This window comes from Haliotis rufescens, unplaced genomic scaffold, assembly GCF_023055435.1.
Source record: "Haliotis rufescens isolate VD_foot unplaced genomic scaffold, xgHalRufe1.0.p SCAF_186, whole genome shotgun sequence".
NCBI classification, from domain to species: Eukaryota; Metazoa; Mollusca; class Gastropoda; order Lepetellida; family Haliotidae; genus Haliotis; species Haliotis rufescens.
In genome coordinates, this window is record NW_025963875.1 from 1 (window position 1) to 115,419 (window position 115,419).

The window sequence follows — 115,419 nt, forward strand, 5'->3', positions numbered from 1 at the left end:
ATTGATTTGGATGACTGCATGCGCTTGAATCTCGGTTAAGTGGATCGATGATCATAGTGTCGATCACTGGATTGTCTGATCCAAATTCGAGTAGTTACAGACGGCCGTCACATAGCTGGAATATTACTTAAACAACAAGTAAACCACTTTGAAATAACTATTTAAAAAACTATACTGCAGAGAGAGGCACGCACACCAACGAATGTATTAATTATTTACTTTTCTTTAAACGTGTGAATCTTATTTCACTAGAAATAGATTGTGCTGTCTTTGTGTCTTAATCTAGTTATGAAGCAGGTTAAAAGTTCGTGTATTCAGGACTTAATGTACTATTTTCTGACACTGGGTGGGGATTCGTGGTAAGAATGGATTCCCATCAACCTATGCTGGTGGAAAGATGCAACTTAATGGATAGGGTGGTCTGCAGGCTCAGTGATACTTGTTTGTTTGTTGTTTAAGGCAGTGCTCACCACTACACCAGCTAAATGACGGCGGTCTGTAAATAATGGAGTCTGGACCTGACAATCCAGTGATTGATATCATGAGCATCGATCCACGCAATTGGGATCTGATGACATGCACCAACAAAGTCAGCGGCGTAGGTGGTTACTTGTAATACTAGTTACTGGATCGTCTGGTACAGATGCGATTCTTTGATTATTTGGAATATTGCTGAGTGCGGCCTACAATTTTATGTATTTTGGTCAGGTGTCATAGCTTTACATTTAGGCTGTAAGTTGGAAGATTTTGTTAAACTATATAAGGTGTGTTGGTCGTAATTCAATAAAATCTACAAGTCCTGTAATATGTTGGTTTGACATTATAGGCATATTTGACCATAGTTTAAATATTTCATTCAGCCTAACTTAGATTCTAAGTCCAATAGAATTTCCAAAAATCTGAAACAGATTTATTCATTTGAAAGCATGGTCCAACGGAATGTGCAGGCACGTCGCTGGGGTATGGTAGAAGATGTTATTTCGAAAGATTAAAAAGCCCTCAGAAATTTGATTGCCAGAGTATTATATATATAGCGATTTTGTGGACATGCAAGATTTTTTGGTTTGTTGTTTAACGCCGCACTCAGCAATATTCCAGCTATATGACGGTGGTCTGTAAATAATCGAGTCTGGACCAGACAACCCAGTGCTTGATATCATGAGCATCGATCCTCGCATCAACCAAGTCAGCGAGCTTGACCACCCGATCCCATTAGTTGCCTTTTACCACAAACATAGTCGCGTTTTACGGCAAAAATGGGTTGCTGAAGATCTATTCTACTCTTCAAGGGTCGGACATGCAAAAGTATTATTTTCCATTTCTCTGGCCGGCTGTCATATCTTCAGACTGCATGTGTGTGTATTGCAAAGTTCTGCTGTCCTGAACATATCCCAGTGTGTCGTGTCAGTTTCAACCACGTGAATTTCGCGCAGCGCGTGCACTACAGTCGCTCCGACTCACAGCGGACGAAAAGCCTATGGTGAAGCGGCCCTAGCCAGGTTATAACACTTGGACAGACTGTAAACAGGTGCTGGAGCCTGTAAGATATATGCAACACACGAATTTGATTGCCAGGGGTATAAAGTGACACAGTAGCTCGAGTGTCCTGTGACATTTTTAGAACTGAATGCATCGATATACTATTTCCTTCCTTCTACACCTACAAATGTCAGCCTCAGAATAAAGCAACTTTGTAGACCCATTTTCTTAATATAACCACGATTAATGATTCTGGAAAAAGCAAGTACCATGTTGTAAACAGAAAAAATATAAATTCTAAACAGGCCGTTGTGTGTATTTGTTTATTTGTTTATTTGTTTTGTTTAACGCCGCACTCAGAAATATTCCAGCGATATGACGGCGGCCTGTAAATAATCGAGTCTAGACCAGACAATCTAGTGATTGATATCCTGAGCATCAATCCACGCAATTGGGATCGATGACATACATCAACCAAGACATTGACATAGTCGTTGGTTCGTTGGTTTGTTGTTTAACACCGCACTCAGCAATATTCCAGCTATATGACGGCGGTCTGTAAATAATCTAGTCTGGACCAGACAATCCAGTGATTGGTATCGTGAGCATCGATCCACGCAATTGGGATCGATGACATTTATCAACCAAGTCAGCGAGCCTGACCACCCGATCCCGTTAGTCGCCTTTTACGACAAGCATAGTCGCCTTTTACGGCAAGCATGGGTTGCTGAAGACCTATTCTACCCGGGAATCTTCACGGGTCACATAGTCATATAGATAGACATAAACATATAGACATAGACATATAGACATATAGATAGACATAAACATATAGACATAGACATATAGACATAGACATATAGACATAGACTTTGACATATAGACATAGACATCAGCAGATAGACATAGTCAGATAGACATAAACATAGACATAGTTATACAGACATAAACATAAAGACATATAGACATAGACATAAAGACATAGACATAAACATACAGACATAGACATAAACATATAGACATAAACATATAGACATAGACATAAACATATAGACATTGACATAAACATACAGACATAAACATACAGACATAGACATAAACATATAGACATTGACATATAGACATAAAAATACAGACATAGACATTGGTTTTGGTTTGTTTGTTTGTTGTTTAACGCCACACTCGGCAATATTCCAGCTATATGACGGCCGTCTATAAATTATCGAGTCTGGACCAGACAATCCAGTGATATAACTTATAATATAACTTACAATCCATTATAATATTGATAAACACATTTTCTTCCACAGTTTCAAATATTTGGTCACGTGTCACAAGAAGTATATCCTGAAATTTTGTTAAAAAACTCTTGCATATATTCTCTGTTCCATATATGCTTTGTCCAGGGGCGTATAGTCTTATTACTTTTATCCTCAGTATTATTATTTTGGGGCACTGGTTAAGATGAACTAAAGGTGACATTCTTGTTCCAATTTAGTGCACAAACGAGTGGAAATGGCAAATCTCGGAAATCTCTAGTATCTTGAAGGAGATGATGATCATGATATTGGTAAAGAATACAATCGATGTATTGTGCGAAACGTGTAATTCCAGTTAGAGAAAGACAGTCCGAGAGAGTCCAACCAAAATATCCCAAACACAATATGTAAAACCATTATTTATTTATTTAACTTTAACGACCATCATGTTATATATTTACTTAGTTTCTGGTGGGGGGAAGAGTCGTTTATGAAAAAAGGGGACGAGTATTGCCACTCCAGACCCAGACCGATACTTATCATATCAATCACTGGATTGTCTGGTCCAGACATGAATATTTACAGACCACCGTCATGTCACTGAATATTAGAGTTCAGAGTCGTGTAGAGTGCGGCGTTCAGCAACGCAAACAAGCCACCTTCCAACGCCACCACGCCCACCCACCGTATCCCCCACTGACATAATGTTCATGTCTGCTTTTTTAAATATCTGGTATAAACAGATGCAGGAATAGGTGGCTGTACGTGGCTGTACATAGAAATACTTCCCCCATGAACGCCATTTCCTCCTTATTCAGGTCACAACAAATTTGTTGTTTGGTAGACTTAATTTGTTTCAGTTTTATTTTTAATTTCCATCTTACCGTGTTTTAAACAAACAAAACAGTTGACACAAAATATGCACTCTTACCGTAAAAGGAAAATTATGTTTGTTCTGAAGTTCGCAGATGCATACACAGTAGCGTTGTATTTCGTATGTGTAGGTAATGTTGACGCTGGTGAATCATTAGTATGGGTGGTGTCCCACCTAATATGAACAGCTAGGTAATAAAAATAATGTTCATTACTTCAGATTACATTATCTGCACATTGCTTGTTGCTTGAAATAAAAGACAAGGCAATGACAATGTGCTTTGTACCCCCATGCCAATCATCTAAATTGGAAGAGAAGCAAAAACGGTGCCGACTACCCTCATCCTATGTTTGTACTTCCGCCACTGTCGTCTCGCCTCTGGGTCCAGCTTCAGACCAGCATGGCGGTGGTCACGTGACGTTATAGATAATTTATCAACGTAATATGAGTCGTTTTCTTTCTGTAACTCCTATAAAAAAGCAATCCCTGGACTTATTAATACATATCAATCAGGAATGTAATTATGGCATTTCTTCAGTTCGAAATCTGGCCCCATACACTGACGCATGTGGCAGCAAACGCCATCTTTAAGTTGACCCGTTTTCTGGCCAAATTCAACAGAAATTTGACCACATAAAGCGTCATTGTCAGCCGTCTCAGGACCAAGGTCACAGAGTTCAGGTACAGAGCGTGTGACGTCATCATCGCCAGTTCTGACGTCACAGCTGTGTCAAGTCGGCTGAGGGTACTCTAAGCTGGTTCCCGGCTCCCTATGCGCATTGTCAACTTGTGATATTAGAGACGGGGCCCAGCTTACTACTCCAACCAGTGTCAAGAAGACTTTAGTGTAAGCTTGGTTCCGTCTCTTAACGTCTCAAATATCGCGCCGGGAGAGGAAAACAAGTTCAAGCAGACTGATTTGATTAAAATATTCTGTGCGCTCTTCTATAGACGTTTCCAATTGCAAGTTATTAAATGTTGGTTCACATTATAGACCAGCTACATTTGGAATGATATGTAGCATATATAGGGAGCTGTGTGCATTGTTCATTTTATTTAAATTCATTCATACAGATACATACATCTACATATTATCTTAATATTTACTCTATTGAATCTCTTGATTTTTCACAGACACGCCCCCCTTCTTATTAAGAATGCATTACTTGCAGCTCCTGTGCATAGCTTTTATAAAAATAATTGGAATGGTTCATCAGTAAACCTTTCCAAAAGTTTTATTTTTCGCTCTGTAAATAAATGAATCCTTAAAATCCAGAACAATTAACTACTGTTAATTGCAAAACCGAATTGAGATTCATTCTAAATGTGTATACTAGAACTACATACTTAGTACTATCTATTGACGTGTCTATCGTGACTATTCTGAATCGGGCATGCTAAACCCCCCTAAATCTGGCATGGTTAATTCCTTTCGGGAACCTCTCAAAATGTTTAGGCATGATCCGGGGTAGAATAGGTCGTCAGCAACCCATCCTTGCCCTAAAGGCGACTATGCTTGTCGAAAGAGGCGACTAACGGGATCGGGTGATCAGGCTCACTGATCTGGTTGATGCATGTCATCGTATCCCAGTTGCGTGGATCGATGCTCATGATGTTAATCACTGGATTGTCTGGTCCAGACTTGATTATTTACAGACCGCCGTCATATAGCTGGAATATTGCTGTTATTTGTCATTACCGTTATTACTATTGTAAATGTGTACTTTTACACCAGTTTAACATACATTGCATGTTATCAGAGACATATATTGAAACCGCATTAGGATATCATTATCATTATTATACCATTGTATGTCTTTATTAAATATGAATGAATGATATGCCGACATTTGCTTGAATAAACCTTGGACCTCACAGCTCTCTCGATCCTCTCTTGTTTTTCAAGTGTAGCTTCCAATAGCTAATTCCCCATTTCCAGGCCTGACAGTTACTTTATCAAGGTCAAAGCTGTCTTGCGGACGTCAGAGGCAGGGGCCACATCTCTCAGACATAGGATAACCGGAGTCTTTAGACGATGTGTCGTCAGAATTGACCTGACTGTCAGTGGGTCCGTGGAGCAGGGAAGTCGTCGATGACCAAAATTACTGCAGATTCTCAGGCTTCACGTAGCTGTCGGTATTCGTACAAAGAGTATCAGAGTCGTTACTGACGGAAAGCCCGAAATCTCATGATCAGCTTTCCTGTCATAACTGACACGTGCGGGTGTCGTCATGTCTTCCTACCCCGGACACGAATTGAGCACGCATTTAATAACACAATTAACAGGTTTGATCAGTGCATATTAGTTGCCCAAAATTACGGGTTGGTTAAGAAATGAGTGAGGTAATAAAGTCTTATTCCTGCCAAGCAGTGCGACATTAGTAAACGACAGTTCAGTCAGTCATGAGATGTGACTGTGCAAACATTAGTGCAACAGACAGACAGACAGACGCACGTGATGGGATACTGATGTGATGTGATTGGTCATCCTGTCTCCTCTTGCAAACATCATAGGCAGTCAGGCTTGTACTGTTGCTGATTCCTGTATCAAATGTTAATAACTAAAAAATTTAGTAGAGTTCTTGAGCTGAGCAGGGATGTTAATACATATGACTGTATAAACTTTATTAATGAAATTAACATGAGACTGAGTAAATGTGTCAATGTATATCACTTCCTTTACTTTAATCCCATCACATTGAAAAGTATAAAACTAGATTTGGGCAAGTCACTGTATCACATCATGACAAATATTCATCGAGGAGAGAACCTTACATCCCAGAAAGGCGGTCGGCCAGCAAGCCATCCATGGAGATTACCGTTCCCGGCTCAACGGGAGACGTCGGGTGCTGCTGGTCACCTTATCAAATTTGAACAATAACTTTCTATGATTTGCCTGTGGTGAAATGATTGAATGTAAAAGTATTTCCAAAACTATTGTTATATTTTTATTCTGTGTTATATTATTGATATAATATATATGTGACTTTCATTATGTGATATGGTTTTATTTCAATTCACAAGTGTTTCCCATTGTGCCTGCATTGTTTCGTTGTCTCAGTATGGACCAGTTTATCTCATATGCATCACTTTCTGAGCATCAGACCGTATCACTTCAAGATGTTAGTGTAGGCACAATGGGACTGTTGGGACATTGGGTATGTAAAGAAATGTGTATTCGGGTGAAGTAGTTTAAGGAATTTAGAAGCCAAAATGCTGCCACTCAAAGTATAGTTTCCAAACAGGTCATCTGGAAGTTGTTTAAGTTGCAAGAACCACCTGATCAAGGGATTACTAACGCCCCACAATATTATCGATATTCGACCGATAGCTTATGAAAATTACAGCTGTCAGCTTGCGCATCTCCCTCTCCAGTTCGTGAGCTTCCTGACACGGGAACACCACCCACGCAGTTTGTTGTGGAACAGTCATTTTCTGTGTTTCTCTATCACATCACTTGGGACATGCGTGGTTCTACACGTCACGCGTGCTCGTCACCGTGTCAACTTGTGGATAACTGAAGTAGGACTCTAAGTGAAGTATGATTCACGTCAGTTTCAAGAGGGCAACACTGTTTATATATTTGATATTCATGCAGCCCAACCTGATTACCAGGATGCTCTTAACCCTCATGCCCGTCAGCTGGCTTTGCATGCAGCTCAGTGCCGCAGTGTGATGACGTCACGGTTATACATTGTATAACAAGTGTTACAACGTTCTTATTGCTGCACACAGTGTAACCAAATTAACTGTAATATTGAAGCATATGAATGAGGCTGTTTCAAAGATAATGTTACAATCCGAACTACAGTTTGGATTATATATCTTGAAGAAATCCTAGTTACGTCCATATATGTTTGGATCCGTGTTAGTCAAGCGATAAACGTCTCATTTACTCGATGGTGGCTGTGGAAATCTTCCCAATCATGCTGTACTAGATCTGCGTTCTAGTTCAGATCAATTCTGTCAAAGAGAATATTATTATTTAGAAACTAAAGCCAAGTGCATCCATAATATGACCACAACATAAGATCAGCTGTTTGACGTGACGTCATCCACAACACTACACTCGAGGTCAAACCATTGGGTGGATGGGGGGGGGGGATTATACACTTTGTGTTTCACAAGAGGAAAGTCCCTATATGATCCCTAGATCTCACTTTGAACATTTTGTAAATATTTGTTTTAAAAGAATGTTTATTATAAGCAGACCATCCTTGTATTCAGGTCACTTGCATACAAGTTAAAGTCCATTTTCACAATTCTCAATGACACTCTATTAAGCCACCAGTAGAATCTAAATGGGCATCTTTTGTAATTGCATTTAATACAGAACATCCAGCTGTAATATCTAACAATGGGTGTAATGTCTTTTTCATTTCGGCTTTATATTTACACCCTGAAGTTTATATAAATGAGCTATTTGTGGAATTAGGGTTTTTGTACGCCCTGAAGTTCATATCAGTTAGTTATTTGTGGAATTGACTTGCACTTTCACGACACATAGCGAAAAATTGGCAAGCGTATTTCGCACACGGTGTAGGTCACCAAAAGCATTTTTTAATTGATAGTTAAAATAGTGCGCTGAGAAATGGTATATATAAATATAACATACCATATTCAAAAAATATTCTTCATATCCAACGAATAGGTTTGCTCTTTATTTTTTCTAATCTATCAAACGTATCTGTCTTTGTGGTTTAGGATTCTTTTGCTTATTTACAAAACTTGAAATATTATGTAATGTGTGAATTTCATTTTAGGCCACAGGGGGAAATCTGGCGGTAATTAAAGTCAATTGCGAGCCCATAACCAGATATTCCAAGTATGAATATTGTGTGTCTGTTATTCTGCGTCCTTCGTATATCACCAAACGAGACAATTCTACGCCATTTCAAGGCAAGTCGTACACAGCGCATATGCAACAGCACTATAACGGGAAAGGCTATATCTCCCTTGAGAATATGTGTATATTATACATATTTACCCCAATCATAGTATGATGGCTTCTTAGGAGATATTCCAAGTATAAATATTGTGTGTCTATTATTACACGTTCTTCGTAAATCACCAAACGAGACAATTCTGCCCCATTGTAAGGCACGTGGTACACAGCGCATACGCAACATCACTATAACGGGAAAGCCTATATCTCCCGTGAAAATAAGTGTATTGTATACATATTTACCCCAATGATAGTAGGATGGCTTCTTCGGATATATTCCCAGTACGAATATTGTGTGTCTATTATTACACGTTCTTCGTAAATCACCAAACAAGACAATTCTGCCCCATTTTAAGGCACTTGGTACACAGCGCATACGCAGCAGCACTATAACGGGAAAGCCTATATCTCCCGTGAGAATAAGTGTATTGTATACATATTTACCCCAATCATAGTGTGATGGCTTCTTAGGAGATATTCCCAGTACGAATATTGTGTGTCTATTATCAAGGTTCTTCGTAAATCACCAAACAAGACAATTCTGCCCCATTTTAAGGCACGTGGTACACAGCGCATAGGCAACAACGCTATAACGGGAAAGGCAATGATAGTATAATGGCTTCTTCAGAGATATTCAAAGTACGAATAGTGTGTGTCTTTTATTCCGCGTCTTTTGAAAATCACCAAACCAGACAATTCAACACTATCTGCCCCTTGCCATGCCTGCACGTGGCATGTGAAAACATGGCATGGTCCACAGGGGCTGACAGTGTCAATATCAGATAAACCCATGCCTTGATAAACTGTGTAACACTGTATGCATTTGAACAAAGTCTTGAAACTGTGATTGTGTTTTGATATTGTGTGTGTGTGTAAGCTATCTGAATAGTTACATTTTGATTTATATCAGTGTTGTAACTACCGGTGGGGTTCTGTGTAAGAATGAAGGTCCCCAACAACCCATGCTTGCCTTAAGGGATCTGGGGCTCAGGCCCAGTGACTTGGATGATTGCATGCGTTTGTATCTCAATTAAGTGGATCAATGATCATAGTGTCGGTCACTGGATTGTCTGATCCAGATTCGATTATTTACAGATGGCCGACATATAGCTTGCAATATTACTAAGTGTGGCCTTGAAAAACAACCACACCAACCGGAATTAGCTACAAAAATATCACTTTCGATCTGCAAGAAAACACACCATCGAATGTATAGATTATTTACTTTTTTATAGACAAACATGTTTATTGTTTGTGAGTCTTATTTCATTAAAAATAAATGGTATTATCCTTGTGTTTTAGTCATCAAGCATGTTAAAAGACCGTTTATTCAGGACATGTTTGATAGTAGTGGGTTGATAGCCCTCGTACCCTCAAGGGCGTGGATCGTTTCTCAAAATATCAGTCACTGGATTGTCTGGTCCAGATGCGATCATTTATTCACACACAATTGGAATATTGCTGAGCGCGGCCTATATTTTTTTGCATGACGATGAGATACTATTTCCAGAAATTCCTTGCGATTATCGCTAGATGCATGAACATTTAAGCTTATTCCTTGGTATACCACTGTCATTAAATATAATTCCAAATACAGAACAACTTCCTTCCTACACATGCCAAAAACAGTTAAAAGAGATGAAAACACTCGGAGCAATTGTTTACACATGGGCGCAGCCATCTTGGAACTCTCAGCGCCCTTGGCGGAAGGAAGATAACTCTTCCTGGCATAACATGCCGACTAATATAAACCATTGAATGTGGAACTTAGATGAATTGATTGACTAATTAACTGCTAATCATAATCCTGGGAAACATAAAAAATATCTAACATTCCTATATAATAATAGTATTTGATGGCTTAGAATATACACAACAATTACATCAACTTGACTGGTCACGTTACCCGTGAGGCCGGTGCAGTCTGACCCTGAACTTGCCTAGCTAATTCTAGCGCTTTCACAATTTGTACAAACCTATCACCTACATATATAGAACCTTGGACTTATAATAAATGTTTATGTATGTATATTGATGTGGTAATTACCTGTGGGGAAGAATAACGCAAAGATAATAGCTGATGTTCACTCGGTGCTTTACTGTCAAAAATGGCGAGTCTCATGAAGGCAAAGATGAGAACCCCTTAGCTGAAATACCATATAAGGACGTGCTTACATAGAGTTGCTTCCCCTTTGACCACGGTTGACACGATAAAGAATGCCAAAGCTGCAGTAACTGAGTGACGAACTATTAGATTTTGTGGGCCCCCCTTTTTAAAATGCAACATTAAAATAAAGCAATTTACCACATGTTACAAAAGCACTTGAATTGTTACCCAAACACACATTAAAACAATTTTCCACGACCTTACTGGTGTAGTTTCTTGTGATTGGGTCGATGTGAAATGATGTATTCTTCCAGGGAGATCTACCAAGCTGATATAGGAAGGCAAAAGACCCGCGCTTGTCAAACTTTTGACCAAACGAATTGCAGATGCTGGATGGGTGGTTTAATCGTGCCGATTCCATCAAAACGAAAACTTTATGATTGAGGTAATCGCGAATACAAACATCTGTAAGTTATACTGGACCTAATTCAATAAAATTGACAAAAAATGTGATTTGTAGGTATTACGGGGTTGACATATATTTGACCAGAGTTTAAATATTTGATTCCACCTTACTTATATTTTAAGTTCAAAAGAATGAACAAAATCTATACTGGCTAGCGACTAGTTATGGCGGAGGACCAATTATGGCCAGGGCCGATGTTTGGGTGCATGCATCTATCTATCTATCTATCTATCTATCTATCTATCTATCTATCTGTCTGTCCATCTATCTGTCATTCCTTCCCCAAAATACAATTCTGAAACCTAATCTGAGCTATATTTCCAAAAATGCCTAGCCTCTATATGTCACGAAATCCATAGTACATAGTGTTAAGCATAAGAATGTGTAGATCGAATTTAGGCGATATTGGTCTTTGTCAGTTTGCAGACGACACATTGATAATAGAATTTCTTATTCATTTTGATGAATAAACAAAAATAAATGCGATACCAGAGATACTAAAAAATGTAATTTGTATAACTGCACTTGATCACGTGACGCGTGTTGTTAAGACAATGGCGATAACTGGTGCCGTAGGTCGACAATGTCCATTGTTTGATTCCCGATGGCAGCGCTATAACGAATCTTATTTCACGGACAGAAATCAGCACATTTGCTCATAGTTTCACAAAAATCAAAGTTATTGGTACAGCCAACTTTGTACACGGAATATGTCAGAAATAACGTGAAAAAAATGGCGAGAACTGGTCAGTGATCAGTATCCGATTTTGTGATTTGAAATCATGATGAAACAAGCTTGCGCTAGAGTATGGTATAAGATGTGGATTAGAGAGTTTGAAATGCTTTCACAAAACCAGAATTTTAAAGGGAGAGTATGGGGACATGCATGAGTATTTGATCCACTTTCCCTCACTGGTTGTATAATGTACAGACAACATGGGTGTATATTGCAGAGTTTCCTGTCCAGCGTATCCCCAAGTGTGTCATGTCAGTTTCAACCACCAACTGTACATGGCTCACCCAGGTGGTATGTAAGATGTAGGCTGCAGATTGCACATTGTTGAAAGCCTGACAAAGTAAATAATGTATCTACAATATTAATCTAAACTTTGTTGTGAACGATTCAGTTACCTTTACAACTACTGAGTCACTGTCAACGTCTCACAAATGAATCAACTCTAATCATTGAAATAGCATTGTCATTTGAATAACGTTTAATCTAAACACAACAGATGACGTGAATTTATTGTACCAGGGAGAGCGTAGGTCGGTGGTTCGATCCCTTAGCCGCGTCACACTGATACCAAGAGACATGGCACTTGTTGTTACCCTGTCTGCTGCTCGGCATTAATAGGACTCAGTGGTGGGCTCAGAGTCAGCATACTGTGTCTGAGGACCCGTGAACCTCCGGGTTAGAATAGGTCTTCAGCAAATCCATGCTTGTGGTAAGAGGCAACCATACTAATTCGGTAAAGTGTTACAGAAGGGTGACCCTTCCATCTAAAAAAAATGATCAGCTGATGACCGCGAGCATGCACATAACACATAATACCAGTCAACAAATCCGAACTGAAGTATGCAGTTTAATCCCATTATTATGCTATCTGTAATGGAACGGCAACCACGGTCCGATTATTGCTATTGATGCCACCATACGAACTCTAGTTGACAGGGATCCGGATAAAATAAATGCCATACTTTGACTCGTTAAAAGTCCTATTTGTTGTGGTTTGACCTATGTGTGAAGCAAGTTTTGGCGATCGAGAGAGCATGAGCCTCGAGGGTGACTGGTGTATTCAAATAAAATATTTCATCAAAGCTAGGCCTAACGAAGCTTCAAGGGTCGGCATTAGATCTACCTTGCATTACAAATTCCAAGAAATGGTCAACCGTCCGTCATTCCATTCGCAAGAAATAGGTGCCCTACATGGAAGTGTTACTACGAATTATCAATGAAACCAGCCCAGTTCACATTGTTGACCTGCCTGACATCGAAATGTCTTAATCCGATTGGTTGACTGGTGTCACTGTATGCAAAGTCGATTGCCAGTCCTCTTCCGGTTTGGTCGATGTCCACTTCCGGTGTGCCTACAATCCACTTCCGGTGTGCCTGCAATCCACTTCCGGTGTGTCTGGGGTCCACTTCCGGTATGCTTGAAATCCACTTCCGGTGCGCTTCCAATCCACTTCCTGTGTGTCTGATGTCCACTTCCGGTGTTCATGTAGCGCATTGTGCAACATTGTGCAACATTACGCACAATCCATTCAGGTGTGCTTCCAATCCACTTCCGGTATTCCTGTACTTCCGGTGTGAAACTTTCGTAATGTCCAACATTGTGCAACATTGTGTAACTTTCTTCCCTATACTTCCGGTGTGCTCCCAATCCACTTCCGGTGTTCCTTTAATGTGCAACATTGTGCAACATTACCCTTCCAATCCATTTCCGGTGTGCCCGATGGCCACTTCCGGTGTGAAATTTTAGTCGGTCAAACATTGTGACATTTTACTTAATGGCCAATCAAGCCTTTTCCTGAATCAACTTCCGTGTTTCCGGTGTGCCTGCAACCTGTTTCCGTGGGCTTGCAATTTTGCAAACCACTTCCGGTGTGCTTCCAAACCACTTCCGGTGTGAAATGTGCAACATTGTGCAACATTGTACAACAATGTGTAACATTGTTCAGAGCAAAACATTACCCCGTACAAGTCATCGCTTACATTAATATCAGTTAAATACCGAGAAAGACATGTTTCAATGTGACATTCTAAGAGAAATGTGTCTTTCATCAGTCATGCACTACATTAATACAACTTAGAGGCTGCCTATGCGTTAACAATCCACAAATCATCGCTTCTCTTACACACAGCACAGCACAGCACAGCACAGCACATAGGAAACACTATATTACATTTGTGCCACGAGTTTCATAATTATTGATACAACAAAGTCTGACCACTTCAACGCAATTATTTTTTTATAGTCAAAAAAAATGTGCTGAGAAATGGTAAGAGCCATATAAATATAACGTATCATAGTCCACAAATATTATTCATACCCAACGAATAGTCTTGCTCTTTCTGTTTTCAAAGGAATCAATAGCGTCTGTCTTTGTGGTTAAGGCATCGTTTGCGCATTTACAAAACTGGAGATATCACGCAACGTGCAACGTACGTATGCTATTCCATTTTAGGCCCCAGCAACAAAACCTGCACCGGTGCTTAACGGCGAATAACCTTCAGATAAATTTGACCATGGCCAGACAAACGATCCCGTGCACCCGTAAGCTAGAATGGTCTATTTCACACCGCTAATGTGGCCACCGGTCATCCTATTCATCTTGCGCTATATCCGAACATTTATTAATAGAAAGGGGCTTTTCCAGACAGTTCACGCCCGTCTGGAAATCCAATTTGGGCTACTTTGGGGTCCTTTCGCAAGTACTTATGCCCGCAGGTTCGGTCCGCAGTATCTAGCCACGGCTCGCTTTGGCCCAGGGGCACCCTGAGTGGGTGCAAACCCCCTTTCTAGGAGGAACTCTTTTTTTAAGGGACTTCTTACTTATTGCATGAACCCCGAGCTCAACTCTCACCCTTCGACCCCCGCCAATGCAATCGCTCCCTTTTCACCGACCGACTAATCGCTTTTCTCCCTTTCCCTTCTTTTGCCTCCGTTACCCGGGCCCTGCTTTTACCCCGCTTCTGCCCCGCTTTTACGCTTCTTCGCTTTCCAACACGATGTAGTCACAAATATTCTCAATTAACTTGTCCTTTCCTTTCTTGTCTTGTCTTGTATTATCTTTCATCCCATCACTTTTTAGTATAAATTTTTGTGACTACAATCAAATTATAAAAACAAAATAGAATTTTTAAAGTCAATATATTCAGTCTACTTCCAGTCATTTTACTTCATTTTTGGCTTTCTTGACATTTCGTGTTCATGTTGTTGCCCTTCAGTGCAGCTTTAACTCTCTTTCCAATTGTCACCTTTTATTGTGCACACCGTCTTCAAGTTTAAAACTGTTCAACACTTTTCTTTCACGCCTTCTCTTGTCTACGGAAGCCTTTTACGGCCATTTCTTTCCTTCTCGCAATTTCAACATACCACCTTCAAATGTCAACATAGTTTCTGGAAATTTCAACTTAAAAAACACAAAACAAATGGCCCAGAAAGGCTTCCGTAGTTGTCTGTAAAACAAATATTTTTATTATTGTACTTTATTTTTTGCAGGAACCAATAAAGCAAAATATAGTTTATTCATCATAATTACATTGTTTCTGCTTCTTTCCACTTTTCACCCAAACGCAACACGCGACCACCGGTTCCACCCAGAGAGAGCATCTGGGCATTGCACCGACCACCAAAAATCGCAGTTTGGACAGCCGGCACCAAGCCACTCGGAAGACACCGGTTACGCCGAGAGAGCATCTGGGCATTGCACCGATCGCCAAAAAACGCAGTTTAGACAGCCGGCACCAAGCCACCCGGAAGGAAGCGGGAAAGCACCAATCACAAGCCAGGTAACTAATGCCAAAGGCCGTCATTTCCTCCATCGACTGGCCATGGTGGAGCACGTATCTGACGGTCGCTGGCTGGCATCACCACACCCAAGCGTGCTCGCTCGGTCTTGTCGCATCTGCATCGACGGAGGGGACGATTATGCACTTGCATCTGAAGGTAAGTTCATTCATATATTTCACTCCATGTCTTTTATTTCCCGCACAGAGCGGCCATTCTGTCAAACACGGACGAAGCATGTTCCAAAACTTGTCCTCCCTTGGCCATTTGCAACTTCTTCTTTCATCACAGAAAATGTCACCTGTTTTGGCCGCTCTCTGGTGCACGTTGCAAGTGTTTTCGTGGCGAAGAAGCGGGCGGGGTGCTTCCTGGATTCTTGTATGGATGATAAATGCCTACCCCCCACATACAGACCACGCCCTATAACAGTGGATGCAACTACCGTATTCCATCCGATAGAAGAACTGCACTATGCTGTCATTAATCAACATGCACCACTCATCACGCCTCTCAGTGTAAACAAACCAAGTATTCAACTACCGTATTTCACACAAAAACACGTCCCTTTATTATGAGTATGCAATCATTATGCTGCATTCTTTGATCAAGTTCTTTGTCTTTATTCCATTGCTGCTGTACAGGCCTGCCGAACCGATGGTATCCATGGTATCAGAGCATTAACATTTGTAGAATAATTATGGTTCATCATGTTTTGGCTGTGAATCACTTGTGCTCATTGTGTTGGACTTTGTTGCAGACCCTCACCAAGATGGCTCTGTGGCCGCTGACACAATCTCCTGACACAACATACAATAGCCCCGGATATTTTCTTCTTGATGGAAGATTGTGAAAGGTAGGTGATTTTATACCTTGGTCTCATTGTACTCAATAATATTTGTCATGTGGTGTCCTGTATTTGCGGTATTAAGCACCCATCTCCTATTATAGCAAGGGTTTATCTAGAATTCCAGACAAGGTGCTATTTGTTCCTTCTGCAGGAAGAAAATAATAATGTTCAAACTGTGATATTTGTCATGTTATAATGTTCATACTTTCTGACGAATTGGGAAATTTTAGATTTAAATTGGGAATTTGTACAGTCATTTGCTGCAGACTTGGGGCTGAATATGGGCCTTAGAGCAGGTCTAGATAATCCCCAAATAGATGTACATGACAGGTCCTCTTTCCGATCAAGCACCCCTTTACGATCCTAGGGTTAGGTACCCCTTTCCGATCAAGCACCCCTTTACATTCCTTAGGGTTAGGTACCCCTTTCCGATCAAACACCCCTTTAAGATCCTTAGGGTTAGGTATGTGGTAGGGTTAAGTATGTGGTAGGGTTAGGTACCCCTTTCCGATTAAGCACCCCTTTACGATCCTTAGGGTTAGGTACCCCTTTCCGATCAAGCACCCCTTTACGATCCTTAGGGTTAGGTACCCCTTTCCGATCAAGCACCCCTTTACGATCCTTAGGGTTAGGTACCCCTTTCCGATCAAACACCCCTTTAAGATCCTTAGGGTTAGGTATGTGGTAGGGTTAAGTATGTGGTAGGGTTAGGTACCCCTTTCCGATTAAGCACCCCTTTACGATCCTTAGGGTTAGGTACCCCTTTCCGATCAAGCACCCCTTTACGATCCTTAGGGTTAGGTACCCCTTTCCGATCAAGCACCCCTTTACGATCCTTAGGGTTAGGTATGTGGTAGGGCATGGGTTAGCTATCTCTTTCTTGAAAGAAATGGTATGGATTTTCCATAAATGACGTTGGATTAAAAAATCCAAAGTCATTTATGGAAAATCCATACCATTTCTTTCAAGTTTCAAACGTTGCGATGTCTCTGACAACAAATGTAACTTGTGGTTTCAATAAGCGCCCCCTACCTTTGTCTATTTGCCAAGCTCCCAGGGCACTTACTACCACTGTCATTTAGGGCTTGTTTATGTTTTTTGTTTCAGTTGTCTTGCAACCATGGCATCTTCATTTTCAGGAGGAATCTATAGTTGTCCGAGTTTTGCAGACTTGCTTGGGAGCTTTCCGACATTTCTTTTTCAGTGTCTGTTGTTGCTGACAAAGTATGACACCAACATCTGAATTGTTTCATCACTACATGTCCACATACCCTGTCCATATACCCTGTCCCAGACTGGATTATTATTGCCGTGGTGATGCTGGAATATGGCTTACTTCATTGTTCAACTTTCATTCACTCGCACCTAAATAAGACTGCTTATAAGACTGGGAGAGTGGAAGGTCGGTGGTTCAATCCCCGGGTGGCCAAGTCGTATCTCTGTCTTGTTATTAGTCTATGTGGTATGGCTGCCACAGTTGTTTGGGTTTTTTCAAATTAGCTGTGCAGAGTTGTGTCCCTTAGGCATGCCTGCCAGGGAGAGGAAAGTTGGTGGTTTGAAATAATCTTGTCTCTCTTAAAGACCCCAGATGATATCAAACAATCACCCCATTCTGTTCCACCCCTCTTCCCCTTCTCAGCTCCATCTGATAGAACTCACCCCATTTTCGGCTGTGTCAGGCCTGGCAACTGGAATACTGTTCAATGCAGCATTAAAACTCACTCACTCACTCACTCACTCACTCACTCAATCATCCTATACTTATCCCATTGTCAAATATTCAGAGACTTGGTTGGTTCCTCATAGAATTATGTTTTTTTGACTGTATGCATAATGTTATTGAAGAGACTACGGTATATGTTAATCTTAAAATGAATGCCTGAAACCAGTGATCATGGGTTCAAATCCTGGTTCGACCCGATTATGTTTCTAAGTTTGTCACCACCATACCCATGCTCATGGATTTTGCCTAAGTGGTGAACATCTTACATCTGCATCACATCGGGATAACCGATGATTGATTTAGTCCCTCATTGAACTCAACTGCCCTCCTTCATAAGATGGGATAAACACCATGAAGTCCTCTTTATGATGTAATTTCAGTAACATTTGACAGAAAAATGATGATGTTAGCTTATCGTTCCACATTTACCTTCATGTCTTATGTTTTCTGAAAAAAATAAAAAATTATTGCATAATTATTGCATAATTATTCTTTATTTTTCACATCACCCAATGTCTCCATTAGATCTTCTTCCTCATAGGTCAACTCTTTTCTACTCGTTTCCACTTTTCACACAAACCCACAACATGTGGACGTCCACCCTGCTCATGGTCTCCATTTCACCGACCACTACACTGGCACAAGTCTCTTAGAATATGGTTATTATTCCAATCGTAATTCCTTGAATATTTCAATAATAAGAACACCTTGTCCCTATAAAAGACTGGCCTCCTTGTAGACAAGTCCTTTATAATCCATTATAATTTACTTATCATTCAGTAAAGACTTGGGGCAAGTCTAACAAATAACCCGCCTTTCCATGACCAGAAGCAGCAAGCACCAAATGGCCTTTTTTACCTCCATCAGCTGGCCATGGCAGCGCACCTTTCTTGTGCCCAGCATCACCAACATGCTGGTTCTGTCTGGTCAAATCTCCATCACTGGTCAGGGACAGCTGTAAGTTCCTTGTATATTTTACTAAACAGTTTCTATTTCTTGCATGGAGCTGCCATTCTGTCAAATAGGGAGGAACCATGTTGGAAACCATGTCCCGTGCCTTGGCCATTAGCAGCAGGCCTCCAAGACATTGTCACCTGTCTTTGCCGCCCTCTGCTGCACATTCCGAGTGTTTTCGTGGCGAGGAAGCTTCCTGTATTGTATGTATTATAAATGTGTACCTTCACACACTGACCACGCCCGAACAGTGTAAACAAACCTAAGTATTCAACTACCGTATTTCCCACAAAAACACCTTCCTTCATTATGAGTATTCATTCTTTGTCTTTATTCCATTGCTGCTGTACAGGCCTGCTGACCCGATGTCACACAACCAAGGCCCTCTCCCCCCTGGCTCCCAGTTCATTGTCTCATCGTTTTTCATCTTTAAAATCTCTTATATTTTCTAAACACATAACCTTTTAACCTTTATTAAGGTTGTCGGCACTTGTCATTTGTGTTACCAGTTGATTGTATCCATGGTAACAGTACTGTACTCTTTCTAGTATCCTGAACGAGGAAAAATCACATATTAACATCTTATTTATCAATTTCCATTAAATTCAATTTGTAGTTTATTTCTATGATATCAGCGCGTGAACGTTTACGTAGCAATTATGGTTTATCTCCCTTTCTTTGGCTGTCAAGTACATGTAGTTGTGTTCATTGTGTTGAACATTGTTGCAGACATGGCGATGCGGCCACCAACATGACACATCCTTCTGTCACATCCTTCTGACACAACCTCCTCACAGCCCCTTCATATTCACTTCTAGATGGAAGATGGTGTAAGGTAGGTGATTTTTGACCATGGTAGCCACTGTATTCTCCTTAAAAGCAGCCCACTCCAATAATTCCTATACAGGAATAGGTCCTTTTTCTTTGTGTATATTGTTCAGGAAGGTATAACTTATCAAACAAGCTTTCATGTCACCAGTGACTGAACCAAGTTTCTTCTCTTCCGCTGTATCCCTAACAACAGATTTAAGTTGTTGTGGCTGGTCCTGGGGCTCTTATTACGGCGAATACGGTGCTAACATTTTGTCTCTGACATGAGAGTGTGTCTAGATTTTTTGTTTGATTGCCTTGTAATATATCATACAAAGGAATCCATAGAATCTCGTCATTTTTCAGGAGAAATCTACTTTTGGCAAAGCATTATAGACTTGCTTGGCACATTTTCCGTATTTTAATTTCAGTGCAGTGAGAGACTATCCCTGTTGTACCTGTCAAAGTATGAGCCAGTGTGTGTATCTGGAAACTGTTTTAATGTCACATGTCCCTATACCATGTATACCCATGTGTATATTGCTATATCAACCTGTTGCTGTTGGGGTTAACATAGCCTTGCTCCTAGTCTGTGCTGAATGATAAGTCCATGTATGTATAGTCAGTCATCTGTTACCTTTAATAAGCAAGTCTAGATAAGCGGACAGTACTCTTAGGAACAACTTGTTCTTATTATTTTTATGATCTAGGAATGATCATTTAAACTAATAATCATATCCTTAGAAACATGTGTCAAGTCATGGTTATCAGTATTTATACACGGATGATAATACCGTAAATCCTGTCATTAACTGAATGTCACATAAAGGGTCCTGTTTATTTCTTGACCTTGGAGTATTTTCAAGTATTTTTGCCATCATATGCCAAACACAAGACATTTTGTGCCCCATATACATGATATGTGTTCTGATACTTTCATTTGATTTCTTCGAGGCCTTTAAGTATAGCATGCTCCTTGTCTATATCGATATGTATATTATATATGGACTGTTGCACCACTAGTAACTCTGTCAACTTATATCATGTTAGCCACTTGACTCGTGACTTTCTTATGAGGTGACTGAAGACATCTGACCAAATGTCATATTGTGTATGACACACATTTTCCCCCACAACAGCTTGACTCTGAACAAATCTATTGATTTGGAGTGTGATGTGTATCTCTGCATTAATCCTATCAATGTTAATGTGTGTTTGGTTTGTCACATACTGAACACACAGGTAGACATCATAATCATATCAATCATATCTGGGGTTGCCGGGTCAGAACTGGTCCCTAGCAACCTGTGCCAGTCCCTAGCAACCTGTGCTGGTCCCTAGCAACCTGTGCCGGTCCCTAGCAACCTGTGCTGGTCCCAAGAGGCGACGACACGGAATGGGTTGGCAGGCTTGGTGACTGTTGATTGTGTTTCATTGTACACCGGCCGTGTGGATCACTGCTTACAATATCAGTCACTGGATTGTCTGGTCCAGACTCGATTATCTTCATAACGTGCATATGTAGCTAAGGGCGGCATAAACCAACAAATCAGAAATAATGACAGAGGCTGAGGTCAGTGGGTGCATGATGCAGTACAATAGGTGGCCAAGCATGGATCGGACGGACATGCTCGCTGACTTGGTGGATGCAGGTCATCATATCTCAGTTGCGTAGTTCGATGCTCATGATGTCAATCACTGGATTATCTGGTCCTTACTCGATTATTTACACACTTCCGTCATATAGCTGGAATATTGCTGAGTGTGGCGTTAAACAACAAACAATGATGGCATTCATATCAATCACTGGATTGCCTGGTCCAGACTTGATTATTTACATATCAATCACTGGATTGCCTGGTCCAGACTTGATTATTTACAAACTTCCTTCATATAGCTTGAATATTGGAGAGTGTAGCATAAAACAACAAAACAATGATGGCATGGGCCATTATTCATATCAATCACTGAATTGTGTGGTTCAGACTTGATTATTTACAGAACACCGGCATATTGCTGGACCCAACCGACCCAAGTACACATGTCCCAGGCCTAGATAGTACATGCCATTCAAATATTGTTTTAGAATAAAACTCAGCTGAGATAATGTATAATATTTGTCAATATGAAATCTGCACCAAACATGAGAAGTTTTAGATTTTCACCAGTCATGGGAAGCTGATCAGGTGCTAAACTCGGTGAGAGTACCTATTTTATGAGCAAGTCTTCTGATCCTTGAAGGAACTTATGAGGATATAGGCTGGTGTGCTCTACTCCAAAACTCACAATACTTTATATTGCCAATAATGATTACATGATTCAATTACAGGGAATGTGTTTATCCCTGTCTGATTACTCGCAGGGGGCACGGGTGGCCCAGTTCTCTAAGGTGCCGTGATTCGCTGTGTAGAGTTGCGTCCCTTGGGCATGCCAGAAACCTATGATTGTGGGTTCTAATCAAGGTTCGCCCCGATTATGTTTTTAGGTTTGTCAGCACCATACCCGTGCTCGTGGGTTTTACCAAAGTGGTAAACGTCTGAGACCTGCATCACTTTGGGCTAGTTTGGAAAGTCGCCTCCAAGTTAACTAGTTTTATTGTACAATTTGTTTCCCGTGATGTCTCATCTTGGAACTTAAAGTCAGAGTCTACAGGAAATGGAGTCAATGTAAAAGCCATATTTCTCGTCTGCGATAATGTCCAATGATAAATGATACCCAGTTATTTCCTCGGAGCTGGATGTAAGCCTGGCTGGGTCTAAATGTCTATGGTGGTCGGAGGGACTATCTGTCAGTAAAAAGCTCGTAAAGTAGAGGGAGCAGAAATGCTGGAGAACTTCTCATGAAAATGTCTCCAGTTCTGTAGCTCCTTGATGATGTTTGCCTTCTGTGAGTGGAACTCTGTCTCTCATCTATCAGAGAAGACCTAGTGTTTGCTGAGTTCAGTCACTACACAAAGGGTTGAGAGTCTGAGATTGTGTTGTATTTTATTGTATAATATTGGACATATTTTGTTGTTCTACGTCTGTAACCCGTGCGAATGGAAATGGGTAGTGTTAGAATTTGATGTTTACTGACATTATGAAGAGAACCCTGGCTGGTTGGATCTGTCTGAAAAAGTTATAGTACCTCCAGGACGGTGATAAATTGTCGGCTTGTTTCATTTCATGCAGGTGCTTGTCACATAACACTTGCACGCCAGCTTCCTGTGAAGATCCCAGGTAGAATAGGTCTTTAGCAACCCATGCTTGCCGTAGAAAATGCACTATACTAAATGGATCGGGTGGGCATCCTCGCCGACTTGGTTGATGCATCCCAATTGTGTGGTTCGATGCTCATGATGTCAATCACTGGCTTATCTGGTCCAGACCTGATTATTTACAGACCGCTGTCACATAGGTGGAATATTGCTGAGAGTGGTGTTAAACAAGAAACAAACAAACAAACAAATCCAACTGAACCAAGACATTATGTAAGTGCTAGTCATGTTATTTGCAGTCTGTGCCAAAAATGTTCAAGTCCACATGCCCGAAGTTGGCCATTAGCATCCTTTTTTGTACATTTTAGTCTTATCATATTGTTTATTGTCAGCTCAGCTTTTTAGGCCAAACAGAATTTTACAAGACTCAGGCTTTGAACTACCGGTAATTGCTGAAGTCACAGTAATGGGGTCTAGTTTCTGTTACTGGCTCATATGGCTGATGAAGCTTATGACAATGTTAATGTTGGAACTAGATAAGCCATCCATTGTCGGGCATTACTAAGAACAAGGTAACACCACCATCAACCCTTTCAAAATCCACGATCTGCCCCTGTTGTAGTAATGTTCTACTCGTACCCATAGTGTGAAACAGGACACGAAGCATACGTCCTGAACAAGAGTGAATGTGGATCATGTTTTCGGAAGCCAGACAATAAGAGAGGAGTTTCAGTCTGTCTGAACATGCTCAGTAATCAGGAATGAGAAATAGAATTACAAAATTAACTCAAGACCTTGCACGTTACAACTTACAACTCCATTTTGTTGTATTGTAATTTTTACACACCCGTGAAACTCTGGTTTATGATTGGTCTTCAGCAACTCATGCTTGCTGTAAGAGGTTCGCTGACTTGGTTGATTTGCATAGATCAGTGTTCATGATATCAATCACTGGGTGGTCTGGTTCAGGCTCGATTATTCACAGACTTATAAGACGCTTATCATGTCTTTAAGACAGGACTTAATTGTTTCTATGGTCCTGTAGTGTTTCACTCTATGGTCAGCAGTAGAAACTAACATTTTTCGTCCACTAGTCCTTAAAATGATAACATATAGCAAAACGCTTAAGAATGACAAATCTCTACTAGTCCTCATGATACCTTAACTATTGGCAGTTTCGCAAGTACTTTAGGACTACTGCTAATTTCTAACACAGGGTCAGTGTTTACTAAAATATAACAATGTTTACGTTTTCCAGTAATTTCAAGAGCTGTCATTATTGGTGTCCAGAAGGCTACTAGCATTATCTGACCCCAAAGTATTATCTGACCCCAAAGTATACATTTTTTCAGTGAGCCTTAATGTTCTTAATGTATCACGGCAACATTTAGTATAGTCCCTGTGACCAACAGATTTATTGAAACCCACAGGGAACACTGGATTTTCATGTGTTGTCTATTCTCAAACTTGCTACTAATACTCCCCTTTTAAGACCTACAAATATCAAAATCATTTATGCAGAAGTTTCTGGATGTCCCAGACTCCAACGCAGTTGGGTTTTCTTTTTTCATAAAAATCAACAATGGCAGCCACAGCAGACAATTTATTTTTACAATGGAGACTCCTTGCCTTCTCCATTGACATTTTTTTTGGCGTTCTTAGCGAATGTTTATGGGAGCCTTCTCAGTTAAAGATAAATTCAAATGGCTGTCATGGCAACCATCAGACATTGGGTGTCAGAATACATCTGAATATAGCTGAATGTCAACTTTTGTCTACTTCATGGATGCTATTAGTGTCGGATATATCATACCTTATGAACCATGTCTATACATCAGGTGAAGTTTATGGGCATGTTTACTTTGAAGGTCAAGGTCACGACTTGTGAAGGTTTTAAAAACATTTGAGAAAAGTTTGTTTCCCCAATAACCACTTTATGGACTTGAGACATTTTGACCTTGAGGTCAGGGTCTCAATTTTATTAAATTTTTGTGGAGGTCAAGGACAAGTTCAATTATGTTGTCAACCTTTTCAGTTCTCTTGACAATGAGCCACAGCAAGATGTCATATTTGGTTTTGCATGTGAAGTAGATTTCTGAAAGAAAACTACTTATTGGAAACTTTAAGGTGAAATAAACTCTACATGTTGTTTCTGATAATCTTATCACATACTAAAGCAAAAGTAAATTGAAGTCTTCAGATATGTCAGTTTTCTATAAACAGCTACTGTATAAGACTATGTAAATAGACTTGTAACTGGGGGCAAACGATGTCTATCTTGACTAAATTGAAATTCTGGACCCCAACTGCTGTATTTGAATGGAATTGTGTGTCCTGGAGACATTCAACAAATTGAACCTTTACTAAACAGGAATTGGCAAGGATGCCACAATCACCACCAATATCACAACATGCCTGTGGCAGGTGAAATCTCAATGACAGTCATTGAAGGAACAGAAAATATGTTTTTCTTTTGAGGAAAGTGAAGATTGTAAGATGTGCTTGACATTTTAGATAATCAAACTTTCAGATTATTGTTGGGTCTGTCTGCAGCAATTGCGTTGAATCTGCTAGCTCAAACTATTGGCATCATTTGTTGTTTTTTAGATACTGTAGATATTCCGGGTAAGAATATGGGTCCCCAGCAACCACTGCTTGTCGCAAGAGGCAACTACATGGATCTGGTGGTCAAGCAGTGACTTGGTTGATGCATGTCATTATATCCCTATTTCGTGGATCGATGCTCATGATTTCAGCCACTGGATTGTGTAGCCCAGTCTCAATTATTTACAGACTGACATCATATGGCTGTAATATTACAGAGTTCTGCTCCAAAGAAACAGATGCCAAAATTGGCACTATTTTCAATAGATTTCAGTGTGCATATACACAGTAACCTACGCTAATAACGAACATGCTTATAATGAACTGACCGATATAACAAACTTTTTTAGTCCCGGCCATTTGTTGTATATAATGCTGTATATATGCTTATAACGAACTACGGTTATTACAAACTAAGATTAGTGGTAACCGTAGTTTACTGTAAATGCAGAAAATCTACGAGCAGCTTTAGAAATTTGCATTTTATAAGACTAGTCCAGAGAACTAGTGTAAACTGTGTTTCACTGCTACTCAGAGTTAGTACCTAGTTCTTCTTGAACATGACAAAAATGTTTACTAGGTTTATGTTTTCTGTCAGTTAAAAGACTTCAGTTTTATTCAGCTCCAAGTTGCAACAAAATTAAAGTATTGAGAACTGTTTCAGAATTCTAATCATCAAATGCTACAAGTCAATGAGGACCTCCATCACTGGAGTGTTACGGTTTACTCTCAAGTCATCTCGGATTAGCATGAATTTCAAAGGCTTACCAGACTGGGGATAACTGACCAGTGTATTGTCAAACAGTGGATATGGACCTTGATTAGCTAATCTTGTGAGACCGAAACACAATCACCAGACTTTATACTTCAGATTAATGACCACAGTCATAGCCTGTGACTACAGCCACCACCTGTCCATTGAGCTCAGTTTATAATACCGTATTCGACGTAATAAGCGCCCACAGCGATATTTCGTAATATATTGTCTAGTGAACAATCACAATCAGCACCCCTTCCGATTGATCAATGTACAAAAGACTTATGTATTCGGGTATAATACGCACTCGTGTGTTATATGCATCCTTAATTATGGGCAATTAAATTCTAGAAAAATATATATGTGGTATTTAAACATTTCAGGCTGTCAGCATAAACCACGGAATTTATCTTTCAACTCTGTTTTTTCACCAAAATATTATTCTAATAAGAGCCCCCTATATTTATTTTTGAGAGCGCCCTGGGCGCTTATTACGTCAAATACGGTAACCAACCTTTAGGAGAAGGCCTCGTTAGTGTGTTACTTGTGCCTAATACATTTGGTTTTCAGCAATAAAATATGTTTAAATCAAAATAAATCAACCAACCTGTTGGGACCGTGGTCAGAAGTCCCCAGCAACTTATGCTGCTTGTAAGAGGCCACTCAGTGGATAAGGTATTTAGGCTTGGTGACTTAATTGTTGCATGTCAGCATACCCCAAAGCCATTGACCGCTGCTCATAATATCAATCACTGGATTGCCTTGTCCAGATTTGACAGTTTACAGACAGTCACTGTATAGCTGGAGTATTGCTGAGTGTAACGTTAAACAACAAATAAGATCATAAGAGCTCATATATAAACATTACTGGCTATTAAGAATGTTGCCAATAGATGAATTCGGGCTGATGGCTGCAGACACAGAATGGAATACATGAGACAAGATTTCTGTGTGTTTTTGCTGAAGGGCAAACTTGAGTGATGTCACCTTTGATGAGCATCTGATTGGGAGTCTAGTCATTTTTCATCCCTCCATGCACTAAAGAGTGATTGTGCATCTACTGTCTATCAGATTAAGTGGCCACACCAGGGCAACAGGGAGCATTAATTGGTCATGTAATATTCCTAATGGTCTGGAAATGCTTTTGGGGCACTTGCGGGAACATGGCGCTAATTACCCAGAATATTGTAATTATCAGGAATAGCGTTAGTTACTTGTCAGGTGTACAAAATATAAACTAACATAGCTCAATGCCAGGAGTTGAGTGTTGCCGGGCAACAAAGGTAGACTGGAAGATTTTAAAAGTCATCAGTAATTATGGTGATAACTTGAGGCGAAACATGGAGGCTGGTCTCACCATGAGCTGTCTAGTTACATGCGTTGAGACATCAACCAGTCATCATATTTGGGTTTTACACAGCATTTTCAGTTACATTTTAATGAGTTTATGCACCCTGAGTGTTTTGGCACAGTTTATGTGCTGTGTGGTGCCTTTTACTTGATATTGATGATGCTCACACCAGACTGTGGTCGAAAACGCAGGATGCGATGCGATGCGATGCGATGCGATGCGATGCGATACGATACGATACGATACGATACGATACATATTTCAACCGGTCACAATATGATACATATTTCATTAGACTGATCACAATACGATACATATTTCAGTAGACTGATCATAATATGATACATATTTCAGTAGACTGGTCACAAAGCTTTACATATTATAAATAAGTATAATGAATTGATATCCAAGCAGTACATGTCATTTGGTTATATTTACTCCAAATGGGAAGTTATGGACGCTAACAAGGATTTATCTAGACCTGCACAGAGGCCAGAATTAGGCCCAAGTCTAAACCAAATGACTATGGAAATTTCGAAACTGGATTTAAACATTTCCCAATTCATGTTGTTATAGTTACAACTAATCTTATGGTATTTTAGAGGTGACTTATATTTCACTGATAACCGAACCAGTATGGTGGAAGATGCTTAAATGCTAAGTTTGCATTATTACATTGATGCTTAGTTTGCATTATTACATTGAATGCAATGTTATCATACAATGTTATAGAAAACCTCTGAATGTAGAAATAAAATTTAAAACTTTGAAAATATCCCAATTTTTAACAAAATTATTATTTTCCCCAGTTTGACTCCAAGGAGCATTTAGTTTGGAATCATAGATACATCTGTTTAAGGTGGCCAGTGTAGAAAATAGTGGTGTGTGAGGCAAGGTACAGATACGTTGCCCAGACATGTGAACACTCTGCCATGTGATGTCCACTATTTGATGTAGAGTGTTAAAACACCTCACCGGGATTAAATGCCAGCCTTTCTTGCAGCTAATGTTTTTATGAATTGAGAGAAGTATGTTAATAGGTTATTTAGGTATTTAGTGGAAATTCTTAGCCAATTGACAGGTAGAAAATGTGGAAAAGCTTTCAGTGTGTTGTATTTCCATAGAGCTTTTCCATATGTGGCAGGTTTTTTTCAGTTATTTATTTGTAGAAGTAGTAGAGTACTGATATCCATCAGCCAAAAGGTTAAAATGAGTCACATATTTCTATATTTTTATCAAAATGTATTTCTTGGATGTATTTACTATACCAGCATGGTAGGCCTGAATGGGAGAACTTGTCGTGAATTTCTAAACATTTCATAAAGATTATAGTTAGTTGCTTTTCTGACTGCTTCATTTCCATTACAGCAGAGAAATTAACCACTTTTACAGCATTTGCAGTGATTTGGCTAGAGAGAGTTAATATCATTAGGACATGTTTGTGATTCTTACAGTTTTTGACAGGACATTTTACTGTATCTTTACTAAAATTGAAAAATATCTTCAGGACCTTTTTGTATGACAATCAGTCAATGTCCTTGAAATTGAACCCATCTGAAACACTGCTGTTGCCCATATAATGATAAGATTAATATGATTTCCTGTCTGAACGACATTGTTCCATTTATACTATCCCCACTATAGTATTCAGGGAAAAAACTATTTTTCTTAGCACTTTCCTGAATGGGATACCTTTAACATGGGGGAGGAGGACGTCATGTGACTCATTTTACTTGCTTTTTCTACTGCAGTAGTCTTCAAGTCTATGGGTCTCGATTCAAAGACTACAGGAGCAAAGTTCATTGACCCCAGGACTCCCCTAAACCTAAAATTTGACCACTGTTCTGTACATGCTATCTTAATCCTGTTACTTAATGTCCATGTTGTGTTACAGTTGGTACCCGCAGAAAGCAGTGCATCCGACACACAGTCATAATGTACCGACTCCCAGGCTGGGGACGTGGTCCCCCTCCCCGCGGAGAGGGTTGGGGGGATCGGAGACAGCAGGCCGCCATCATTTCAGTAAGTATATTGAACTATGGGTTTCAGTGTTGGACATACTTTTGGTCGTTATTAGGAGTGAAAAAGTTGAAACCTGACTGAACTTAACAAAGGCTCAGGGCAATTTGCTAATGGTAGTTCTCCATTGGCTGGAGGAATTCTGAGATGAGATACTGTCGTCATATAAGCCTACTCGTTAGTGGAAGTGTGTGGTGCCGAAGTGAGGTCTTGTACAAAAAAATATTAGAGTAATGATTTGAAACGTGGCCCACCAATTAGTATATTGAGTTACTTTATTTTGCCTATGGTATGATGCATAGGGCTCATTTGTGCTGTTCCTTATTTAAATAATTCTTGAAGAAATCACAAACATGTTGAAAAATTGCTTAAGGTATAAACCTGCAAGTATATAAGTGGCATTTAGAAACTAGTATCAACGAAGACAGTTGACTTGTGCTTGCAAGTACTTGAGAAAGATTCTAGCATCTGTTCGAAAATGTTTGGAAAGAAAATGTCAACTGTCTTCAGTGTATGATATAGGCAAGTGGGGATACCATGCTTATTTCACCCACTACCCCCACAGAAGTGTAAAACAAAATGTTTTAATGTAATCAAATATGTTTTTCCTAACATTCCAGAGATTGAATCTGAGAATGTAGAACAGCAGTTTGATGTGAAAATGTCTTCTACTTGAGTGAAATTGCACACAGTTGCACTGAACCAAGTTCCAGTGTAGTAACATGTAACCAGTTGCCGGATACTTTCACACTTGAGTGAACCCTGGATTATGAGCCCTCCATTATGAGGGAATAAGCATATGCCCAGGTTGTCATTAACAATCACTTGAACAGCACACCCACCATTTACTGCCGTTTTATATAGAGGGAGGAGGTGAGTTTTTATGCTGCATTCATCAGTATTGCAGCAGTGTCAAGGAAGGTGAAGGTTTAGCTCAGTGGTGAGAGCACTTACTTGTGACGCCATAACAGGGTCCTACTTGCCTGCACATGGCTATGTAGTGTAATGCCAGGTCTTTTTGTCCCCACTTTATACCACTTACTGCTATTTTATATAGAGTGGATGGGTACGCAGGATTTATCTGGACCTGCTCAGTGGCCAGTATTCAGCCCCAAGTTTACAGCAACTGTCATAATGTAGTCTTTTTGTTCACACTTTGCTCATCACAGCAAAATACAGAAGACGTTTGAGTCTTGAAGGGTAAATGTCGTTCTTGGGGTTCCTGGTATGATATCACTGGATTGTTGCTGAAAGCAACAGCTCACAAGTAACTGGGTACTTGATCCATAAGGTATCAAATCAATTTGGAGCTCAGTAATGTTGAATTGTGACCCCAAGGTTACATTGTTACACTTAATTTCGCTTTTGTATCCTGACTCCTTGTATATTGATACAATAAACCATGGCGTTTGGGCTCATTGTTGAAGGACCCAGCTCTGGTTCTACCTATTCAGGAACAGGCTAAATAATTGGGAATTTGCTGCGAAACAGCACTGTGACATCTGTCAAAACAACTCTAAAGAAGCAGTGCTTGCTTTCATTGCATAAGAGAGGCAAGCCAAGCGTAGTTTCCATGATTGAAATCAAGATGTCTGTTTAAGCCGTTGAACAGCTGTTGCTCTGTGGCTGTTGTTGCTGTTGCTGTTGCAGATCCAGACAGAGCTACAGCGAAAGGTTTACCTCCAACTATAAATGTTGAAGTTGGACGAACTCATGTGTAGTGGTCGTGCAATATTTTCTGACAATATCCTGAAATAACTTGTAATATTTCTGGAAGGAACTGATGTAGGATGATCATGTAAATTCATGCTGAATCCAGGAATCTCACTGGTTGGGAGAGTTCAATGATTTGGGGGTGCCGAGACAGGGAGACCAAGAATTATATCATTTTCAAACTGTTAAGGGCAGTTTCTCTCCCATGGCAGATTGATTGGTGACTGGATGAGGGAAAACATCTTTCCAAGTACATTAGCTAGAGGTCTATTATCATGGGTACATTATGTTTGATAAACAAGGTAGATGCAAGGAGATCCACAATGTATTGTGTACAGTCCTTCTGTGAACCAGTGGCTGAGGGTTATTGTCCCTTGAAAGAAGAAATAACTGTCCGTTTCTAAGAAAAATGAAATGATTCATCTAGCTCTATGTCATACCTGGCTGATCGCTACCCCTTGCAGGTTTCTACACGCTGAACTAACCACGTCAGTGTGAATCTATTGGAGTTGTTCCCCACTATCTAATGCTGGTCATAAGAGGCTACTCAGTAGTAGAAACTAACATTTTTGTTCCACTAGTCCTTATAATTATCACATAAAGCAACACCTTTACAAATGGCAAATTTCTACTGGTCCTTGTGATACCATAACTATTAGGCAAGGACTACATCTGCTACTTCTTTGATTGGGTTATGAGCCTAGACTTGTTGCTTGCGTGTCATCATATCCCAATGGTGTTTATTATTGCTCATAGTGTCAATCACTGGTTTGTCTGGCCCAGGCTTGATTTATACACAGGTGTACCGTGACTCGAACATTTGGTAAACAGTTCCCTTGCTCATACAGAGGTTTGGCAAGGAGTCATCAGAATCATTGCCTGATAGATGTAGAGTTTACTACAGGAGTGTCTTTCAGATACCATTTATCTACCTATCTAACGAGCATAAAATATTATATTTAGACGTGCCATTGTTTATTTCAGTGCAAACGCATCAGTAGTGAGTCGAGATGAAACTTGTGACACATGCACGGAGACGGACTCAGTTATCAGTGCAGCGGCAAGGAGAGGTATGTAGAGTTTTCTCCCTTGTATATACACCCTTATATGTTCTAGGTTACTGTGATATATCTGGTGCAAAGTCAGGAGATATATATCTATACCCATATATACCCAGGAGATAAACATATGCCTTTATGAGGCCAGTGGAGGCCCAGGTGGCCCAGGTGTCTAAGGCATGACAGTTTGCATCCATTGGGCAGCCAGAAACCTGGGAGCATGGGTTCAAATCCCAGTTCCCCCTGATCATGTTTCTTGGTTTGTCAGCTCCATACCCGTACTTGTGTTTTTCACCAAAGTGCATCACATAGGGCTTTCCTCCCACACTATGCTGACACGCTGTGATAGCTGAAATACTGTTCAAAGCGGCATTAAATCCAACTCACTCACTCAATCACTTATGAGGCTAGTAGCGATTGATAGAATAAACTCTGACAGTACTTGATAGCTGCCTATCGCTAGGTAAACTGTGATGATAACTTAAGAAACGACTTTACACAGTGTCTACAGACCTAGGACAAACTCTTGATGAAGGACGTACTTGGTTTATATGTGAATGGAATAATATGTCGATGTTGGCTTTAACTGGCAATGCAGGTTAAAGACATTGTATAGCAGCATTTGTAATTGTGGGATCCTTAAGGTTATCTGTAACTTTCAACATCCAATTTTATTATTAACACCACCTGAGTCTCATGTTTTATTTGGAACAATGTACAGCAGAAACTGATAGAATATGTTTCATGTTTGTGACTGACACCAGTAAGTTTGAATACCACAAGGCCATGAACCTCCCCAAATTTTGAACTGGTCAGAATATGTCCCCAATAACTCATACTTGTCTGCTTGTTGGGATTCCAAGGCAAAATAGGCCTTCAGTAGTATAGGCTTGTTTCCTGGTTTGGGTTCCTGGTCAGAATAAGTGCAAATGATACGAGAGGTGGAATCTGATTGTTCCATAGGAGAGGCTTGGAGAGACATAACTCGTAATAGTCACTGGTAGCGCTACAATCGTGCACAGGAATTCCAGCCTAGTTGGGCAAGGATAGAAACTCGACTTTCACAGTCAGTTAATGCCCTTGCCTCAGGAAGATGGTTGCTGGGTGCTTATAGAATACAAGCTAGAAGGATTTACGGATTGTTTGTACTAGGTGTTAAGTGGTGGACTTACAGCATTCTTTCATGAAAAGTGAAATAAGCTTAATTCTGACTTTCATGTATTCTATATATTGTTCATTATCATTTTAAGAAAGGAAATATGTTGAAATGTCCAACCTTTGGAGAAACATTGCTAAGTTAGCATATTGTTCAGATAGCATAACCTTATCTCTTTGTGATGTCATGAACAATGGATGTTATGCCTTATTGTTCTCAGCAATGTGACATCATATCACATCATCATATCATTCGGCAGATTACACTTATCTCTCTACCCTAATATGGGTAATATTCATAATTGTGTACCTACTGTTGTCTGAGATGTCAGAGCATGATAGATCTTCAGTTCCATAGCCTAAGTACCGTATTCCTCCACTAAACGCTTTCAGACACTCTTAACTACCAACGTTTAATCAAGAACCAGCCTTATAATTCCAATTTCTGACTATGATTCGCTCAAACTCTCCTTCGGTACCGAAGTTTAAAAGTTCTATAAAATGCTTTAGTTTTCCAGGGACAATGTGTTGAACGCTTACAGTAGTTGAAATACAATATGTAATGCATTATGAAACTACCTGGCGTATTTGTGCTTTTTTCATCACCAGCGTATAATCGAGGAAATACGGTATTAGGACATGCTAAAATAGTGGCAGGGTGGTCATAATTGTATTTTCAAGACTGTTTTGCCAAAGAACATAAGAACATTCTGATACTTAGGATAAGAAAAAAATTATTGTTTTATTATTATTTTTTAAATAGCTCCAAATAGGTCTTTTTGACTAATAGGTTTGTTTTATCTTATTCAACCACAGAATGAAAAATAACATAGAATTGGTAGCTATCATGACTATGTTGTAAAGTATGGTCATGAAGATAACTTTTGGCAATTTTCCAGTTTGTGGTGATATCTATACTCCTTTTGGGAGACGTTGATTAATTTGGTAGCAAAACCATAAACACAATGAGATGATGTACAGGAAATGTGTCGATACTGTTGCTGTCCTGGGAATTTGTGATTGATGAATAAATTTGAGATTATGAAATATGAGTCATCTTGAAAAGAAAGTTTGAAAATGTATCGCAATTCGCCATTTCAAAATTAATTTGGATTTTAATAATTTAGGTGTCATGTTTGATCTCTAATTTACAAATCAGGTATGTGCAGATAAATCTACAAATTGATATAATTTGTTATTCTAGATTTTATCTTGGTTTTCGCTGTGCAGAGTTGCAGGTTTTGGCATGCCAGAGACCTAAGGTCTTGGTGGGAGTCTTAGTTGGCCTGATGATGTTTTTCTAGGTTTGTCAGCACCATACCCGTGCTGTACCACCTTATGCCACAGGTGTAAAATAAGCCCTAAATGATTCTAAAATGCGTCCGCAACTGAGTTTATGTGTATTGATGTGCGACCCCGATACAGCACCCCCTGTCTGGGTGCAAGCAGGTGAAGAGCTAAACGTGATTGGATAGATGTTTATTTATACTGTAGAGTATCTTCCCAGGATGCCACTCGGATAAGGATTGAGCCTCATTCTGATTTCCGTCTCGACCACATGAAATAACACACTCCACACACCTCCAAATGTCAGGGGACTCTAAGGGGGAAATATTGCAGTGATAAACTCAGATTCTGTTGCTTGATGCCCAAGGGCTTGACAGTGTGGGGTCAGGATACAGGGTTCAGGGGAGACAATCCTGGCATGTTTGACATGTTATGTGTAAATAGAAGATAAGATTATTGGCAATTTAGAAAAAAAGACATGCCAACATTCTGTCAATATCAAAGTTGTAGGTACGGATCAATTCTTTTTGAGTCAGTTCAGGAGTAACTTGACATCAGTTTGCCTGCATTCCTTACATCAGTGCATACAGCTGAATAAGTCAGTACACAACAAATGCTTTGGTTGGAAGAGTTGTACTTTTATCCGAAATGTTTTTTGTCCCTACAGTAGAATGAAGCCAATTCTTCTCCTGTGTGGTGATATGGCTTCAAGTAGCATTGACCAACACACTCAGAATGAGAGAATCATTGTCAGTGAGGCTCTTTCACCTTCTTATGGCAACATCTGGAGTTGAACGGAAGAAGGATTATTCATTGATATGACCCATCTGCACAATTATTTATGGTTCCAGCCGACCCATTTGTGAATACAGTTTGAGAGTGAACATTGTGATCAATATGTAGGTGCCACACAGACTGTTCAATACAGAGCCAGTAGATGGGACCAGGTATTAACAGGTATTGATACCTGTCATGTGATGGCCATTATTGGTCAGGAACTCAATCCCTTCTAATCACGCAAATAAAGGCATAAAAACCTTCTTGAGATTAATATCTGCCCTTAGTCGTGTATGTTCCTGATCTTTAGTATACAAACAACCAGATTGTTATCACAATTGGTAGCCATTACCATGTGACATGAAGTCTTTATCTTTCTCTGACGGTGGTATAAACATTGTATCGGTGTCCTTCCTACCCCTTAGTGCTGTGCTAAACAAATATAGACACGTGATATTGTCTAGCTGTGCTATACAGGGTATATCTCTCCAGGCAGTTGTGTGTTATACACACAGACAATAGTGTTGTATCACACAGACAGTATGGTCTTATATGACGGGAGACAATAATGTTATATGAGATTTATGGCATGTTGTGTCAGGACTAACACTAAGCAGTGGTTAAGTGTCAGTGTCTACCTGTAGGAGTGTTGATTACAGTTGAATCAGATCTTCGCCTGGGACAAAAGCAAGATCCTGCAGTTCTGACATCATGAAAAGTCGATTTTATGACGACTTTGACATTGAGGAGCTACCATGGCAAGGTATTTTCTGGCATGTTTTGGATCTGTACCTTTCAAGGGAGGTTGGTCGATGTATTTGTTATGTCTGTCTGTAACCTCATAAGTAGAATCAGAGAACTTAAATATTGGAAGATATTTGTTTCTCTGACGTTTTAATGTTCATTAAGATCATAAGTGAAGTTAGTACTACTGTGTTGTAGTTTATGGAAAATGATCATTTGGGGAGGTGGGGGGGTAATAATAATAATAATGGTGTTTCTAGGCTCAAAATTCCTAATCACTGAGGGACATGCTCAATGCACAACACAGCATATGTACATATATAAACAACAGAGAGGGGAGAGTAAGATAATAAACATATACACATTCAGTTGTAGTGTTTGAAAATGTAAGTTTTGAGTCCAGATTTAAACAGTGATACAAGGTGCACTTCTGTATGTTGATTGATTTGTGAAGTAAGGTAAGGTTTGGCATTGTTTTGAAAAGTTTGTGGTAGGTAAGTAGGTCAAGAATGGTGAGAGTTGAAGGAAAGCTGTCATGTTGTCAGTTGATTTATTGTTTGAAACTGCCATGATCAGTGAATCAATAACTCAAAAATCAATACTTGTGTCTAGGAGAAGCTTAACTGATCACTGATAACGTACCACTCCAGAAGATTCAAGTGTTGTACTGATAACGTACCACTCCAGAAGATTCAAGTGTTGTGGTATAGGAATATGAGCGTTGATAATGTAGAATCCAAATTGGTAGCTGCCCATGGTAGAATACAAATAGAACTAAATATACTGTGTCCCTAGTTGGTTTCCATGGTAACTATTGCCTCATGTTTGTAAGTCAAGGACTAATGGGGATTGGTTGGTGCCAATGGGAGCTGACTATGGATAGTGTTGACTTGAGCTGGAACATTGCAGTCTTTGCCAACGTCTTTTGAGATTACCCATCATTTTCAGTCTATTTTAGTGTTGTTGCGGGGATGAAAATTAGCACTAGCCTGGACCAGTTTTGTTAATATTAAAGTAATACTAAAGGCTAGTGAAATTTCAAAGTTATTGGCATTGCTATATGTTATCACTGTTCAAGCTAAAGTCTTTGATAGGTGTTTTGAAGTTGGAAGAACATGAATATATGACACCTTTTTATGGATAACAATTGCCCCTTCATCAGGTGAAGAGGCAAGAAGTAGCTTTGAAACATCATGGCAAAGAATAAAAGAAGTTGTTATCCCTAAAAAAGTGTCATATATTCACTGTTCAGGATAGTAGACTTTCTTGGCTAGCTTCTATCCCTTGAACTTTATCTATGGATTATTATTAACCAAGCTTGCTGGACCGAATACGTTCAGTAGACAAGGAATCAGTCTTGTGGAGGAAACCACAAGCTGAGATTGTGTCCTCATAGCCCAATGGAGTGGAGTGTTGCTCACTCTGTCAGTCATCGGTGTGTTTTGTGCAGATTTGATGTATGGCTGTTTTGTTTGTTTGTTTAATGCCTCACCCAGCAGGATTCCAGCTATGTGATGGCGGTCTGTAAATAATCCAGTCTGGACCAGACAATCCAGTGATTGACATCATGGTCATTGATCTATGCAATTGGGACACGATGGCATGCATCAACCAAGTCAGCAGCAACCCTGACCTTCTAATCCTGATGGGTCACCAGTTATGACAAGCATGGGTTGTCGAAGACAATTCTAACCCAGATCGTCCCTGGGAGATATATGGATGTGAAATTACTGGTTAAAAGTGTACTCACTCACACTGTCACTTGAGCCCTATTTTGTTAACAGTTTACCTCAACATATTTTAAGTGACACGCCCTCCCAGTCCCACTCTTGATAATATACTTAAGATGAATGCCCATTACATTTTATGTGAATGCACTGTCAAGTAGTTATGTAACAGTTTCTGCAAGTGTATTTGCTCAGGCGTTTATTTCTGTTTTATCTCGGCAAATATCAAAACGCAATGAAATGAGTGCTGACTAATGTAGCAATGGCTTATTTGTGGGTTGTGGCGTTCTTACATGCAGATGTAGTTTAGATAAAGACTGGTGATTAAGCTGGAGGCAATACACACAGAGAAGTGTAATTCGGTCTCAATTTTCACAGTTTGTTTCAGATATTTTGTGTGCTAAAGTAATTTGACCTTTTTTTCTTAATTTGACATCGGTGATAGATTTTGATAGAATTTACAACCCCAAAATTACTTTTTAGATTTAGTACACCTTTTGCAAATTTTGCCTTGACATATAGACTTCTGGTCTGTTGTAGATATTGGGAATGGTGAAATTAAGAGAAAAGATACTTAGTAAATCAAAGGCCTGAGAAAAGATCCAAACTCAATTCAAGATGTTAATATCCACCAAAGTAGGTTCTCCATGTTAGCCCCAAAGACCTCGTACATCAAATGATCATTTTCCATGGGCCTTCTAATTAGGTGATGCCTAAGATGTGTTTTTGTCTTGATAGAAGCTTAAAACAATATTCCTGGAAATGTGTACCTTCAAGGATGCATGGAGACGGTAGTTATGATGACTGGTTCATGGAGTTTATGTGCATGCGTATTTATCAGCAGTCACGTGTGACTGATTCATCGCCAAGCTGACAGCACTGATTTCAGCTCTCATCTTCCAGGCAGGAAGATTCCCTTGACACTAATTACAAACCTGCCAACATATTTTCCGATTTTTCAATTTCTTTCTAAGTTTGGAGTCAAATCAATGAGGTTTTGCACCAAAGCACTGGTGTCAAATACTAAGTTATCTTTTCAATTCGCACCGGATAAAACTGACAGCTGATTAAATACAACAGCATAATACCCCCCCTCAGCACAGCAAAGTTTCCCTTTTCCTGATATTATGTGCTGCTTTAACAGAGTAATTTTAGAAATATTTTGGGATTTGTACATGTTATACTCAGTCCTCATCATTGAACAAGGTGTGGTCAAAAAACATAATTGGAAAGTCACTCATCTGAATAGTACAAGACAAATGGTTGAATGTTATTCTCTACCATCTCAAAGAATAATAATAATTTCTCTAAATCTATTACAATATAGAGCAGTACTAAAAAAAGTAAATATCTGCAATATGCTTTGTTTCATTGCAATGAATTATTTTGGTGACTTTTCAACTTTGAAATACATTAAATCCAGACACTAAAAAATGTCATTGGCACTGAGCTAAGCCCTCAATTTTGAGGTATTGAAACCCTCAAATATGAGGTATTGAAGAAATTAGTCTGCAGGCAGAGAGTACAGAAGCCTTGTTTAGTGAGCAGAGGAGGTAATGATGCTGTGACAGGGCTATAGTTGATCTGTTAAAGCACATTGCATAGGGTGCAGCTATGTAAGAAACACATGTGTGACAGGAGCCTTGCTGAGCGAGGGAGAAGTCAGATGGTAACACGAATACCTGTGTCAACATAAATCTATGCCAGCACATTCAAGTATGATGTTATGATAACAGGATATCCTATTTGAAATACCCAGTAGTTCGGTACAGTGATTTACATTGGTTACAGGCTCTGATTATTATATCGTGTGTTGTGTTGTGGTTGGGTGGTGTTTCTGGGAAGTTTCTGAAAAAATAATCTTGTCTAGCAGAAACTGAACAATAATGTTGCTCCATTAGTGATTCCTGATGAAAAAGAAATATGATTTGTTAGGATGGCGAATGATTTGATGATAGAACTGTGGACAATTAATTAGCCTTGGATGAAACTAGCAAAAATGTTTATGTATTGTCAATCTTGTATTCTGTCTTCAGTAGAACTTTTATGAAGAAAATATTTGTGACATTGTTTAAGAAATTGCCATTGATGATTCTCATTGCAACTCAAAAGTGCAGTGCCCCTTGACAAGTTTCATATGCGACACTTAGTGCTGATCATGTTTTATGTCCAAAGTTATGTAGGTCAGAGGTCATTAACTTCAAAAAGTCCTAATAACAGGTATAATGACAGGAAACAATCCCAGTAATAAAGGCTTTTGAAACAGAACACTTGGGCTCATGTTGTGAAATAATGAAGGGAAATGTAGTTTTGTTGACATTGGAGCTGGTCATTTGGTGCTGTGCCCCATGGTGTTCAGTGGTACCAGGGGATGATGGCATTTTGGAAACTTCAGCAACAAAAATAATATTCATTCCGATGTCATGGATTAGGATGATTTTCTTCATATTAATCATAAGATTCGGTTTTGACGACCACTTGACACTGTTGGTAGATTAATCAGGACATGATAGTGAAACGTATGTAATGACAACATCCTTATTGTGTTGACCTTTAAGAGAATGAAAGGAGAGACATTGATGGAATGTTTGCAATTTAAGGGCAGAATGAGTGAAATTAATAACAGTCGATGTTCTGGAGTTGTCGATCAAATGCTCTTAGGGACCAATGATTATTTCCGTGGAACTTGTCCCGTTGATTGCTTGTAAAACTTCATCTTTCAAATCGTGAAAAGGGTGAACTTGTAACATATTTTGTTTCATAGATCTGTGTATGAATAGTGCTTGCAGAAACATGGGGAATGATCACCTCTGATTGGCTAATTGTATGTCATCAAGTTTCATGTTTGTTTGTTTGTTTGTTTGTTGTTTAATGCCACACTCAGTAATATTCTAGCAAAGTGACAGTGGTCTGTAAATAATCGAGTCTGGACCAGACAATCCAGTGATTGATGACATGAACATCTATCTATGCAATTGGGATATGATAACATGCTTCAATTAAGTCTGCGAGCCTGACCACCTGATCCCATTAGTCGCCTCTTATGACAAGCATAGTCACCTCTAACAGCAAGTATGGGTTGCTTCAAGTTTCATGTAGTGCGGACCGTTTCTTATGCAGTTGACCTCCAGTATGTCCTGGCTATTCTTACAGGCTTCATCGAACGCCATTCACTCACTCACTCCAGTAATCTGCATCCAGCTACTCTGAAGATGCATCCTAATTACACAGCTGTTGATATGCTGATGGTGAAAAGAAAGGGAACACCCAGCAAAACAACAGTAGAAAAAATGTTACAGCTGTTTTCAATGGAAGTGCTTTCTATCAGTAGAACAGATTAAACTGTTAGTGTCTGGTGTATCGTTAATAGTGAAGGGGAGGGGGAAAATTCTTCAAGTTATCATTATTGCCTGTCAATGCTTTCCTTAATTGTGTTCACTTTTTCAGTGTAGATAGTGCATGAAATAAAGTGTTCTGTATGCATAGCTGACAGTTGTCCGAATGTTTCATATTGGCTACGAATGTGCAACAAATATACAAAATGTGATTTATTCCTAAATTTGTAGGTCATTTTGCAGTGTTGGAACAAGCTTGAAAAAGCCTTCATTTTTAGTGTAAACCTCGAAATGCCTTAAAAATCACCAAATTAACTTTAAAAGCCTTGAATTTGTACAAATTTACATAAACTTGTTAATCAAAGTATGAAAGCACACAGAAATATGTACCAAAGATGCTTAATTGAGATTTATCACATTGGTAGATTTGTGTGCCTGAAGAATTCATGACAATTATTATTATAGTTAATTTATGTTTTGTTGGGTGAAAAATAAATATTGCTTTTAGGTCTTGCGACTAATATAGCCTTGAACATGACCGTTAGCAGCCTTGAAAAGGCCTTGAATTTTGGTGTTCCACGTCTGTATGAACCTTGTTTTGTTAGGCCTTACACTGTCTGCTGCAAACACAAGCTCCTTTTGTTTATCAACTGGTGTGAAGTCTATTTATAGTTTTACATCCGTCCAATCGAGACACTCCACTCGTATTACCAGAAACTGCTGTGGTCAAGTTTCGGAATCACACTATCATGAGGCTTTGGTGCCCCGACCAGAACAACGGAACAAAATACTAATTGTAATTTGGGAAAGTTGGCAGCTATGTAGATGGCACCTGTGACCCAGTGGTCTTAAGCACCAAAAGCTGGCGTGTAGAATTGTCTCTCTTTTCAGAATCAGCTGATCATGGGTTTGAAACCCAGATTTTGCACATTCATTATGTTGGTCTGTCACTAACATACCCATGCTCATGTGTTTCATCCAAGGACTTTGTGTCTGCAGCCTGTATCACTTGAAGCAATCCTCCCACATGGAGCTGACATGATGGGACTAAAATACTGTTCTCAGCAACCTGAAGCCCTAGTCACTTACCCCCTCATGTTCAACCCATGATATGAGGAAATAATGTTAAGTTTATAAGGTATTGACAGTTAGTCCAGGGACGTTTTGCATACAGAGGTTCTTCATATGGCCTTACTGTTATGATGATGATTAGGTGTATATGAACTGACGACAGATTAAAGATCTCCTGTATGCCAAGTTTACTGTCATACGGTTACAACGAGAGAAACGTAGACCATATGTTTGTTGATGCCCAGTAAATGTATGGCTGATATTGCCACAGTGATTGACTGGAACCATTCCGTTAGAGAGTGGTGTCTTCAGACACAAGTTGTTGTCGACTCAACAGGTGAACGATGCCTTTGATCTTTCCGACTTCAAACTTAACCTAGGATCCCTGTAGAGGATTCCTGTCTTACTTTGATGCCCTCACCCCATACTGAGACAAAGCCTGTCTGTAGATCTTGATGAATATCTAAGAGCATACATGTGTATATGTATATATATATCCAGCAGACAGGCAGTCCGGTGACCTTTGCAAATTTGTAACCATATTCTAAATACATAAAGAACCATTTGCAAAGATATAGCCTTGCTTGCTCTTAGTCATATGGCAAGGCGAGAGGGGCATGGGTGGCCCAGTCTTTTAAGGAGCCATGGGGCACGGGTGGCCCAGACTATGGCGCCGCAATTCACGGTGCAGAGTTGCGTTCCTAGCGCATGGGTCCCTATTAGCATAGGTTCGAATCGCTGTGATTATGTTTCCAGTTTTGTCAGCCCCATGCCCGTATTTGTGGGTTTCAACAAAGTGGTAAACGTCTGAGACTTGCATCACTTCGGGCTTTCACCCCGACATTAAGCTGACATGCCGTGATGTAACTGGAATACAGTTCAAAGCAGTGTTGAACATAACTCACTCATATGGTAGGGTTTGACAAATACGCTATCTACACAATGTCCGAAATAACTGCCTGCCCACCAGCCCACGGCTGGTGACTTTTCTGTCGGGCTGCATGAAATTTGCCCCCATCTGCCAGACTGTCTGGGAGATAATTTAAAGACTACTTATGTATTCAGTATTCTTGGTAGATTCTCAAGTAATTGTTTGCATTATTCCAACTGAATCAAGACACGATTCGTCTCAGATTATTGTGCGTGATTTCGATTTCAGTGAATGAAAGGAAGTAACTATGCTTTCATTGGTCACAAAATTATTCAGATCACTGTGTCTACAAGACAGTGGTCAGTCCCAGTCCACAAAGCAATCTGCATACTTAGTTTAAAGCTATGATTGTCATAAGTCTTTGGGAGATATGATCGTCTTAGAGCTGAGATCACTTGTGGAATAGCCCAGGACTAGTGGTTTTATCAGTGAGGTGTCTAGCTTGGTAAAAAATGACATGTCAGTATTCTTATCTTGCTTATCTTTATCAGATTAAAGGGCAGCCTGTTGGAGACATTGAGTACTCTTGGATTAGAAGCATTATTCTGTTGCGCTTGAAAACTGGAAGACATTCTCTTTTTCAAACCTTGTATGTGAACTGCTGGGCAATCCCAGGTACAGCACAAGATTCAAAGTATTGGAATTTATTGCAAATCCATAAAGAATAATGTGCTCTTTTCTTACAGGAAGTATCTTTTGTAAAATTGAGCTTGATATTTGCTGATTTGGCTTAATTGAATCACTCACCCTGTCGTCAAACTGGTGTTGGGGTAGCCTCTTGGTTGAAGTGTTAGCTTGTCATGCCAGGGAACTGGATTGTATTCCCAGCATGGGAACCATGTGTGAAGTCTATTCTTGGTGTCCATCGCCCTTTGATGGCCCAGAGCTGTAATACCTCACTCCCTCACTCAGTATGGTTATTAATCACGTCCCAGGACAACTGGGAACATTTGTAAATTGGTTATTTGCAAAGGTTTGTTTCAGTAAAAATCGTTTGGGAAAATTAACCTACCCTTACTTGATGAACATCTTTGAAACAGAAGCTAGGTTTTCTGGTAATCCTTTGAGAAAAATTACAGAGAGCATGAGAGTGACAACAGCCCAAGGCTGAATAGACAACGCTTATGTTAGAACATGTAACTTGACACATTATCAGCTGAATGTGAAGGCGTGAAAATGGATATTCTTTGACTCCTGTTTGATCTTTTGTGGGCAGTAATATTGTTAATGTTTCTTTTCATCTATTTCTTGTTTAACACACACCAGATGAATTGCCACACATTCCGGATGGCCAGGTTTTGAAAGTTGGTTAAAGCATTTTAATGCAATAGAGCTGAATTGAAGGGAAAAGTTACAGTACATATATGTAATTATGCTTCAAACAAAATCATATCTTTTTAGTTAAGTTTCCTTTCAGCACAAAATATGCATCAGGTACTGGAACTCGTTTAGCTTTGAAGTCAGACAAATGGTAACGAGAGGACTGTCGAGATGACAAACTGCTTGAGACTGGCTGATCTTTTTAATGAATATTAATGGCTGCTTGATTAGTACTGATTCTTGATTGATGTGGTTCCTGTCATAGGAAGTGCGTAAGGATACATATCAGAAGTAGTTGTCTGGTAGGAGGCCTGATCTGCTTACCACATGTCACTAGTTGTCCACCAGATAGCATCAAGTGGTGGCCATTTTGAAAGATGCTATTGTAGAACTGACATGAAAAGACTTTGGCTTATTTCTGTGAGGTATTGCTTACAAATATGGATATCAGGAAAGATTCCATAAAAACATGGCATAACGGTTGCTTAAGGATCAGTTCTGGGTTTGGAAATAGCAAAAGTCCATTAGTCCATGACTAGTAAGATTCAGGACGGACCAATGACATTTCATTGTGGACTTTCACTTTTACCATACGATAGATGGCAACTCTGTTCAGATCATTTAGTCGACTAGTGAAAATTACGGTTAATTTCCAAGTTCTAAACTTGCATTTCAAACCAAGATTGTTTTTGCATAATTTTGCTTACATCTGATAAAATGTTTGACCCTTCTTCTAAGCAATCTCACAGCTATTTAAAACTATTTGTAAAGTTTATGCCCCTTTGTGAAAGAAAATCTTCTATAAAATGAAGTACTTCAGTTGGATGTGTTTGCTAAATATATTTGTCCTGATAAGATTGTCAGATCCATACCATGTCATTTGAAGGCAGCTGTAAACCCAAGTTTTACTCTCTTACTCTGCAACAGAATACTACGAAAATGATTTACATTGTTCCAGCAATTTCTATTCTTCCTCTTGATCTCTGATAGCTCTGCATGACCCAAGCCAGACCAACACAAATAACTTTAATATTCAACTTGCTTTTACTTACGTTTTATTATGAATGCATGGGTAAGTTGACTTTGTAGCTTATTTATTTCTTTTCTTTCAGTTTTGATGTGACCAGAAATGATGCATGACATGACATTATCTGTTTTTAACAGGGTCATACATGTGATACCACAAAACTGCCCCCTCCCTCATTGGATTCTGTGAGATTCCTCATTGGCAGAGAGTAGTGTGGAATTAATTAAATATGTTGCATTTAGATGTATTGTTTCTTATGATTCAAATTGTACCAGCTTCATATTCCAAAGTAAATTGTATTTCATTTCCTCCTTGAAGAATGATATTGTTTGGTCAGAGAGAAAAAAATATTTGTCCTATATGTTATATATACTCCAGCTCTATGATGTATAACTGTCATAACATACAGAAATATTTCCAGACTTTTGGCCTCTTACCTGTCTGGACCCTCCTATATATCACATGTATGGTTATTTAATTTGATTGTAGCATGAGACTGACCTGTCTTTCTCTCTCTCTTTGGTTGTGTTAGACCGCCCCTCGAGCCGGAGCTCGCGACATAATCATTCTAGTCAGTATAGGGACAGACACACCGCCCACCTCGGTAAGACCTTCACCTTTCTCTGCTCACAGCATCGGCGTTGCCACAGCATGGACGCGGCCAAACATGCACGTTCGCTCACATTTTGCACGTTGATTGCTGCTATGTTCACTTGCTCTTGTTGGCTTGCACATGATTGTAACACATGGCACATGATTGTAACACATGGCACCAAGGTGTGAGAACACCAAGCTTCTTGCTTGTTTCAGCTGACACTAAGGCTTCAAGACACCTTTGTTCCAACAGTACTCACATGCCTGTCTTGCACTGAGGCTTTGCTTCAAGTTCGTATGCTAGCACTTGTCGCAGTGTAGATCAGATACTCGTTGTGCTAGACTCAAACTCTTAGCCTAGACTGACTAGTTTAGTTTGGCAGAAAAACATTTTAGCCTTTAGCCTAGACTAATTCACTAGCATACTTGTCAACACATTCTGCTCTTTTGCATGAGAACTTTGGAACATTAACTTGACTAGAACATGTACGATTTATGTTTGGGTTAATGGTTAAAAAGCACAGACCTCGTGAACTTGCTACATGCTTATTACCTTTTTGTGCATAGCACCACATTGCTTGTTTAAGGGGATTTCAATAATGAAAAATATATGTGCTAATCATGAAGAAATTATGTACACCATCACTTTAGCTACTAGTAGCACCATGCCTGTGGTAAAACTGCTTTTAAAAAAGACTATCGAGTTCACTAGCCCAAACTCATCGTTTGGTGTTTTTCTTATATTACTATAGTTAATCTGTCAGGGCATGACGGATTAACTATAGTAATATGAAAGAATCGAGCACTCTTTAACTTCTTTTGAGTAGTATATGTCTAAGCTTGCTTGACTAAAGTAATCCTGCTCAAATTGGCTACAGACCAGTTAATCAGAATAATCTGAGTTTGCTTTTAAACCCCTGAGCTCTTACTAGCTTACTTTTGAACAGATGAGCTCTATTAGTAGGTTTGCTAGCCCCATTGTAATCTGACTAGACTCCTGCCTCTGGCTAGTAGTCCAAGGTACAGAGTGGTCAGTGTTCTAAATTAGGCAGGAAAGACAAGGAGTCCTTGTCATGACCCTAATGTTTTAGACGGTCCCCTGACCTGTGAAGATCCGGGATAGAATAGGTCTTCAGCAACCCATCCTTGCCGTAAAAAGCAACTATTATTGTGGTAAGAGGCGACTAACGGGATCCGATGGTCAGGCTTGCTGACTTGGTTGACGCCTGTCATTGATCCCAATTGCATGGATCGATGTTCATGATGTCAATCACTGGATTGTCTGGTCCAGACTCGATTATTTACAGACCGCTGTCATATAGCTGGAATATTGCTCAGTGCGGCGTTAAACAACAAACACATTAGATGATCCCAAGATTCAATTACATTGCAGGAAACCTAGCCTGTCTCCCAGCTCCGACAGAATAAACTAATAAATGAATCCAACTAATGTCTAGAATGATTTGGCAAGTCTAGTTTGCCTCACTGAATTAACCTTTATTCTGGGCTCCATTTGTATTTATTTTGTGGATATGTATACTACTAAAAAAAAGTAAAGGACCATCTGATTCTTTCTCCTATTACTATAGTTAACTTGTCTTGGCATGACAGATTAACTTCAGTAATATGAGAAAATCAGGCTGTCTTTAATTGTTTTTACATTTGTATATTTTGAAATAAGATAATTTTATTTATAGGAGTAAATGTTAATCTACAGGAAACCTTAAATACAGCAGATCCCCTGGGACAGCTGATGTATACAGTGATGTAGTCCAACATTAGTGCACACTAGTATACAAAGTCCTTGTTTCTGTGGAGTGTGTTGCAGTTGCACTGATGTTAAATGTCCTCTGTCCCACTGTGCTTCACCAGCTTAGTGCTGCCCACATCATTGCTTGGATGTTTCATGTGTTTTGGTGCTGTACACTATGTGCTGTGATGGTCAACATGTGCTTAGATTACCTCCTAATGTGCTGTAATACATCATGTGTTTTGTTTTTTCACAAGGTGACCAAATGGAAAGGCTGCCGTGTGGTAAAATGAAATAATAAATCAGACAGTATCTAACATTGTTCATTCTAAATATTTTATCATCATTATGTATTTTTTAGCTAAGTCAAGATTAGTAGGAAACAGGATAGCTAATAATCAGCACTGGTCATAATAGGTACCTTTTCATAGAGTTACTTTTATAGGACACTGACACTGTCATCCAAAATGTCCTGTATATATATTTCCAAATTTCATAGAGTTAGAATGTCTTATCCAAAGTTGATGACATCATAGGGACACGTGTGTCCCACTCATCTATAGCGCTGCAATTCACTGTGGAAAGTCAAATCCCGTGGGCACGCCAGAATACTATGATTTGAATCCCGGTTTGTCTCGATTATATTTCTGGGTTTGTCAGCACCATACCCGTACTCGTGGGTTTCACCAAAATGGTTTGAGTACTGCATCACTTCAGGCTTTCCTCCCACATTAATCTGACATACCGTGATATAACTGATATACTGTTCTAAGCACCATTAAACCCAACTCACTCACTCAGCAAAGAGTGAATGTTGTTAAATGCCGCAGTCAGCAATGTTCCCGATGTGTCAGGGAACAGTTGGTGAGTTACTGAATGTTTTAGACCTGTGAAGATCCGGGGTGGAATAGGTCTTCAACAACCCATGCTTGCTGTAAAAGGCGACTATGCTTGTCGTAAAAGGTGATTAATGGGATCGGGTGGTCAGGCTCGCTGATTTGGTTGATGCCTGTCATCGATCCCAATTGCGTGGATCACTGTTCATGATGTCAATCACTGGTTTGTCTGGTCCAGACTTGATTATTTACAGACCGCTGTCATATAGCTGGACTATTGCTGAGTGCGGCGTTAAACAACAAACAAACAAAAGTGAATGTTTTAAGAGGATGTCTGTATGGGAAACTGGCACCTTGACTTGACTTGATGCAGGAGCTGAGCCTGTCACAATGTTGTTGCAGCATGACTGATGACCACAGCTGCTGCAGCAGCCATGCTGTGTCTACAGCATGTACAGTCAGAGCTCCACGCTGGGCAAACTGGTTTAGGCTTCAGCTACACCATTCTTTCCCTGCTCATTCATTCTGCAGCTTACTGTTTATGCATATGCTCAATGTGAAATTGGTTTTAGAAGAGTTGAGATTTGTCACATTCCCAGACATTCTTGTGTGAGGATTTTAGATTTAATATGTATTACAAAAAGCGCTGTTATCGGTTTAGGGTATATTGACAGAATATCACTTTTCACCAAATTATGTATTTCGGTTCATGAATATCATAAAAAAGACAATTTCCTGAGATGTTTCTACCAAATTACATCTTAGTCAAGGGAAGCAGAAAAGAAGCTTCCTAATTACCATGACGATTAAACTGTGTTTGTGTAGCTAAAGATTGGAGCCTATCCTAGTTAGTTTCCAGAGATAGGATAATAGTGAAATGACGTAGCATTTGCCATAGGGTTAAGTACTTTCTGTTGGCAAAGAGAAGAGTTTGAAGGGAGGTATGTGTTACGCTGGAACACTTTCTCAACAAATAAATGCATCTGAGTTAATTTACATCTTCTTTCTAAGTCACAGACTATGTACACTTTACTTTTCTCCCCGTTCTAAATTGAATTTCATGCAAGTAGGCTTCTTCAAATAGAGCCACCATAAAGGCTGAGAATGAGGCATGAGAGGCAACACAATCGACACGTTGCCAGTTGGGGGCCACTTGTCTCATTATATGCCCCAGCCCCCCCCCGACTTGGATGGGCTGCTGTCTGATTACACGAAAACATGAGGATGTTGAAACACTGGGAATATCTTTACAATGGAATCACAGGTTTGAACTCAATCTGTCCGCTGTATGGGACAAGCAAGTTTTTTCAGTCAGGTTTGTGTGGAACGGCACAAAGTATTTACCTTTTGAACTGCAAAACTCAGGTTTGAAGTTACACAAGTTGCTTTTCGGAGAGGAAAAGTCCCAAGGCCAGTACTTAACTCTTTCTATGGGGGAGTTAGAAATGTTGTATTTTGTTTAAGATGAGTAAGAAAGGTTTTATATGTAGCTTTTGGGAATTCCTTGGCATGATGAGAATCATGCTTGTCACATTAACCAACTGAAATGAAAACTGTCAGCAATATTCCAGCTATGTGATGGCTGTCTGTAAATAATGGCACGTGGACCAGACAATCCACTGACTGACATCATGAGCATAGATCTACGCAACTGGGATATGATGGCATGTATCAACCAAGTCAGCGAGCCTGACCACAAGATCCCGTTGGTCGCCTCTTACGAAAAGCATGGACCAATTCTAACCCGGGTCTTTGTGGCTCCTGGTAGATGAATACATGGTGGTGGTAGTGTACATATGTTGGCACAGCAACATCAGACAGAATATGGACCAAACAGGTCCACTAATAAACTTGGGAGATATGACTCCACAAGCTAGGATCAAAGACACCTAAGTTCATGATCTGGTGATGGTTCATAAGGTCTAGGAAATACTCATCAACTTTATCTGTGAACTGTTTCTAGTGTACAGGGAATAGCATCACAGGAGGGAAAGTGGGAACTTATTCGGGGGGATAATACTTGTAATTTTCGGTAATGGAATGATCAATATTTTCATTGCAGTTCACAAATTGATATAACAAATGTCCGTGTTGAAATGTAGTCCTGCACCATGACTGTGGAATATATGTATTTTATGAAAACAAAACTAATCTAGATTTATAGGAAAGCAAGTCTAGCCAGCTTTATTCCACATCAACATCAGGAAAATTATTTGTTTTACTTTTAGAGGAGAGAAATGTATTTTGTAATAAAAGAATTCATAGGCTATATGTTAGACTATGTTGAAAGGATATGGTGCCTCTTACAACCCAAGTACAATCTGGCAACATGACATGAAGATAATATTTTTAGAAAAAGTCCATATTTTTCTCCTTGATGTTTACAATTTTGGATGAAGAAAAGCATGGAAACATTTCATTGACACAAACTAAAATATAAAAAATAATCATTTGCAATTTTGTGTACATGTAAGATAAAAGATCTGTATATTCCAGTGTCAACTCACCCCATGAACTCAAATAGTTTGTAAGTCAGCCATATAAATATTATTGATCCAGCCTGATAATGCTGATGGGTTGTACACTGGCTATACTTGGGCTTGTATTCACCCATCATTGGTGCTGTACCCACCAACCCATGGAGAAGGTCTATCTAGATTCAGCAAGGTTGGTTTTGTCTGACAAGGCCCAGAATCCCAACAGCTGCTGGTGATTCCCTGGTTGAGATGGCAATCACTGAATCAGTGCTGAGTAGAGCTGGGGATCTGTAGGCTAATGCCATGCTAATACCCTGTAATGGGGGATGAAGGAAACTGCTGGCACACATTGAGGTTGGCAGTGGGTAGCTAGATGTTGATCCTGCCCAGACTGCCAGTTAACCAGTCTCCACCCATGTCTGTAGTATTACACAGTAGGCGAAGGCTGTAGATAGTGCTAGCAGAGCCTGTGATGGGGGATTGTGGGTAGCTGGATTCGGATGTGGCTTTTGATGGTGCCCAGGAGGCATTCTAACAACTCTACAAATTCTATCATAGTCTTCTGACCATGCCTTGCAAGCTTCATGCTCCCCGTATCTCCATCCAACAATCCTTCACTTTCTGCCAGCTTCATCAGCCCTCAACTTTCCAGCCTTGTGTCCTTACTTCCGACCAGAGACCATATATCGGTATATATGGTCTCTGTTCCGACTCATTGTTCCACCCTCAACACTTCAGCCTCAGCCTCCCACCCTCAACCCTTCAGCCTCAACCTCAGCCTCCAACCTCAACCCTTCAGCCTCAGCCTCCCACCCTCAACCCTTCAGCCTCAACCTCAGCCTTCCACCCTCAACCCTTCAGCCTCAGCCTCCCACCCTCAACCCTTCAGCCTCAGCCTCCCACCCTCAACCCTTCAGCCTCAGCCTCCCACCCTCAACCCTTCAGCCTCAGCCTCCCACCCTCAACCCTTCAGCCTCAGCCTCCCACCTTCCACCCTCAACCCTTCAGCCTCAGCCTCCCACCCTCAACCCTTCAGCCTCAGCCTCCCACCCTCAACCCTTCAGCCTCAGCCTCCCACCCTCAACCCTTCAGCCTCAGCCTCAGCCTCAGCCTCAGCCTTCCACCCTCAGCTTTCCACCCTCAAGCCTTCACACATCCACCCCCATAAAGTCTTTCTTTTAGCATTATTGTTATATCAAGTACCCATTACATTTTATGCTTGATCTATTTCAAACACAGGTCACATGTAAGATAGTTAGCCAGTAGCCATTGTAAAGAGGGGCTGATACAGTAGCCAAGTGGTTAAAGCTTTCGCTCGTCACAGTGAAGGTCCAGGTTCGATTCCTCACATCGGTACCAAAAGTGAAGATGTCTCATGCCCCCTGAGGTGATATTGCTGGAATATTGCTTAAAGCGGTGTAAAAACCACTCACTCACTCACTCACTCACTCACTCACTCACTCATCTGGCTAAGGATTGATACAAAGGATTGATACAAATGTTGGATGACTACTGAGAGGCTAAGAAGGAAGCCTTGTCGTCAACCCCAGGGTTGAAGTGTCATATATTAAGTACTTGCCTGTAACCAAGGTGATACGGGTCTTATGCTATACAGTATTGAGGGAAGATGCAACTTGACCCTAAATAAGTCCCTGGGGAGATGGTGTGCCTGTATGAGATTGTAGGCAGTGAAATCACTTGGCTAGATCAATGGAAGAATCTCTAGTGATTGCTGTTTGATGGTGATTGCCCTCGACTGATGGGGCAGTAACAACCCAATTAGGACGTGACTGTTTTATTTTTAGTTGAACTGTCACATTTTCTTCTAGATCCTTGTTGAGGCGACATTGATGGGGTTATGACCTTTGAGCTCAACAATCATCCTAATATTTGCCGGATTAATTTCTTTGCCCCAAGTGATTGATAAATCATCACAAATTGATTTGTCAAATGGATGTTGTATTCATTCAATGCTGTAGTATTTGTTGGAGTATGATTTCCTCATTGAAGAGTTACCCTGTACAAGTAGACTGAGTCTAATGTAAGTGACTTCTCTTATAATAAAGTTAGGCAGAGGGGTAGCCTAGCGGGTAAAGTGTCAGCTTGTCACCCCAAAGGCCTGGAGTTGATTTCCCACATGGGTACAATGTGTGTCCCCTGCCGTGATATAAATGGAATATTGCTAAAAGCACTTCAACCCTAACTTACTCACATGTGAAGTCACACACATCTAGTGCAGGGAACACCTCAATTCATGTTTCTGACCAACATGCAGTGGTCATCAAGTCTATCGAGTGTTATTGAACCAGACAGTCTGTATCATATTTCACACAGCCATCTATTGGTTTGTCAGATCCTGTCTTTGTCACAAGCCGACATGATATAGCTATATTCACTCACTCTATAGATATAAAAACTGTCACGAATGACAATCAAGGCCTTTGTATCATAAAGATTTTCATAGTTTACTTAGATGGGATGATTGATTAGATATTGAATTCTTTCAACATTTTTCTATCCAAATGTGTATATAACCACCTACACATTGTCATTAATAAGGCACATATTGTGCTACAGCCAAAAGATGCTTTATTGTAGGTGTGGTGTAGCAGTGTTGTCAGTGAAGCTTCTAGACCCTTGAGACTTTGCTACTGGTCTGAATGCCAAGTCCAGTAAAAAGTTCAATTGTTGAGTTTGCAATTTTAGCCAGTATTTGAGGCCTGTGTGGTAGATGTTCTTTCGGACTAGTCAAGCCTATGCTGTAGGTGTTGGTGTAGCAGTGAAGCTTCCAGACGACGCTGTAGGTGAGGTGTAGTGGTGAAGCTCCCAGCCGTTACTGTAGGTGTTGGTGTAGCAGTGAAGCTTCCAGACAACGCTGTAGGTGAGGTGTAGTGGTGAAGCTCCCAGCCGTTACTGTAGGTGTGGAGTGTAGGGGGACCATCTGGGACAGTCGGCTGGAATCAGGGCTTGTTACTGCTTGATGAATTGTGTGAAGAGCCTAATGAATCGTGTGAGGATGGGATTCTGCTCTGTAATCACCATCTTCCCTCCCTACTGACACATGCATCTGTTTACATTGAATCAGGACAGACATTCTCCAGCTAAAATAGAGACGGGCAAAAACTGTTGAACTTCTTTGTTTGTGTTGGTTGTGCATAGATAGGATTGTTTCTCCCAGTTTGGGGAACGTGTAGACCGCTGGTGTATTCTGCTCTCAAGAGCTGGGTTTGTTTAGACTAGCTTTGAAATGCTCGTTTGACTACCAATATCTCCTTTTGTTTCTGAACAGATAATACTTTCAGCATATTTATGTGGATGTAGAAATGAGACCAGTGAAAATATAGAGGGTCTAGTTATTTTCTCTCAAAATGAAGTTATTTTACAAAACAAATCACCAGTCAGAAATGAGTGTGGACTAGTTGGGTATGACCAATGGTGTCTACCTCTGTATATTTCTCCCATTCCTTCGTGACTTTGTCCATGGAGAATGGTATGTATTGTACAGAATTTGTCCACAAGAGACTGGCTACAAAATGGGTAGTCGTGACTAGTAAGAAAAATTGAATGTTCCCTATGGTGTTTCTGGGCAAAATAGGCTTCAAGTTCCCTTGTGCCTGTCATAAGAGCTTTCAATTCTAACTGGACAGAAAATAACTTGGCTTAATATCAGTGGAAACAAGAAATAATTCCACTTAGAATTCATTTTTACTGCTTTAAAACAATATTTTTTTTAAATTATTGCTATGACATTTATTTAGTCTTTAGGTTGGTGAAAGTAGCTTTCTTCTCTAAATATTTCCCTGGGTGGTGATCTGGGTTAAAATAGGTCCCCAGTACCCCATTTGTGGTCATAAGTGACCCTGTTGTGATACAGATATTTGAGGAATATACACATTACACCCTCAGGCCATGAGGTACACCCCCTGCACAGGCAGCCTGTCCTGTCCATCACCATGACAACTGGTGGGACAACTGGAGTTGGCAGACTGTCACTTTGTCACTGTCAGGAATGAGTGTAAGCTGAAAGTAGCTCCACTAACGGCATTACCTCCCCTGTCACCTCACATGTTGTGTTCAGTCTGTGTCTGTGGGGTAAGGTCACACCCCACTGACACGCCCACTGAACACACATCCCACATTAGTGACTAAAGGACCCGTGAAGATCCGAGGTAGAATAGGTCTTCAGCAACCCATTCTTGTAAAAGGCAAGTATGCTTGTCGTAAGAGGCGACGAACGGGATCGGGTGGTCAGGCATGCTGGCTTGGTTGATGCCTGTCATCGATTCCAATTGCGTGGATCGCTGTTCATGATGTCAATCACTGGATTGTCAGGTTCAATCGATTCGATTATTTTCATGATCATATGGCTGGAATATTGCTGAGCCGCGTTTAACAACAAACGAACAAAACAAAATGAACAGCTGGAAGAAAGACCTTAACACAGAATGTTCAGCCTCAGTTACATATAACATAAATAGAAACAGTAGAAGAAGTCAACTGACTGACAAGTGAAATTGCCAAGTTTGAATATTTTTTGGACATACTTGGTATGTGTTTGTGTTTTTCTACTGTGCATTAGGAAAACTCTGAGCTTGAAGTTTGATTTGTGTAGGTTACTAGTTACATCTTGCGTGGCTATAGATGCAGTTGCCATCTATGTGAAAACATGGCATCAACTTCAGGAAAGGTTAAAAATGTGAAACTATCAGTAATAACTGGACATTAAAGGTTAAAAATGTGAAACCATCAGTAATAACTGGACATGAAAGGTTGGATCTTTTGTTGACACAAATTACAGTGGATGTGTTGTTTTCAGGTCCCCGAATTAATGGCCATGCAAAGCATGAACGACATCGAGAGCGGCCTCCCGGCCCCCATCAGTATGAGACATCCACCATGATGAGCAGTGATCTCGAAACCACCAGCTTCTTTGACTCGGAGGATGATAGCAGGTGAGACACCATGTAATTGTTGGCTTCATTCAATATCACTGTACATTCTCGCAAAATCGGATGCCCCCGCCCTGATATTGCTGAAATATTGCTAAAACTCACTCACTCACTCTCAAACTGAACATTATAACAAGGGACCATCTCTGTGGTCCAGTGGTAGAGCGTCCGCCCGGAGAGCGGAAGGTCCTGGGTTTAATTCTCGGCCGCGTCGCACCAAAAGATGGTTCCTTTGTTGTTACCATGTCTGGCGCTCGGCATTAAGGGGCAAAAACAAGGACTAGTCGGCTCAGAGTTGGTGTACTGTGTCTGAGTGGGGTGTTAATGTTAAACTGTAGCATGGTATCTCAGTGAGCTAGCACTATCAATCAGCATCAGTCCGTACTAGAACAAGCCGACACACACATGCATACATGTACATGCACGTCGCTTCATTAAAGTGGACGAGACATTAAAATCAATTTGACCTCACCTTTTAACAAGGGTTAATTCGCTTGACAAGCTGTCGTACCATTGAGTTATGTATTGCATGACCAATGTCATTGAATACAATCTCCGAGCAGCGGCAGAAACTAACATTTTTAGTCCACTAGTCCTTGTAATGATAACATGCAGGCATCTTAAGGGTTCATAAAATTTCTGGCATTTTGGGAAGGTATCAATGAGGGGGGGAAATCTTCAGGTTCATAACAAATTATGGATGATAGAATGCATATGATATGTTGTGGTACGCATCACAATACCTGAATCATTATTGCACTAAATTACAACATGAAAGTCAGGCCAATACCCAACTAGTCCTCGTTAGTCAAAAGTTGGGTCCTTAACAAAAGTTGAGTAGTATATGTTATCACTATTAGGGTTGGAACATGTATCAGGTTAAGTTGTCTCCCCTAGGACCAGTTGGTCAACATGGCTGCTGGGTATGGATAATGGATGGCACATCGCTTGGGAACTCATGTATGTGTCTCTACCAAAATCAGAAATTCATTATCAGCCGTGATATAACTGAAATACTGCTCAGTGCAGTGTTTGGACCAGTGCACCAATCTGATCATTGTATTTTGTGGTTACAGGTTTTCAACAGTTACTGATACAACAGGAATGTCATCACGATATGGTCGCCATCGGAAACGGCGGAGGAGACATCGGCCGCCTCCTATCAGTAGAGTAAGATTATATCCTGATGTTATTTTTTTTTTAATATAAAATAAATGCTAATGTTGCATTAGTGTAATTGGGATATTTATTTGCTCACCAATCATTTGGGATATTCCCTTATTTTGATGCCTGGGGAGAAGAGGTTGCCAATTACCCAGGCTTGTAATAGAGCTGGATATATAGAGGAATGGGTGGTTATGTGTGACTGGCTGATTGTGTGTCATCATACCCCGACAGCATGATGTTTACCTAACCACCGGTTTGCTCCTTCAGACTTTTTAGTTACAGACCACTGTGCCAAAAACCTTCTAAATAACTATCTCAAACTTTGTAATTATTTTTCATAATGTGTTATTTGTTTGCACATGGTCTTTACTGCTCGAACTGAGCTCTTGGCATCATTTGCACAAATTATAGTGTTATTAAATGTGGCATTAAATCTTAAAACATGATTTTCGAGTCTTGTGTTTCGGTGAATACTGAAAACTGTTGACGCTCTGGTCAGTTTTGGAAAGGGTTGGTTTGTAGACAGTTATTGCCATCTGATATTGAATTTGTTATTTTTGTGTTTATCATTGATCTGTGTTTTGTTTCAGGCTTCATCATTTAGCAGTATAACCGATTCGACAATGTCTCTAAACATAATAACAGTTACACTTAATATGGGTAAGTTGATGCACTGTTCAGTAGTGTCATGTCTCTTGCTGTTTACTTTGTAAATGGAAGAATATGCAGTTGGTATGCATGGTGTGCGGATTATCATCAGTTTGATCATCAGTAAAAGAACAGCTATACAACTAAAACTTCATGACATATGCCTTACCATTTGTCAGCAAACTGTTAAAGGCTCTGTCAATATTAACTTCCAACATTAAGTAGATTTGTAGTTGCTAATGCTTCTTATCACTGGATGTGATTGGAAAGGACAAAAAGAAATATTCATGACCTGTAGATTCAAATTTGAGATCAACAGATGATTTGCATTAGTTAAGGTTGGCTTATGTTCAGTGGTGTATGTGTGTTACAATGATGTTGGTTTGTGTTACAGTGATGTTGGTTTGTGTTACAGTGATGGTTTGTGTTACAGTGATGATTGCGTGTTACAGTGATGTTGGTTTGTGTTACAGATACAGTCAACTTCCTGGGAATCAGTATTGTGGGACAGAGCAACAAGGGAGGGGATGGCGGCATCTATGTGGGCTCCATCATGAAAGGGTGAGTACGCCAGACTGACGCCTGTCATAATGGCAACACTGAAACTGGAAGATCTTGATATCCCTTGACTCTTCAAGGAACCCTTTCCCAGTGAAGAATTCCCATACTTTTTCGTAAGAGGTGATTAACAGCATCGGGTGCGGTGACTGGGTTGATGCATGTTGCCGTATCCCGTTGGTCAATGCTCACTGGATTGTGTAGTGACTACTTTATTTCAGTTATGTAAAAGAAGCCATTCTGTTTTCTTCATTACAGCGGCGCTGTAGCTCAAGATGGCCGCATTGAACCAGGGGACATGATTCTCGAGGTGAATGGTATCAGTTTCGAGAACATGAGTAACGATGATGCCGTAAGGACGTTACGAGAGGCAGTACAGAAACCGGGGTATGTTGAATACCTTGGCTTACTTGAATAGTTTTGCAATTTGTAAAGCTTTATTACAAATAACTGGAATATTAATCCTGTAGCTTTAAACTACATTCCCTCACTTAATAAGCTTTGTGTTAAAAATATCCAAACAGTATTCAAAAGGTATTTAATGTAGCAATTGGCAGATACAGTGTATAGTTGATGAATAGTTTTATGAGATGTTCAGATATTGCCATTATCCATTGGAATCACCTGTGTGATAACTGATTTATGTCATCTTGTTTCAGTCCAATCACACTAGTCGTAGCCAAATGTTGGGACCCAAACCCTAAAGGTTATTTCACAGTTCCAAGACAGGAGCCAGTTCGGCCAATCGACCCGTCGGCGTGGGTTGCACATACGACTGCGATGCGGGAACACTACATGGGGCGTGGCGGACCCAGCACCTCAATCAGCAATATGACGTCAACTAGCTCCTCACTCACTAGCTCTATACCTGAGTCAGAACGTAAGTTCATCCCTCTATCTGGAAGGGGCAGTAGGGAGATATCACTTTCCCAACTGCCCAAAACACATGGCCCCATACCTGAGAGCATCCTTCAGGCTATGGGACAGATTTGTTTCATTGTTGTTGTTTTTATCATTTGGGGCAAGAAATGGAGGTGGATTGTCTATTTCCTGCAGGGTTTAGGGTTGATGGGGGTAGCTAAGTGGCTAGAGCGTTCGCTCATCACATCAAAGGCCTGGGTTCTATTCCCCACATGGGTACAATGTGTGAAGCTTATTTCTTCTGTTATGATGTTGCTGGAATATTGCTAAGAAAGCAGCATAAAACCCAACTTGCTCATATGGCACTTGCTGGCTACTGAATACTATGTTAAGTACTTATGATTAAACTGTTGGGATTGTTGACGTATACATGCAAGAAACAATATACGTTGCTACATGACATTGCAATATGGTTGTTGCCCTTATAAACTGTACTTAATGGCTTAAGCACAAATGAAATAAAATTAACAAGCTATTTTTTTGTTTTCAGGGTTTGATGACTTAAATCTCACAGTGAATACTGACATGGCAACCGTTGTCAAGGCGATGGCACAGCCAGACTCAGGGCTGGAAATCCGAGACAGAATGTGGCTCAAAATAACGATACCAAATGCTTTTATAGGTATATATATATATATGTTTATATGTATGCTTCATGTTTTAGAGCAGAAAAGGCTTCAATACCAAGTGATTGTTGTTATGGCAACTAATTGGGAATCAAATGGCCACAATGGCTGCCAATTATGGATAGTCCTTTTGATAGTTTATCCCTCACAGAGTAGCTGTGATCAAGTTGATTCAGTGTTCCTCCATTGCAATATCTGCTTGATGAATGAGTTATCGTCTGACCTTCCCGAATAGGTTCAGATAGATATTAGCTTCCAATATATGGGCGACCCCTGAACATCCAGGTAGAGAATAGGTCTTCAGCAACCCATGCTTGCTGTAACAGGCAACTATGCTTGTCGTAAAAGGCGACTAACAGGATCGGGTGGTCATGCTCGCTGACTTGGTTCATGCATGTCACCGCATCACAATTGTGTGGATCGATGCTCATGATGTGAATCACTTGATAGTCTGGTCCAGACTTGATTATTTACAGACTGCCGTCATATAGCTGGAATGTTGCTGGGTGCTATGTTAAGCAACAAACAAGCAATATATGGGTGTATGTGCAGACAAACATGACTAAATCATTGGGCAATATATGGGTGTATGTGCAGACAAACATGACTAAATCATTGGGCAATATATGGGTGTATGTGCAGACAAACATGACTAAATCATTGGGCAATATATGGGTGTATGTGCAGACAAACATGACTAAATCATTGGGCAATATATGGGTGTATGTGCAGACAAACACGACTAAATCATTGGGCAATATATGGGTGTATGTGCAGACAAACACGACTAAATCATTGGGCAATATATGGGTGTATGTGCAGACAAACACGACTAAATCATTGGGCAATATATGGGTGTATGTGCAGACAAACACGACTAAATCATTGGGCAATATATGGGTGTATGTGCAGACAAACATGACTAAATCATTGGGCAATATATGGGTGTATGTGCAGACAAACATGACTAAATCATTGGGCAATATATGGGTGTATGTGCAGACAAACACGACTAAATCATTGGGCAATATATGGGTGTATGTGCAGACAAACACGACTAAATCATTGGGCAATATATGGGTGTATGTGCAGACAAACATGACTAAATCATTGGGCAATATATGGGTGTATGTGCAGACAAACATGACTAAATCATTGGGCAATATATGGGTGTATGTGCAGACAAACATGACTAAATCATTGGGCAATATATGGGTGTATGTGCAGACAAACACGACTAAATCATTGGGCATTATATGATGCATGGGGTTCATTCATATCCTCCTCCTCCTCCTAACATGACTTCATTGAGTGAAAATACGTGTTAAACATTGATTATTACAAGAATGGCATTATTTGATAAAGAGATTATTTTCCTTGTGTGTGCGTCTTCTTGTAAATATCATGTGTTAGGAAAGAAGGATATATATTATTCTCGCCATAGGCTCACATAAACCAATTGTTTATTCTTAACAAATGATATTTACAGTAAAGAAACAAGCCCAGCTAATAATCTAATAAAGACTGAAAAGGTTGCTGAAAGTGTGATTTTGAATCAAGATATTTCGTCTCGGACAAATTGTTGTGACATGATAATCAGGTCATATATTCTTTCGTTCAGGTTCCGATCTTGTAGATTGGCTCTTTACGCACGTGGAGGGTTTCGCTGACCGGAGAGATGCAAGGAAATATGCTTGTAATCTGCTGAAAGCTGGCTACATCCGGCACACAGTCAACAAGCTGACGTTTTCAGAACAGTGCTACTACGTCTTTGGAGATCTCTGTGGTAAAGTTTTGTCTTTAATCATTTTCAGTGTTCAAATCCAAGAGTTGCCTGATTATATTTCAGGTTTTGTCAGCACAATACCCATGCTCATGTGGTAAAGTCTACAGCCTGAATCATTTTGTGTTAACTTGTTAACATGAATACTGTTCAAAGTAGCATTATGCAAATCTTGTTAACTCACACTGTTTAGCATTTCCTCTCACATCAAGCTGACACGTCATGATATAACTGAAATCCTGTTCAAAGCAGTGTTACAACACACTCACTCACCTGCTAATTTACGACATCATCTTTGGTCAGTTTTTTTTTAATTTCCATGATAATGTAGTGTGAATAGGGATTCCAGGTTAGAGTAGTCTACTTTAACCTTTGCTTGTCAACTAAAATTGACCGGGGGGTCAGGCTTGTGTGTCATCACTGTGTGACCTTCCATGGAGAACCCAGGTTAGAATAGGTACCCAGCTATGTCTGCTGGTGGTAAAAGGTGACCAAATGGATGGGGTGGTCAGACTCAGACTTGCTTGATAGCGTATCATAGTTCCCCATCACAAGGATCGGTGCTCACAATATCAGTCACTGGATTGTCTGGTCCCGACTTGATTCTGTACAGGCTGTCATACAGCTGGAATATTGCTGAGTGCGGCGTTATCAGATAAAAGTTACACCCTGACACGGTGCTCATGATATCAACCACTGGTTTGTGTGGCCCAGTGTATATACTGGTGTATAACAACAATATAATAATGACCTCCCATGTGGTGTATACCATGTTATATACTTGCTCCTCTCTCCTGTTTCAGGTCCTCCGCAGTATCCAGGTAAGTCTGCAGTCACTGATTGCATTTGTCACCTCCCATATCTCCTCCTTAATCAGTTGCCAGAATTCTAAACTACTTAAAAACAGTGGTGTCATTGGTGGGAAGTTTGGTATCACTATGTTGACTCAAGAGTATCACAGCATATCAGAGTATGGCAGTATATCAACAGACCTGTGAAGATCCGGGGTAGAATAGGCCTTCAGCAACCCATGCTTGCCGTAAAAGGCAACTATGCTTGTCGTAAAAGGCGACTAACGGGATCGGGTGGTCAGGCTCGCTGACTTAGTTGATGCATGTCATCGATCCTAATTGCATGGATCGATGCTTATGATATCAATCACTGGATTGTCTGGTCCAGACTCTTTTATTTACAGACCGCCGTCATATAGCTGGAATATTGCTGAGTGCGGTGTTAAACAACAAACAACAAACAAAACTGTATATGCATAAGTAATAATATTAATGTTTCTGTATGTTTATTGATAAAACATTACTTATGATGACCTGGAAGTTATAAATTTAATGACAAATAAGAACGGCTGGCCCATTAATGGTTTAAATTTTCTGCCTCTTCATTGTCCATCTTATTACACATAAACGTTTCTGTGGCACTGGATTATTTATTTGGTATCGATATTCATAAATTTGTAAGTTGCTACCAAACGGTGGTCAGACTCGGAGACTTGGTTGATGGCGTGTCATACCCTGACACCGTGGATCGTTGCTCACGATCAATGAATTGTCTGGTCAGGACTCGATTATTTACACGTCGCCGCCATACAGCTGGAATATTGCTGAGTGCTGCATTAAACAACAAATAACAACAGGTATTATAGAAATAATGCAAGTTAAATGCTGGACAGCACTGTATATTCATTACTCCTTCTCCAGATCTGACATCGCTGAGTCTTGAAGACGTGGACTCTGTATCAGAAGCCGACCGTGACACCCTCGCCCCCCTGCCACCCCCTGCGTGGAACAATCAATACCCCTACAGCAGCTCCAACTACTTGCCCCAGAACCTCAGCTATATACCCCCCTACAGCTACACAAGCACTGACAACACCAGCTACGTCGGCAGCTTCGTCGACGGCATGCCGCCCCCACCTGTTGGTGCAGTGCCCCCTGGTGGTGGAGGTAATGGCAGTGCAGGGAGTGTCCATAGTGCATCAGGTAAGGCGGTGGTTGTGGAAATAGAATGTTTTTGGGTAGTATGTCTTCCTACTTATCATCCCTTTGAGGACGAATGGAATTGTCCGTTCAGATCCATCATCTATGGATTGATTCATTTTGGTGTAGGTTTCTTTTTTTAAAGAGAGTTTGTGTTTTATGTATCAACCTGTCTCCCCTTCAATGTAAATGGTATTGTCCATTCCTAGCCAAAAAGAATCCTTAGCTTTGTATATAATTGTTAGAGTATTTTGGTTATAGGGGGTTTGTCAATTTGACAAAGAAAGTTTGTGCAGAGAATCCAAAATTACTGCTGTTTTATTTCTCGCTTTGCTTTATTTGAGCTTGCAATTGAGACAAGTTAAAAGTATTTCATTTCAATTTGCTTAAACTTGAGTTCATGTTAAAGTTAAGATGTATTTTTCTATGTTCCCATTTTTATGATGAAAATAAGCATTTTGTCTCTGTTTATATTTATTGGCTTGCCAATTAGACATTAATGGCTGTGGGTGATTTGCTTCTACTAACCTAATATTTAGTCTTGCTAATGCTCAACTAAGTACATTCTTATTATGTGCCTATGAAACATGTGTTTGAATGTGATATATTAATATAAAAGAATGAGAACAATAAACAAATGTTGGTTGCCAAAGACCTCTTTGGCCATGACTAGTTGGAAATATTGACCGGGGTGGTTAATCTGGACCAAATATTTTCCATTTATGTTAAGATCATTTTCATTTTATTGAATGTAATCTCAAACTTTGAGGAATTTAAGAACTATAATTGGATGCGTTTGAGTCAAAGGGAGATAACTGTGGTGTTACTTGCTAAAGGAACATAACATAAGAAATGGATTAAGTGTTCCAAGATATTTTGGACAACTATGTTTCTACTTTGCTAAAGAAACACTGCTATGAGAAACTGATTAAGCCTACAGGTATTATCCAAGATATTTTGGACAACCATGGTGTAAATTTACTGAAGAAACACTGCTTTGAGAAACTGATTAAGCCTATAGGTATTATCCAAGATATTTTGGACAACCATGGTGTAAATTTACTGAAGAAACACTGCTTTGAGAAACGGATTAGGCCTATAGGTATTATCCAAGATATTTTGGACAACAGAGAGGACAGATGACCTGATGTTACTAGTTGTTGCTGTTGTACTAATGTGAAATTCAAAGGCTAACTTTGATTTGTTTGTTTGTTCCTTACTCTGCAGTAGCATGATACGGGCAAGTCCGTCTTACCGTTGCTTGCAACTCTTGCTTCCTAGCTGCTGCTTGTTTTATTTGCCACTTGTCACATTACCATGGTTGTCCTGGCGACACCTGCGTTGTCATGGCTGCATGTTGGTTGCTAGGTCACGGCCACACGTGCTTAGTCTGCGAGACATTTCAGTCTGGGTCACATGACCTGCTTCTTTGCTTCAGAGCATCTTTCATTATTCATATTGGAATCTCTCACAAATTTTCTGATCTTTGTTGAACTGGTATGTGGAGATACTCTGTAAACGGATGCATTGTGAAGAGTAAGGTCAAGGTCGTTAATATGTATCTAGGATAACGTATGGAGTCCAGATATAACAAGTGGTTAATTTGTAAACTAGTTATTTAAGATCTGTGGTTATCATTTGACTGTGATGGTGATTCATCAGTTCCGAGCATGTCACACTCACTCACTCCCTCACTCCCTTCCCACCCTCCCGGCATGACATTCACACACATCACGTCAAGCATGCTTCTCTGTGTTGCTCGTTATGCATGCCTAGTTGCTTGCACACTTCGCTTCATTCATGTCCCGAGTCTGGCCAGGAATGCCAGCTGTTGTACTGTGTTGTTTCAATATGTGTGATTTTCTTTTGATTTCCTGTTGATTTCAGTCGCTGCTAAAGACTGTACATGTTTAGTTAGTACATACAATCATTTGCGCAAGCTTTGGGAAAATAAGGATAAACAAAGTGCCCATCACCATCAACAGTCCTCCTCGTGTGATCCCCACCGGCGTAGCTTGGCGGAGCACACCGCCCACGCCATGCATGGGAGCAGACATCATATTGCATGGAGGAGAAATTCCTCGAGTAGTTTGGGTTTGTAGTCTTCTCCTTGCACTTCCGTCAACCCCCCTCCAAAAAGTTGACTGCTGATTGTTTGGTCACATGATTTGCCCTTCTTTTGTCCACCCTCAGTTTGGAATGAAACAAGTTTCGGATTTGTATTGACAAAAAACTTTACTTCTGTTTTTAAAGTCACATTATTAAATATGTGACTTTGATGGGGCATTTGCAAATTCCCATACTGTAACCCTCTCACTGAGATGCCTCTGGAAACTGACCAGCTTTGTGAGGCTATCAAATATTTTCTGGCCATGGACATCCTCAAAGTGCTTGACAGTTGTTGTGGCTTCAGTGTTAACTGATCAGTGACCTTGAGGTACGTTTAAGTACATGAAGTAATGGTTAATAATTTGACTTGATAGTAAGTAGCCAGTCTTCAATGTTAATGTTTCTCTCTCTGAAATAATCATTTGACTGACACACCAGCAGGCAACTGAGCTACGGGGACCCTATCTAGATTATCCTAAACATAGTTGTAGATGTATTTTATTTCCATCATCAGTAATTGTATGTGTAGTTATTTAAATCAGTGTTTATGATGTACTTTATGTATTAGGGCTGGGACGAGTCCAAATTTACTACCCGGGTACCCGGGTACCTGACCCCCTATTACCCGACCCTACACGGGTACCCACTGCAAGTTTCAAGAGTTGGGAACAAAATGCCTGATTGGTAATTGTTTACCGCAGCCCTGGCTAAAAGATACAGATACTATTTAGATACATGTATCAAACAATCAGATCATGCGTTCACTGAAGTTTACTGAAGCTTGTTCTTTGCTCAAACATATACAAGTCAAAAGGAATGTGTGCATCGTCAGAAGGAAATGCGAACATTAGCGACATTAGTGTAACCGCTGCGCTATAGTGAGTTTTTGTCATTTAACAATATATCACGTGACTAACCACGGGTCTGGGTAGTCCTGTGGGTACCCGGGTCCTACTCAGGACCCACCCGACCCGAGTACCCGAGTTACCCGTCCCAGCCCTATTATGTATGTTAGAATTAGCCTGTTAGGTTTCTTTGTCAGCATGTTGTAGTATGTTAGAATTAGCCTTTAGGTGTCTTTGTCAGCATGAAAGAAGTCAACTGTTTGTATATGTGGTTAGTATTGATAGATAGTGTTTTATAGATACAAAAATAAGGCATGCTTTTAAAGTTAGAAAAATGGCCCCATCCAGTATGAGCATATTAAGTGTTAGTAATACCATGATTAAGGCCAAACGGTAAGAGAATAGTCTTTGAAAAACAAACTGAGTACTTAATGGTATGGATATCTTTGTAATAAGTACTTTCCATAACTGCATCAGCTAATCTAACGCATCACACATACCGCTGCCACTAATTCCTCCGTCATTGCTACTAATGCTGGGTAGACAAGTTAACGTCAACATTGAATTAACTGCAAGAGATCCTAATGGACATTGTGATATGCTGTGTATTTTACCGTTTGTAGTTTACTCCAAATTGTCATGGAATATGGATACTTATAAACCTGTCACAAAGCTATGACTTGATGGACTAAATCTTCAATATCGGACTGATTACACATGTTCAGGGCATATTTGTATCTCTTATTAAAATTAAATATGTGTCTTGAGAATAAGGACTTCATCCAATGTGTTTTAGACTACTTTCATGTCTGGTCAGTAAAGGTTTTAATGTGGATCATGTGGTGATACTGACCAATAAATTAATAAGTATGCTGTTGGCTGTGAAACTATCCTCTCATGCCGTGTAAAAGTATACAAAGGGAGATAATTCCAGTCAGGAAGGAATATATAGATATTACAGATATTATTTTGGCTGACAATTTCAATTTCCTTGTTTCAAATCTGTCTCATGTATTATGTTCATTTTGTGGAGTCATGATCAGTCTCTTTCATTCATTGTCACAACATCAAGTTTTAAACTAAGTTGATTGTTTTCAAGAACAGTTCATTTGCTCTTTCTGCATGAAGAGTTCCAAGCAGCATTAAGTGAAGACATTTACCAAGTAGAAGCAGTTTTAGAGTTGTCTTTCCTTGATTGTCAGTTGTTAACTATGACCTGAGCAGTTGTTGGTGGAACATTTCATTGTTTTGCTAAACTCCTGTGCATGATGTACGAATGGTGTTGCATCTACAGATTGATCATCATAACATGGCACATGTAACAATATGTCTCCTGTCTGTACCTACCCTTACAAAAAAAAAACCCAGAAAAGATGTATCCGAGACCGCCCCGAGACCGTCCCGATGCATCTTTTGTGGGATTTTAGCCAATTTTTATGGTCTCGGCTAGCCGAGACTTTGCGGAGACCCATCGAAGACTATTCTGGGGAATAATCAAGTACTTCCCCACAAAGGCATTAACCTACCGAAGACGTTTCTAGTGCATCTCCACTAGCAGGGGATGTTTTAGGAGATCTCTTAAGATGTCTCCGATACGTCTTCGCTAGCGAAGACCTTCAAAACAACTTTGCAAAGACTATTCGGAGACTTCCTCAGAAGGGCCATAAAGTAGCTGAAGGTTTGCAAAGATGTATCAGTGCATCCTCGCTAGCGAAGACCCCACAAAGACTTTGTGAGGACTATTCGGAGACTTCCTCATAAGGCAATAAAATAGCTGACTGTTTGCAAGGATGTATTGAGTGCATTCTCACTAACGAAGACCCCACAAAAACATTTGTGGGGACTTTTCGGAGACTTCTTTACAAACAAACAAAATTGAAAAGATACTGTGGAGTCTTCTTTGCTTGTGGAAATCTTCGAAAGAACTTTGCAAAGACTATTCAGAGACTTCCTCACAAGGCAACTTGATAACCAGTTTGCAATGATGATGTGAATGCATCCTCACTAGCCAAAACTATATGAAGACTTTTGTAAGTGTATATCTTTCAAAGACTTCCTTTCAATTGATACAGATCAATACATTGAGCTTTAGTCAAGATCTCGGAAAACTAGGTCCCTTGCTTGGAAGAGATGACATGATCATTATTATTTATTTTGAATTTTCTTTAAGGATAAATACTAAAGCTCTTTATCTAAAACATTCACATGCAATGAATTAGAAATCCTATATATGTCAGCAAGGACATTAATAATTAAATACCCAACACAATTAATGCTTCGAGGTATATTTCTATTAAATACAGTTAAAACAAATGCAGGAATTATCAGTATGCAATAATCAGAAAAAAGAAAGAAATGTACAATATATTCATAAATTCCAATCAGAAAGTAACAGTGTCCGTGTGCCATATAACAGTCTCCTCAGAAAAAGGTATATATAAATAAAGGCAACATAAAGTAATATTACTTGTAGACATAGTGGCTGATTTGTGGCTCAAGATATACATGACAGGGATCGAAATTAAATTTATTTCAAGTTTGCCAATGGGCACAATTATGCCAAATTAAGTGTGCCATTACATTTTTAGGGGTGCCAGGAAATACATGATTGGCTGTTTTAATGGTTATAATCATAATTCAAATACAAGTCAAGTGACTGTCATAGTGTTTATTCAAGTTAAATTATACTTAGAATGAATGATCAATCAGAAAATTCAAACACATCACTCAAGTTACTCATTTTCTTTGTACCTTAGTAAGTACTGCAATACCAGTTATAATAGTCTCAGGATTTATGAGCTTCTGTTCACAACTGGTATATTTTAATTGTAGCTGTTCTGTGTCCATTGGGTGCGGTCCCTCTTCATCCCCCCCCCCCCCCCCCCCCATATGAAAGTTATGTTTATCACATTATTTAAATGATGCATTTACAACTAAATTAAGTGTGTTGTAAATAAAAATAATCCAAGCTAACACATTCATAACGTCCAGATTAAGGACAGAGGAAACAAAAATTTGACGATTTTCAGAACTTAGATTTACCAAAGACGTATACATACGTCCGTGGATCTACCTATTAATTGTTGTTGTTGTTTTTCATATTTATTGTTTACGTAGATCTAGACTCTAATCGGAAAATTATTTTCAAAAGAATTATTAATAATATCTGTCATCATTTTCCCGATGACAGTGGCTGTCCACTCTGTAGCATGAAGAAATATCTCCGTTTTCGAAGCTTCGCATGAATAACACGTACCATGTGACACACCATTATCTTCAACGTTTATTTTGTCATCTACACGATAGTCACCTCGCCTTGAGTATTTACATTACAATAACATGCTATTTTATTGGTTTCTGGTGACGCTTTCTTGCCGAAATCTGCTATAAGATTTGTGATTGGTCAAATTGAGAGCGTGACCTAATACAACCAATTACAGCAACGGTACTCGTGTATATCAGACTTTGACGAAAGGTTTTTGTTAAATCGTGTTGTTTCTGAACGTTTTAAGCAGGAAATCGCGATCTATATTAAAAATATGAAACTTCGTGGATGTATCGTGCCAGGTTACGAGCTGAGACAAAGATTTTTCTTGCATATATTTGGCATTAAACATTGTGGAGAAATCGAGGCGATAAAACTATTAAAAGCCGCGATGCCATTTGACTCGCATCACACGCGATCGCACGAAAAGATGGAAATGATAACTTATATCTAAGTTTGACAACTTTTAGACAGATAAATAATTTTGTTGATTTTCATTTATTACTTTGTAAAATATATCTAAAGATTTGATTGACACGTTTTTATTTTGCTCTTTGACTTGTTCGATGTGGACCCATTGTCAAAGTGTGTGTCGGAGAATTCTATTTTCAATAACATTGCGGGAAATAGATCTAGTGAATAATATTTTAATCTATCGATAAAAAATAATAATTTGAAAGAGAAGCAAAAACGGAAAAAGAGAGTCACCAAAACTTCATCGAGATAGAATCTACGCGGACTCTGAGTTCAGCAAGGATGACAACGTATATGTTCCTGAACGAACGGTAGGTACACTTTAGATCTGTTTGTGTTACATAAATATATTTTTAAAATATAGCCCTCTATATTGTCTCCATAACAATTATGCTAAATAAATCCACTGAAACGACCCCCGATCCAAACCAATTCTCACTTAGATATTGAACTTAGTTTTAGCATTCGCTGAAAGAGAAATCTTTTTTCAAGCTTCATTTATAAATCGTAAATTTATGTTCTAATTTGGAACCTCAAACTGTAAAAAGTCAGTTAGAAACTTCAATATTAGACCCTTTACTCATCTAATTTGGGACTATTTATGAAAAATAATAGGCGCAGATGTAATTTTGTAATATTGCGCAGGCCTTTCAGATTTCATGTTTCGATCACATCGTGGTTCTCCGTAAAATTTACGGAGAGCACCGATGTGGGACTGAGATAAAAAGTATTTCTTCAAAACAAATTATGTATCTGGTCACTGAAATGTGAAATATGATCGCAGACTGTAGTTATAAGTTTATAAAATTATTGAATTAATAGATAACAAATTATATATTTGTATTATGTTAAACTCTATCTATCTTAAGTTGTATTTGAAATTAAAACTTAGTTTTTTTTACAAACAAATGTCCATTGTTGTATGGTAATTAGTACGGAAATCGCCTCCATTTTGTAACCTGCTGTTTTATAACGAGGATGTTGGTTGATATTTTTTTAAGAACTCGTAAGTAAGGGAAACTCATGTTTTGTAACGTTTGTTTGAAATAGATATATGTTCCCAGTAAATGTTGTGGTCTTATCGTTTTTTCCGTCGACATGCTCCATCGCCATCGCGGTATAGATCCTGAATTACGTTTTGGACTGGCACCAGGTTGTTGAAATTTTGGCAAAGTTGCCAGTGTCAACTTTTTTGTGTGACCAGCAATACCCGCCTTGTAGTTTTAGGTTATTAATGAATGTAACTTGATTTTTCAGCCCCCTTCCTTGTGGTGATTTTATGAAGACAAAAAAGGAACGATACTTCATAGGAAGACGTGAACTCCTGCTGATGTGCCTTTTTCATGAGAAGGGATCAAGGAAAAGAAGCCAGTTGCTGCCTTGTGGCCAGCAACTTGGTGTTTTTACGATGCTACCGACACCGATGTGGTACTCGAAGGTCAGTATCTTTGTTAAGTGTCAGGTAAATTTCATTTCAGGTTAATGGAACTGTAACTAAATAAGTTATGAAACTAAATGGTACTTACAAAGTGCACACACAGACTTGTAAGGTAAAGGTTTAATTTTTATAATTTAATATCAGAATCATAGTAAGGAATCAATAGGTTTTACAATCTAAATATCCTTCCTGTGTTTAACTTTTGAGCCAATATGAGTACTTGTAAATGTCAAAACCATTTTTTACATTTTTCTAGAACACAATGACATTTGAATGTGTAATGCTTTGGTCAACTGACATGGACATATCAATATTAAGTGAATATCTAATCACAAGATGTTAACTAATTGACATATTTAAAATCTAGTTTTGGTACAAGTGGTAAGTTTTGTAACTTTCAAGTCATCATACATTTGGACTGGAACCATTTCACCTGAGTGCAATTTTAATGCTCTTATCTTGTTTGCAATTTATTTTTACAGTCTCATGAATTATGAAGCTTTAATTTATAATCCAGTGTAACATGTTATTTTTTTCATCAGTTCTGAAACCGGCAAAGAAAAAACAACTGGAACTTTGTGGTGAGCAAGAAGATCTGCACGCTTAGGAATGCCTTCAAGTGAATGAGCCATGGTTTGTTTCTTTGACCATAACATCAGTAATTTTGTAGCCCCCCCAAAAGTAATTTTTGTAATAGTTTTTAATGAGTCTCCTTGACGTCTGGGGGCGGTCGGATAGCCTAGTGGTTAAAGCGCTCGCTCGTCACGCCGAAGACCTGGGTTCGATTCCCGACATGGGTACAATGTGTGAAGCTCATATCTGGTGTCCCCCGCCGTGATATTGCTGGAATATTGCTAAAAGCGGCGTAAAACCATACTCACTCACTCACTCCTTGACGTCTGACATAAAGTAATTAGTTCTCCTTGACGTCTGACATAAAGTAATTAGTTTGTGGCACTGATTGGGGCTGTCCGGTAGCCTAGTGGTTAAAGATGGTTCGTCACGCCAAAGACCCGGGTTCAATTCCCGACATGGGTACATTGTGTGAAGCCCATTTCTGGTGTCCCCCGCCGTGATATTGCTGGAACATTGCGCAAAAGCGGCGTAAAACCATACTCACTCACTCATTATGTCACTGATATACAATAACATTTGATCCCATTTCAGCCTCTTGAAGGACAGCTTCCATGACGACCCCTGCCAGGACGAGGATGACTTCCCCTTTCATATGATGACTTCCACTTTCATATGATGGCTACCATATAATGATATCTTCTGTTGATGATGTCCACCTCTGGCTACTTGTTATTGCTGTTATTACTCCAAATAAAGAGAATACTATACAACTTCGTTATCTCATTTTTGACAGTACAGGTTTGGCAAGGATGTTTCACAGACACTTCTGGGATGCTGTTGAAAGACTAGATTATGATGTAAGCACATCTTTTGTATTACTGAAAATGATGGAAAGGTAAAATGTCTCTGAAACATCTTTGTTATGGAGACTTCCTTAGAACTTTGCCGGGATGGTTCAAAGCATGTTAAATTACCCATGACAGGTTTGTGAAGACACTTCAGAGACTTCCTTGCAAGTGTTGCGGGGATGCTTCAGAAGCATCTTTGATTGCAAAACACAAGTTTGTGGGGACTTATCAGGGACTTGCTCAGAAGGTTTCCCGGGATGGTTCAAAGCATATTTAATTACCCCTGATAGGTTAGCGAAGATGCTTCGGAGACTTCCTTGCAAGTTTTGCTGGGATGCTTCAGAAACACCTTTGATTACCTAATAATAGTTTGTGGAGACTATTTGGGGACTTCCTTAGAAGGTTTCCCGGGATGGTTCAAAGCATATTTAATTACCCCTGATAGGTTTGGGAGATGCTTCGGAGACTTCCTTGCATGTTTTGCTGGGATGCTTCAGAAACATCTTTGATTACCTAATAATAGTTTGTGGAGACTATTTGGGGACTTCCTCAGAAGGTTTCCCGGGGATGGTTCAAAGCATATTTAATTACCCCTGATAGGTTTGAGAAGACGCTTAGGAGACTTCCTTGCAAGTGTTGTGGGGATGCATTAGAAACATCTTTGATTATGTCACACACGTTTGTGGAGAATAATCAGGGACTTCCTAAGTGAGTTTGCCGAGATGGTTCAAAGCATATTTAATTAGCCATATAAGGTTAATTCTGAGGAAGTATCGGAGACTACTTCAGTAGGTACTGTAAGGAAGTCTCGGATACTTCTCAGCAAGCTGCAAGTTGGAGTAGTTTGCCGAGATGGTGTGGAGACATTTGCCGGGAATATCTAGAGACTTCCTTAAGACCCTGCGGAGAAGGTAAAAATGTGCCTTGCGGGGAATGATTAAGGCGGTCTCAGATGCATCTTTTCTGGCCTTTTTTTTTTGTAAGGGTACACTGAGTGATATCTATCTTCCTTTGTGGAAGTGATACCTGCAGCTCACAAACTCATCAATACTGGCACATGCTACATAGATACTTATTATCAACTTATGGCACCGGCAGCCCACAAACTCATCAATACTGGCACATGCTACATAGATACTTATTATCAACTTATGACACCGGCAGCCCACAAACTCATCAATACTGGCACATGCTACATAGATACTTATTATCAACTTATGACACATGCAGCCCACAAACTCATCAATACTGGCACATGCTACATAGATACTTATTATCAACTTATGGCACCGGCAGCCCACAAACTCATCAATATTGGCACATGCTACATAGATACTTATTATCAACTTATGACACCGGCAGCCCACAAACTCATCAATACTGGCACATGCTACATAGATACTTATTATCAACTTATGACACCGGCAGCCCACAAACTCATCAATACTGGCACATGCTACATAGATACTTATTATCAACTTATGACACCGGCAGCCCACAAACTCATCAATACTGGCACATGCTACATAGATACTTATTATCAACTTATGACACCGGCAGCCCACAAACTCATCAATATTGACACATGCTACATAGATACTTATTATCAACTTATGGCACCTGCAGCTCACAAACTCATCAATACTGGCACATGCTACATAGATACTTATTATCAATTTATGGCACCGGCAGCCCACAAACTCATCAATACTGGCACATGCTACATAGATACTTATTATCAACTTATGACACTGGCAGCCCACAAACTCATCAATGTTGGCACATGCTACATAGATACTTATTATCAACTTATGACACATGCAGCCCACAAACTCATCAATGTTGGCACATGCTACATAGATACTTATTATCAACTTATGACACCGGCAGCCCACAAACTCATCAATATTGGCACATGCTACATAGATACTTATTATCAACTTATGGCACCGGCAGCCCACAAACTCATCAATACTGGCACATGCTACATAGATACTTATTATCAACTTATGGCACCGGCAGCCCACAAACTCATCAATATTGGCACATGCTACATAGATACTTATTATCAACTTATGGCACCTGCAGCCCACAAACTCATCAATGTTGGCACATGCTACATAGATACTTATTATCAACTTATGACACTGGCAGCTCACAAACTCATCAATATTGGCACATGCTACATAGATACTTATTATCAACTTATGACACCGGCAGCCCACAAACTCATCAATGTTGGCACATGCTACATAGATACTTATTATCAACTTATGGCACTGGCAGCTCACAAACTCATCAATGTTGGCACATGCTACATAGATACTTATTATCAACTTATGGCACCGGCAGCCCACAAACTCATCAATATTGGCACATGCTACATAGATACTTATTATCAACTTATGGCACCGGCAGCCCACAAACTCATCAATGTTGGCACATGCTACATAGATACTTATTATCAACTTATGACACCGGCAGCCCACAAACTCATCAATACTGGCACATGCTACATAGATACTTATTATCAACTTATGACACCGGCAGCTCACAAACTCATCAATACTGGCACATGCTACATAGATACTTATTATCAACTTATGACACCGGCAGCCCACAAACTCATCAATACTGGCACATGCTTCATAGATACTTATTATCAACTTATGACACCGGCAGCCCACAAACTCATCAATACTGGCACATGCTACATAGATACTTATTATCAACTTATGACGCCGGCAGCTCACAAACTCATCAATATTGGCACATGCTACATAGATACTTATTATCAACTTATGGCACCTGCAGCTCACAAACTCATCAATATTGGCACATGCTACATAGATACTTATTATCAACTTATGACACTGGCAGCCCACAAACTCATCAATATTGGCACATGCTACATAGATACTTATTATCAACTTATGACACTGGCAGCTCACAAACTCATCAATATTGGCACATGCTACATAGATACTTATTATCAACTTATGACACCGGCAGCTCACAAACTCATCAATATTGACACATGCTACATAGATACTTATTATCAACTTATGGCACCGGCAGCTCACAAACTCATCAATATTGGCACATGCTACATAGATACTTATTATCAACTTATGACACTGGCAGCTCACAAACTCATCAATATTGGCACATGCTACATAGATACATATTATCAACTTATGGCACCGGCAGCCCACAAACTCATCAATATTGGCACATGCTACATAGATACTTATTATCAACTTATGACACTGGCAGCTCACAAACTCATCAATATTGGCACATGCTACATAGATACATATTATCAACTTATGACACCGGCAGCTCACAAACTCATCAATATTGGCACATGCTACATAGATACATATTATCAACTTATGGCACCGGCAGCTCACAAACTCATCAATACTGGCACATGCTACATAGATACTTATTATCAACTTATGACACTGGCAGCCCACAAACTCATCAATATTGGCACATGCTACATAGATACTTATTATCAACTTATGACACCGGCAGCCCACAAACTCATCAATATTGGCACATGCTACATAGATACTTATTATCAACTTATGGCACCTGCAGCTGTATCATTTCACTTCATGTCATCGTGTCCCAATTGCGTGGATCGATGCTCATGATGTCAATCACTGGATTGTCTGGTCCGGACTTGATTATTTACAGACCACCGCCATATAGCTGGAATATCACTGAGTGCGGCATTAAACTTCATTTCCGTATAATTACTTCTTTGAACGATCAGTCTTTAGTAAAAATAGGATGATGTTTTGTTTCTACTTGCATCATGTACCACTGCATCTTGCCTTCTTTTTATTTTAGGGGAAAGAGAGAATAGATTGTAACCACACTTTCATTCTATTTGTGACGACTCTTGAATTTTATTCCGCTCTTCATGCATTGTCTTACTTCTAAAATGGGGGAAAAAATGACTTACCTGTAAAACTGTCAAGTATATTTTTCATCTTACCTGCCACATATTTTTTTTTTTCAATTTACCAAGAATAATTATATTTGTATTAACAACATCAAATTTAATAATCTGTAAACAGAAATAAATACATTTGGAAGAAGAAAAAGTTGGATCATGAAAAACAAATAGAAACAATACATCTATTTTTCCAACTTCACTGTATTGGCAGTGACTGTCTTCACACAGTTAAGTAAAACCCTGTATGTACACATATCACCTTCATCGTCACTTCAAATAGACATTACCCATCATGCCCCTGTCTCGTCTTGACACGACACACACCAGTGCTGTTCGGCAGCCTTGTTCTCTGTGTACAGCTTTTGCTCTGCCATGTTGCGCCATTTCCGTTTCCGCAGCAGTGTGTTCGTTATCAGCTTGCTATTCTTTTCTGCTTGCTTGATATTGGTTTCTCTGACACACGAAGGTGCAGTTGCCGGAATTCATCCTGAACTTTGACATTGAGAAATGTCTCCCAACTGGACTGATAGGAGCTGTAAATGCAGGCAGGCTATGGAAGCATAGGAGTATTGGAATATGCACTACAAGTTTCAGTTTTTTGCAGGCTATCCTACTTTGCAGTCATTGTCAGCTTCTATGTCTAGTTTTCACAACGTTCTTGAGAAAATAAGAAAATACAATCTTATCTGCAGGATGTCTGCTGGTATTTCACATTTTCTATGGTAATATTCAAATAAGAATTATTGGATGTCACTGTTCAGTTAAAAACAGAACAAAAGTGTTACTATATATTGTGTTGTGTGCTTACTAACTACCACATCTGGATAAAATGGAATCTGTAAGAAAAGATCATTACTCCTAGACGATAGTGTGCTATTTTCTTAGCAAATGGATGAAACTGTTCCAAACTACCTCACTATGTACTGTGCAGTGACATTCCATTGAGATAGAGAGTTATGACCTTACAAAAGGAGGTTACAATGCAGAGACCTCACAGTTTAAAGAATATTGTGTGCTTCTGTTTGCTTTTGCACTAAGCAATACAAGACCCGACTAAAATGGGAATTATTCATATTTTGTTTGAAATGACGATGACGCTGTCGTTGACGTTTGACTTTAAGTCTATGGCTCTGACTTGCACCACCTTGGTGATAGAAATGTGTTGTTAAAAAACTCACGCTACGTAACACGAAAAACACCAGCAGACATCCTGAAGTATTTTCTGGATATAATTGTTGATGTTTCAACACAAATCAATATTTCAAATGATACATCCCACGATTGCTTGTACTATCTAGGGATAATCTTCAATTAATGTGCTCTTCTTGTGATGACTGATCTTGTTTTGTATGATGGGCTACTCTCACATGATGATAACTTGCACCAGTCTTTCAGCTCTCAGTAGAGGGGACTTCAACTTCTGCTTCTCCTTCTCAGCCGTTTTAAATATCATAAGACTGGCTAATAATGCTGTGTTTTGGATCTGCCTAGTCTCCGATCTCCCTCAGTGTTCAAAGTGAGCATTAAAGTCAAGGAGTCCTTGCCAAAAACCTGATGTTAACTGTTCAGAATTTAGGGATCCCTAGATATAAATACTAGCAGCAATCTCAAGGTTCTCAGGACCCCCACTTACTTTCAACCACTGCTGTTGATTTTGATGATAGGTTAATCACATACCGTATTTGCCGTAAAAGCACCCCGGGCACTTCGGAAATTGCAAAGGAGGATGTTTACTAAAACCATATTCAAACAGTTCAAACGTTGATGAAACTGAAACTTCTTCTATAATAGTAAATCACATAAATGTTTAGTCTTTGTAGGGGCACTTATAATTATTACTAACAGATTGGTCTAGTAGTTGGTCGGGGTTCGCTTACTGGAACAAGGTGCTTAATACGGTAAATACGGTACCCAAATGGAAAGTTCCTTTTTTAAACCGCTGCTGAATTTTGAAAAAGATGCATTCAACTGATCCGTAATATTGAGACCCTTAGTATGAACCACAAGATTTTTGGGGTCCAAATTGGGTCGAAATGTTCACACTTTGCTTAAAGTAAGAACAAATTAATTAACATGGTTGATAATTCAGTCTGACATTTACAGATGTAGGTCGAAATGATATCAGAATCTTTGTCCCAAAACTGTATAGACTTTGCACTGCTCTATTTACAAGCTTAAAGCTTAAATGTCACAATTTGGACTTTAATGTGACTGATAAATCCTATTTTTTAAGTTCTGATTATGATCAAAATTTTGAAAAGAGTTCCTACACCCAAACATTTATGTGTCCAAATTTGTCCAAACTGTGTCAGCAGGTGCTTGGCCTTAATGGCCTGAAGAAAGCCTGTGTGAAGTTATCTATCATTTGTAAACATTGACATTTAGATATGGTTGCCATAGTAACTAACATTGTTACCATGGTATCCAGTATTTGACATATGCCCCTCTCTCTCTCTCTCTGACTACCAGTACAAAATGCATGTTTGTGTCTCCCCCGGCACTGGCACGGTGCGGCCGAGAAGTTCCTTCACAAAACTCTCTGTCATGATGATACGTTTGAACCTAACAACAATATTCCTGGTGTCAAAACCACGGCACAAGCCGCCACGTCCGCGAGTCAAAACAAGACAGGTTAGTGACCCATTGCACGGAACACCATCATCTCACTATCGTCATCCGAGACAACACATAACGACCTTGGCCTCATGCTATCGTCTCCAAAGACATTCACCATTGTCATCTCATAGCCTGGAATGTCATGTTGGCATGGTAATCAGACATCAGTATTGTCTCATCATCTCGTGATTAATGCCATCAATATCATAGGAGGTGGGTAGCCTAGTGGCGTTCACTCATCACACTGAAGGCCTGGGTTTGATTCCCCACATGGGTACAATGTGTGAAGCCCATTTCTGGTGTCCCCCCTCCGTGATATTGCTGGAATATTGCTACAAGCGGTGTAAAACAATACTCACTCACTCATAGTCTCATCATGATGTTGTCTGTGGCATGGAATGTCATGTTTTAATCATTGCCAAACATCTGGTGTCATTCCTGAATATCATCACCAAGCATCGTCATCATATCTTGAACTCATCACCCCCAGTTGAAACACTTTAGCTGCTAGAATCCTCTGCTTGCAATCAAGGATTTGACGGAAGTGGTGAACATCTTCAATGTGCTCGCCGCGAATAGCTGCAAAATTGCTGATGCGGTGTTAAGCAATATTCACTCACTCACTCTTCAGTGTGCATCCTTAGTGCTTTCCTCAAACACAAAGTTGACACCATGATACGAAGGAGATACTGGTCACAGCTGTGTTAAACCCACTCCAGACTGATAGGACCTATGTGCTGTGCCACCAGCCATGTCACGTTGCTAGTTTCTCCCTGTTCATCAGTTCCCTCATTTACATCATCATAATTCAGGTTTAGTTGAGCTGTTGTACAATGATGCTGTCATTTCCCTCTCTTAAATCTCCTCTGGTTCTCTCAACATGGGGTAGCAGGTTGTTTGTTTTACATCTGGGTGTTTGTGAGCAGTGCAGCAGGTGCTTGTGTCATTGCCTCGTGGCTGCTTTCAGTGAATGTTTAATACCAGTCAGCAATATCCTGGCTTGAGTCTGGGCCACACAACCCAGTGACTGAAAACATGATTCACTATCATGGGCAAGATAACACACTGACAAGTCCTGATTCCTGACCACCCCATCCTCGTTAGTCAGCTCCTGTGACCAGCATGGGATACGGAGGACTGTAACCGACCGGAATCCCTAAGGGTTGTTCTCTTCACTACAAGCCATATACTGTAAATCTTGAAATTAGTGCCTCCAAATTAATACGACTGCTGACACCGAGCCAAAAATGCGACTCCCCCCACCCCATCCAAAGTGGAAAGATACACAGCCTTGCCTTAATCCTATCAAATACAAATAGCACTGCTTATAAGCACCGAGTAAAGCATTTCCGTAATAACAATAAACATTGTTTTGTTAAAAACAACACAGTTATATGTTTTTTCTGTTGACTGGCGCTAAGGAAGTTCGAAGGCAATAAAATAATTGAACCAACAACAGATCACTGATTGGAATGGTCAATGATGCCTAGTTTGACACGAGTGGGTAGAGCTCTTGACCCCAGCACTGATAACTCACTGTAAGCCTATTGTGTAATTCCTTTTCTTTAAATGACTTAAATCTTGTTTGTGTATATATTCAAGTTGGTATTTCCGCTATCCAAAATGTGCGGTAAGGCTGTCTTATTGTTGATAGTCATTTTGGAGACATAAATGCAAAGTTTCATAAATGCAAACAAAGACCACTCTCATTTTTTCGCATTTTATTCACGCTCGCATTAATTTGAAGATTTACAGTAGTTGTAGAAGTTGGACACAGCCTCAACAGTCTTTTCTTTTTAAAGGATGTCCACATTCCACATTAGCTTTGGCTCACTGTTAGGTTATCATATTATTTTTGTGTCACCGTTTTGCTTTTCAACACCCCTGGGTTTGTCAGCTGTTTGATTGCACTGTCAGCATTATGACCGCTTTCACACAGGGCCAAGTCAGTGCTGAAAGCATTACCTGTATGTCAACACATATTACATCTTGGCTAGTTAGGTGGGGTCGTAGAGAAAACATGCTTTGTCAGCAAATAATCGGGAATGGTGTCGTGTTCCTCGTACACAGCATAGAACAGCTACATTGGCTGACCAGTGTTCTTCATTGTGTTGTCGTGTGGCGTGCTTCAAACTGTGGTGTCTGTCATGTCCTGGTGAAGGGAGGTCACTGTAGTGTGACGTTAAGCTGTGGTTTGTGACGTAGTTCATGTTCCTAGGTTAACATGTAGAATTAACATTAACAGTGTCAAGTAGGTTTCCTTCATGGTAGTCTTGCATATGTCCATTGTTTATGCTAATGAAAAGTTATAATTAATTAATCAGTTATTGAACATAAACAAAATTACAAATCATTTTACAAATGTGAATAATTATGATAAAAAATGTAATTATGATTTCACTAAACAATGTCAACTGCATGCAGTAAGATTAGAACTTTTGCATTTGAATGTGTAAAGTGTGTCTGCATGAGATCTACAGTTTAGTACAGTGTATTAATTCCAAAGCCCTTCTCCTCAAAGACGTGGTTGTTTTTTCAGGGAGCAGTGCATCTGGTAGCAGCAAGAAGGAGAAAGAAAAGTCCGACCGAAAATCTGCTAGTCCTGCTGGGAGCGGCGGCGGCAGTGACACTGACACAGCCAGCCTAGCGAGCGCGCGACGAGGTGCCCCCAGCGATCGCAGCCTCCCCCCACCTCCTGGGCCTCTTGCACAGATGCCAGCAGACCTCAGTGGGAGCAGGCAGTCCTTTAGAATGGCCATGGGAAACCCATGTGAGTTCTTTGTGGATGTCATGTGATTGGTCACATGTCCAGGTCATGTGACTGACTCCAGAGCCAATCAGCTTGATTGTATTGCATGCAGAGTGATTGAGCAATTCACCAGTGAACCAGAACTCGTCACTTGAGTGTAGAGTGAATCGTTATACTGCAGACTACTTATACGCAGTTTTATAACTTATGTCCAAACTTGTGGAAGATCGGAACAACAGTTTGGCTCCAGAACACAATGTTCGTCCGAAGGATCTGATTTGAAACAATGTCTATCTATTTTCTTTGATCATTTTCAGCCTACTGTGTTACTACATATGCGCATTCTTGTAAACCTGTGTGTATTTAATGCATGACTACGGTGTTGTTATTTATTGTAGCTCTTCTAGAGATTGAGGACATACCGACCACGATTGACTGACGGAAAGTTGCTGCCTGTCTGCCACCTGCCCGTTGCATTCTTCCCTCCGCCCGTTGCCCGCCCGCCCGTAGCCCGCCCGCCATCTCACATCTAACCCACTTCGTTCTTCTAACAACGCTAACCCTTCTACAGTGCCCGCCCGCCTCGTTCGTTCGTTCGCTCTCTGACGCTCTTTCCTTCCCATCATGCAATTAACCCTGCTGCATAAACCTCTGTTGGACTTCTCAAAGCCTTGCTTTGGATTTCACATGGGTGGGTGTGCACCAATAGACATGATCGTGGTTAGTCATGTGACGTGTCATCATGTGATACCTAGCACCGAGGACAGACCGGCCAATGAATCCTGTCCATGAGAGAGAGAGAGAGAGAGAGAGAGAGATCACAACATTGTATACAAAGTTATTTTTGAAGAAGCCAGTAGGTGTGTAGCTTGACTGAATGCTGTAGAAGACGTGAATGCTGGAAATTGGTTTTCAGTTTCCACAACAGTTACTTCCCTTTGTTTCAACTCGTCTTTCGTTTCCATATTCACTTTCCTCACTCACCTTATGCATGCTTTCCAAATGCTTGTGTAACCATTGCCAAAATTAACACTGTCAAAACAGAGTGCAGTCTGCTTGATCACAAATACTTTTTCTATTCTTTGCCTGTCTATTGCTGTTCTGTTCACATCTGCTTGTCTGCATGCGTTATCTTTAATAAACTAACTCATGCATAATTCTTTCATGGGGTGTTGATAAAGAGGACTTTATCTAATGGTTAAATCTAATCCAGTTTTGGAAGAAGCGAAACATAGGTTGATTTTGACACCATTCGGAAAGAATTCTGCAAGCATGGCAACCCACACCCAAGCCCCATTCTAAGCATGGCCTGTCATCCTCAGCACTGCCCCTCCCACCTATCCCAGCATCCTTTTGGCATGCAATATTCCGTCTCAGTGGCCAGCATGTCCGTCATCAAACACTCATGATGACCTCATTATCTGCTGACGGTGACGTCATCGTCATGAGTTTGACCTGAGAAACATATCAAAGTGTCCAGCTGCATCCAATTTCGAGCTAAATTAATTGAACTTTCATGCAATGGTGTGAAAGTAGAAATATGTTTATTTTATAATTTATGTTTAAGCTTTATTTCAGGTTTCGACAATCAAGTTTTATTTGAACTGGAAATTGTCTTATTAGTTCAAATTGTCTAATTATATTGGGAGGGTAGCCACCTGGCATAATTTCATTAATTTGATAGTGATAATATAAAAATCCCTAATGAGGACATTTTTGGAAATTTTTGCTATTATTGGCATAATTTGAATTATCCTGGAAGAAATAAAATTGAACTGAATAAAGTGTTTTCCTTCCATGAAGGATCGTAAGTATGAAGGTGATTTAAATCAAATTCCATAATAACTACGTAAGTTTCGGAATTCTATTAGTGTTAGCATAATTCATTGTTAAAATAAATTTCTGAAAGTTGTTGTGCCTTGATAAGATAATGGATGTTGAACAGCTGGAGGTCATTTGTCAAACGTCAGTCGAAGACCGACTTAAAAGGTGAACTGTTTGTCGTCTTCTATACCCCTTGCTTTTGCAGGCCATGTTCTTACAAGCAGTTCCTCAGTTACGTACTACACTGACGCGTGTGCAGTTTACGTACATGCTACGATGTGTACATAAGTCGTCGAACATGCTACGATGTATGCATAACTTATCGAATATGCTTCAATGTACGTAAGTCCTACATTATATTTGTAAGTCAATCATTGTGGCACAAATTGTGAGGCCTGCACAAATAGTATGCGTAAGTCCTACATGCTACGATTGATTAATTTACGTAATATATTAGACATACGTCACACGTACATGTTACGATGAGTTATGTCATACATGTGTGTGTAATGTCTTATGGACATGCTAAGATTGAGTTATGCATGGTAGTCAAATATGTTTACGTTGAAAACAAGAGAAAATTGCTCAACGTGGATAATAATGAGTTTTAGTCTTTGACATGGTGGTATATTGTTACTTCTGTAATTCTGATGAATTGTTTGTAAGTTTTCTTTTCATGTTTGCATACATACTCATGGTATGGTAGTTTACGATTTAGTTAGAGCAGTAGTTGATAGAAATTGTTTCGATAATTGTAACGAGAGCAACAACTTGGGATTGAACCTGAGACAGTACAGCTACTATTTCCATTGGTTTCTGGGTTGAGTGGTTTTCTCTTGTTAATGAATGCCTTGTACAAATGCAGAACACCAGTGTATGACTGCTAGAGTGATAGTGCGAATGAATGCAGTGGGAGTGCATGGTACATAGTATGCAAGACCGGCTGACTCTAGTGGCCGTTAGTGAGAAACCTGCTCGGATGGACTATGCTATTTATCTTGACAACTTTTAACCTTTTGTACAGACTACATCTGCTATTGTATATTATTTTCTGTCCTTGTACAAAGCTTCTTCACCTGTACAGTTTTACTATGTGCTTTTTTATGTTGATGAGAGTTGTCTCCCTTTGTCAAGTACGAAGTTGTGATAAGACATATCGATGATTTTAAACGAGTGTTGGCATGAACACATTGCTCTGCTGATAATCTGGTGTCCATCCATTTAACTTGCTCTTGTGTGCATCACTTATTGTTTGTTTCAACAAGTATATTTTATATGTCACTATTACAGCCTAATGTGTAGACTTGGTTGAGATTGTTTGCCTACTTGTTATGTAACGTAAACCTGGCGCCGATTCTGAAATAGATATCTGAGCTTATTTCTGAAATCGAGAGAAACCTGAACTGTGAAGATATATGAATATTGTCAACTTGATTTGTTGTCTCTGTTATTGTGTATCCAATCAACCATCATCTTCCATCATGTCCGGGAGTGGGGTAGCCTAGTGGTTAAAGCGTTCGCTCGTCACGCCAAAGACCCGGGTTCGATTCCCCACATGGGTACAATGTGTGAAGCCCATTCTGGTGTCCCCTGCTGTGACATTGATGGGATATTGCTAAAAGCAGCGTAAAACCAAAGTCACTGGCTCACTCTATCATGTCCAGGTGAACTGTCTCTGTTTCCCGACTTGGGTGCTAGTTGTCCTCGACATCATCGCCAAAACATCAGAACAGGACCTTTCCCGTCTACAGTGCAATATCCTTGCTTTACCATATAGCAGGTCCCACATACAAACCACTTGAAACAGAAGTTTGTAATGAGCCTTTACAATCAACGCACAAGTTTTAGAGCTGCTTTGTTGTAGTTACAAGCTGGACTTTTACTTCAGTGTTAAAGAGCGGATATATGTTTTAATTTATTATCAGATCTCGACTCATTGCCAAATTTTATGTTTTTGCCTATATTTTACCTTCTTTCACCAACTTCAACCACAGAGCTGATGAGAACTTAAATATTTGTCAAATTCAGTTGCTACTTACGGCCTGGTCATTCATTATGGGGGAGGGAAGGCCGGTGAGATTAGGGGTGGGGGAGGGGGAGGGGGTGTCAATAGAAAATGTCACAGGGAAACAGAGGGTGGGGGTCACAAAATGCATCACAAGTATGTAGGGGGAGGAGAAGAGAGAAGGGAAAATGACTTTTTTTCCAAATAAAAACAATGACCAGTCCCTTATCTAAATGAATGAGTGGTGATCTGTCTCTTTTCTCATTTGAAGGGGCACAAAGATGAGGAAGATTAGCATTACAATAAATTCTACCTCATAAGTGATTTTTGTGTGAAATATTTATGCTTATATGACAGAAAGTTAGATAGTTGGTTGAAATTCTATGTCAATTTGCCCGGGGGAGAGCGAAGAAGTCCTTGCCATTTCGAAAAAGACTAAGGACTTCTAAGATTTGAATCATCTTTCGTAGTTGTGTTTTCTCGCAGACTGACCTGACATGAAGCGATAGGACCATTTTTGATAAGACATGATTACACCATTTAACCTGAAGCCACCAATCTGGTTCAGGCTTAAATTTAATGATGAGAAGTTACTTGACTGCATGTGGTAGGTTAGTCACCATTACGTTGGCCCAGTGAACTGATACCAACCTTTTGTGGAGTCCTGTTTTAAGGAAATCATTCACGAACCTGTATTCCTAGAGTACAGGGTATTGTTGTTATTTTCATGTTTCATTGCCATGCTATTGTGCAACTCTCATACTATACTGAGGGAAAGAAGTAAAGGAACACATTCATATGTTTGATGATGGAAAGAAGTAGAGGAACACACGTTTGACAACATCGTAAAGTTTCCCAAAGATGGCAGCCATTTTGCTGACATAAAGGCTATAGGTTGTACACAGCAGTTAACTTTCTCTACATATTTTGCTGTCCCCTTATTTCTTCCCATGAGTATATGTACATCATAACCTTACAGAGGCTCTTAAACCACTTACAGAGGCTCTTAAACCATGCTCTTTCGTTAGGGCTCTTAGACTAAGCTCTTGCAGGGGCTTTATTATGTTCATATGCAGATAGGGAAGCTATGAATGACTATTTATAGAAATGTTGCCTTACGTAGGGTTATTTTTGTAGTGTAGTGGCTGGTTGAGAGCATGCAGAGTGCGTCCGAGCAGGTCATGTGCTTGATTGTGTAAACAGTTTTTGTAAAGAAAATCTGAGTTGACTGTAGACATGTGTAAATGTCACCAAATTGTCATAATAAACGAATATTCAAAGATATTGCTTTCCTTTGTTCTCATGGAATCACAGGCCTACCAAGGACAACCTGCAGAGAGCAACCAAACTAATGAACATGCAGACACTTTGAATAGAAATAGCCACACAAATTACAAATAGTACACAATCCCAAACAGTGTCATCTCCATTGAAGATGGACGGCCCCCATGGTCAAGTGGCAGAGCATCTGCCCGGAGGAAGGTCCAGGGTTCGATCCCAGGCTACGTCATACCAAAAGACCTTAAATGATGGTACTTGTTGTTTCCCTGCCTGGCACTTAGCTTAAAGGAGCTGAAACAAGGACTGGTCGGCTCGGAGTCGGTATACTGTGTCTGATAGGGGTGTCTATGTTAAACTGCACCGTGGTATCTCAGTGGGCTGCACTGTAAGATCTGCATAGGTCTGGACTATTACATGCAGACACACATATATTTTGGATTCGACGTTAAGCCCCATTTCATCTCCCCTCCATTGAAAATGTGTCAGGTTCGTATCATTACGATGCAAACCTGATGGGGAGGAAAGCCTAAAGTGATGCAGGTCTTATCCAGTTTTCCACTTTGGTAAAAGACAAGAATGGCTATGGTGCCAACAGACCCAGAAACATGAAGGGGGCGAACCGGGATTGGCACCCACAAGTTCGTGTGGATTAATCTTTGGATATTTTCACAGGAGCATTTCAGCAATTCTCAATGTTGATTGGTAAATTGAAGCCCTGATGTCTCATTTGTGAGACGTTCATATTGACAACATGACATCTGAACAATAGGCTGCCTTCAGTCACTTACACCATTCATTCAGGACTTGATGTAAGAGGCAACTAACAGGCTCGGGTGGTCAGGAGGATGCATGTCATATCATGTCTCAAATGCGCGGACCGATGCTCATGATGTCAGTCACTGGATTGTCTGGTCAAGGTTGAATATTACAGACCGTTATAATATAGCTGGAATAATACTGAGAGCGATGTTAAACAACAACTAAACATTCACTGGTGACTGACAATCCATAATTCCTCATGGCTCAGTGGTTATTCTCTAAATCCAGGGTCTGATTTCAGGCCAGCAGAGAGCAACCTAACTATGGAATATGTACGCACTTGACACAGCCACACAAATTACAAACACGGCACAATCCCCATACAGTGTGCATAGTAATAAGAACATTGCACAATTTCAATATGTGCACCCCGTTTGTTGTGTCTGCATGCTTTTCTGTTTGGTTCCATTGAAAATGTGCCAGGTTCTTATTGCAGGTGAAGTTGTTGGAGACATGGTTTTGTTTGTTGTTTTACGCCGCACTCAGCAATATTCCAGCTATATGACAGCGGTCTGTTAATAATCGCGTCTGGACCAGACAAACCAGTGATTGATATCATGAGCATCTATCCACGTAATTCTGATCGGTGACATACATCAACCAAGTCAGCGCACCTGACCACCCGATCCCGTTAGTCGCATCTTACGACAAGTTTAGTCGCCTTTTACGGCAAGCATGGGTTGCAGAAGGCCTTTTCTACCCCGGATCTTCACGGGTCTGGAGACTGATGGAGATGCAATGTGCCTCGGACAGAAAATGGAACATAAATAAAGGGACAGCCATTGGTCTTTTCAAGCAAAGTGTACTTTGGATAAAAAGTGATGAGATTTTAATTTGTAATCAACATATTACCATTGGCCGATGGACAGTTACAAAGCATGAACAGTTTTATCAATCGTTAACAAAGTATTTTGGGGTATTGAGATGAAAAAGATGAAGGAATATCACTTACTGTAGATGCTCGATTAATTGACGATTGGGGCCGCCGCCATGGTCTGATGGTAGAGCGGAAGGTCAGGGGTTAGATCCCTGCCGCGTCATACCAAAAATATGTTACTTGTTGTTACCCTGCCTGGTGCTCGGTAAAGGGGCTAAAACAAGTACTGGTCGGCTTGGAGTCAGTATACCTTGTATGAGTGGGGAATTCATGTTAATCACTGTAGAGAGGATGGGTGGCTCACGGCGTGATATTAAATCAAAACCTAACAGCTGATAGGGGGCTTGGTGATTATTGCAGACAATCACTTCTGCAAGCCCCACATATACAATGACCCCTGGAGAGTCTGGGCAAGACTACAGATCCCCAACAACTTATACATGGCGACTAAATAGATCAGGTGGTCAAGCTTGTATTACCAGTCACTGGATCGTCTGGTCCAGACTTGATTATTTACACCCCCACCACCATAGATCTGGAATATTGCAGTGTAGCGTTAAACAGGAAGGTGGTCAAGCTTGTATTACCAGTCACTGGATCGTCTGGTCCAGACTTGATTATTTACACCCCCACCACCATAGATCTGGAATATTGCAGTGTAGCGTTAAACAGGAAGGTGGCCTGAGGTCTTACCTCACATTTACAATTTTTACACTCATCCACCTTTGTGTGTGTGTGTGTGTGTGTGTACGTGTGTGTGTGCGTGTACGTGTGTGTGCGCGTGCGTGTACGTGTGCGTGTGTGCGTGTGTTTTTTAGTGTTTTATATTGCTAGCTCACTGAGATAACAAGGATACCCCACCCCACACAGTATACTGAGCGCCAACCAGGGTAACAACAAGTACCATCTTTTTAAGACTTTTGGGCCAGGGATCGAACCACCAACCTTCCGATCTCTGGGCAGATGCTCCACTAGACCGCAGAGGAGGTCTCGTTTAACAACAAACATGGTCTACTGATCAGAACAACAAAATCCAAAGGAATCACGATAAACAAATGTCTACTAAATAACATCTGCTGTTACTGTGACTAACATGTAGCACAAGATAGTTGATTTGTCCATTATTCAAGGGTTTAACTCCCCTCCCGCATTGGTTAGGTTTTAGTGTTTGTTTGTTTGTTTTTTTGCTTGTTGTTTAACCCCGTAATGATCATTAATCGAGCCATATGATGGTGATTCCTAAAAAATCTAGTCTGGACCAGACAATGCAGTGATTGACATCATGAGTAGTGATGTACGTAGTTGGCAACCAAGTCAGCGAGTATGACCACCCGATCCCGTTAGTCGCCTCTTAGGACGAGCATTGGTTGCAGAAGACCAATTTTAATCCAGATATTCACAGGGCATGTGCGCTATCACAAATAACAAGTGCTCGTTTCCCAAGTCATCAGCAACCGGTTGTTTACCGTTACACGCATGCTCAGCTCCCATTTTCTCCAAGTTTCCTCAAATTCGATTAATTCGCTAAAAGTGACATCTAACCCATACCCTACCCAACAACTAACCCTAAGGATCGTAAAGGGGTGTTTGATTCCGAATGGTGCTGAACCCTAAGGATCGTAAAGGGGTGTTTGATTCCGAGTGATGCTGAACCCTAAGGATCGTAAAGGGGTGTTTGATTCCGAGTGATGCTGAACCCTAAGGATCGTAAAGGGGTGTTTGATTCCGAGTGATGCTGAACCCTAAGGATCGTAAAGGGGTGTTTGATTCCGAGTGATGCTGAACCCTAAGGATAATGCCGAATTATGCTGGGGTGTTTGATAGGACAGGGGTACAAACCCTAAGGATCGTAAAGGGGTGTTTGATAGGACAGGGGTACAAACCCTAAGGATCGTAAAGGGGTGTTTGATAGGACAGGGGTACAAACCCTAAGGATCGTAAAGGGGTGTTTGATAGGACAGGGGTACAAACCCTAAGGATCGTAAAGGGGTGTTTGATAGGACAGGGGTACAAACCCTAAGGATCGTAAAGGGGTGTTTGATAGGATAGGGGTACAAACCCCAAAGATCGTAAAGGATGAGGCGAGTTGAAATGGGCTTTAAAATCGCGTTCAAGATTCTTGCACTTATATAGCGACACCCATGCATGTGTGTGTGTGGCTGTTTGTACTAGTCCGGACTAATGCCTTTTTTATGGTGCTAGCCCACTGAGATACCATGCTGCAGTTTAAGAGGAATACCCCACTCAGACACAGTTTACCGACTCCGAGCCAACCAGTCTTTGATTTAGCCCCTTTGTGCCGAGTGCCAGGCAGGGTAACAACAAGTACCATCTTTTAACATCTTTAGGTTTGACACGGCCGGGGATCGAACCCACCACCTGCAACTCCCCGGGCAGGCGCTCTATCCACCAGACCACAGCGGCGGAAAAGGGATCCAAGGTCAAATGATGGAGTTTGGGGTAACGCACTCTAACCAGCCAACCCCAACATATGTAACCCTGACGTGGAGGAACGAGAGCGAGATCTGTGAAGCAATTAAGAAATAGCCTACACAGAGCTGGGTGTATCCTCTGTGGAAGTGAGCGAAACTCCGGGTCGCTAATTTGGACTAACAGACCGCCGTCATATAGCTGGAATATTGCTGAGTGTGGCGTTAACCCTCTGGATGCCGAGGTTTTTTTCTGACGCACATTTTCCTAAGATCTGAAAAGTTAAGGTTGTGCGAGAATTGCACTCACGCGGCACTGGATCTACCTCCGGCTATAAAATTAGGCAGGGATGTAGAATATTAAATTTCCTATCTGATGGTGTAAATGTAACTGCACATATTAAATCGGTTTGAAAAAAGACATTGCAAAGTGTTGTCCGAGAATTTATTCTGCGTTGAAAAACAGCAGATTTCCCCGCTTTTTATCATACACCCATAAAAGTACTGTGCGACGATTTTTTTAATTTAGCTGTTTTACGGAAACTGTGAGCGAACAAAATACTGCCTTATATCTGAAGCCATAAATATATATCAAATGGATTGATATGCTTATGTTTAATGTAATACATTCAATACAAATATAGCCTGCCATAAATGACGAAAACTGATTTACCTCTATAACGTCAAAAGACGACAGAGAGGTTACACACGTACAAAGACAAGGGGGCATAACTCCGCTATACTTAGCACTAGTTTATTGTAACTCGGGCCACTTGGTAAGAATTAGCTGTGGATAAGGGTAATATATTTTCGTGGTGATTTGTTCACGAGGAAGCAAACTATACAGAGGGTTAAACAACAAACAAAGAAATAAACAAACCTGCCTCTGACTGACCACAGGACCATGTAGCTAATATTGATAACAAACAAACTCGCAGACGACGGCCTCGTCTACGAGTTTTTTTGCGAATTTGTATATTATTAGTATTAGTTACATGGTCCCGTGGACTGACTGACCAACAGACATTGTATTATACATGCGGTCCTGTGTCGAAAGCTAAACTTTGAGGAAGGATGAAAATCGAAGCCAATGACCCAGCGTGGACTCAATGTAGTTTGACAGCTTATCAGCACAAATTAATGCTTGGATAGGGTGGTCAGGCTTGCTTACTTGGAGGATGCATGTCATATAATATCCCAATTGCGTGGATCGATGCTCATGATGTCAGTCACAGGATTGTATGGTCCAGACTCGATTATTTACAGACCGTCGTCATATAGCTGGAATATTGCCAAGTGCGGCGTAAACAACAAACAAACAAACAAACACAAATTTATTAAATTTGTTTCAGAAATAAAAGCATTTGGATTATTTGTTGTTGACTTATCTGCAAGGCCACAACGAACACTTATCATCATATGTAAACATTCGTTCCCGGTAGTTGGAATTTAGCTGGTAAAACTTAACATTTTCTCCTTACATTCCCACCTTTGCAATAAAGATAAAACTTGTATCCAGGCTGTGAATGTAGACTACAAATTTCGAACACTGTGAACACACTGAGTCCGCCCCGGCATTTTATTGAAGAATGGTGGTGCTTAGGGTCACGAATTTTCCTGTGTATTTTAATCCTGAGATGATTTGGTTTGTTGTTTACGCCATTCCGCAATATTCCAGCTCGGTTCCTGAGATGATGAAAATTATACATATTCATTCCACTTATTGTCAATTATTAGTTAAATTTGGTGAACCAATATACTCTGGAAAAATAAATAATTGTCTTACAGTGAAATCACTGAGAAGTGGCGGATCAGTGTCGGTGTATTTGAAGTTCTATTCACACACCGCTCATTGCTAAATTGTGCTTGAAATAAAAGACAAGGCAATGACAATGTGCTTTGTTCCCCATGCCAATCTTCTAAATTGGAAGAGATGCGAAAACGGTGCCTCATCCTATTTTTGTACTTCCGTCACTGTCGTCTCGCCTCTGGATCTAGCTTCAGACCAATATGGCGGTGGTCACGTGACGTTATAGATAATATATCAACGTAATATAAGTCATTTTCTTTCTGAAACTCCTTTAAAAAAACATTCCGTGGCCTTATTAGTACACGTAAATTAGGAGTGTAATTATGGCATTTCTTCAATTCCAAATCTGTCCCCATACACTGACACATTGGGCAGCAAACGTCATCTTTTTGTTGACCCGTTTTCTGGCCGAATATCAACAGGAATTTGACCACATAAAGCGTCTTTGTCAGCTGTCTCGGGACCAAGGTCACAGTTCAAGTACAGAGCGTGTGACGTCATCATCGCCAGTTCTGACGTCATAGCGGTTTCAAGTCGGCTGTGGTTAGCCCAACAAGCTCGATCGGCCCCGTCTCTAACATCACGAATGAGCAATCGAGTCACAATTTGTAAATTCCTGTACATATTCATGTTAAATCTGGCATGTTCAATTCCCTTCGGGAACCTCGAAAAATGTTTGGGTATGACTAGGAAAATTACATCTGACATTATATGTGTATTTGTATGCAGTCGGTAGCGAGTTGTGTGTTATAAAACAGAGATCGTGTGTTCGAATCCTTGTGTGTAACAATCATTTTTCATTATCTTTTGTAGATAATATACATGCATAGCTGAATGAATCTTTTACTGCTGCGTCAAATTTTATAAGACATCATTAGAGCAATGCACGTCCCTTCCCGCATCTCGCCACCCAGAGTTCGAATCCTTCATTGAAACAATCTTTTGCAGATATATAGTTAAATGAATGTTTTACCGTGGGGTTAAACATGGAAAAAATGCACGTGGAAAGCAGGAGAAATGTAAATTATTTCTTTGCTACACCTCATAGTCAGGATCAGACTTGAAACCACTGTATCAAACTTGGTTTCTGGTAAGGGCTGTTTTCAAATATTCTCTGTTGCTTCAGTCAGTTCTATCATATTGAACTGCAGACTGCACTCAGCCCCTCTCACCACAAACAAAGGAAGCTGGTTACCGAAACGGCCATTCTTCAGAAGTTAGTCAGCCGCTTCAGTCAGTCAGTGAGACAATGTTTGTTTGGTTGGTAACGCCGCACTCAGCGATATTCCAGCTACACGACAGCGGTCTGTAAATAATCGAGCCTGGACCAGACAATCCAGTGTTTGAAATAATAAACATCGATGATGACATGCCTCAACCAACTCAGCGAGCCTGACCACCCGATCCCGTTAGTCGCATTTTACATGCAGCAAGCATGGGTTGCTGAAGGCCTTTTCTAACGGACGGGTCAGTGAGACAATGAATGCACCTGTATTGAGCAATAGCATAAGCAAGCAACGCAAAGCAAGCAAACAAACACGCAAACAAGCAAATCAATCATATACATGAATATAATGCGTGCAGTCAATCAAGACAAACCAGTGGTCGATAGCATGAGCAAAAGTCTATACACCACCAGGATGCACAGCACAGCACAGCACAGCACAGCACAGCACACAAACGCCGACGTCACATATCTTAACCTGATTGTAAGCTTAGCGATGTTGCGGCCAGCATTTAGGGTTCTGTGGTGGTTTTCTGGCCCTGAATCCCAACGAAAATCTGTAGCTTAAGTTTTGTAATTTAGTAGCTAGCCTCTCATTACTTGAACAGTACACAATCGGGTCTGTATTGTCTCAGAGGGCCTTTATAAAAGAAGAATTGTAATGGTAACGGGTTCTCTGTGTTATTTCACTTTTTACAAATATATATTGCAGTGATTACATATGTTAACACCGCTGGGGTTAAAACATGAGTGAGAACTATCGCTAGGCCCCCCTCGTCACATGGCCGAGGGGGGGGGGGGGGGGGGGGGGGGGGGGGAGAGAGACATTCATTGAGCCCAAGAGATAATCCCCCCTTGGATTTATTACATTGCATATATTTCTTGATGCTTTTTTTTAAGGTTTGAAGAGTAGTCTCCCTTTGACCCTTAACGTCTTAGGTTGTAAGTGTTAATTTTTTAGTTTTAAGTTTTGACATGACATGTGCGACAAAGATACCAAATAGTGTAAACTTTTCCGCATAATAAATTCGCCAAATATCTTTCTGCTAACCTAATATGACACTGTATACGGCAACCAAAGACACCACAACTAATAATATTCCAGCTATATGACGGCGGTCTGTAAATAATCGAGTCTGGACCAGACAATCCAGTGATTAATATCATGAGCATCGATCCACACAATTGGGATCAATGACCTGCATCAATCAAATCAGCGAGCCTGACCACCCGATCCAGTTACTCGCCTCTTACGCCAAGCATAATCGCCTTTTACGGCAGGCATTGGTTGCAGAAGACCCATTCTACCCCGGATCTTCACAGGTCTTTTTTCATGTAGTTCGTTAGCTATAGGAAATGCGCCTGGTCAATATAACATCGCCTGAGTGATACATTACCGTAGTCACCAAAATGATCGCTACTGAAAACTTACTATTCTCTCATTTAAAACTGATATCTATCTCCTGTCACGTACCTTCGTATCTTTATCCGGATCAATGACCCTGTTATTTTATTTACCGTTTATGCCGAAATTATTACGTCTCCTTGGTGATAGATTACCGCAGTCATCAAATAGGATCACTAATGAAACTAAATATCCTCTCTAAAACTGAGCTATATCTTCTACCGTGTACCTTAGTATATTTACTAAAACTTCGCATATGAATGTTTACCGTATGTACCAAAGTAAATGTCATGTTCCTTGTCTGAACACTTTGCGCAGTTTACCGTATATGCCCTATGTATGTACTTCTCATTCTCTGAAATTGTTGTTGACAAACTAATGTTATTTGTGGTGTATACAGATTTATTATTAAGATGCTAATGAATGCAACTGACCTCAAACAACACATAGGTACAAGATATTTATGAAAAAAACTACAGTATCTTCTGAGTAGATTCCCATAGTTGTTTAGTAACAAAAGACAACTGATCACAGGACAGATAACTACAACTACAAACAAAAACAACAAACACAATGTTAGGTCTCCTACAGGCCTATAGGTTTTAATACAATTAGATCTCCTACAGGCCTATAGGTTTTAATACAATTAGATCTCCTACAGGCCCATAGGATCTAATACAATTAGGTCTCCTACAGGCCCATAGGTTTTTATACAATTAGGTCTCCTACAGGCCCATAGGATCTAATACAATTAGGTCTCCTACAGGCCCATAGGTTTTTATACAATTAGGTCTCCTACACGCCGATAGGATCTAATACAATTAGGTCTCCTACAGGCCCATAGGTTTTTATACAATTAGGTCTCCTACAGGCCCATATAATTTATTACATTTAGGTCCTATAGGCCCATATGATTTAATACAATTAGGTTTCCTACAGACCCATAGGTTTTAATACAATTAGGTCCTATAGGCCCATAGCATTTAATACAATTAGGTCCTATAGGCCCATAGGTTTTAATACAATTAGGTCTCCTACAGGCCCATAGGTTTTAATACAATTAGGTCTCCTACAGGCCCATAGAATTTAATACAATTAGGTCCTATAGGACCATAGCATTTAATACAATTATGTCTCCTACAGGCCCATAGCATTTAATACAATTAGGTCCTAAAGGCCCATAGAATTTAATACAATTAGGTCCTATAGGACCATAGCATTTAATACAATTAGGTCTCCTACAGGCCCATAGCATTTAATACAATTAGGTCCTAAAGGCCCATAGAATTTAATACAACTAGGTCATATAGGCCCATATGAGTTAATACAATTAGGTCTCCTACAGACCCATAGGTTTTAATACAATTAGGTCTCCAACAGGCCATAGAATTTAATACAATTAGGTCCTATAGGACCATAGCATTTAATACAATTAGGTCTCCTACAGGCCCATAGCATTTAATACAATTAGGTCCTAAAGGCCCATAGAATTTAATACAAATAGGTCATATAGGCCCATATGATTTAATACAATTAGGTCTCCTACAGACCCATAGCATTTAATACAACTAGGTCTCCTACAGGCCCATAGCATTTAATACAATTAGGTCCTACAGGCCCATATGATTTAATACAATTAGGTCTCCTACAGGCCCATAGAATTTAATACAACTAGGTCTCCTACAGGCCCATAGCATTTAATACAATTAGGTCCTACAGACCCATAGGTTTTAATACAATTAGGTCTCCTACAGGCCCATAGAATTTAATACAATTAGGTCCTATAGGACCATAGCATTTAATACAATTAGGTCCTAAAGGCCCATAGAATTTAATACAATTAGGTCCTACAGGCCCATAGCATTTAATACAATTAGGTCCTATAGGCGCATAGCATTTAATACAATTAGGTCCTATAGGCCCATAGCATTTAATACAATTAGGTCCTATAGGCCCATAGCATTTAATACAATTAGGTCCTATAGGCCCATAGCATTTAATACAACTAGGTCTCCTACAGGCCCATAGCATTTAATACAATTAGGTCCTATAGGCCCATAGAATTTAATACAATTAGGTCCTATAGGCCCATAGAATTTAATAAAATTAGGTCCTATAGGCCCACAGCATTTAATACAATTAGGTCCTATAGGCCCATAGCATTTAATACATTTAGGTCCTATAGGCGCGTAGCATTTAATACAATTAGGTCCTATAGGCCCCTAGCATTTAATGCAATTAGGTCCTATAGGCGCATAGCATTTAATACAATTAGGTCCTATAGGCGCATAGCATTTAATACAATTAGGTCCTATAGGCCCATAGCATTTAATACAATTAGGTCCTATAGGCCCATAGCATTTAATACAATTAGGTCCTATAGGCCCATAGCATTTAATACAACTAGGTCTCCTACAGGCCCATAGCATTTAATACAATTAGGTCCTATAGGCCCATAGAATTTAATACAATTAGGTCCTATAGGCCCATAGAATTTAATAAAATTAGGTCCTATAGGCCCACAGCATTTAATACAATTAGGTCCTATAGGCCCATAGCATTTAATACAATTAGGTCCTATAGGCGCATAGCATTTAATACAATTAGGTCCTATAGGCCCCTAGCATTTAATACAATTAGGTCCTATAGGCCCATAGCATTTAATACAATTAAGTCCAACAGGGTCATAGGTTTTAACACAGCCCCAGTATCGTGACTACATATACATCATAGAACGGGTAGACTTTTCACTCAAGATATCAATCACTGAATTGTCTGGTCCATATTTGATTATTTAAGTGGTCATCTGGATTATTGAATGCAACCAGACAAACAAACATGGTTTTTTTCAAATCGAAATAGCCATGTATAATATGATATTGAACTGCATATCTCATAAAATAATGCACCGAGAACTGTGTGTATACTTCCGATAATAATAATAACCTCTGTGGTCTAGTAGACTGGGCATCTGCTCAGAGAGCTGTAGGCCGATGATTCAGTGCCCGACCGCGTCACACCAGAAGACTTAACAGATGGTACTTGTTGTTTCACTGCCTGGCACTCATCATTAATCGCATAATTATAGAATAACCCACGAACTCGGAACTTAAAACATTAATTTCACTCGTGACATATTTTCCGTAATCACTCGTACCTCGTGGGTTATTCTATTTATTACCCATATTCATATTAAAGACATGTTTCAAGAAAAAAACAATCAACTGTCGCCGATCAAGAATCAGCTGTTTTATATCAATCCGCGTGTGAAAAAACACTGTCCACTCATTCCAACCGCATTACTCAATTAACGTGTTGTTACGCGTGAAAAATATAGTTCTGTTAAAAATTGTAAAGATCACATTGTTGGAGTTATATTTCTGTCCGATTTACACAGCGTACACTATCTAGCATTGATAAAGAAGACAGGTTTCCAAAAAAGTTCATCAGGGTTTTTAATCAAAGCTTTTTTCGACAAGATCTCGTCGCTGACAGACAGCCCCCGTCGTGCATCGGCAGATACATGCACTTCACATTGAAAAGAGGAAACACGGAAAACCTGTCAATTTTTTCATGTGTCATTCGATAAAAATGCCAAAAACTGTATCAACAACATAGAAGGAATGTACAGAAGTCATGTTTGATTGAGAAAAGTTACGAAAAGTAGGTAAACTTTGAAAAATACGATTGCTGTCAGTGTCGGAAAGAATGACCCGACTTGACCCAGATTTGAGACAGCTGAAACCAAGTTGCAAGTTTATTCCGGACAAGAAATTCTGTAGACTACTCAGAGTCAGAATCAATGAGTATTCTTCTCTTCGGGGCCGGTAGATGACTGTCGACAGTGGAGTGACCCGAGTCGTTGGAAGAAATGGTGAAATTAAAAACCCCTCCATATATGGGCCCCGAGAACAGGGTGTGCACCGTGTGCAGGGAATGGACGTCGTGTGTGATTTGTGACAAGTGTGACTGATGGGAAACATGACACTGTGCAGATTGATGGGGAACTAGTGCATCTGGGATTCTGGGTGGATTTGACAAATACGCTTGTGGAGTGGATATAGAAGATGACAGGATTTTGTTGATATCTTGATGTTGTGATTCATTATTGTCGAATAACTGTTGATGGACTGGACGTTCTTGTGGCCAGAAACTTGCATAATTTGATGCGCTGGGACACCATTGTCGGATAAAGTTTGGATCATTCGTTTTCTAGCGCTGTGGTTCCTCAACCTTTTGTCTGAGGACGGTCCAGCCCTGGATGCCATGGTCTTCATGAGAGAGCCTAACTTGTTTCTACCAACAGGTTGGCGTTTTAACCAGGTGTTTTCGGATTTTACACCGAACTGTGTGTTTGGTGCAAGATAAAATGGACTCGCATCATTGCTAAAGTCTCGCGGGCGAACATCCCGATACAACTTGTATACTGCCACCGGACAACATTCATCCCCAGGTTGAGCCCACGCTTTGGGTGCCAAGTCACGGGATTGATCACCCTGTCATGTTTTTGACTGGCGTTCCAATTACTCTAAATATTCCTTATTATCGGAATCAGTCTTGAGTGTGACGTCGCCCCACTGCATGCTTCTGTGGGGCGTGGCCGACCGCAGTCCAAAGAAGACTGTATTGTTCCACCACAATGTTTTTAACACAGCATCTGGAGACTTAGTGCCAAGCTGTCCGGATTCACGGAGTTTATTCAGTTCCATGTCGGACACAGGATCAGCTCGCTGGGGTAAGTTTCCTTTTACTTGCTTTTTTAATGATTTTTGTTTTGATTTCAAAACCTCCCTCAGTTTAGCTAAGTGCATAGATTCGGCCAGCAGATGTTTGTAATCGTGTTGCTTGAGGTAACGCTCAATGCTAGCCTTGATTCCCTTCAGAGTAGACGGTTCGTATTCCGAACCATCTGATTTGCGTGCCGAAATGAAAAATTTACAAATAATAATGTAAAGTTCACTGGGGCTAATTTCTTCCACCTTTCTTGTGTCATTTAAACTTTCCTGTATATATTTGTGCACAAAATTCATATCAAGTTTAGTCTTTTTCATAGTGTTTTCGTTTTCATTGGCAGTTAAGAACTGTTCCATGTCATCATCGTTCACAAAGGCAAACCTGTCTGCATTCAGTCCGGTGTTTTGATTCGGGGGGTCGAAAAAGTCGTCAAACAGCAAGTCCTCTAGCACAGACGCTGGCAACCCCGGACTTGGTGGTGTTGTGTTTTGCGCACTAGAAACAGTCTCTGGCAAAACTCGCAATCTGAATCTTGGAACTTCTATCTGGCCATATGCAGTTTTGACAACAAATACATTAAATGTGTTCAGAGGTTGAATTATGCGAATAACTCTTCCTGTCAGATCTCCGTCCACTTTAACGGGGTCATTTACTTTGACAGGTGTCAAATGGTCAGCCATGTTTGTTTACAAACAACGCAGACGTATTTTTCTTTTTTGTAATTACGCTTATTGTAAACTAAAACTCGTGCGAAATAAATGCTTTATTCATTAAAATGTGAAATAATGTGGTTTATATGACTCTATGTTCTAGTCTTATAAATCTCGATTAAGTGAGATTGTAGCACTTGAAACATGTGAATGAATGCCCTGGATTTGTGAATGAACTCAATGAGAGAAAAATAGTCCCGTCGACCAATGAAAATTGACATTTGTTTAACTGACCAATCAGCTTCGAGAATCACTAATTGCACACTGCATATTTGAGCCCATATGGGTAATAAATAGAGCATTCATCACGAGCGTTTTTTAATATGGGAAATATCAACCGAGTCTTAGTTAATCGGTATTTGCCGAGCCTTTGGCCAGGCAAATACCGATTAACAGGACGAGGTTGATATTTCCCATATTTAAAAAAACGAGTGATGAATCCTCTATTTATCATTTAACTAAAGCATTTATCCATGACATAAGCTTATGACATAAAAACATGTATGTCATACCCCAATGACATAAGTATGCAAATTATATATGCAAATTAGCTAACCGGAAGAGAGAGTGGTTTGATTTGAAACTATATAATATATTATAAGTGAAGTTACACCAGAGATATAATCAGATTACACAGAATCGTTGTTGTTACCGTTATTAAAGTTTCAATTATTCAGCCAAAGTCTGTTCAAGTATTTTGTTTAAAATAATCCGAGGAACTTTTTTTCTCAGCGAATTGTTTATTTTGGTTTACATGGCTATGGAAAAAGGTATCACTACGCACGAGTGAGAATACGCACGTAAGATTTCGACAAGTTGCTGATGTTAATGTTTAATGCAATTATTCCTTAATTTGGAAGCAAAAATGTGAAAATGGTAAATAGAATTCATCCCTCGTGTTTTTTAATATGGGAAATATCAACCTCGTCCCGTTAATCGGTAAAACTAGATCTTTCACAGACGGCCTGAAACTGGGGACGTCAGTGCTCAAACACATGACGACATTTCCTTTGACCTTGTATCTCATAAACTTGGCTGTAATTCAGCTAACAGTGGCGTAAAGTCAAATCGCAGTTTGGCGTGAAAACCAATACGTTTTAAGAAATGTTTACAATTAAAAGGCCTCTGTTTCACAGACTCGCTTTGCCGGACTGGTACTAGTACCATAATTTCCTTTTAAAGGAAGAATGGGTTTGTGTTACCAAAACGTTTATCGAAAAGGGTTCTTCATTATGTAGAGAAATTATATAAGTCACGTGATGTTATGGCGGGCTTGGTCAGAAATGGAACAGACAACAGAATGTGAACTAAAACGTATTGCGCTAATCAAGAAAAGAAACGCACGCACGCACGCACGCACGCACGCATTTACATATGTATGCAGTGGGTTTTGTTTGAAACAGTGAGAAAGATATGTTACATGCTACAACTAGATCAACATTTCAAAAGGACATGGATTTTTATTTGATTCTGAAGCATTGTTTCAATATGCTACTATTCATTATCATCATAGACTAGTGACTGTTCCCTCCCCTGGGTGTAGACTTGTTCCTGGTATTGCTGCACTGAAGGTGGTGAGGCATTGGAGGAGTCGGTACACTTAAACAGTCTGGTTCCAAAAATGAAAACTAATTTTTTTATGGACACAAATATTATCAGCGGAGTATTCGAGGTACATTCGAGTTCTGTTTCCGATATGACAAACTGATGGTGAAGGATCATGGACACTGGCACAATTCTCCAGTACATGACCCTGGTCATATTCCTAGGAATTATCACCAAGGTGATAGTCACTCCAACAACAGGGCAACATTGTCAGCCTTTTATTTTAATTGGTACTAAATACCGGGCCATCTTGTATGACTTAATGCGAGTCCTATTTCATAAACATTCTTCCGAAGACATAGATTATTTACATTAGGGATCGGCTCGTCCATCCGTCTAAGGTTCCGCTTTGAATAATTATAATGAAAATCATCATCCGAAGATGTTTTATCTTATTTGTAAACCGAAAGAATCTTCAACACTTTCTGTGAATCTTAGGAAACGGACGTAAAATACATCTGGCTGGTGTACTTGAAAATGAGATTCTAAAAGCATAGTGATTTATTTAGTGTTTCACCCCCGAGCCTACAGCTACGAAGGTTTGATGTATATAAATGTAAAATCAACATTATTCTGTGTGTGAAGTCGGGGGAGTGGTTAAACATTGGTACATTTGTCTGTAACAAATTCATGAAAATGAGTTGGAAGCATTAATCAGAGAAATGTTGGATTACACTTTGAATATGTTTGTTTGTTTTTTAACGCTGCGCTCAGATATATTCCAGCGGTATGACAGCGGTCTGTAAATGATTGAGTCTGGACCAGACAATCCAGTGTTTGCTTTAGGATATGAATGATGTACACCTTATATGACACCAGGAACCCTTTGTTTGGGACAGATTTAAAATAATATATAAAATTTAAATCTTAGGTACACTAGACAGAAAATATAAGTTAAGTTTGTAAATAATAGACATGTATATATAAAAGAGATACCCCTTAATGCATGCCACTCTTACACAATTGAGATAACTTCATTTAATCGAATGATAGTGAGTTAGTGACTAAGGGTGGTTTTATGCTGCTTTTAGCTATACTCCAGCAGTATCATGAAGGGAGAAACCAGAAATGGGCTTCACACTTTGTACCCACGTGGGGATTCGAACATGCCTTCATATATATTCAGAGTTGTTATTTATCAAAAATATGCTTTGAAGATTTCGAGTATATAATTTTTTGTTTTGAATTGATGCGTTTGATACTACAAACCATGTAGTAATTAAAATTAGGTTTGTATGCATAGCAAATTATCTCAATTGTTTGCACACATATAAAATAAATATCAATACCCGTAACGCTCGATCACATGACGTACATATTTCACTTGATTTAGCTTAGCTTCGTTTGGAAACTTAAATTGGAACATTGCCTTCTTCACAGTGTCCTTTCACAAATTTAATGCTTACAGTAGCCAGAATAGATTTTCTATATAATGATAAAACACCAGACAAACAGCCTCGATTATCAGCCAGGCCTAAAAGGTAAAAAAACCCGATGCAAATCATATGAATGCATGACTGAAAATCAAATGGATTTGATATGAAACTACAGAGCCGTGTATAGCAGACAAAAAACTAGTATGACTGGGAAGGCAATATTTTGTGTCTATTACTTGGTGTAGTTCACCAAATGAGACAATTCCACGCCATTTGGAAGAAAGCTGTACACAGTTGCTAAATAGTAGTATCACTTGAAAGGATCTTTCTCCCACGGGAATAAGTGTATCATATACATACTTACCTAAATCATAGTATTATGGCTTCTTAGGATATAGCCCAAGCATGAATATTTTGTATCTATTATTACGCGTCTTTCGTAGTTAACCAAATGAGACAATTCTACGCCATTTTAAGGCAAGCCGTATACATAGCAGCTACGCAATAGTAGTATCGTTTGCAAGGGTCTTTCTTCAAAGGGAATAAGTGTATCATATACATACTTACGTAAATCATAGTATTATGGCTTCTAAGGATATATTCCAAGCATGAAAATTTTGTATCTATTATTACGCGTCCTTCGTAGTTCACCAAATGAGACAATTCTACGCCATTTTAAGGCAAGCTGTATACATAGCAGCTACGCAATAGTAGTATCGTTTGCAAGGGTCTTTCTCCAATGGGAATAAGTGTATCATATACATACTTACGTAAATCATAGTATAATGGCTTCTTAGGATATATTTCAAGCATGAATATTTTATGTCTATTATTACGCGTCCTTCGTAGTTCACCAAATGAGACAATTCTACGCCATTTCGGGAAAAGACGTACAGAGCAGCTACGCAATAGTACAATCGCTTGAAAGGGTCTTTCTCCAACGGGAATAAGTGTATCTATCATATACATACTTACGTAAATCATAGTATTATGACTTCTTAGGATATGTTCCAAGAATGTATATTTTGCTTTTATTATTTCATGTCTTTCGTAGTTCACCAATTCTACGCCATTAAATTTCAAGGCACCTTCAAGTAATAGTCTTTTACCCAAATGAAAGTATGATCGTTTCTCACTATTTGTTCCAAGTATAAGTATTGTGTGTCTTTAATTGCACGTCCTTGGTAAATCACCAAACAGGCCCATATGGTTTCTTAGAGGATGTATAATACTTTGTTATCAAACATATTACAAATGTCATTTTCGAAAAAAAGTGCAAAAATCTTTTACAGAATATGACTGCAGGATTTATTTGTTTAATGCTTCAGCTGAAATGTAATCTAAACCCAGTGCCTTGCCACATTTGGTATGATTAACAGCCGTCTCGACCTCGTCATGCCTTGTATTTGCTTCGAAAAAGACCAGTGTCAACAGGGATAACAGAACTTCTCCATTAGCAACATCCCCTATAATTATCTGGAAATAGGCCTCATTAAAATAAATCACTGTGTTCTGTATTATGTAAGGACAGATATTCACGCTTCCACCTATTGAGAACAACATACTTATTTGTAATAATACCATCCTCCTGGATTACCTCCCCTGGTATAGAGCTGCGTTTTTCATCAGCTATACCAATTCAGTGTATTGGTTTTTAAAAAATCACGGCTGTGAGTTTGTTTACATTAATCCAAAAGCCGCTGCTGTTCCTTTGACTGAGATTCCTCTCACATTAAAAGAGTCACTTTGTCAAATGATATTCACTCATACCCATACCTAGGCTGTACAATCTTCTTCCTTACGGCAGATTTCAATTAAGCCATTCCCGTTCTGGAGAGATTTCATTACCCCATGCGCTGGGTGCGTCACACCAATAAAGGTTTATAAAATGACTTGTTCTAGAACCAATAAGCATTTTTCTGAGAGGTAAACCCAGCTTTCCTTTCAAGTTCAGGATACATAAATTTTAAAATATATATTCCAAATTATATACAATGGAAAGTGTCCTTAACGGATTAATCAACCTTTTGCAGAGGCGGATTGAGTTTGTTTTATCTATTTTTGAAAATAATTATCCCACAGACCAAAACATGATATAATCCACTTAACATAAAATGTATATGGTATGTGCTTTGTGCCCTTCTGTCACTCACATGGCAGGCAAGATACATTTGTGACAATAATACTGGCTACGGTGGCCCATAAGGGACATGGAGTCTGTTTTTCAATATTTTGATATTTCACTTACTTTTATTGTAACCTTTTGCAAATTAACACAATTTGTCATACAAATATGTGATAAATCATGTCTAAAAACAACCGAAAACATTGAAAATGTACTTTCAAGTAGCTATTGAATCGCTGAAATGTGAAGCGAAAATGTCAAAAACTAAAATGAAAATTTCAAAAACAAAAACGAAAATGTCAAAAACTAAAATGAAAATACAGAAAACTATTTCCACTGTGGTTGAAATACTTTTCACCGCGGTGAGAATATTATCACAGTTTAATTTGCAAAAGCTTACGATAACAGTAAGTGAAATATCAAAATATTGAAAAACAGACTCCATGTCTCTTACGGGCCACCGTAACTGGCTGATGTATGTTCAATGGCTGAGTTGAAATCTCAGCCCAAATCATTTTCCCATGGTACAATAATCTCTGCTACAATTTATTTCATACAGTTGAGTTGGTAAGCATCCAAAAAGTATCAGGTAAAGCATTCAGTTTTTAAGCATAAAATAGACGGGAAAACGATGCTTTTTGCTCCGCCTTGTACAAATGTTAGGTGTCATTCACACTGCGCCGATCCCTTGACGCACGTGATGCCCAAGGCTTCCTTCGGGAGGAAGTAGGTTTCGTGGCATGTTTCTCTCTGGTATCTGTCCCTCACAGTGCATCGAGATTTGCTGATAAGTCAGTTTTAGGAAATGGAAATAGTCAATGAAATAAAGACGCGCCAAGAAGTCAAACACATAAATCCAGCTGATACATTTTCCAGTTCAACCTGGATTTACACATTGTTACACATTAGTTACAGTCCGCCGTCCAATAGCTGACCAGTAGAGGACACAGTTAAACAACTTCTAGCCTTTCTCCGAGTCTGTACTGAGTGATATGTCGTTCAATGTAAAGTAATTCTATCCTTATAATATGCAAGTCTAGATAAGTGGACAATATGAGGACACGAATTTTTTATAGGGACACGTGTTCTTATCATTGACATACTCTAGAAATTATGATTTAACATAACAATTTTGCAATAGTATTATGTGTTAGATTATTTTTTGTATTTTAATATGTAAGAGAAACATTTGATGATTTGATAATTAATTTTATCAGTTCTCATGTTCAAATGTTCTATGACAATAGATACCAATCGGTCACCATCTGTAAAGATAATTTATGACAGCCGGCAAGTAATTCAGTTTCTGGGAGCTTTATTATCCTTCTGAGGAAAAGTACATTCTGAATATGAAAACCACTGACGTAGTCAATTACAGCAAACTATTTGTATACTACATGTAGGTATTGAACTTTGTATGAACACGCCGATCATACATGTTTGTGGAGCAGAAATTCTGCGAAGAGTGGGAGATCAATTCCTCACGAGGATTTTAATGTATCAACGTTATTCCTTTATCAAACTACTTCATAATGTATTATCCATAGGTTTGAAAGGGTACTCGGGTACTCGTACGATTCGTATGGAGCAATTACTCGTGTTGTAGGCTGTTCTCTGTTATCATTCAGACTGTAACATTGTCAAAGTCATCTTATCAAGATGTAGCTAAGAACGCTGTTTCAGTGAGGGAGATAGACCTTCGTCCCCTTTCAACTGTTGAAGAGGGTGACGCGCCAAATCCACAGTACAGTCTCCCAGCCATACCAATAAACATAATGTAGGCTTATACTTGATGTGCATGCATTATGAAGAAATGGAGAGTTATAGAAAGTCTCATCAGATTTACTCTCGTCAGCAGGTTTAACAGCTGACACCTGACACCGGGACCAGTTGCACTTCACATGGAATATTTAATAATTAAATAATTCATCTTTGGGCTTCAGTCGAATCAAATTTCACACAGATCACACAGTTTCTCTAAAAAGACACTAAAAGTGACATTGTTTCACTGTTTACAGTAAAAATGCATTTTGTAAACTATTTTACCACAGTTATTAACTTCCTAAATCAAAACAGAACTTAAATACGTGTTATTTTATTTGAAATAACAGCTGTTTATCTCCGACTTCATTCCTTATAAAGGGTACCCCATTATAAGAAATGCGACGTATAGGAAGTACCTTGAAACAGTGTTGCCTGGGCAAGATCGTGGCTGTGTTTGGGGCTCTTGCCAGGTGTTACTGGAATACGTTCCCTGTGTGACTTTATCATCAAAATCTCATTGTGTGCGCTTGTACGTTTATGAATTTGCTTTCCGAATTTGCCCCAACAAGCACATTGCAGATGGTAACAATGCCATGTGCAATAGTGTGGGATTTATACACCAGATGCATAATTAATTCCTTGAAGTTGATTAACACGAAAGAATTGTTCTCCATGCACAACCGTGTATGACATGCAGACCCATTGACATCTTTATTTCAGTTTTAAAAGTGCCCCTGCTTTAACTCACAGCTTACTGCGCCTGACTACACTCCCATCTCCATATTGTACATTCATTTGGAGATTGTACGCCAACAACATTGTATATGGGAAAGGAACAATGGTGTTCTCGAAACATAAACACTGTCGCCCAAATACACCTGTCGCTTTTGGCAGGCAGTTTTGGCTCACAGCCAATTCCTGATCGTCTGAAAAATGTGAATATTGTCAGTAGCTTGATTATACGGAAGCCTTTTAGGGCCATTTGGATTTTTCTTTTTTTCTTGAAATTTCAAGATACTAAGTTGAAATTTCAAGTTATTATCTTGAAATTTCAAGATGATTATGTTGAAATTTCAACTAAGTATGTATCTTGAAATTTCAAAATAACATCTTAGTAAGCTTAGTAATTTGAAATTTCAAGAAAAAAAACGAAAAAAGCCAAAAGGCCCTTAAAGGCTTCTGTATAAAGGACCCACTATGTAATATTTAGTATGGGATGAATTCAGTATATATATAAATATTAGAGAACTGCCTGGGGAAACTACTCACTGAGTATGTCACAAAGTTTGGACCAAGTTTAGAGGGGTAGGGGAGAAGGGGTTATGAATTATGATAATCAACAACACACATGCACGTTCACTTGATCTTGATTTGATCTTGTTATGTTTCAAGCAGTGACAAGGTAGTACCTTGACTTAACACATTTTTAACATTTGCAAATCATTCATATTTATGCATTTCTCACGAATAATCGGCCACTAGGCAGAAGGTCTTTACACATTGTTTGTCAATTAACAAAATTTGTTGGATCTCAAATCAATATAACACAACATCGATAATGATTTTTATGAATGGGCATGTTTGAATTTACACATTCCAAAACTGAGCATCCGAGGATAAATTTTATTTTTTTATTGGACGAATTATTTGAAAATGAAATCACAGCATTTTTGAAAACAGATTAATGTATGCAATTAAACGCTTTTCTTCGAGGAGACAAATAAGCGCCAAATTTTGCAAAGTTGATGTGTGCTTGCAGCCAGCCAATCAGTGACGACCTGGGTTACACGTGTACCTGTCAATCATGGCAGTTTTAGCGGGACTATAAAAGAAAGAGCCATCAGTGCGGCGTCATTCTGCTTTCTTTCCAAGAACACCAACGATGTCTGGAAATCGACTACTTCGCCGCGGCCTCTCTGTGTATCGGGATATACAGTGCGACTGTCCATTCCTCTCCAGGTTTGCTCCAAGCCCGGACAACAGTGTCATCCCATCTTTGGAACTCTTCACGGAGTACAAGGCCAAAGTGGCAGCCTGGACTGAAGACAAGCAACTCCTAGCTCTCGCCGGTAGACGCCAAGCCTTCACTACTCAGTTCCGGGCGGTCACCATCAGCGTGGGCTTCGCTTACGTGGAATCTCCTCGCCGTGGGTATAAGGTTAAGAAGGTCAGGGTAGGTCGGAATTTGGGGGGAGGGGAGGGAGATAGGGACGTTTTGGGGGAACCATTGCGGTATTCTTTGAGGGGTCACAAAACTCATAGGGCAGTGCGGGAGAGGAGGGGGGATATGTTTTCGGCACCTATCGTTGCACCTGTCGGTGGAGAAATTGGGAAGGGGGTTTTTGCCACTCGGAATTATAGTGGGAAGGAGGTGGTGTGTGAATACTTGGGCCAGCTGATTCCGAGGGCAGACGTTGCTGGGAGGTTGGATGAGTACGACAGGCTTTGGACGGCCATAGAAATCATCAGGGTAATCGTATTGACCCTGATTCAAATTTGGGGGCAACCATGAACCACTCTAGGGATAATGCTAACTGTAAGTTAACCCGGGTTAAGGGGAGGAGGGGGGAACGGCACAGATTCTGGAAGGTGACCAAGACGGGGATAAGTGCTGGCGCGGAGCTCCGGTGGGAGTACGGGGTCTTCAGACGAGGAGTGGAGGGCTTCATCGACCACAGGGAGTTCGGCCGCCGCTAACATCTATGTCAGGAACCTAGTTTCTTTGACGGCCTTTTTCAAGGCCACAAATGACCCAAAAGGAAACATGAAACAGAAATGAAAACTTGAACAAAAATGTATTTCGAAAACAAGAAAGGCCCTAAATGTACTAAAACCGATTTTTCATGAAAGGAAACTTAAAGCATGAAATGAAAACATAAACAGAATAACTTCAACAAGAATGCATCTTTTAAAAACAAGAATGGCCCGAAATGTACTAAAACTGATTTTTGGACGAAAGGGAACTTTAGGAACAAAATGAAAACATGATTGAATTTCTTTTCAATTCATGACATATCACGGCCATAAATATATTGCCTAGTCATGTTACCTTTTTTTTTTCACAGAAAACAGGAAATAAGATCTTGTTGAAATATGATTGGTTGGTTGGTTGGTTGGTTGTTTAACGCCGCACTCAGCAATATTCCAGCTATATGACGGCGGTCTGTAAATAATCAAGTCTGGACCAGACAATCCAGTGATTGCTATCATGATGTTGAAATATGAAAAACATATGATAAAATGTTAAAAATAAAAAAGGAAAGATTCATGTTGAATGAAAAACTACAACTATATACATTGTTTTAAGTAAGTAAATTTCTCTCAAGCGATTTTTATCCCTCTGGCATATAATGCAGGGGGATATAGCAATCAGCCAGTCTGTCTGTCCGTCCGTCCGTCTGTACATTCAGTGTATTTGATCGAAACTTGGCAAATCTATCATTCAAATACTGAAGTGGTGCCTTTTGCTATTTAGGAATTTTAGAAATTTTTATTTTTTACGTTTCCGTGGCAACAAGTTGGACTTAGCTTCCATAAGGGTGGTGTTCATTTCTGGAGCGTTACTCAAAAACTGTTAAATACTTTCTTACAAAACTTTGCATGTCTACCAGGCACATACTGAACTAGTGTCCTTTGCTATTCAGGAATTATAGAATTTTTTTATTTTTTACGTTTCCATGGCAACAAGTTGGATTTAAGTTTTAAGATAGGGTGGGTTCACTTCTGGAGTATAACAAATAAACTGTTAAATATTTCCTTGCCAAACATTGCATGTCTATATACAAAGCGCATACTGAACTGGTGCCATTTGATATGAAGTTTTAGAAATTTTTATTCTAGAATTTTCCATTGCAGCTATTTTAACATGGGCTAAGATAAATGTTGCGTCAGTTACCTGGTTTGGGACCATAACGTGTTAAAATGGGTGGGGTATATAGATGACTTTGTTGACTATACGCTTGTTAAGTTATAGTTTCTTGTAATTTGTCATAGGTTTGCATAAACAAACCCCAGAAAGACACTTGTTTTACTTTCCATTTCATATGGATGCGACCATGGTGGATCTTTTGTGGGTAGACAATGTATGCTTCTTCAAGAACATTCAACTCTTGACTCAATACAAACAGAATTGCGCATTTACTTGGGGATACTTTACAGACGGGGGGGATTAGACGTGCACAACAGTTTGCTCAAAAGGCCACAAAATACACAAAATATGAATTATTTGTTGATCGGACAGATATTTTTTGGTTGGTAAGTTATAGTTGCAAAACACCTAGACGAGTTGTTTGGGCAGTAAGAGCACGGTTTTGCTTGGCATTTGATTGACAGACAAAAGGACCGATCTGTGTCCAGTTGTTTTTATGTTTGACAGTTACATTGTAATCTTTTAATAAAGGTATAAACATTTCTATTGTTTTTGTTGATGTTTATTTACGTTATTACTCTTGAACACTGTGTACAACACTAAAGAAACATTGTTGTAAGTTTGAAATTTCTCAAGCCAGTAGGCGGGGCTTGCTGATCTTGGCATCAGCCAGTGCATTCGTCACCACTCGTCCCTTTCCGTAACCTGCAAGAAGACTCGTCCCCCCTATCGATGAATGTTATGTGCGAAAATACGACAAACCAATCAGAATGCGCGTATGATTTCGAGTTCTTTGTCAAATAATCCCTCAGAAATAATTTTTGATTTAACATATGTCTTGCACCTAAAAATATACCCAAGACACAGTTAAATGTGTTCAATCATACTGTATAATTCCCCACGTCCCGATGTGCATTAAATTGCATCTGAAATTTATATAATATATGGGGAAATATACGTTAACCATTACGCAACGAGTTGACAATTGTTTTAGGTATGCCCGTTTACGCTAAGACGGAACCCAGTCGCAAAAAAATGGGCACGAGTCGCTATTCGGCTTGTCCCGGAATAACACGAGTTGGTCACTAATGCAGCCAGTGGTAATAATCTTTAACAAACCGTGCTCTTACTACCATGATACAGCACGGGTAAGATCAAACGTACCGCTCGCAACCCGTGCTACAATTATACCGAGGGCCTCGGATGTATTTAAGAAATTGCAACAAATTCTAAAGCCTAATGTAGCCATATCTGCCACACACCAAACCCTAAATGTTACACAATGTAGTTCAGGCAGTCATTGGGACATGTCACATTATGCCTTAAATATTTACAACCAGTGCTCCAGGTGAATTTGAAAGCCTTGGTGTATATATTTACTCGCATGTTATAATTCATCTTAGGTACTGATAGTTTTCTTTGGGTGTATATTCAATATGTCACTTCTAATGTGCACCATAGTCAATTTCACAACACTGACACATGTCAATATCAAATACAGTAAGCAAGAAGTAGCATGATAAATACATGTACATTGTTGTCTACAGTTTCCAGTTCTGTTCCCAAGTGAAGAATTAAGTCGTTTCAAGGGCACATATAATTGTATTGTAGTGGACAGCATAGTTCTGAGAGCTCCTATAATTGTATTTTTGTGGAAAGCATAGTTCTGGGAAGAAATAGCAAGCAATATTTATCTATATTCTATTTTTTCTCTCTGAATTTTACGGAAGCCTTTTAGGGCCATTTGTTTTTTCTTTTCTTTTTTCTTGAAATTTGAAGATGTCATGTTAAAGATCTTGAAATTTCAAGATACTAAGTTGAAATGTTAAGATTATTACTTGAAATTACAACTTAGTATCTTTGAATTTTAAGTTAATGTCTTGAAATTTCAAGAAAAAAATACATAAACAAATGGACCTAAAATGCTCATACCAAAAGGCTTCCGTAGAATTGGTCTAGCCCAGGAAACTTCATGTGACAAATTGTCAGTATAATCCCCCCCCCCCCCCCCCCCAACACACACACAAAAATCATAAAAAATCATTTGGCATGGCCCACGGTGGCTGACAGAGTCAACATTTAACATACAATAAATCATTGATCATGCATTTATAACCCATGTAACACTGTATACATTTGAAAGAAAATCTTGAACCTGTCCAAATTATAGATGTGTTTGTCTTTTGAGAGTGTGTGTAAGCTGTATAAATAGTTACATTTTGATATATATCAGTGTTATAACTACTGGCAGCCCATCTGTGTTCGCGGCTATACCCATGCTTGTCCGTAGGAGGAGGCGAAATGGATCGGTTGGTCAGTCTC

The 115,419-nt window shown here is 39.7% G+C and overlaps 1 protein-coding gene and 2 long non-coding RNA genes across 4 annotated transcripts; all 3 read left to right on the top strand.

Moving 5' to 3' along the window:
* Positions 1 to 29,822: 29,822 nt before the first annotated feature.
* Positions 29,823 to 88,353, top strand: LOC124121146 (segment polarity protein dishevelled homolog DVL-3-like; the record flags this gene model as incomplete). Its single annotated transcript, XM_048398693.1, has 16 exons — positions 29,823 to 29,908; positions 32,582 to 32,688; positions 46,583 to 46,654; positions 56,524 to 56,659; positions 57,733 to 57,826; positions 58,414 to 58,483; positions 58,945 to 59,032; positions 59,288 to 59,416; positions 59,689 to 59,909; positions 60,441 to 60,572; positions 62,198 to 62,362; positions 63,163 to 63,180; positions 64,072 to 64,353; positions 66,238 to 66,444; positions 83,031 to 83,261; positions 83,639 to 88,353. Coding segments are annotated over 16 exons (2,079 nt in total), but the record flags the coding sequence as incomplete, so codon positions are not given.
* Positions 71,972 to 73,824, top strand: LOC124112227. 2 transcript variants are annotated; one of them, XR_006857587.2, is made up of 4 exons: positions 71,972 to 72,049; positions 72,301 to 72,481; positions 73,024 to 73,114; positions 73,649 to 73,824. It is a non-coding gene; the product is annotated as an uncharacterized LOC124112227 (long non-coding RNA). The 2 variants fall into 2 exon arrangements; XR_006857588.2 differs by lacking the exon at positions 71,972 to 72,049 and adding an exon at positions 72,178 to 72,196.
* Positions 88,354 to 100,429: 12,076 nt separating the features above from the next.
* LOC125381610 lies at positions 100,430 to 102,425 on the top strand. Its single transcript, XR_007221919.1, has 2 exons — positions 100,430 to 101,650; positions 101,990 to 102,425. It is a non-coding gene; the product is annotated as an uncharacterized LOC125381610 (long non-coding RNA).
* The last annotated feature ends 12,994 nt before the right edge of the window (positions 102,426 to 115,419 follow it).